This window comes from Argentina anserina, chromosome 7, assembly GCF_933775445.1.
Source record: "Argentina anserina chromosome 7, drPotAnse1.1, whole genome shotgun sequence".
Classification (NCBI taxonomy): Eukaryota; Viridiplantae; Streptophyta; class Magnoliopsida; order Rosales; family Rosaceae; genus Argentina; species Argentina anserina.
The window spans coordinates 20,042,272-20,169,910 of NC_065878.1; the positions used below are offsets into that span (position 1 = coordinate 20,042,272).

At 37.7% G+C, this 127,639-nt stretch overlaps 14 protein-coding genes, 1 long non-coding RNA gene and 1 pseudogene across 16 annotated transcripts; 9 read left to right on the forward strand and 7 right to left on the reverse strand.

The window, feature by feature from the left end:
• The first annotated feature begins 3,505 nt into the window (after positions 1 to 3,505).
• LOC126803756 (probable LRR receptor-like serine/threonine-protein kinase At3g47570) lies at positions 3,506 to 6,560 on the forward strand. Its single transcript, XM_050531497.1, has 2 exons — positions 3,506 to 5,843; positions 6,085 to 6,560. The coding sequence occupies exons 1-2, from the start codon at positions 3,506 to 3,508 to the stop codon at positions 6,558 to 6,560; spliced, it is 2,814 nt and encodes a 937-aa protein (XP_050387454.1).
• Positions 6,561 to 7,186: 626 nt separating this feature from the next.
• Positions 7,187 to 9,734, reverse strand: LOC126802431 (uncharacterized). The gene is made up of 6 exons (XM_050530056.1): positions 9,175 to 9,734; positions 8,942 to 9,070; positions 8,710 to 8,830; positions 8,539 to 8,620; positions 7,787 to 7,940; positions 7,187 to 7,668 (listed from the first exon to the last, which is right to left on the reverse strand). Exons 1-6 carry the CDS (start codon positions 9,463 to 9,465, stop codon positions 7,537 to 7,539), a joined length of 909 nt encoding a protein of 302 aa, XP_050386013.1. The 5' UTR covers positions 9,466 to 9,734; the 3' UTR covers positions 7,187 to 7,536.
• A 597-nt stretch (positions 9,735 to 10,331) lies between these two features.
• Positions 10,332 to 14,337, reverse strand: LOC126802129 (DYRK-family kinase pom1). The gene is made up of 7 exons (XM_050529684.1): positions 13,953 to 14,337; positions 12,728 to 13,472; positions 12,169 to 12,448; positions 11,885 to 11,992; positions 11,433 to 11,711; positions 11,035 to 11,178; positions 10,332 to 10,802 (listed from the first exon to the last, which is right to left on the reverse strand). The coding sequence occupies exons 1-7, from the start codon at positions 14,218 to 14,220 to the stop codon at positions 10,614 to 10,616; spliced, it is 2,013 nt and encodes a 670-aa protein (XP_050385641.1). The 5' UTR covers positions 14,221 to 14,337; the 3' UTR covers positions 10,332 to 10,613.
• An 8,454-nt stretch (positions 14,338 to 22,791) lies between these two features.
• LOC126801574 (protein SMAX1-LIKE 6-like) lies at positions 22,792 to 27,507 on the forward strand. Its single transcript, XM_050528968.1, has 3 exons — positions 22,792 to 24,022; positions 24,847 to 25,090; positions 25,429 to 27,507. The coding sequence occupies exons 1-3, from the start codon at positions 22,884 to 22,886 to the stop codon at positions 27,259 to 27,261; spliced, it is 3,216 nt and encodes a 1,071-aa protein (XP_050384925.1). The 5' UTR covers positions 22,792 to 22,883; the 3' UTR covers positions 27,262 to 27,507.
• A 115-nt stretch (positions 27,508 to 27,622) lies between these two features.
• Positions 27,623 to 30,593, forward strand: LOC126801575 (PHD finger protein ALFIN-LIKE 1-like). The gene is made up of 5 exons (XM_050528969.1): positions 27,623 to 27,779; positions 27,895 to 27,927; positions 28,149 to 28,371; positions 29,878 to 29,998; positions 30,108 to 30,593. Exons 1-5 carry the CDS (start codon positions 27,692 to 27,694, stop codon positions 30,354 to 30,356), a joined length of 714 nt encoding a protein of 237 aa, XP_050384926.1. The 5' UTR covers positions 27,623 to 27,691; the 3' UTR covers positions 30,357 to 30,593.
• A 3,429-nt stretch (positions 30,594 to 34,022) lies between these two features.
• Positions 34,023 to 36,508, reverse strand: LOC126802285 (jasmonate-induced oxygenase 2-like). Its single transcript, XM_050529893.1, has 3 exons — positions 35,891 to 36,508; positions 35,174 to 35,504; positions 34,023 to 34,506 (listed from the first exon to the last, which is right to left on the reverse strand). The coding sequence occupies exons 1-3, from the start codon at positions 36,385 to 36,387 to the stop codon at positions 34,255 to 34,257; spliced, it is 1,080 nt and encodes a 359-aa protein (XP_050385850.1). The 5' UTR covers positions 36,388 to 36,508; the 3' UTR covers positions 34,023 to 34,254.
• Positions 36,509 to 55,101: 18,593 nt separating this feature from the next.
• On the forward strand, positions 55,102 to 57,978 carry LOC126803895 (zinc finger CCCH domain-containing protein 29-like). The gene is made up of 2 exons (XM_050531618.1): positions 55,102 to 55,247; positions 55,655 to 57,978. The coding sequence occupies exon 2, from the start codon at positions 55,665 to 55,667 to the stop codon at positions 57,666 to 57,668; it is 2,004 nt and encodes a 667-aa protein (XP_050387575.1). The 5' UTR covers positions 55,102 to 55,247; positions 55,655 to 55,664; the 3' UTR covers positions 57,669 to 57,978.
• A 125-nt stretch (positions 57,979 to 58,103) lies between these two features.
• LOC126803897 (N-(5'-phosphoribosyl)anthranilate isomerase 1, chloroplastic-like) lies at positions 58,104 to 60,705 on the forward strand. Of its 2 annotated transcripts, none has more exons than XM_050531619.1 (5): positions 58,104 to 58,894; positions 59,165 to 59,230; positions 59,316 to 59,677; positions 59,770 to 59,933; positions 60,044 to 60,705. In XM_050531619.1, exons 1-5 carry the CDS (start codon positions 58,885 to 58,887, stop codon positions 60,267 to 60,269), a joined length of 828 nt encoding a protein of 275 aa, XP_050387576.1. In that variant the 5' UTR covers positions 58,104 to 58,884; the 3' UTR covers positions 60,270 to 60,705. The 2 variants fall into 2 exon arrangements, with proteins under 2 accessions (XP_050387576.1, XP_050387577.1); XM_050531620.1 differs by lacking the exon at positions 58,104 to 58,894 and adding an exon at positions 58,959 to 59,038.
• LOC126803898 (sn-2 acyl-lipid omega-3 desaturase (ferredoxin), chloroplastic-like) lies at positions 60,502 to 62,335 on the reverse strand (annotated as a pseudogene).
• Positions 62,336 to 62,960: 625 nt separating this feature from the next.
• On the reverse strand, positions 62,961 to 65,496 carry LOC126804046 (omega-3 fatty acid desaturase, chloroplastic-like). Its single transcript, XM_050531804.1, has 8 exons — positions 64,819 to 65,496; positions 64,637 to 64,726; positions 64,471 to 64,537; positions 64,285 to 64,377; positions 63,999 to 64,184; positions 63,801 to 63,881; positions 63,485 to 63,622; positions 62,961 to 63,394 (listed from the first exon to the last, which is right to left on the reverse strand). The coding sequence occupies exons 1-8, from the start codon at positions 65,301 to 65,303 to the stop codon at positions 63,227 to 63,229; spliced, it is 1,308 nt and encodes a 435-aa protein (XP_050387761.1). The 5' UTR covers positions 65,304 to 65,496; the 3' UTR covers positions 62,961 to 63,226.
• A 4,804-nt stretch (positions 65,497 to 70,300) lies between these two features.
• Positions 70,301 to 78,256, reverse strand: LOC126802617 (uncharacterized). Its single transcript, XM_050530267.1, has 24 exons — positions 78,082 to 78,256; positions 77,702 to 77,817; positions 77,399 to 77,483; positions 77,181 to 77,234; positions 76,949 to 77,040; positions 76,741 to 76,844; positions 76,338 to 76,409; positions 75,411 to 75,874; positions 74,815 to 75,150; positions 74,408 to 74,623; positions 74,199 to 74,291; positions 74,031 to 74,103; positions 73,434 to 73,561; positions 72,664 to 73,324; positions 72,316 to 72,557; positions 72,110 to 72,234; positions 71,783 to 71,900; positions 71,565 to 71,620; positions 71,387 to 71,474; positions 71,100 to 71,298; positions 70,952 to 71,020; positions 70,771 to 70,874; positions 70,620 to 70,682; positions 70,301 to 70,464 (listed from the first exon to the last, which is right to left on the reverse strand). Exons 1-24 carry the CDS (start codon positions 78,133 to 78,135, stop codon positions 70,357 to 70,359), a joined length of 3,720 nt encoding a protein of 1,239 aa, XP_050386224.1. The 5' UTR covers positions 78,136 to 78,256; the 3' UTR covers positions 70,301 to 70,356.
• A 6,139-nt stretch (positions 78,257 to 84,395) lies between these two features.
• LOC126802822 (gibberellin 2-beta-dioxygenase 2) lies at positions 84,396 to 86,393 on the forward strand. The gene is made up of 2 exons (XM_050530531.1): positions 84,396 to 85,222; positions 85,736 to 86,393. Exons 1-2 carry the CDS (start codon positions 84,431 to 84,433, stop codon positions 86,096 to 86,098), a joined length of 1,155 nt encoding a protein of 384 aa, XP_050386488.1. The 5' UTR covers positions 84,396 to 84,430; the 3' UTR covers positions 86,099 to 86,393.
• A 4,685-nt stretch (positions 86,394 to 91,078) lies between these two features.
• On the forward strand, positions 91,079 to 94,433 carry LOC126802362 (xylan O-acetyltransferase 1-like). The gene is made up of 5 exons (XM_050529980.1): positions 91,079 to 91,895; positions 91,979 to 92,150; positions 92,493 to 92,692; positions 92,782 to 92,940; positions 93,771 to 94,433. Exons 1-5 carry the CDS (start codon positions 91,252 to 91,254, stop codon positions 94,117 to 94,119), a joined length of 1,524 nt encoding a protein of 507 aa, XP_050385937.1. The 5' UTR covers positions 91,079 to 91,251; the 3' UTR covers positions 94,120 to 94,433.
• Positions 94,434 to 103,627: 9,194 nt separating this feature from the next.
• Positions 103,628 to 105,489, forward strand: LOC126802011 (probable protein phosphatase 2C 25). The gene is made up of 4 exons (XM_050529526.1): positions 103,628 to 104,153; positions 104,274 to 104,612; positions 104,738 to 104,917; positions 105,021 to 105,489. Exons 1-4 carry the CDS (start codon positions 103,698 to 103,700, stop codon positions 105,183 to 105,185), a joined length of 1,140 nt encoding a protein of 379 aa, XP_050385483.1. The 5' UTR covers positions 103,628 to 103,697; the 3' UTR covers positions 105,186 to 105,489.
• A 2,992-nt stretch (positions 105,490 to 108,481) lies between these two features.
• On the forward strand, positions 108,482 to 118,335 carry LOC126803926 (clathrin heavy chain 1). The gene is made up of 29 exons (XM_050531659.1): positions 108,482 to 108,731; positions 108,993 to 109,197; positions 109,725 to 109,813; positions 109,898 to 109,976; positions 110,072 to 110,199; positions 110,654 to 110,752; positions 110,878 to 110,986; positions 111,299 to 111,378; positions 111,462 to 111,689; positions 111,773 to 111,838; positions 112,093 to 112,209; positions 112,369 to 112,566; positions 112,659 to 112,775; positions 112,866 to 112,925; positions 113,066 to 113,152; positions 113,248 to 113,331; positions 113,405 to 113,539; positions 113,640 to 113,807; positions 113,886 to 113,998; positions 114,096 to 114,348; positions 114,431 to 114,567; positions 114,671 to 114,949; positions 115,035 to 116,037; positions 116,181 to 116,666; positions 116,780 to 116,950; positions 117,064 to 117,249; positions 117,355 to 117,477; positions 117,585 to 117,695; positions 117,817 to 118,335. The coding sequence occupies exons 1-29, from the start codon at positions 108,687 to 108,689 to the stop codon at positions 117,964 to 117,966; spliced, it is 5,106 nt and encodes a 1,701-aa protein (XP_050387616.1). The 5' UTR covers positions 108,482 to 108,686; the 3' UTR covers positions 117,967 to 118,335.
• A 1,254-nt stretch (positions 118,336 to 119,589) lies between these two features.
• Positions 119,590 to 121,496, reverse strand: LOC126803281 (uncharacterized). Its single transcript, XR_007673096.1, has 3 exons — positions 121,372 to 121,496; positions 120,146 to 120,256; positions 119,590 to 120,033 (listed from the first exon to the last, which is right to left on the reverse strand). It is a non-coding gene; the product is annotated as an uncharacterized LOC126803281 (long non-coding RNA).
• Between the last annotated feature and the right edge of the window lie 6,143 nt (positions 121,497 to 127,639).

A 127,639-nucleotide genomic window follows, 5' to 3' on the forward strand; every position in this document is an offset into this window, starting at 1 on the left:
AAACATGACTGATGATATTTCTTACAACTTAAAGAAAGAATCTGGAAACCCAAATCTCATCGTGCGAGAGCATGAATTGAAAAATAATTTGCTATTTGAATTAGAGAAATTGTTCAATGCGTGCTCAAGTTCGTTAAAAGATTTTCAGTTACCAATGCCAAACACAAATGAAGTAATAGAGCTTAAAAATAGATTATTGATGGAAGAACTCAACTATGATTTGTCGACGTTAAAACTTCAATATGAAAATTTTCTGACTCAATTAAATAGTTGTCAAAGAATTGTGCATGATTATGTTATAAAAACAATTGAGGAGAAAAAACCCGGAGCTTTTTTTGTTCACGGTAGCGGTGGAACTGGAAAGACATTTTTATGGCATACAATAACCAGCAAATTGCGATCAGAAAGAAAAATAGTCTTAACCGTAGCTTCATCTGGTATTGCATCATTACTACTTCCAAATGGTAGAACTGCACATTCACGTTTTAAAATACCCCTTGACGTGAATGTTAAGACAAAATGTCCTATAAGTAAAGGGACAGATCTTGCAAAGCTTATTAAAAAAACTGATTTGATTATTTGGGATGAAGCTCCAATGTGTAATAAATATTGTTTTCAATTATTAGATGAAAATATTCGAGATATTTTTTCAAATTCTGATGGGACAAAAGTTGTCGAACCTTTTGCTGGAATATCAATTCTATTGGGTGGAGATTTTAGACAAATTTTACCAGTGGCAGGATCTAAAGAACAGATTGTTCAAGATTCGTTAAACAAATCCTACCTTTGGTCATCATTTAAAATATTCAGTTTAACAGAAAATATGAGATTGCAAAAAACTGGACTAACTGATGTAGAAAAAATTGATATCTCTAATTTCGCAAATTGGTTACTAGAAATTGGGGAGGGTCGTCTCCAATCAATTCTAGAAACAAATGATAATGATATGTCATGGATTGAAATTCCAGAAGATTTATTAGTTAATTCTTATACAAATCCCATAGAATCAATTTTTCTAACTACTTATCCTAACTTTCATGCTTACTACAATAATGTTGGTTATTTAAGAGAGCGTGCTATTGTGACCCCATGTAATTTAACTGTACATGATATAAATAATTTTGCCATTAATTTATTACCTGGTGAAGAAACCACGTATTATAGTTGTGATACAATCTCAAATAAATCCGGCAGCAGCGAAAATATCGATCTTTTATATCCAACAGAATTTTTGAATAAACTTGAATTTAGTGGATTACCAATGCATGAGTTGACCTTAAAAGTTGGTATGCCAGTAATGTTATTAAGGAATCTAAATCAAGTGTCTGGATTATGCAATGGCACTAGATTGATTATAACAAGTTTATTTGATAGAGTAATAGAAGCAGAAATACTAACAGGAAACAATATTGGTCAAAAATGTTTTATACCAAGAATTAATATAAGTCCTCCAGCTGATACAAAATGGCCGTTTATATTTAAAAGACGTCAATTTCCTGTCCGAGCATGTTATGCAATGACCATTAACAAAAGTCAAGGTCAATCATTAAATCAAGTTGGTGTATATCTTCCAGAACCAGTTTTTGCTCATGGCCAACTATATGTGGCACTATCAAGAGTTACATCGAGGAAAAATCTTAAGATTTTAATAACAAATAGTGATGAAATACCAAATAATTGTACAAAGAACATAGTTTATAAAGACGTGTTCCAAAATCTATTGACCAAATTGTAAAAAACAAGCAAAATGAGAAACAAGAAAGGTGTTGCTTCATCTCACTAGAATTTTACATTCATGATATTACAAACAACAACTTCTAATATATCTACATATTTACAACTTTTCCATACTCTTCAAAAAAATAATATTTACATTCCATGTAAATTGAAACCCTTATTCATTACCTTTACTTAGAAGGGGTCAGAAGAATGTTATGTCAACACCAAAAAAGGTACGACTTCTTGCTTTGAGTACTTAGATTCCTGCCTCTTCATTGGTTTACACCTAACATACTTATTGTTTTATCTTTTAATTTTATATATTAAAAGATATATTGTGTTTTTGATTTCATGTCATATAGCCATATAGGTGTAATCTGGAGAGATCTTGGCTGCTCTATTTTACCGGTATGACACCCCGCAGCAGAGCGCGGGCAATATGCCTAGTATATAACTAATTTTAGTATCGTGAATGTGGCGGACACAGAAAATTATACAAGTGGGGGCAAAAAAAAAATTGTTGGAGCATAACACAACTTTGTTATGCTTAAGAATAGGTGTGTCATGAAAAGTGGTGCAAAGGGATACGAGGTCGGGTTCTTAAGATTCTTAGCGAGTCAGAAAACGGGAGATGAATCGGAGGATTTACGGTAACAAGAGTGATAATAAATTTATTATATGAGATTACTACGAAGATTTTATTTGAGTATATTATCAATTAGTCTAATATACCTATATTTCAATAATTTTTTGTGCAACTCAGTAATGGAACGTACTGTATAGTCATGTATCTAACGCAGCCGACTAAAAAAAATAGGGCATACATATGAACTATGAAGTAAGTTGGCAAAATCAAAAGTTCACTGGGGGCAAGTGCCCCCACTCGACCCCTACTGCGTCCGCCAAATCGTGATTAAGAAAGTGGAGATTGTGGAGATTGTGGAGATTGTGGAGTTTGCACACCACAGATGTTAGCTTCCAAATTTGTTTGTAGTATAAAGAACTGACCAATATTGTACTTGATTGTTATATGAGAACCCGAATATACAGTTGGTGCTGAGTCATCAAAAGTTCAAAACAACGGAATGCATGTAGTTTGAGGATCCTTGTGTTCAAATGTTCACGTGAAAAATACCCATTGCAGTGTTTACATGCATTTCCAGTGTGAATCTATGTTTTTTTTTAGAAGCAGTGTGAATCTGTGTTAAATTTTTCAACATTGGTGAACTGGGATGGCCCTAAACTTGTTTATGAAGTCTTTAAAGGCATTACTATAAATCAATTGAAAATTATTAGTGGTAGACTAGCTGATCCACTTAATTAGTGCAGGGCAGCTTTTAAGTTTCCACACCAGAGACTTTGAATACTGTATTACTCAACTCAGTTAAACTAGAGTTGAACTTAAAAGGCCTTGCATTATTCTCACATGACCAACTAGCTTCCTGCTTGTGCAAACTCAATGGAGCGTCATGAATCCATGCTATGTGCATTTTGGTTTAAGTCTCTTCATGTGATTACCCATCTCCTCCTTATTATGAACTTCCTATCTTCCACTGTTGCAAGATCACTCGGAAACGAAACTGATCGATTAGCATTACTCAAATTCAAGGAATCCATGACCACTGACCCGCTAGGGTTGTTGAACACATGGAATGACTCCCTTCACTTTTGCAACTGGCATGGGATTTCCTGTGGCTCAAGGCATCAGAGAGTAGTAGCCTTGAACCTTTATCATTCTGAGTTGAATGGAACCATATCACCTTACATAGGCAACCTCTCTTTTCTAATGTCCATCAACCTTGGAAACAACAACTTCTATGGCAAGATTCCGCAACAAGTTGATCGTTTGTTCCGTCTGCGACATCTCAATCTAAGTGTTAACAGGTTGCAGGGGAGTATTCCAGTCAACCTGACCTCCTGCCTGGAACTGAGTCACATAAACTTAACCTCAAACCGTCTTACAGGCACAATTCCGCCAGACCTTGGCTCATTGTTGAAGCTTGTTTATCTACATCTTGATAAAAACAAATTGACAGGAGCCATCCCACCTTCCTTGGGAAATCTTTCATCAATCGGTTTTCTTTGCCTAGCATATAACAATTTGGTGGGCAACATTCCAGAGGAGATGGGCAGATTGGGAAGCTTATATCATTTAAACGTTGGCTCCAATAATCTTTCTGGTATGATACCTCCTTCCATTTTTAACATATCATCTATGAAATCCTTTTCACTTGTAAATAATAAGTTCAAGGGCAGCATTCCACCCGCCATAGGCTTCAACATGCCTAATCTCCAAGAATTGTACTTTGGCGCAAATGAACTCTCCGGGCAAATCCCACCTTCACTTTCCAATGCCTCTCAGATTTATGCACTTGATGTTGGGGACAATAATTTGGTTGGGCAAGTTCCCAACAGTTTTGGAGACCTCTCAGCTCTCTGGTCGCTCGATGTTAGCAACAATTTTCTGGGAAGTATTTCTGCGAAGGACTTGGATTTTGTAACATCGTTGGCCAATTGCAGCAACCTGGAAATTCTTGATATGACTTCCAACGATTTTGGAGGTGTTTTATCCAACTCTGTGGCCAACTTGTCAACTCAAATGACCCAATTCTTTTTTGGAGGAAATTTTATATCAGGAATGATTCCTGAAACATTAGAAAATCTCAACAATTTAATAGCCTTAAGCCTGGCTGATAACCTGTTCAGTGGCACCATTCCGACCTCTATTTCCAAGTTACAAAAGCTGCAGGGCTTGCATCTAGCCGGTAATAGTCTATCAGGACGAATCCCATCTTCCATAGGAAACCTCACTCAATTGTATCGCCTCGACTTGTCGGAAAATGACTTGGTAGGAAACATTCCTAAGAGTATTGGGAACTGCCAACATATGCAGGAGATCATTATATCACAGAATAAGCTAACTGGAAATATACCACCAGAGGTGATTGGTCTTTCATCCCTTCTCTTTCTCCGCTTATCAGGAAACTCACTCACTGGCAGCTTGCCTATGGAAGTAGGTAAGCTAAAGAATATATATTCCCTTGGCATCTCGGAAAATAATTTGACAGGAAAAATTCCGGAAGTCATTGGAGACTGTATGAGCCTTGAACACCTTTACCTACAAGGAAATCTCTTTCAAGGTATGATACCTTCTTCTTTGGCTTCTTTGAAAGGTCTTCAAAACTTGGATCTTTCACTAAACAACTTGTCAGGTCAAATTCCAAAAGTTATACAAAGACTTACCTTCTTGCTATGTTTGAACCTGTCTTTCAATAATCTGGAAGGTGAGGTACCAAAAGAAGGCATCTTTCGAAATAGAAGCGCAATATTCTTGGTTGGCAATACCAAACTTTGTGGCACTGAATTTTGGCTACCAGCATGCGCCATCAAGAAGAAGAGAAAATTCAAACTACAGTTCATAATTTTGATGGTGGTTGGATGGTCTCTTCTGTTTGCAGCATTTCTAAATCTTTATTGGAGGAGAAAAATAAGAAAGAATTCATTAGCTGGAGACTCATCAATTAAATTCCACTCAAAGGTTTCATACGAAACCCTTCATAAAGCTACTGGCGGATTCTCTCTGAGCACTCTAATTGGATCAGGCGGTTTTGGCTCTGTATACAAAGGGATTTTTGATCAAGAAGAAAAGAATGTAGTTGCCATAAAGGTCATTAACCTTCAACAGAGAGGAGCTTCCAAGAGTTTCACAGCAGAATGCAATGCACTAAAAAATGTCCGGCACCGGAATCTTGTCAAAATCTTTACTTGCTGCTCCAGCATAGATTACAACGGTAATGAATTCAGAGCTCTAGTTTTTGAATATATGTCAAACGGAAGTTTAGAGGAGTGGCTGCACAGAGAAAACCAATCAATGAGTTTGACTCTTCTTCAAAGAATGAATATTGTTGTTGACGTCGCTTCTGCATTATGTTACCTTCATGACCATTGTGAGCCTCCAATCATTCACTGCGACATAAAGCCAAGCAATGTTCTTCTTGATGATGACATAGTTGCTCGTGTAGCTGATTTTGGGATAGCCAGGCTCATCTCAACCACCACAGAATCCTCACAAACTCAAAGTAGCACAATTGGAATAAAGGGAACGATCGGCTATGCAGCTCCAGGTACATCTGACACTAAATGTGTGTATAATAGTTCATTAATTCGAGTAGAAAATTTTGGCTTACCAATTCTTACAACTTATCTCTTAATATGAACTTTACTTTTTCGGGCATCAGATTTTCTTTTGTCATCGAATGCATGTGGATAAGGACATAGATTATAAGTAACTACGCAATTCCAGAAAGGCTCACAAACTGAAAAGTATATAATGCACAGAGAGCTGACATACTTGAATGTTTGCAGAGTACGCAAGTGGTGCTGAGGCATCAAAACAAGGAGATGTATATAGTTTTGGGATCCTTGTATTAGAAATGTTTACAGGAAGAAAACCCACCGACGAAATTTTCAAAGATGGTTTGAAACTCCATGACTTTGTTAAGATGGCAATACCAGGAAGGCTTGTGCAGATTGTGGCCCCTGCTCTTCTCTCGGCCCTTGAAGAGGCAGCTCCTGCGACAACTAGAAATGAAGTAAACTATATGCTTAGAGGTCATAACAATAAAACTGAACCGGATGAGGAAAATATCAACTATGAGAACCTAAGCAAAATGAACACACAAGTGTGGAAGTGTATACATTCAATCCTTCAGATTGGACTTGCGTGCTCGAAGGAATCACTGAAGGATAGAATGTCTATGAAGGATGTCGTCTGGGATCTACACCGTATAAAAATTGCTTACAATGGTGCAGTGATCCATCCACAAAGACCAAGAAGCTAAACAATTGGTGCTGTTAGTTTACTTCTTTTAATAGGTGCATTTAATTGATATAGTTTTTCTTCCAAATTTTGGTAAGTCACTGCCTAATTCTTGTGTTCATTCTACTAATAACTTATTAGGTATGGCGTGGGAAGCAATACGGGAGTTATCTAACTGTGGGAAGTTATGCTAGTACTAGAGATGTCTCAAGGCAGCATGATGACCTGAACGTCTTCTTCCTGATGCTAAATCGTGAAGTGCTTGATTTCAATTTCTATGTTTGGAGTTCCTTTTTCTGAGTTTTATCCAGAGAGCAAATGGACACCAGAATATATTGTAGGCTTGTAGCTCAAGAATATGTATCGTGTAATAATTGTTAATTCAGAACCTATGTTATTATTAGGATTTTGTTAAACCAACGGAGCTAATCTTTAATGTAGCAGATGAACGTTTGGCAAATGTTCTTATTGCTTTCCTCATGAATATAGACTAGCAGAGAGGTTTGGCAAGTGGAACTTACAAAATCTTTGCTTCCTGTGTACAATGTAGATGGGAAACCTAACTAGTTTAGATCTCTGTTAATATCAGTTAATCAAAATACCTAATTGCTGTTATACAGTACAAATAACAGATATGACAATAAAAGTATACAACCAATGAATAAATGAGCACAAATTGATGAGGGACGTGTAAACTAATCATTATTGGAAACAATTTCACAAAATTCTGACAAAATGCTAAGGCATCCGAGATAACTAACAGCAAGCATATAAACAAAGTTACACAAGAATCATGGTTTCAACAAATCTATATATTATATTCTGGCTTCTGTATACGATAGTGAGATGCAACATTTAGACCTCTATTGAAAGACACCCTTGTATCAACAAATTTGCAGTGTGTACAGTGATGCTGTACAGAAGAATTGTGGAAGTCAATATGACACTGCCTCGAGCACAGTACTGCTGAGACTTGGAAGGCTGATCTGCCAATCCAACTATTTCCAACTAGTTGACGGAATTCCCTGCTTTTGAAACCATTCGGGCATGTGAAACCTCTCATAAAGCACAGGCCTCACATCTTTCTGCAGCGATAGGTGCTTGAGCAGTGGAAGAAGAACATCCAAAAGCTGAAAAACAAAGGTTGGGGGAAATGAAAAGATATAGAGGCGACAAAGTGGAGGAGAAGTGATAGACAGTAAAGAGGTAGTGAGTGTTAAAAAGGTCAAAAAAATTGGATCTTCCAACCTGTGTGTCATGTAATTGCCCAGCAGAAAATGGAATGCATGGAATTCCATTCAGAGGTTGCAACAAGAAACTGAAAGGGTTGTTGTCAACAATAACAATTCGCCCCAAATCCTTCGATAGGCCAGCGAGATCCTTTACATGGTCACGGTATTCCCTGAATTAATTTATCCAGCATCAGAGGTTTTACTCATTACCAAACTCACTCTTTTATCTTAAAACCACAAACAGCACACACGTACAGGTAATTCAAACTAAATGCTCTAATAAATATTTAAGGAACCCCGGGGACGCCCTTCATTCTATATAACAAGATGATAGAAGGAGAGAAGCAGAACTGCAGAAAGCTTTGGCGACACAAAAAGCGCAGCAAGTGTGCAAGACATATAATGAGATTTATGATATGTCTGCATCCTACACCGTCATTGAAGTGACTCCACAAAACATCTATTGGGAATTCTACAAGGCCATGTACAAACATTAATGTTTTCATATTTTTCTTATGTCTTAATTTGAACGCTTTTAATCTGGTATCATAGCTTCCATGATGCTCAACAACATTACTTTAAAGTACAAGATGTATTTTGATGTGGTATTGATGCCAAAAAATTTCCTCCCTAATAAAACTACATAAACTGAGCATAAAGTTTCAATGTCTGTAAGTGCTTAAGTAAACACAACAGGAAGTGTGCTTTAAAGTTTGATAAAAAGAGAGGCTTGACTGAAAATGATCAAAGACAGAAAGCAGAACTTACGTGCTGGTTGTAGAAGGCCGATAAAGCCTAAAACTGAACAGGTTCTCTACATCTATTCTGTCTACAAGTGGTCTAGCATAACCTGTTACCATCAAAACACTTACATTCCATAACAGGAAACCAAATCAAAGCATAAAACATGAATAAACCAGAACTTAATAGCAAACGAACCTTCAAGGCCAGCAGTAAACAACACTAGATCGGCAAAGCCATGAACTTGCTTCAAGAACTCATGCAACCCCGGACGCTCAAATACCGTCACATAATTTACCTTCGGTTTCCCATCACATTCCTTCAAACACCAACACCAACACCAACATCAACTTCACAGTTACGAATCAACACTAAACTTAGCTAAATCAATTAGGACCATCACAAAATGAGTGCTAGTCAAGCAAAGAACCTTGTCGGAAGAAAAACACTCGAGCTCAAACCACTTCAACCCACCTTCTGTCGCCTGAGTCCGAATCATCGCCGGCAAGCTCGCCGACTCATACGCACACACCAGCGTCTCATCCAGGTCCAGCACCACCTGAGAAACCAACCCAATTCACAAACAAATCACTTATACAATTCCGCAAATATGTTACAACAGTTCCATGTGACAGACTCAGACTGACAGAGAGAAATGAGTACCGTTAGCTTCTGGGGAGGATCGTCGGAGTCGGAATCAGGAGAATCGATTTCAACGGCGGCGGAGGCGGAGGAAGAGTCGTTCTCCGGCAACTCGACAGCTGGCAGCGACTTGAAGGAAGCTTCGGAAGCAGAAGAAGAAGGAGACGAAGAAGAGAGCAAAGGGTGGTGGCCGAGGGCTCTGACGACTTGAAGGAAGATCTGGAACAAGAATCCCAGCCAGTTGAGCAGGGCCTTCCAGAGCTGCATAGTCTTGGGCGAGTAAGCCACCTCTTTCTGAGTCAACTCGGCCATTACGACTCGTCCTCCTCTCGAAACAACAAAGAACAAGAGCAGAAGTGATTGATTGGGTTTGGGTTCTGTTAAGGAGTCTTAACCAATCAGAAGCTCTCGCTTTCTTTCTGTTTCTCTCTTGTTCTTGTTTTCTCGCCGATGGTGGCCTTCGACGAAGTCTAGGGTGGGTATTTCCGACGCGCGATATGGCGCGTGCGTGAGGTTTCTTGATATCCTGAGTGTGAATGGGCCGTCCACGCGCCGAAGGGCGTGGAGTGAAAGTGAGAAAGGTAAAAGGAGATAGCGCCAATCAGAAGAGACAATGTTTTTTCAGTCTTTAAAGACCGACATTAACATGGAAAATCTGATCAAACACAGAAAGATTGACATTTCTTTTTTCTTTTTTCCATTTTTTTCCTGTTCAACTTTGTTTTGTAGAATTATCAATGGAGTTTGGAACTCTCTTATAATTTTCAGGAAGCTGATACTGACAGATTTAATTTTTATTTGTTCTGTTCAGGTATATTATTATCTCTATAGTTTGAGTACTTATTCCTTCTTATCCATGGTTTCTGTATGAGATAAACAAATAGGTGGATGAATTCTATAGTTAAACCCCAGTTAGGCTTCTGTGCGGAACACGCAGTAGACGGTGACTAATCTAACAGCTCTGAGCTCGAAGAATATATGCAGCTATAGCGAAAAGAGAGTTGAAGGATTAAAACTTAGGAGGAAGTCATGGCAAGAACAAGAAATGAGGAAGGAAATAGAGTGGTGTAGTGAATGTGGTCAATTTGGTTGAAGAGTGAAAGAGGAATCAAAATGGATAAAAAGCACACACTAATATAATATAGCAACTCTGCTCATTGGCATCTAAAGCCAAGATCAATGACAATGATGATTTTATTACATTTCTAATGATCTGGTGACTCAAATTATGGAATTGCCAACCACCATGTGAGTGGAGCTTTTTGTACAGTAAATATTATGGATAAGTGGAGATGTTTAATCATCATGATGGTATTAACAAAGAATTTACAACAATCAAAACTGCAATATGGAAGCGGCATCCCAATCCTGTGCTTAAAAAGAATGCAGCGCAACTCACATAGTGGTCTTCAAAACTGATATAAACAAAGCCACAAGAGAAACCATTTACCACACAAGTTTTAGAAAGAACTCGATTCGTATGAATAGGAAAGCCAGGGGTGCTCTAGTGCCTCTGCAGCGCTTGGACGTCTCTGGGGATTGATCTCGAGCAAGCTTTGGACAAAGTCGATGAACCCAATATCGGTTACTTGCAGGTGTTGCTCCAGGGAGGAGTCCTCAGGGATTATGTATTCCAATTGGTTTGTCTCCTGAATATGGGATTCCAGGCATTAGTCCAAATGCCTTCTTCAGTAATAACAGGAAAAAAATATAGAAAAGAATTCATGATTTCCTGTTTAAGAATCCACAAAGAACTGTAGCTTCTTTTCGTTGTCCTAAGATGATCAGCTAAATTGTCATTAAACAGCAAAATCTTTTCCCTTCCATATTATTCAGGAAAAAAGATACTGCTAATATTTAGATAAGATTTAGAATACGTACCTCATTAATGTGGTAGAGATCTAGTTCGTTTGTGAAGTACTTGTCCGTCTCTTGTCCTTTCACTAACATATCCAGATCAATGGGACCGAGCATTCCAATGATACGTGAAAGTATGGTCACAATCACATCATTTGGAAAGAGCACCTGCACAATGTACACAATTAGATTCTAATGTGGTGGTAAACTGATCCCATCATTTCCCCTTGATAACTTATTAAATTATTCCCCCAGAGTGGGTGGTAAAGTAATTAAAACATCATATCATATGTCCTAAACAGAGTAGCTCCAAGGGATAAAAAGAATCAGGCATCCAGCATATAATTAGATTATACAATACAATTCAACATATAAGTTAAACAAAGCTCAATATGATGAAAACCAAGAAAGAAAGGACATACTTCTCCGGAGCATAGCTCAGCCAAGATGCATCCAAGGGACCACATGTCAATCTTCTCGTCATATGAGAGTCCAAGAATGACTTCAGGAGCTCTGTAGGAACGAGATTGTACATATAGGCACAAGTTGTCTGTTCGAAAGCAGCTGCTTCCGAGATCAATGACTTTTATTTCACATCGTCTGTAACTTTTAATGAGAATATTCTCAGGCTTCAGATCGCAGTGAATAACTCCCAGGTGATGCAAGTATTCCAATGCCTCTAAACATTGACGAGTTATGGCCTGTTATGAGTGCATGGTTAAGTTCCATACTAGCTGTAGTACTCCTTAAATAACTTTACAAGCAGCAGAAAGCTATGCTCACAAATTAATATGTGATTGCAAGAAGATGTAATCAAAATAACATTTCTGCTCAGATATATCCATGCCATATAAGAGAGAGCAGTCAGGCAAACCTGTAACCTTCTTAGTGTAAAGTATGCTTCTCCACCAGATTCTCGACTGAACTTCTGAAATTCGTACAAATTTGCCTTGAGTAGTTCACAAACAATGAAGAGATGCTCCTGTTTTATAAAGCAGAAATGTCAGCACCAAAAAAAAAACTGAAGGTACTATCAATCCTCGCAGGAAAGATAAAGACAATCACCAAATACCCTGCCTGATTTAGTAATCAACAACTCTTACTCAAACGAAGTAATTTAAATAAAATTACTTTTTATGTTGGATCACAAAGGTATACCTGGTGATAGAAGTAGTCATAAAGTCGTAGAATGTGGCGCTCATCTGCAGGATCATACTTGTTTACAAACTTAAGAAGTTTAATCTCATCTAAACTCTGATCGAAGAAATCTTTATCATTTTTTATGATCTTTAGACAAACATCGACTCCCGTGTGAAGATCATGAGCCTGTACAACCTTACTGAAAGCAGCTGAACCCAGATATTCGGTTATATAGTATCTGCCTGCAACTATAGTCTTTAGCACAATAGGCAGATCCTTGTCTGCTTCAAATCCAGTCCTGCAAATGTAGAAAAGTTACTAAAGATGATAAATACCAACATAGATCTGCACAAGCTCAAACCCCAACGTGAAGATTCAAACATAGAGGCAAAATACCCTCTCAAGCTAAGTGGTTTTCTAGTGCTGATGAATCATAAGTTGTCAATGTCGTAATTGTGGTTACTTATTCTTAACTTGGTCTGTAATGACCTAAAAGTTTGACTTCACTGGACATGCACACCAAAAATTCAGCTACGATTCAAACAAAGCTACAGAAAGCAAACAGTACTCAACAAACCTGTTTCTTCTGTGTATGACTCTTAAATCGAAAACTTCATACTCATTGTCATCTGTGTTGTGCATATATACTTCTTCACTGTCTTCATCAGTAGCAGTCTCAGGAACATGGGACTCTATATCTACATCATTGATTCCAACTTCAGAGCTGTCAATTCCATTCGGCCTAAGATCTTTCCCTGCAACCTTACCATTTACACTTTCCAACCAGCCATTTGTGGAACTCTTTTTAGGAGAGTAGTTAGAACTCTTCGTTCTTCTGTTGGTGGACAGAAAACCCCCCAAACCATTCAACTGACAATTATCCAAATTGGTTTCTTTCAACTTTTCACCGGCTGGCTCCTCCTCAGAGCCTCCTTCAAGCTGATGTTTTTCAACTTGATAATAGTCTGTCACATAAACACCCTTGGCATCCATGGAAGATAAATTAGTAAGACGGTTTTTGTCCAAGTAATTAAGGCTTATTTCTGATGATAAAGCTTCAGATGTATAATGCAGGTCCTCATTTCTCTTTTCATTGTCTGAAGTCATGACGAACTTATCCTCAGTAGGACAGCCAAAGTAGTCTACCCCGTCAAAGCAAGGAGTCATGAAGTCTGCATCATCTTTTTCGTCATGCCAGAACAAGTCATTTTCCATATCAAAATCATGGTAATTGCGTGCGGTGCCAAATTGTGAGAATCTATCAGATGAAGCCTTGGAACTGCCTGGAGAGGTAGATCGAATTCCATATGGATTTGTAAATTCTGCAAAAGAGACGAAGGCTGATACTTCACTACAACCAATATACAGCAAGCAACAGAAACAGCATTTTGGCCATTTTCACAAATGGACAACTCGAAATCTAAATAACAACTTAATGAGTATTACAGGTGGTCTGTGCTTGATTAAATTCCAAACATGCATTTATTCCAAACATGCTTGATCAAAGATCAGTGACAAAATGAGCAAAAAGGCAAGCAAATATTCGCTATTCCGAAATTTATAAAGAAAATCATCACAGTGAATAGAATCACCAACATAGTACCATAGGATACAGAGGAGAACAGGAAAAATGAAAAAAAGCAAATATTTTGATCGTTGAGAATGTTGTACAGTATTACTGAGCTAGTTCAATTCAACATTATTAGAGTGATACTTAAACTAATGATCTAATATGCTCATAGGAACCAACAGGAAACCGAATTTAGATTACAAAAAGTCAACAACTTGTAAGTTGTAGCTACCTGAAGAGCATCTATTTGTAGTGGAAGACCCCAAGCTCACAAACTCATCATCCCCGGAACTCGAGACTTCAACCACATCAGAAACCTTCGATCTCGGAAAATTCGCCGGAATCCTCACCGGCGGCAGCGGAGGAGCCATCGGAAACAAGATTTTCTCATAGTCAAAAGAACCCAGATCGCCCTTTTCAATCATATCCTCTCTGAGAGCCGACTCTGCCTCTGAAAACCCGTGTTTCTTCAAGAACTCGAGCACTGCCCCTACCTCCATGGACGTGGAAACTCAGAGCACAAGTGGCAATGAAGTAATAAATGGGACTGGGAGGGAGAGAAGTGGAAACTATAACATGGTTCCCGGTTTGCATGCTTGTAAGAAAAAGAGAGAGAGAGAGAGTGGTCTCAGACTCTCAGTAGTCCTCTGTAAATCCGAAGATAGAGAGAGAAGGGTGGTGCTGTGGTGTCTCTCACCGACCTTGAAAAGTGAGGGCCTCTGGGTTTCTTGGGGTTTTTGGTTCGGTGGGCCCATCTATCGCTTAACTCTTACGTGGCGTGACCAGCAGGCTACAAGTGGAAAATGGTGCAAATGAACTTTAATTGTTTTGTGAAGACGATTTTGTTTTTTGCTTTGGGGTACTAATATTGGTGGGAAGTCACATTTGATTGTTTTAAGGGACCATTTCGAATTTACTTTCTTATACTTTTGTGTACTACTAATCTGCCATGAGCAATTTCTTCCTTTCCTTTTTCTTTATAGTAAATGCTTTAGTACTTTTACTAATGAATTAAAAAGATAAACAAATGAAATCTTGCATATCGATATTAGTGAAAGTAACAAAATAAATATAATTAGTTCGGTTCGGCTCGATTTATGATTAGGTGATAGATCGACCTAGTTAATGAAATGGTTATCATTTTCAATGTTTGAGCAGAATATGTCTAAGCACTATAATTAATAAAAATTCGGTATTCATGTGGAGGAAGTTATGGTAAAAAAAAATGTCTACGGAGGACATAAAGTACCTGATTAGATTGAATATGATTTTCAAACTGCCTTTGTCATCGCACAAGGAGGTTGATTAAGGAGGTGTCTAATGGGATACAGAAGCATTGTGCAAACGTTATGTGCCTTTTCAATGGTCATTAAAAAACTTCAAACTAACTGCTGAAGGAGATGTGTTTTTGAAATCTCCATCTAATTCGTTGACATGATTATTGTCATTTACAAATTCAGCAAAATGTGGATCATTTTCAAATACACGAGATGCAATTAAATAGACTATGGAAGTGCATGCTTTATGATCATCAAAGAATTATTTTCAATTCGTTTAATTACATTGATGATAGCTAAGGACATTATGTAACATAATCCAAACTACGTAGTAAGGGGATTCATTTGATGGTTGGATTGCACTTTTCCTACATAAATTAATGATGGTCAACAGAATTGCTTTGAGGTAAAGTAAAATTAATTAGCTGAAGTATGTAGGTTAGCTCTAGTCGATCTATATAGGACTTTCGTATATTGTTTGGATAAAATATAAATTTTAATTTTACAATTCATCCGGTCACTACACTATATAATAGTAATTCCATATGCGATTGAATGATTGATTAAGATTCAACAATCAATGAATTATGGAAAACACAAGAGTAGTGAACTCGATCATCTATTAACGAATCATTCGATTTAAAACAAAAAACAATGCAAATTTATAATCGCGCCACTGTTTATGTAAATAAATGTATATCGAATTTCTTAGAAAGTAAAACGTTTTCGCAATGTGAGTTGGGGCTGCGTATTCAGCTTCTTTAATGCAAAAACTGGTCCAAAGTTCTTGCCGTGGGGGATCGGAAGATGGATCCAATTGCATTACCGGTAGAAACCTACTTTTCATATGCAGGTCATGAAATGAGTAAATACGACCCACCGCCGATCATCATCATGTTGTTTCTCTCCAACCCTAATTGTGGATACACACACTTGCAGACACCTTTAGTTTTCACTGTGGCTTCTCTTCTTTTTCCATGTGATACAGTAAAGGATCATCATAATTAAACCCTAGCTAGCTTCCATCTTTATCTGTCTCCTACAATTATTCTCTTCTCTCTGTTGCTTCGTACAGATTTGAAATTCGAATTGATCAAACTGACCGTTAGGAATTAGTGGTTTGTACATATATATTATACTCGATATTTTAAAAATCAGAGAAAATCACCGCATGTGGTCGAGTTGGTAATAACTTAGAGTATGATCGTGTAAAACCCCATACTTAACTTCGGAAACTGCCGGCTCTAATTTGTGTTTGTGGAAGATGCTCAACTCCCTGGAGAATCTAAGCTTTAATACAAGACATCAAGACTTTATCTGTTGTGTTCGAAGAGGTTTCGTTCTCCCACATTTTTAGGGAAGCAAACTTTGTTGCCGACGCCCTTGCTTCGCTTGGGCACTCTCTTAGCTCCCTTAGTATTTGGAATGTCGGTTTCCCTAGAGAAGTTTGTAACGCCCTAAACTTTGACCTCCTTGGTGTAGGTTGCATAAGGGGTTTTTCCTTGTTGTAGTTCTTCTTTTGTATCAAAAAAAAAACTGCCGGCTCTAATCGAACTTAAATCTCAATTTATGTTTGGTAGCCATGAGGAATATTGAAACGTTTTGACAAATCTCATGGTGCGGATCAGCAGAAGTCAGAAAGGCATATCCCAAGCATCTCTGATTTTTTGTTTAGCGGATGCATGGCTGTGAAATATAGATAGCTAGCCAAAAGACAAAGGAGTAGTTGAATGTTTCCAAAACCTTAATCAAAGAACTAAACATACTTCTGGAACAAAATTACGTAATGATAGCTACATTCCTACAACTCACCAATAATAGCTAATTATAACTGTGAGTATTCTTAAGTCTGATGGCTAACATGAGTTTATGTACTCTAGTTGGTGTGATTCATTATATTTCTATCAGAAGCAAACATGGGCAGCCGGCAGGTTAGAACCACTGAAAATCATTAAGGCTTAAGATATAATCCTCGATCTAGCCACACTCGATCTTGATTATAATAGGGGGATTGGAATTTGGAGATGATCTTTCTCCTTTCTATTTAAATTATAAAAGATCTGACACATGAGACAATAGGATCGAGCTTAATTGTTAACATTTCTGCAGGAGAGATATAAGTTTCTGATATCTCTTTCCCTTTACATACTTTAAATCTTTAATATGAATGATAATGTTTAGCCAGGGGAACACATGCACATAGCAAATTATCAATATATATTTGGTTTCCATAACAAGGGATCATTATATATAAACACATGCAGTACGTGCAGAGAAGCGTCAAAACATATGAAATTCATAGTGCTTAATTAGTTATAATAAACAAGCATGTGACGAACCCTAAACCTCTGACATTTTTGATTCAAATCATATATATTTAGTGCCCAGAAAATGCAGCTGCTGATCGATGTACTCGGAACTTTATTCTTGGTTCAGCACATTCACACCAATGACGCAATGCAGGTATTTATACGCCCATTACATGTATTTGACTATCGAGAATTCGAGATAGACTACGGCTTCGAAAGATATCTCAGAATCTCTTGTGGGTAATTAAGGTGTGTGTGGTTTCAAGTTTCACTAAAAGAAAACCAGAAGGTCTTCCTCTTTTTGGGACTGTAGACTGTACTCTGGGAGGAAGAGAACGATAAACATTAAGGACGTAAATACAAAATACATGTAAGGACAAGAGAGTATTTTTGACAGCACTGAAATTGGAACTGTCATCTGCAGCTAGCTCGACTCTGGTGAAGATTCGCCCAGAAAGAAATGCGGAGCTGGGTGGTGGGTCCCTGTAGAACTCGGATTCTTGTCCAGTCTTGACAGTTGGTTCCCGCCTATTGCGCTTCTACGTTTTACAGGCCCAGATATACATAAGTTTAATACCCGACAACCTAATATATTGATCTAGAAAAACCGAGGGGTTTGAAGGTGGTGTTGATGCTTGTGGGACTGAAAGAGGAAATATGAAAGATAGCATAGATGATCTAAAAATGTATATAATACGCCGGCACATCCGACCGTACAATCTCACCACTATCATTGCGTGTAAAAACTGACAGTCTCTGTCAGCCGTTCAGCCCATGTTATATGGTATACAACGATGTACCACAAACGAATGATAATCAAATTAATGTTCTAGTGGGCCTCAAAGTTGCTTTAAACTATTTTACGAAAATTTATCAAATTTTTCGATACATTGTATTGTATCACGTTTCATGTGACAATATTAATGATACCTCTAAAAGGCTTGTCAAATTATAAAAATTATTAAGAAGAGATATAATTTAGTTAATAGTTTAATTAAGTCGGATTTGGGTCTCCTTATACCGGAAAGAAACGAAACTCGTGGTTTAGTGGGTGTAGCTGAATCAAGAGGCAACTCAAAGTGGAGGGGATATTTTCAAAACACAGTAGTGAACTAGTGAACTCTTAACTCATTGCCGGACCCCCCCCCCCCAGCCAAGAAATACATAGTTACATACTGAAAATTCCAGCCAAGAAATACATAGTTACATACACACTGAAAATTGAGAAATTGGTCAAAATCATGAAACTAATGGAAAAGGAAGAACTAGGTTCCCCACTATTAGAAAACCAAATAAATTCCCATATTTGGTAAAGAAATCAAATATCATCAACAACTGGGCCACTGAGCCACCCACCCAGCACATTTTGTTCATGTTTCATCACTTTAATCACTCTCTTCCTTTTCAAATCTCCATCATTTCTTGGAAAAGAAATGGACTCTTTTCTTCCACAGTTGAAGGATCACCTCAGATGTTTGGTAAATAGTCATACGTACGCATCTCCTACTAAGGAATAGGAATCTCCATACTTCCATCCTCAAAACAAATTATTAAAGTTGTTGCATTATAGAGTCAAGAAATGTGGGACCTTTGTAGTTTGTACCAAACGTGGAATAGGAGAAGATTCGAGTTGGTTGTTTTGGACTATAAATTGATTTGGTTTTCTGATCTCTTATCGTGTTGGCAAGTGGAGGGTTCAATGTCCGTTGCTTTTCAAAATTGCATCTTATGGTGTTTTGTCATGCTTACCGCTTTCAACTTCTTCAAATTCGTGGCATGTATTTTGTGTATTCCTCTGATGTATCGTGTCTTTGCTTAAACAATTTTAACACGTTTTCATGAACACTATAAAAAATTAGTCTAAAAAACTAAAATTAATACTACAACGAATTGAAATTATATGACATCGAATTCTATCAAATTAATCAAACAGATAGAGGGTAATCGAATCTAGTTGTTAAAAAATTAACTACCTCATTTTTCCTCGAGAATATTATGATAAACATGAATTACCTCTACAAAGTACAAATTATAGATAAAGATATACACTTCTCTCCATCAATATTCTAAGAAGACACAATAATGAAGGAAATGAATGCACAATAAGAAGACACCTGTCGAATAATGTGTACAATTACTACATGATGTGATGATATGATCATTATTTTTCATTACAATTCAAAAGTAATGCATAGTTCTGAACTTCTGATTATGATTGAAAAAGAAATTATTGAAGGAAATGATACCGAACCAGCTTTATGAGACCAGCATGTTCAATCATGGTCCCAAATAGTTCTCAATGCCAAATTGACAAGGACGTTGAACAAATTCGTGGCTACTCCAGCTAGCCGCAACTTATCACATAATGTAATTAGAAGCTTCATTCATTCATCTAGTTGCTGGTCCTTCAAAGCTTAGTGGCATGCATGGATTGATTTTGAGCAGTTCAAATGCACTGAGTAAGCTAGGAACCTAGGAAACATTGTTTTCACCTTTCGCGTACTATCTAAAGCATTGAGATTCTATGTATGATGTATCTCTAAATTCTAAAATTTTAAGTCAGATGCAGAAATGCGTCATTTCAAGCAGAGTCTATTGAATTTATCAACGGACAAGAAGATAATGAGGGAATATGTGCTCTCCTCACATGCAAGTGATACATATGTGAAAATGTGAAATAGAACATTACTTTTGCACACAATTTGCAACTACAATCCTATTTGCAAATACTTTGGTTCTTATTAGCTTTGTTAATACTTGCTCCTTATATTGGCAAATGGTCCCTAGTTTACTCATTACTGAACGGAGAAAACGCACCATGGGGAATTAGGAAAATGAGTATAAAGTGTGCGATAAAAAGATTGTGTAAAAAGAAAATGGAGATGATGGCGCATAAAGAAATGAAGTCAAATCCCATCAAACTTTTATTCATGTCCATAGAAAAGCTTCATTATTTACAAATGGTGCATGCAATGATGCCCGGAAGTTTTCAAGTTTCAACCCTACAAGTGAGAGTAGTGATGACTAAGTAAACTATCGATCAATTTCTTGCATTGAACTCTATTGCATTGAACATTTGAACTAGTTTATCATTGCATATGAAACTAATTTAACAAGACAAATAGTTGATCTATATATTACGTACTGATAGTCTGATCGACCTTAATGCACTATTGTACCTTGAGAAATTAAAACTGATATTCAAGCAGAAATATTACAATACATATCGAGGACTTTAATTGCCGAGTGAATGCATTTGGAGATTATATTCACATGAGATATTTCAAGAGCAGATTCTCCTCTTTTCAGGACACATCTCTATCACAAAAAAGAAGAGAAAATTAGAGTTTTAGTTACGGGCTTACAGCTTTGGTAGAATGTATGCCTCTTTGCCTCTGAGGAGGGCAACAATTATATAGATGTTTGTGAAAGCGACAGTGGCTTTCCACAGTTCTGTAGTGAGAATGACAGCACAGTTGAAGCCGTGGGCGATGGGGTTCAACACATAGGAAATATCTATGATTTTCTCTTTGTGTTCATGAATAGAAGAACTTGTCGGTAGAGACGATAGAATCTTGATGAGATCCTGAATGCACATCGCGCTACCATAATACTATGATCTCTTGTATAATCACATATATACCTGTTTCAGCGAAAACTTTGTTCCGATATCGTATGTTGCCGGAAATATTTTCGTGATTTACTAAGAATATTACCAATTCAAATATATTTACTTACCGCCGTTTAATGCTTCCTTAGTGAATCGAGTCAATCGACTACTGCATGTGATTAATTTTCAGTTTTGTTTGTTCTTCGTTCACTTGTTTCGATCAACCCTAATCTAGTTTATTGTCCCAGTTAGCTTCTGCACTAGTCTGTCTGGTTGAGTCAACTGTTTGAAATTGGAGGGATTCATCGATCATGAAGGTGGCTGGAAAAAAAAGGGGTCTAGTTCACAAGCCTTTATCGCAAAAAGTACTGAGAAAGGCAAGGCAAAAGTACCCAACAAATAAGGTAGAAACAAAAACACATCAAATCAGAAACTGTTTCTGTTTATTCTGCAAGCGTTTAGATCACGATCGAGGAAGAAAAACCTCTGATGCTGGGTAGGGGTCAATTCTCATTTCCAGATTAAAGTTCGAATATAAAAGTTGCAGATTAATGTGAAAAGAAAAAGAAAAATTAAGGGGGCGGGTCATAGAGGGGGGAAGATCATCAGATCATGAATGATTTGTATGTGTATGGTGGTACGTTGTTGTAGCTAGCTAGGGTTTGATTCTCATCTCCATCACACTTTTTTCTTGAAGCAATCTCCATCAAACTTTACTCTCTATCACTCTCAGACAGGGAATAATAGCATTGTTTTGGAAATTGATTACTGTTGATGGCATGCTGAACGCTGCGGTCCAAAACTAACCAAGCAAGAGAGCAAAGCTTGGTTTCTGGAATTGGAATCTAAATATATAATCATCTGCAAGCTTTTCGAATTTAAAACAGACAGACACATCTTTTCACAATTTCTCCTTATCTCAGCGTGGTCTGACATTTATAGCGTACTTTTAATTACTAATTTTTAAATAAAAATTACAATTTTATTAAATTAAATTTAGAACATTAATTATAAAATTAGAATATGTATTTTTTTATTTATAAATAACTAAATAAATTTATCACATTAATAAAAAGATTCTTAAATCCTTATTATTTCAACAAATAAAAAAATTAGAGATAATATACAATTCTTCAATTACACATATTAACTAAAAACGTAATTATCGCCGTTGTAAGTACATTCTTGTTATAGATATTGAGGATGGAAAACTGTAAAAGTCCATGGATCTGTAAAATTAAGAGTTTATCGTATTACAGTACGTAATATCAACTAGTCAGCATCACCATGACACCTCCCAACGAATTTAAGCCTCAATTGATAAAAGTCATGAAGAAATGGTATCTACATAAATAAGCGTTGAAATTTTGGCGCCAGATGATGAAAGGAGAATCTGAGACTCTGAGAGAGCTATAGATACCAAGTAGTCTACCTATCTCACCAGTAGAATAATGTTGCATAAGTTGAATACAACTCAACCTCAACGAGACAAGTCGACCATAAACACCACCACCACACACGGGGGCTCCATCGCCGTCACCACCGCTGCAGGCCGCGTCAGCCGACAGCGACGTTGACGGTCAGTCGGTGGCCCACTCAGACTCAATGCAAGTGGCCTCACTCAGCATCTTTCCATTCATGCCTTTCCCTCCTTCAAACCTCCATCATCTCTCTCTCTCTCTCTCTCTGTTAGATATGATACTCTGTCTACATAGAATCTATGCTCAACCAGTCCCCAGCTTTACCTGTACATTTTGCCTTTTCTCTTCTGGCCCCCACCACCTTCACTCAACTCTGTTCTTTCTTCAACCTTATATATATACTCCTCCCCATGTTCATATATATATTTTAACAATAAATAAACAATAGGGTTTTTGCTTGGTTTACTTCCACCACTTGAGTTCAGTCTGGAAGTTTTATAAAGAACCAAACTTTGTTTATAGTTTCCTGTTTCAGTTTTCCCGGCGATGCCTACGCCGGTTTCTTCGGCCAGGCAATGCCTAACCCCAGACGCGGCCCACGCGCTCGACGAGGCCGTGTCCGTCGCGCGCCGCAGAGGCCACGCGCAGACCACCTCCCTCCACGCAGTCTCCGCCCTTCTCTCTCTCCCCAACTCCACCCTACGCGAGGCATGCGCGCGTGCACGCAACGCGGCTTACTCGCCGCGGCTCCAGTTCAAGGCCCTCGACCTCTGCCTCAGCGTCTCCCTGGACCGGGTCGTTTCCTCGGCCCAGCTCAGGGACGACCCGCCTGTTTCGAACTCGCTCATGGCAGCCGTGAAAAGGTCTCAGGCCAACCAGAGATGGCAGCCGGAGAATTACCACCTCTACCATCAGCTCCAGCAGCACCAGTCCACCTCCATGTCCTGCGTCAAAGTCGAGCTCCGCCACCTCATTCTCTCCATTCTCGACGACCCGGTTGTCAGTCGGGTCTTCGCCGAAGCGGGTTTCCGGAGCTCCGAAATCAAGCTCGCTATTCTCCGCCCTCTTCCTCAGCTCCTCAGAGGACACCCTCCTCCTCTCTTCCTCTGCAACCCGGAGCCGGGTCCGGTTCCGGGTCGTCGCCTGCCAGATTTCCCGTTCTCGGGTTTCCACAACGTAGACGAGAATTGTCGGAGAATAGGAGAAGTTTTAGGAAGGAACAGGAATCCTCTGCTTGTGGGTGTATGTGCTTACGATGCTCTTCAGGTCTTTATGGACTCGCTAACTAAAGATGGTGTCTTGCCGGTGGAGCTGTTCGGGTTGAGTTCAGTTTCGATCGAAAAAGAGTTGTCTGAGTTTAAAACTGACAAAGGGGGATTGAGTTCGAGGCTGGACGAGGTGGGTGAGTTAGTAGAGAAGTGTGTTGGACCTGGGGTTGTGGTGAACATTGGAGACTTGAAGACGTTTGTCGGGGAAGAGTGTTTGGGTGAGGCAGTGAGTTACGTGGTGGCGCAGTTGACGAGGCTGGTGGAGGTTCGCCGTGGTAGAGTGTGGTTCATTGGAGCTACGGCGAGTTATGGGAGCTACTTGAAGTTTGTGAGTATGTTTCCGTCGGTGGAGAAAGACTGGGACTTGCAGCTTCTGCGGATGACTTCGGTTGGAGCTGAATCATATCCAAGGTCCAGGTGAGTTTTGTTGATCCATAAACTCTTATACTAGTTTGAAAACTTAGGTGATGTTAAAATTGGTTATCTGTTTGCTTATATAAGTTTTATTATAGCTCAGATACTCTTGTTTGGTAGTGTTTCTGGTATAAATTATAGGAATCAGTTGTACTCCCATCTTCTTCTTACTATTTTTGGCTTTCTTTTATTCTGTTATAATAGAGTTTTGGAGCAATTCATTATAGAATTAAGTATTTGCAGGTGTCTTCTTTTGGTCTATTAGTTTTATTTGGTCAAATTCTAGCCAACTGATTCAGTTTGTGAAGTATCAGGCTTTATTTTCTTAAAGTACCAGTCAAATGCTTTCGAAATGATTTGATGACCTAGGAGCAGAGTAATTTTCGTAGTCGCTGCTGTAATTATACCACCTTCTAGTTTCAAGCTTGGTTCAATCTGAGCAAGATGTTGTAATCAGAGATTGAACATGTTTGTGTGACATTTTTGGGTGGCCCCTTACACCTATACTTGCTCATATATATACCATCTTCCACGAGATGCTTGTTTAAGAACTCAAAGGTCATTTGGACTGTTGTACGCATTTTTCTGGGTTTAAAGTCCATCGTTGTGTTGATTACTCGTCTCTGTTACTGTGTTATCTAATATGTCAATCAACCAAGTAACAATTTTTTCCGAATCTCCTTTTTGCCGTGCTGTGCATCCCTTGTTTGGATACCGGTTTTTCTTTTCCATTTTTTCGGAAGTTACCTATAGTTTCCAGCTCGACTCCTGATTGTATTTTCCAGTTAAATCTCTCTCATAGTTTACTTGTCCTGATGTATTTACAGCTTGATGGATTCATTTGTTCCATTTGGAGGGTTCTTCTCTGCACCTTCTGACCTAAAGCTCCCATTAGGCAGTTCAAATTGGTGCCTTCCTCGCAATCGTCAGTGCAATGAAAAGAATGAGCAAGAAGTATCTGATGTTCCCAAGGGAGGCTTTAGTACTTCAGTGGCAGGTCAGCATCAAGCTAGCTTGCCTTCGTGGATGCAGCTTGCTCCTGTTGGCCCAAACAAGGGGTTGGATCTGAAGGTGTGTATCAGAAATTCACAATCAACATATCTGCAATTCATTAATATCATATTAGTGACCATAGAGATATACAGCTGGCAAGATTGAACAAATGATGAATATATTGCTAACTGAACTCCTACTTACAACCATGGTTTATAAAAGCTTTTATGTATCCTTTTTGCACTTCTAGTAATCTAAATTGATGACCTGGTGTTCGACTATTTGTTACGTGTTAAAAGTTTCGTAATCTCTGCTTCAAACTACAGGCTTTTTGGTTTAAAAAAATAAGATTGATGGTAACAATTTATTATGTAATTTTTGCATTATTCGTTTGAAAATCACTCTCTCCAGTGCAGACCCAAGACGATGGAGTGCTATTGAGTTCCAAAGTTACAAGTCTGCAAAAAGAATGGGACAATACAGATGAATCTCATCCTTTGCCTTTAGCTAACTTGTTTCCAACTATAGTGGGCTTTGAGTTTGTTAAAGATGAGAAGCACAATCACAGCAACAAGACCTATATTTCTTCGAATGATTCACTCATCCCCATAGATGTGCAAGAGATTTCGTCTTCTCGATCCAGCGTTCCTCCGAAGGCTAAGAGTGAAAGTTTCTCTTCTGAGGTATGGGAAAAACCTGTAAAAGATGAAGATACTGAATCGGGTACTGTCAAGTTTTCATGCACTTTGTCCAATTCAAGCATAGTTGAGGGTAGCCGAACATCTCCAACATCTTCAACTTCTGTGACAACAGATTTAGGACTAGGAATTTGCTCTTCTCCTGCTAGTAAGTTGGACTTAAATCTGAATCAAGGATGTCAAAATGACGTGTCCAGTTTCTCTTCCTCTGATGTGGATGTAATCAATGGCAATTCTGCTATTTATTCTGCTCAGTCATCATTCTGCTCAAGTGCTGACAAACATGGGCAGTTTGTTCCAAGTAATGGCAAGATGCTGATTAAAGCTCTCTTGGAGAGGGTTGACTGGCAAACTGAAGCTATAAGTGCTATTAGCCAACGAATAGCTCATTGCCGATCAAGAAGTGAACATCGCACTGCAGCTAGGCACCGAAGGGATATATGGTTCAATTTTATTGGACCAGATAGGTATGGTAAAAAGAAAATTGCTAGTGTGCTTGCTGAGGTATTATATGGGAACCGGGAACAATTGATCTGTGTGGATCTTAATTCTCAGGATGGAATGCTTCATTCAGACACATTGTTTGGTGGTCAAGTATTGAATGGTTATGATGCAAAGTATAGAGGTAAGACAGTTGTTGATTACGTTGCTGGAGAAATCTGCAAGAAACCATTGTGCATTGTGTTCCTAGAAAATGTAGACAAGGCTGATGTTGTGGCTCAGAATAGTTTATCCCAGGCTATTTTGACCGGTAAATTTTCAGATTCCCATGGAAGACTAGTCAGCACAAGTAACGCAATGTTCATTACAACTACAGAAAAGGGCTGCAGCATTCTCACATCCGAAATGGCACCTTCCAACTATTCAGAGAAAAGAATCTCACGAGCAAAAGGGTGGCCTATCCAGATTACAGTTGAATGTGCAGTTGAAGGCAGTACAGTAAGTCAAAATTGGAGGACATCCCCGACCACAACTAAAGATAACATCCCTCATTTTTTGAACAAAAGGAAGTTGTCTGGTGGAGGCGAACCTCTAGAGCAGCATGTAGTCTCAGAGATGAGTAAACGGCCTCACAAACCGTCGAGTAGGTTTCTGGATCTCAACCTTCCAGCTGAAGAGAATGCAGTGCAGCATCTAGATGATGAGACATCCGAAAATGACTGCCTATCTGGAAACTCCAATCCCTGGTTGCAAGAATTCACTGATCAGGTAGATGAAACAGTGGCATTCAAGCCGGTTGATTTCGATGCACTTGCTGAGAATATATCAAAGCTGATCAAAAACAGCTTCCGTCAGTTCATTGGTTCAGAGTGCTTGCTAGACATCTCGACAGAAGTCATGGAACGACTACTTGCATCTGCGTACTTGTCGGACAAACACAAGGTGGTGGAAAACTGGGTGGAGCAAGTTTTGAGCAGAGGATTCGCAGAGGTCCAGAAGCGTCACAACCTCGACGCTCACTGCACTGTAAAACTTAAAGCTTGCGACCACATATGCTTGGAGGATTCATCACCAGAAGACTACTTCCCACCCAAAATCATACTAAAGTGAGTAGGCATTTGCTTAAGAAAAAGTCTCCTTGTAAATTACATGTATAATGTAGCTTGTAGCTTGTAACTTTTGTAGCAAGGTAGTAAATCCTTGTCTACTGTGCTTAGCGTCATAGTCCCCATGGTTGTAAACTTGTATTTAGTGTTCTGCTTGCTGCTAATGATGCTTAAATCTGCAGCAAGTGTGCTTGTTTTGAATGTGAATCAATGTAAAACTCTAGTGTGCTTCTGTGAAAGTAAAGCAAAAGAGTGAAAATAAAAAGAAGAAAAAGCTGCCTTGCCGGGACAAAAAGCACTTTCTCCAAAAGCGCTTTTAATGATGAGCTGTCCCCGGGGGCCCAAAGTTAAAAGCCCAGGTCCTCCTCCTTATCTAATCCATATATCGGTAAAAATAAAAACAGAAAGAAAAGTAAAATCAGAAAATTACAGAGATGCCATCTTCGAGCCCCCGCAGCGTCGAAGAGATCTTCAAGGACTTCACCGCTCGTCGCTCTGGCATCGTTCGCGCCCTCACCAACGGTTCTCTCTCTCTCTCTCTCTCTCTCTCTCTCTCTCTCTCTCTCTCTATTAACTTGAAATGCAATTATATGTGACTGTGAGGTTTATTGAGGCTTTGGTTCGTTTCGGTTTTCAGATGTGGAAGAATTTTATGCGCTCTGTGATCCAGGTCTGTTCCTGCTTCAATTTTTAGTTTAATTTATTTTTATTTAAATTGTTTGACAAAGAAAGCTTGAGTGATAAGTATATAATTAGGTTGTTGTTAATTTTCTTGAAGCTTAATTTTAAGTGAAGAATAGGCTTTAGTTTAGTCTAGTTTAGTTTAATTTCGTTTTTGTTTGGTTAGGTAGGTTTGGTTGGATTAGTGAGAGTTGGTTGTTGTGGTTGCAGAGAAGGACAATTTGTGCCTGTATGGACACCCGGATGAGTCGTGGCAGGTGACACTTCCGGCGGAGGAAGTGCCTCCGGAGCTTCCGGAGCCGGCATTGGGGATTAACTTTGCGAGAGATGGGATGAAGAGGCAGGATTGGCTGTCTTTGATTGCTGTGCATAGTGATTCTTGGCTGCTGTCTGTGTCTTTCTACTTTGGTGCTCGTTTGAATCGCAATGAGAGGTTTGTTGTTCTTTTCGTTGATGGTTTTTCGTGGATTTCTATGTTTAGGTGGATGTAATTTGTGTGTGATTCATATCTTTAAGGTGGTTTGTGTGCAATGTTGCTTCTTTATTTGTAGATAATGCCTTGGTTATCTTTATTTCACATTTTCATGCACTCAGCAAAGATATGTTTTCAGGCAGTTTGGCCATTTGTTGAACTCTAATTGCCCGACTAAGGTTTCTTATGAATTTCTTAACATTTGGACTGTACAGCTGAATAAATTTTGTTTAGATAACTTCAGAGATTTGGATTTGACGGCTGATTACTTTCTTTTCTTATTGGTGTATGACATGTAATAATTTAGGCGGCATCTGATATTGTGTAATTGCAAATTGTTTACATGAAAGTATCGGCATAAAATTAGCTTAGCTTTTCATTTTTGGCAATTTACATCAAATGCGTCTCTTTCTTCTGATCTTGCTTTTCAATTTCAAGTAAGACTTTTCTAATTGTTAGGATACTGTTGTGACATGAAAATGAGGCAATGTATAAAACCTATTATGCAGTTCTTTTATCCTTCTTGGTCGTTTGATCGAGATGTGTAATTCGATAAGAGTCAACGCATTTGCAGTTCTTATATCTGAGTTAGCAACTAAGAAATGAGACATCATTTAAGAACCCAATGAGAGTTTGTGCCTGTGTGTCAATCAAAAGCATAGGAAGAAAGATGTTTTCCCTGTTGGAAAATATAAGTAAAACATTGTCCCCAGCACTAGGGTGGACTTCCTATGCGGATCTAAAACAAAATTCTTTTGTTTAATGATATTCTGGAGTTATGCAAGCTTGCTCTATTTATAAGCAATTTTGCTGATTTCTCTCTTTTTCTTTTTCTTTTTTGAGAAGAAAAACAAGCATTTTGCTGATTTCTCTTATTATTTCTTTAATTCAACTCTGCTAAGACTGGTGTTGATCTTTCTCTTTTCTTTGAATCATGAAACTGTAATCATACCTCATGGATTTCAAATATTTTTTTTAGTACAGATGTGGCTGATTTTGCTTCTTACATCTCTGATCCTCATATAATTGTAGGTGCTGCATATCACCAAAAAGAAAAAGAAACAAAAATTGTGGTTGAAAGGATTCTTAATACATTTTATACTCTGGGAAACTAAAGAAAGTGTGTCTACATGTATGTGCTGAATCTGTATGTATTTTATCTGTTAGTATCCTGAGACATCCAATTCAAAGCTTTCATTTTCACTCCCTTCTATGCTGTCGTGCCGTCACCCTCTAGTTCCCTGATTCTTTTGGTCAATCCTTTAGTGCCCTGATTCAATGAACATTCTTCTTCAAACATGGTAGATCACTAGATTGTATCATATGGTATATTGGACCGCGTAAATGTAAAAACTAAAGGCCCAACACATCTAATTTGTGATTTTTCGGGCCATCAATTGTGGTTGCCCGAAACACAGGAGATAGCAAGTTGCAGACTAACCATATTTTTGCTCTTGTAATGAACAGGAAGCGTCTATTTAGCTTGACAAATGATCTGCCTACAGTCTTTGAAGTCGTAACTGGAAGGAAGCCCGGTAAAGACAAACCCAGTATGGATAGTGGAGGCAAATCTAGAAACAATGGAAAGGTGATACTCTGCTCTCTCTCTCTCTTAATTAAGTAGTTTTGGGGTTTCTGAGATGCTCTGTCCCTTTATGCAAAAGTTGGGCTTACAAATTCTCACCTCTGCTTTACAGAGATCAACTGATGGACATATGAGGACCAATAGTACATTACTCAATGAAAATTACGTAGAGGATGAAGATGAGCATAGTGAAACCCTGTGTGGAACCTGTGGGGGAAATTACAGTGCTAATGAGTTTTGGATTGGGTGTGACATCTGCGAGAGATGGTACCATGGCAAGTGCGTGAAGATAACACCATCGAAGGCTGAGTTTATCCATCAGTACAAATGCCCTTCTTGCTCAAAGAAGGGAAGGCAGTGATGACCATCATGAATTTATGATCTAAATCTAGTTTTTTTGTTTCTTCTATTGCATCTTTAGATCCTCTTTGAAGTTTAAACCCAAGGTTTTACCCCTGCTGTGATAATATTCTAAATCTGTGGTAGCATCATAGGTACTCTCTTAGAAGTTTAAAACTAAGGTTTTACGGTGACTTTACCCCTGCTGTTTGTGTTCCTCTTCTCGTTTTATAGAATGGTATTGTTTCATTCAAGTTTACGTTTTATACTTCTGCTTTGCACAGGCCAATTAATCACTTGATTCTCCCATAGGGGTGTACAGGAAAACCAATTATGTAAGTGATGGATTAGGCGCTTCCTGTAATCTAGAGGAGTCTCATATATTCATATTGCATAGATTATTTACCATTGCATTATCTACATTGACTAGATTTCTCATGTACAATTTTTATACGCAAATGGGTTCAATCTGTTAACATCATAGGTTGGAAAAACCAAAAGATCACATTTCAGAGCATTTTTACCACTCTTTAGGATGTTAAGGTCCTATTGAGTTTGATTGGTTTCTACTATCTATACTGTCGTCCCAGAAATTGCCACCTCTAATTTGTTACTGAAATTCTAGATAACCAACTCGTGCTACTTGGAGACAGAGAGTTGACGCCAGGTCTTCTTCGCGTGCTTTGTGGAAAAACTTGGCCTGTGATTTTGAACTTTCCTCTGCCTGTCTGTCCAAATATGATAATGAAAAGCCAAGTGACGGCACTGCCAACCTCAGCATATTCCGGCCAGAAAATAAACGTGCTGTTGAAATAATCGCACATGCTTAATTGACTTCAACTCCAACACCCCACATTATTAAACCTTTGTCCTCAAACCAGAGAAGTCATGGCCCCCATTAACAATACTAATACAGGGTATACCATTGAAACTTGGTTCTTCCGTTATCTAGTGGTGCAAGGTCCCTTCCCTGCTTGCCTTATAATATCCTCCGCCAGCATTCTTCATTACATGCATGAATCTTTGGCCTCATGAGTCATGACGATTCTCTGATCAAGAGAGAATTGAGATCTAAATGGTTTATAGAAGTGGTCAGAAACGCTACTTGGAATGCGATAATGAGACACTGAAGGATCAACAAATTTTCTTTTTAAAAACTTTTATTATTGGAATCGATAAGGACTTTAATTGTGCTTTCATTTGGATGAAATGTGCCCATACAATAATCTAAGTAGGTATAGCATAATTTTCAATTATATATATTTTTTAATTTTCAATTATATGTCGTAATAAATTGACGTTGGAATAATTTTTTGATATAGAACCATCGAAACTTTTTGCTTCAGTTTCTTTGAGATGTTCCCCAAACTAAACTAAGACGTTTAACCGAAAAATTAGTGTAGGTAAATGGAGCTCTCAAGACAAAGTACGATGAAATGTGCAACAGATCCGTCTTGCTGGTGCATAGATTTGTTAGGTACTTAGGTATACACCAAGATTAGGTTTTGTTTTACTAATTACAGATATCAGAGAGACGACATGAACTCATCATATCACTCGATTTGTAACTTGCAAATATAGAAAGACGAGATGATCTGTTGCCACAAATATCTCTAAAAGACATATTAAATACCTAATACATGGAATTATCGGGGAGGTGGGATTGAATCATCCAACTGATATTAGGCTCCCATTCTTGTCCTATAACTCCTCCAACTTCTTGACACCCAAAATGAGTATTGTCATCATCTGATAGAAGACGCATTAACCAATTTGTTTCACACTTTCACATCATTGTGTCCTTCCAAGAACTTGCTGACTTACTCTGATATATGAACTGATACTGACATATATAGATGGATAATCCTAAAACTCTTCATTTGTTTATATCATCTTCTTAATTAATCAGATATATACCATCTGAGTGAGGCCACTTTGCTCTTCTTCATTGGCTTCTCATGACCTCAAAGCAAACCAATTGTCCCTATACAGTTGTCAAAGTCGAATGCAGTTCTAGACTAGAACTTGTTCAACTGCCCAAACAATGGTTTTCAAATAAGCTGTCCACCTAGCTATACTGTATCCAAAAGCATATTTATTTCTGAGCTAAAAAACTAATCCTTTAAATAAAGGATAGATCAATTAATTCTAACTCGAGGAATAGTTGACTAGCAGCTATGGACCACTAAGATTATCGAAACACATCATATATACATCATAATGAAGAGAATACAAAACGTGATAGAGCAAATTATAAAAAATTCCAGAATTCAAACCACCAACAAAACTGCCCGACCACTCTGTGTGGTTCAAACTTGTCCTTCGTTGGGTCCTCCTTAACTGAGCTAGTTCTGGATTTGCATTGTCAGAGGTTCCGAAGCAAAAGGCTTCTCATTGCTGAAAGTTGCGGTGCTCGGGTTCAAGTTGCAGTGCTATTAGTCATGTTCTTGTATTTTTCTGTTTGTGTCGTTGTTGTTTTCTTTTCATCTTCATGTTGTTATCTTGTTGTTTCGTTGCGTATCTTCAAATTTCGTACCTGAAATCTAATGGACGGATAATTTCTCTTAAATTTTATCACAAACTTCGAGGTAACATTTGATAAAAAAATAAAAAAACAAAACAAAACAAAACTCCCCGACCACAATATTCTATAAATAATATCAAATTGCTGTAAGAGAATCTGGATCGAGTCCATTTGTAATTATGTATTATAAATATATATTAGATATTCGAATAAATTATTGGATGTGATGCAATATTACAAACGTAAGACTCAAATAGAAGACCACGTGCTAATTCAGATTAAACATATACTATATTCTATCCAGAAGAACCTTAATAATTTACACTGCTTCTTGACTTCTAGCATGATTGAAGCTTAGAAAAACAAACTCCCATTAGAGCACGGCTTCATGCTTTAGTAGAAAATGTATACATATATTTTCTAATATATAAAGATGAATGTGAATTCCATAAAGTATGATAGTTTTTTGTTTAGTGCGATTTTAGACAAGATTAGGGTTGTTAATCAATTGAGTAATACACATACAAGCATGCTTGTCGTTCATAGTGTGGCTTGCTGCTTAACAATGATGAATCTAGCTAGTAAATATAATTAAGGAACTAGATGGGGTAGCTAGCATAAATCGCACACCAAATGGAAGGGTGTGAAAAAACTATCCAAGGTGGATGCAATCATGCAACTATAATCCAATAATCCATGGTTATCTACTTAGATCCCGCAAACCTAGTGCTGAAAACTCCAAATTATAACTTTAATTTGTTTACGGTTGAAACTAGAGGGGATTGAAGAATATATTTGTATCAGTCTGACTGACAATTCATTAATCGATCAGTTCATGAGTTGGTTTTTCTGATCAGCTTTCAACAACGTATTAACAATCGAAAGATGGTCGAGATCGAGGAAAAATCTTCATTTGTTTATAATGCATTCAGGAGTATTGTTGTACATGGCCGGCCATTGTACTATCCTAACACTGTACATAAACATTGTGATTGAAGTCTCTAACTGCTTAACGGCCAATTAATTTATAGCAAGGTTAGCATAATCAACGGAGACAATTAAGTGTGGCAAAGCTTTGTCATGAGATGCAATTAATTTTTAACTGGCTGGGATCTTTGTAGACCCCAAACACATAACACATTATTGATCGTAATAATGAAAAATAACAAGAAAGTTGAAGCCTCTGCAATAAGACAATAACTAATATTCTTTAAATCTTTAATTAATCAACTTTTCACTATATACTTTGCCGATGATGTTTTCCTCAATCCGATTCATCTGTCTCATCCTTTTAAGATGACTACTTGTACAATTACTTCAATCAAAAGGATTGGGTGTTCGTCATGTGATTTACAGAAAAGAAAAGAAAGTACGTGTTTTAGTAATTGCTTCACTGTTATCCTCGTAGACATTTTAAGGAGTCGACTTGGGATTTTCCCTTCGGACCCCTCAATCTTATGTAAAGCCGGTATTCGTCAAATGTCTTTGGCGGATATAGCGCAGGTCTATCCGCTGTGACAAGCTCTTTTGCCGGCTCGATGGGTATGTCACTCTTTGGATTGTAGAAGAATGCCAGTGACAATCGCTCCTTGGCTGGATTTACGATCACTCTGTGCTCAACGCTCTTGTACATTGCATTACTCAAAACCTATATGTGCCAAACAAAATCGTATTAGTTGGAGTTAAAAACTGATTATAGAACCGTGTATAAATGTTTTGCAACTTGCAAGCACATGTTGCATGTAATGTATAACACTAAAGATAAAGTAATGTCTGTATATCCACTTCTATTTTCATTTTTTTCATTACTAAACGATTACTTCTGATGAATCTATCAAGACGCTCACATGTTGTATAAAAAATTTCATTTTCAACTAGCAACATAAGTATTTGAAAGATTGATAAATTATTTCCCCACTACAAAATTTTAGTAAGCAATTATATATCTCATGCATGTGTGCAATTATTTCTCGCTTAGGTTCAAAACAAAACTTTACTTTAAACAACAATATATAATGTTCATGACCTCTCTACTCTTCTGGGCAGATATTCAGATTTCAGAAACATGACGTACTACGACTCCATCACATGGATATAGATAAATGATTGTGCACGTTTTGACCAAAAATAGTCTTTCATGGCTGGTTATTTGCTTCTAGTATCCATCAATAAGATAAATATGACCCCTCCATGTGTATCTGGTTCATGAATATCAATTTTGGTCTAGAAAGTACTACACAATTAAATAAAACGAATACAAATGAAGGAATCGATAAATTATTGTCCGAATTGTTTTCACCAGAAAGAAAAATCACCTGAATTTGATCTCCGATATTGACGATAAAAGCATGGGGAGCCGGTTTCACAGTGATCCAACTGTTATCTTTCCGGACTTGAAGACCGGCGACATGTTCATCGCAGAGTAGTAAAGTCATGCCTCCTGGGTCGGAATGTGATGAGAGACCAAGAGTGAGGTCAGGTTGAGGGCATTTAGGGTAGAAATTCACTCTTAAACAAGCTCCAATGTCTTGCCCTCCAAATTTGTTTTGAAGAAAATCTTCCTTTAATCCTAGGTTCAGTGATAACGCCTTCAATAATGTCCCGCACAGCTTCACTACTTCCCTCCCATACTCATCTATCACTTCCCTGCAAACCATTACATATAAGTTTTTCATTTTGATCGATTCTTACATGATTCTTGATAGGATGATTGATACGTGATGATATTGGTTTATTACAACAAGTCTATAATTAACAAATGTAAAGTTTTTCGATCAGGAATAGTAAAAAAATCGACAAAGCTTTGATGCTATCCCTATTATAATTAGCAGTTAAAAATTCACGTACCGTTCACAAATACATCTAAACCAGTCATATAATATCGTTATCTTCATACGTAATGCATGTCTATATCATTAAACAAATTGTACTCTTTAAACCAGAAGATAAGATGAATATTTGATATCTTGCTTACGGAGCATGATCGAGTTGAAACTAGTATAGGTCAGACAGTTTAGACAAGTCTGAATTACCTGCCGTCCGGGATGGAAGGCCACTTGTTGTAGTCCTTCAAACAAAACGGAAGAAAGTGAAGGAAATAGTAGTCACTCCAATCAAGAATGGCGCCTTTCTCAATTCCAAGCCTGCTCCCATACCCTTCATAAGTCTTCGGCGAGTTTGCATAAGCCTGCTTCATCTCCATCGGCAAATGGAAAAAGTCCCGCCAAATCTTCTGCGACCGGTCCATAAGTTCCGGACTGAGGCCGTGGTTCACAATCTGAAAGAACCCCCACTCCCTGCAAGCCTCTGAGATTTTAGCTAGTGTGGCAGCACGGAGAGCAACGTCGCTGTCATCCGATGAAGATGAAAGCAAGGGTTGGAAGTCGATGATGGGGATGTTTGCGTGGGTGGGGTGGTCGGAGCTTGGTCTTTCTGCCATGGGCTTGATGTACCGGTCAGGAATGACGCCGTTTTCCGAAAGGGACTGTACTCGAACAATAGGTTCAGGCCAATCCTGTGGACAGTTCATGATGGTATCTTAGTAGCTGATGCGCTGCTGCTTTTGGCGTCCAAGGTTGATCCTATTTATACATAACACTAGTTATAGTTTTCAAAGGGAGAAGATGATATGGGGATAATGAGAGTGCGGGAATGGTAGTTAAAGGGTTTTTTTTTTCTTTTTTTGGTAATGAGTTCAAGGGGGTTTTAAGTAGTGGGGGTGATTTGGACGTGAATGAGAAAACGTGAAATACAAGAATTTTTTTTATTTGGCTGTTTGGGGCCATTTTTTTAATTTTTTAAAGGTGTGAAACAGGGGTTATTTGCGGATCATGGTTGATTTTGATGCTTCTCGACTACTTGCTACTTCAGTTAATCTGCCTAAACCTTTTTCACAGCCATCGAAGATCATGCTTCGCTATGAACACTTGAAGAAGTTCTGCTACAAGTGTGGTAGATTGGGCCATCAAATTACTAGTTGCAGTTATCAGGTACACCCTCTAATTATCAGTTTGGGTATTAAGTATGATTCGAGACTGATTGCTGAGCTGCCAGACAAGCCGTTCTATACCCAGACTTCTTTTCCACTGTTATTCCCATATGTTCCACATTCTGGTGTATTTCGCCGGAAAGATGATCTTTCCAGGGAACCACTTCAAACCGTAAGATCTGGGAGAGTGCCTGGTAATTTGAGTAAGCGGGCACACATCTCAATACCAGAGAGAGAGAGTGATGGTACAAGGAAAGCTTTCAATTCTACAAGAAAGTCGGTGGTGACAAGAAAATCTCTCCGATTTTCCATATGTCATCTGACATCTCTATTTTTTTTAACGATATATTTTAAGGATAAAATTCTTTTTTGCGATATTTCTCTGATAACATAAAATATCTTTGATATTTACGATATATCTTTGAGATTTTAGAGAAATATCTGAAAATTTTCACTTCATTTTTTTTAACTCAACTTGAGGATGTCTCGAACTCTCTTTGACCTGGAGTTTTTTTATTAATTAATCACCTCGAGAGATATACAAAATAAGACTAGAATAGTCGTCCTTCAATAGGCTAATTTTTATTTTTTTCGTAAAAGATATCGAGATGAGGATTGAAATTTTAAGTCTTAACTCTTAAAAGTCAAGTCATATAAGTGACAGTGCTCTCCTTGACCTTGAGGAAATCCAAAATAAAGGGTCACAACGTAGTCTCACACTCATATGAATGTCATAAGAAAATATCCATAATTCAAGATGAAGAGTGAGTTTTCGAGTAATTTCAGTAACAAGTGTTCTCCTCGAGGAATATAGTTCATTTACAGCTGATTGGTGAGCATAATGAAGGTATTCTGCACCAAATGTATCAAGAATTGCCATGCGTATTTTAGCACAAACGGCTTCTTCTTCTGCTTGTGAAAGAAATTATAGTACTTTTGCTCTTATTCATACAAAGAAAATGAACCGTTTTGCATATCAGAAGTTGGAAAAACTCGTATACTGCTACTACAACATGAAGTTACGACTACGTGATAAACGGGCAAAGGATAATGTGATTAATGAAAACAACTATATTGATATACTTCATGTTGTTAGTGAACCACTTCAGAATGACATTGATCTTCTTCATGATTGGATTATGACATCACACCTCGATGATGAAAATGACAACCCTCTTCTACATGTCGTCGAAAATGCAACTAATTTTAGAATTGATGTAAACAAGGTATTATCTGATGAAGTTGGAGACAAGGGAAATGATTCTGATAATGCTAATGTGTGGGGCAGTGTAGCAATTCCAGATAGTGATGATGATGATGCTGGTGGTGGTGGTGGTGGTAATGGTGATGGTAGTGGTGGAAGTCGACAAGGTGGTGGAGATATAAGGTTTGAATATGAACAATCTTATGTAGGTGGAGGATTTGAGCAGTTTACTTGTGAAAGTAATTTTGATCATGCTACTCAATATGAGAATCATGGATCTAGAGCAGGCGGTCATGGTGTGCAACAATAAAATAGGTGCGGGATATCAAACGAATCACATGAAATCAACTATCAATCTGGTCATCCAATTTGCAATTATGGTCAGTTTAGAGACGTTTATGATCAATTATCGAGTTTGGTTCATCCTTACTATTCATTTTTCAAAGAAATTATCGGCAACTCGAAAGAGATATATGACTATAATATTAACTATTACAATTCGTACTATATGGCTCGTATGTCTTGGGCAGAGTATTGTAGTTTTGTTGACCAACGTGCGTCTTTTCAAGCACCTAGAGCCTTTTTCTGGTACTAGATAAAATTAATAATTGTATTTGTTTGTATGTAATTCAATAATAAATAAATAAATAATTTCGAAAGATGAACGATATATTTTTTCCAATATCTCTAATATATCTGATACTCGATCAAAGGAAGAAAATGAGTTTAGCACAATCGGATCCATTAATCCATAATCTTAAATCCGCCTCATGAGAATTTCCAAGATTTTGGTCATCACTAGGGGAGACCTAAGATGTTAGAACAAATCCTTGAAAATACAGAGATCTTTATAAATACAAACCACATGAGAACGTATGATATTGATTTTTGATATCAAACTATCATTCGTTAAGAAATACCAACGTAGTAATTTTGGCTTAATAAAAAGAAACGATCCAACATGAACTAATGGTCTCGAACAAAGAGAGGTATTTGGGCAGGTGAAGCCGACACCGCAAGTGTAAATCCTATCATAAGTTTTTGTTTGGATGCCTAATGAGAAATAAGAATTTAGATTCAACTTATGGAACAAGGTGTCCCACAAACGCACTAGAATAGACTACGAGGAGATAATCCTTTGTAATGGACTATAAAGAAATATTCTTGTAATGGATGTCATTGCACTCCACTACCTTATCAGTTTATTAGTTTCTGAAAAACTGACAAATACAGCTTATGAATGTTGAAATAAGATATCTCTATAGAGATCGAAATTAAGAGATATACATGAAGTCCTAGAACCGACTTCATCATCCACCCAAGAAGTGGCTCTAAACCATGAAGCACTACAAAAGGAATTGAAATGTTCACGAAGTAAAAACTTGATTTGGAATAGGGATCAAATGAATTATGTCATTGCGAATTCAATGAATTTACATAGAGTCTTAATGAACTAAAGAGATGTCGATATGTATTGTAAATCCGAAGTCGAGAATGAAAAAGATTTTTGGGAAGACACAATCTCGATATGGATCTCGAGGACTGTAATGTTGCTGATTAATCATCAATCGGCTTAGTCACTCTAAAGTCTAAAAGTGACGCATTTATTACTCTCATAATCAGTCAAAGTCTTTTAAAGATAAATATGTTTCGTCTAAATGAAAGATGATGAATAAATATTGGGAAATGAAATGGTGCAAGCAAGCCATCAATGGAATAATCACAAGCAAGTGAGACAAAATCAAATGTAGACTCATCATCCACATAATTCACATCATCACCAGAATTTTCAGAAGACTTACCTCTCTTTTGAGTTTAGGGCATTCATGTTTCCATTGACCTTCTTTGTGACAATAGTCATTTACCTTTTCGAGACTTAGACCTCGAATTTCTTTCTTTTCTACCTTGAACTGTCAAACTAAACTTTTGATTATCTTTCAAGTTCTCTGACACTTTTGTTTTTCAATTCTCTAGAACTCAAAGCTTCTTTGACATCTTCTAAAGAGATAGCCTCTGTTCCATACAACATGGTGTCAACAAAATTCTCAAAAGAATGAGGCAAAGAGCATAGCAGTATCAAAGCCTGATCTTCATCTTCAATTTTCACATCCATATTCCTCAAATCAGATATAAGCTTCCTAAACTCATCAATATGGTTTTGAACAAGTGTACCTTCAGACATATGAAGAGTGTATAGTTGTTGCTTCAAATATAACCGACTGGTGAGGGATTTTGTCATATATAACTTCTACACCTTTAGCCGCAATCAAATTCAGTCGTCTCACCAACAACTTCACGCAGAACCTCATCTAATAGACCTAACAAAATTGCATTATGTGCACGTTCTAATATGTCTTCTTTTTCTTCATTGGACAAGGTAGTTGACAAAACATTCACTCCTTTTAGCGCAATCAATAACCCTTATTGAACTAAAAGGGCTCGCATATTCAAATGTCAAAAGTTGAAATCATTCCTCCTGTTAAATTTATAAATCTCAAATTTTGCCGAAGAAGTAGACTTCATAATTGAATATAGGATCACAGAGACCAAAAACTTGAAGTATAGGATCTGGTACCACTTGTTGTGCGGAAGCGTAACAAGTTTGAAACACCAGAAACTTGAGAAAAGATAAATAGACAAAAAACAAAAATTCACGTGATTCCAAATGGTTATATTCACGGACAGAAATAATGAGGAGATTCAACTAATATAAAAAAGAGATTGCAAGGTGATTATCACTCAAATTCAATATCCCAATAGCACCCAAATACACTCACAAAAGAGAAAACACCAAATAGAAGAACAACTTCTATAGAACCCTAAACTGCGGCTACTTATCTATAACCCCAAAGTTGAGGCTCTCTTTTTCTCTCTACAATACTGCTGGTAAATCATATATTTATATTGCTAGACAACAACCTAAATCTAATAGGGTTAGGATATGGGCTTAATACAAAAGATAATTGATGGGTGGTAGTCACATATTTATGTGACTTTTATTGTGTTAATTATTTATTTTACTTAGCTAATTTTTATGTTTTTATATTTTTAATTAACTTTATTTGTTTTTAGGTATTTTGAAGTTGAATAAAGAAGAAGAGAGAAGAAATAGATGGAAATCCAATTACTAACTCGAATATCTTGACAAGAAGAGAAAAATGTGAAATTTCGGTAATTTTCCGAGCACCACCTGGTGCCATGCATTTTCGGATTAATTTTATGGAGGAGTAAGGAAGGAGCAACACATTGTTCTATCACAACTAGATTTCATCTTTTTAGTTGAGATTTAACTACACCATTTTTCTCTCTTTCTCACAAAATCATAGCTCCCTATTGTCCAAAAATCCACACCTATATTATGCAAAAATCTGATTTTATTTTGGGTGTAATCATCACCTCTAGGTCTATCATTTCCTTCTTTATCATCTACTTCATTCCATGATCACTCACTTCCTCCTTTATCACCTACTTCATTCCATGATCACTCACTTCATGTGATTATACATGTTTTCTTTATTGTGTAGCAATTGTTTGCCGCAGATTAAGTTAATGGACTCTAAAGATTATTAGAACTTGCTCTTGTGCTTGTCAAAACTTATAGTCATTATATATCTTGATTAGGGAAGTGATAAATGCACTTAAGATCTACCACAATTGCCATATGTAGCATGTGTCCCATATTTTCTGTACACGAGATGTGCATCCCTTAGTTAACCACTTTGAGCTTACATTATGATCTTTTTTGTCATCACCCATATAACGTTACCCTTGAAACTTAGAATAATTATATCTCTACCTTTGTTCTAGAACTTAGTAGAGCTGTACATGAGACGTATACATGAAGACCAAGACGGAAGATTTTGAAGATGAAGCAAAGAAATAAATATGGGATATCAAGCTACTTATGTTGTAAAAAAAACAAAAACAAAAATGTGTATGTTCTTTTGTGATGTTTAATTTATACCACAAGTTAACCGTAGATAAAAAGAATGAAATAAAGGCTTAACAAGATGAAATTCGGTCACAATGGTGATATATTTGGAAGAATTCAATAGTGAAGATGCTTCAAGGGTTGTAAAGTTCGAAAAAGTCTCTTTATTGATGTTCTACTAAGTTTTAAACTTGTTTGAATTCTATATCTCTTTTATTCTATAAACCTATAAGCATAACCACATTATAACCTTATAAAGTCCTTTTTGATCCTCAAGATAGACGGCCTTTGATATGTGGAGATAAGTCACAAAAGTTAAGCATATGGTTCGGTCCATTTGGCAAGTAATTGTTGAGAGAAACACTTATAGCGTACTCATGTCTTAACTTGTTTATTGCATGTTATACATTTACATTCACCATGATTATGTCTTCGTCCTACATGTTGCATGTGTGTCATGTATTGACATTAACATTCGAAATTTCGTGGATTGAACTGAAATATCATGTGATCTTGGTATTGCAATGTTAGGAAGATTGCTAAGACAAAGTATTAACGGCAATAGAGTTTTGTAATATGTGTTATTGTTGAGTCTTTTCAAAGTCTTAATTTAGTGTTTTGCTCGAGGACTAGCAAAAACTAAGTGTGGGGTATTTTGATAGTCACATATTTATGTGACTTTTATTATGTTAATTATTTCGTTTACTTGGCTATTTTGTTATGTTTTTATATTTTATATTTTATTTGTTTTTATGTATTTTGAAGTAGAATAAAGAAGAAGAGAGAACAAAGAGAGGGAAATCGAATTCTTAACTCGAATATCTTGACAAGAAGAGAAAAATGTGAAATTCCGGTAATTTTCCGAGCACCACCACTTTTGGTGGTGCCGTGCATTTTCGGGCTAATTTTATAAAGGAGGAAGGAATGAGCAACACATTGTTATATCACAACTAGATCTCGTCTTTTTAGTTGAGATTTAACTACACTATTTTTTTTTCTTTCTCACAAAATCATGGCTCCCTATTGTCCAAAAATCCACACCTATATTATGCAAAAATCTGATTTTATTTTTGAGTGTAATCATCACCTCTAGGTCTATCACTTCCTTCTTTATCACCTACATCCTCCATGATCACCCACTTCCTTCCACTTCATTCCATGATCACCCACTTCCTCCTTTATCACCCAATTCCTTCCATGATCACTCATCCATCTCACTACATCATTATCTCTCACTTTTCTCTACTTTTTTCACTACCATTCTCCTCTATAAAAACCTCCATCACCACCATCTCCATACACACCATTTTTTCACAACCAACCAACCAAGAGAGAGAGAGAGAGAGAGAGAGAGAGAGAGAGAGAGAGAGAGGAGAAGAGAAGTGGGAGAATACAGACAGAGAGAGCCGAAGCGAAGTCACCTTCAATCTCCTCAATCTACAACCCACATCTCCTCAATGTGCTAAAATCTCATCAAGCTTCCACAAGAAAAAAGAAGTTCAGTGTCTTATCATTTAATTCATCTCTCATGTATTCTTTGATGCTTTTATTCAAGACTATGAGTAACTAAATTTCTTGATAGTTAGGGGCTAATCAAAACTCTAGATATGTCTTCGATTTCAAACTCCAATTGATTTATATAATTTTAGATGAGAATTTCTCCACTCCTTAGTAATCTAAGGCTACCGACATTGACCTTAGATTCTTTATTGTTACTCAAACGTTCTTAGAACTTTATGATTTTAATTATTTTGGTCTAGATACCGACATTTCATAGATTAATTAATTGAGAATACAGTTAAGTCGATACCGACATTTCGCTTAACATGACAAATAAGAGAACATAATATGGTTAATGACCTAACGACATTGGCTTAACTATGAGTGCATTCATCTATAATTATTGACATTGTTTTGGGGTGATTGAAGCATATCTAGTGGTAGAGAGAAGTTCCTAACTTTTGTTTTTCTCATATTTACATCCATATTTACTTTTTAATATTCTGTTTTTAGCAGTACTTCTGTCTTATTTATTTTTATTCATCAATCAAACCAATTCCGAATACCCTAAACCTTTGTGTGGTAGTCCGCCACTGTGTCTAGTTAGTGTCTATTTAATTTCGTAATTTTTTTGTTGAGTCTAGATTAGCTAATTAATTAGGTTTCTGTTTCTAGGTTGAGTCTGCCAGATTTCTGGTTTACGCATTTGCTTATGTTTTTAAGTCTTAGTTTCACCAATCTTCTGCGGGTAAGACCAATATTTGTCATTTACTACATTAATATAATTGATTTGATAATATGATATCTTTATAAGTGCTTTTGCGCTATCAATGAGCTTATTAATTTAAATCACAAACCAACAATCTCAGCTACTGTCCACTAGATCGGAAAGTAGTTTGTTAAGCAAATCAAGTTATTAACCGAGCGAACGCTTCAGCTTAATTGGTTGCTGTTTCTGTCGCTAACGAAACCACATGCAGATGCTTCTTTGATTAAAAGAACACAATCAAAAACAGATGTAAATTTAATTAATGCGACTCAAATAATATGCTATACAGGGTCGCTCGCGGTTATCCTAATCCCAATAGTTAAGCAGTACGTGCAACTAAATATCGATCAATATAGTAATAATTAGAGACCATGTCCACCGACTAGCTCGCGATCGATTCCACCGTTCAATCATTAGAAGTAGGATTCTGCGATCCCAATCAAAATTGGTGTATCAGTTAAGTAAAAAAAATCAGGAAGAATATGGGCTTCTTTAGTTGACTACTTGCAATTTGGATAGCAAGAAAATCAAGTGATATATAAATCACCAAATCAATATATTTGACGACAATGTACTCCACAATTCTTTTTGTATCGATTCTTCCATACACATGCTCCAATAATTCCCACATATATAATATACATGTTCATACTCACATGCGTACAAGTGGAGACATATATAAGAATTAGAACACAAAGCATATCATAGTAACTATTACTAGCTAGTACTTGAAGTTTATCATAATTAATCTATATTGATATCTTATCAAGTATATAGAGAACAAGCAAAACTCACCTTCCTTTTGTTTTGGATCGTGATCACTTATTGCATAAAACAGGCTCGAGGTCGCTCAAATTCATTGAAAAAAACTGAAACATATATTTTCTATTAATAAAACCAGAAGGAAAAGTTTTATGGTTAAATTTTTGAACTACTCAAAATATTTATAATTTATTAATTTCTAAATTATGTCTAGATATATAGTGCTAATGGTAGGATTATAATTTACAAATTATAAAGATGAAAAAAAAAGAATAGAATGAGGATTTACGCGGAAGAGAAAAATACGGAGAAACCACGATATTATAATTTAGTCTAAATGGATAATAACAACTAGTTTTTGTGTATATAACTACGTAAATTACTAATTTATTTCTTTCTATAAAATTTTAATTTTATTTTTCTACAATTTATGATAAAAGAAAAGAAAAAATGATAACATGCACATAGTGTTTGTCATGAAGCTAATATATATGATTGCATTCGTTTTGGTATGCACGTACTGTAACAAACATTAGTGATTTAAAACATTTAATCTTAGATCGTCGTACTCAGATAATATATAAAGTGACATGTGCTAATTATATTAGGGATCCCGATTCCCGTGTCATATGGGGAAGTCGGCAAAGTTGACTGAGATAAGAGTTATCATAAATATTCCAGTTCTACGAGAGGGATTATGATTATATATGAAACATAATATTATGCATACGTTTTTGTGACGGAAGGCCATACGCATGCATATGCATTATATCCTGCATGAAGATCACATGCTATCACGTGAATTATCAATATTGATCGATCTACCATTAGGTTAATGAAGTGGGTTCTGAAATACGGGGAATTAATGTATGCATATGGTTAGTCTCTACAATGTCGGAAGCCATTTCGACTTGGATTTGATATTTTTGCGAGAATGGTGTCCATGGTTGATAAGTTTGCGTATTCAAATGTAATTGCAACTTTAATTGGTTTATATGATCTAAACGACATTTTAAGCTCCATTTGATAGTCTTGCCACTCTTGCGTATATTGTGTGAAGAATAACAAAGCTAAGCAATTGAACTGCTAGTTCATTAATTAAGACTCTGTTCGATTCATAAGAGAGAAAATTAATTCTACAAATACACACGTTCGTATCCTTACATGTTGGAAACCCCTTTACGTGATCGTACTTGCTTCTTTTTTCATCAGCTAAACCATTAGCTTCTTTAATTGTTCTTTAATAACTCAAACCAAATCGACTTTAATTCGTGCGAAGTAAAAGTTACCTTGATTCTTTGCTATCTTAAGGCTGCATGCATGTTTGATGTTTCTATATATCCTACCATGATATGCACGTACGAGGCATTATTCTAACAATGTGAACTAAGAGATGTAAGGATAATTAATTAAACAAACTAAAGTTCTTCGGAAGCTTTATTTACTTATTGCATGCAAAGCTATTATTCATCCACCAAAGAAAAAAACAATGCAAAGCTATTATTCTCCAAACCATTATAATCTATCAGTTAGCACATACTATTAGTCTATTATATACTTAAGAAGTTAAGGTCTTAATCTGACCTATCACATCCGGTAAGGAGCAGTGGCGGACCTACTTAAATGGCCGCTTTGGTCCAGACAGAAATGTCATACTAAGAATGTTTGTATGGGTACTACCAAAGTACGTAGCAGATAAGTTGGTCAGTGACTTTGCCTCTTATAAGAATACACCCCCCCCCCAGTTCGAGTCCTGTATCTCTCATTTTCCCCACTTTTTAACATTTTCTTTCTTCCTCTTCTCTTTCTTTTAGTTCTTTTTTTTTTCTAATTTTTCTCTAAAACCTCTATTCTCCTAGTATTTTTACTGTAATCCTCCCAGTTTTTTCTAAAGTCTCCCAATTTTTTTCTTCTTCTAAAGTTGAGCTTGCATATCATTTTGATCAAAGAAAAAATTAACATATAAACACCAAAATTATATTGACAAATCAATTGCAAATAAGGGAGTTAACTAGCCTAGACAAAAAAAAAAACTTGGATCCGCCTCTGGTAAGGTGAGTACGAATGTGCGTGGAATTGATGAAGACTGCGTGGATAGTTCATATACCTAGAGAGATTAGTAGTACTCACTTCAGTACAGATCGATCACGATCCATGAATTACTCGTAAAGTTGACATTTACCTCTTCCATTTCATGGAAAATGAGGAACGTTCACACCGTTGACAAATGATTAATTCTCACGTCTTACATCATTAACCAACACAAATTACGTGATTATTGATCGCTCATGTTGCTGGTCATGAATTAGAAACTCCTTCTTCATCAGGGCTGTTAGAGTCGCGACTATATATTAACGCTTTCAAAGGTGTGAAATGAGTATATGGTTGCTAGCAAAGTTTCCACTCTTTTGATTGAAGAACAAGAGCTAGCTAGTGATAGAGACCAACCAACTTGCTAGCTATTTATCTATAGCCTTACAATGACCAACTTGTTCTCTTCTGCTCTCTATTCCATCACGTGTTTAATTCTAAATAACAATCTGCAAACCACAAGTCCACAATTATTGGTGGTAGACTGGTAGTGACCTATAATATAATGACTGCAATCTTCCTATCTGGTCAATCCTCTAAAAGAAGTAAATTATAGTAGCCATTCCCCCCCCCCCCCAATATCAGCCCAATTAAGTTTGGGCTTTTTCAGGACTTGAGCCCATAAAATGGAAGGTTGATAATGCAAAATGATAAGGTACCGTATTGCATGCTCCATGAAATGGAGGGGGATGTTTTGCGGCAGGGGGTAGATTGGTGGAGGAAACTCAGACCTCTTGGACTCTTGAGCTTAATGTTTCTGTGATCAAGCACACGTTGCAGAATGATAATAAGGAGAATTTTGCTATACGCTGCTGCAGGGTATCCAATAGCACTTTCATTCACAAACAATCTTCCCCACACCTATTGCGCATTTTATCAAACCCTTCCTTCACCACACACAAGTGTGTGTATACTATACCTTTTTTTTTGTATTAGATTTGTTAACTTTCTCAATCAGGCACGTTATCGTGTAAATAATATATTTCATTGAGTAACGACCTTACTTGAACATGATCTGTGCTATAAGATCGTACCCAATCTGTATCCTTGGAGCCCGCAAAGGCGTTGTGGCTAATTTAGAGATAGAGTGAATTGACTTAGTTTGATCCTTTAGAAGATTTCGCAATAGTTGGAACTTGACATAGGCATTAAATCTACTTTTTTTTTCTTTTTGCTATAGTATTAAATTTAGATGAACAAGAAATATAAATTTGTGTTGTTAGAGTTGCATTTATATTTAGCAAAATTCAGTGCCATGAGTTGGTTTAATTCTATTTAATTTGAAAATTTACACTTTCTCTGCAATCAACTCTTTTTAGTTAATCCTAGTGCTAAATTTGCATGATCAACAGTTTGTCTTCTGCAATGTTCAATTGTTCATCACCCAGTTCTGTACAAGGCTAATATAGGTTTCTTCACAGGTTATAGTTAACGATTGATAGAAAGTGCATAAGACTGATGTGCTTCAAAATAAACACTGAATTCTTATAATTTATTCAACTATTTGTGTGGTAACTTTATTGCTCATCGATATTGTAGGTTCAATGACTAGAAGGAAGATAATAGTTGGACAAATATCAGAAGGTTTTCCATCCGCTGAAGCGATGAATAATGGAATAGTCTCCAGTACATTGCTTGATACAAATGTAGGGACATCTAGTACGAAAAGAGTTAGACGTAAGAATCGCAGATCATCTGTGTGCAATGTGTCATCTTCACCTGCTTATGCAGGTGCATTTGCTACTAATCTTAGTGTTCCTGAAGTAATATTGTTGGATGGAATTCAAGTTGGACAGGTGTTGTATCAAGCAAGAAGGAAAATTATTAGTACGTATAGGATGCATTATCATTTTTACCTATGCCTATTTTGCTTATTTCAATTGTCAGTTTGCTAATATTGTTTTGTTTTTGGCTATCATGGTCTATGTTCGTGTATTCAGACTTCAGAGATATGACCAATCAATGTGTGGACTGCAGTTCAATATATTGGTCAAATGAATCAAAAGTGGTTCCAAAAAGCTCTCCCCTCATTTACACTGGTTGTTGTCAAGATGGCCGTGTTAGTTTGTCATTCCTTCGTCCCACTCCACCTTCTTTTAAATTAACATCGGTCAAGAAACGATGTCTAGCAACATAATCCTAATAGTGGTTACATAAACTATAAAGTAGTGAATAATGTTATAGATGGAGACCCTTTCAAATTTCGGAATGGTTGAAAATGTTGTAGTTCTTGAATATATATTCTACGCATACATGCTTGATCATTATTATATTAGGGAGAATTCTGTTATACACTGCTGCATGGTATGCAATAGCACTTTCATTCACAAACAATCCTCCCCACCTACTGTGCATTTTATTAAACCCTTCCTTCACCACACACAAGTGTGTGTATACTATACTCTGCTGCACAGCAGAAAAACCCTGATAATAAGGCTGCCATGTAGTTGCAAATAGTATAGCCCTCGAGGAAGGGCAGAATAGCATGAATGACGAAGAAGGTCCCTGTTTTAAACTGCATAGTCGTTTTCTACCCTTGAATGTAAATTATTTACATCGGTGCCACTGTGGTTACATATGTTATACTCGATCGCTAACATGTGTTTTGCTCATCGACGTCTGGCGCAGGTGGCTTCTTCTACATGACGGGTTCGAGTGTGTTGACCACCTTCTCTGTTGCTTTTGCAAAGAGAGAGAGAGAGAGAGAGAGAGAGAGAGAGAGAGAGAGACACACACACACACACACACACACACACACATATAGGGGTCATCATCAGCTAGGCTGGAGCTGGCCCTAGCCCTAATTTTAGGGTTTAGGATAGAGTCGGGCCGGGCATGACTTTAGTCAACTAATTTTATGACCATGTAGGGTCAGCCCGAAGTTTTAATATTCAAACCCTTACTCATCCTAAAAGCTCATTCTATTAACCAAAAATAATAATCCTAAAAGCCCATTCTGATAGGGTTAAAAGGGCGGGTTGGGCCGGCCCTCCAAATAGGGATAAATATAGCTTTAAAATGGGCCAAGCATGGCCTTATTTTGTTTAACAAAAAAAATTAATATGATTTTTACCTCATAATATAGTTTATATTGGCTTAAACATGTAATACAAGACTTTTATTTATTTATATATTTATATTTTACATATATATAAGCATTAAATTCAACTTTCTATTTTTATAAATGCAAGTTTAATTGGTTATATTTATATATTAACTCTCTAAATCACTTAAAATCAATTATTGTTTCTCCAACAAAAATACATAAAATAAATAAAGTTTATAAAATCAATTAAAAAAGATGATAATGTGTATTGTATATAAAATACGAGAAATATATTTGAAAACTTGATTATTAAAATGCCCTAAAAGGGTTGAGTATGACGGGCTTTTAGGGCTTGGCCCTATAGGGCTCAAAAGGCTGGGCCGGAGAGTTGGACTAGGTTTGATTTGTCCAACTTTTACCCTATTCTATTCGAAAGAGGCTCGGGCCAGCGCGCCTTAATGGAGGGTAGAGCCAGGTTTCGACCCTACTAGGTAAGGTGGGCTAGGGACCAAGGGCTATTTGATGAGGCCTACACAAAAATATGAGTTGCTTTTCTCATAAAATCGATAGTGATGTTCGTTGGTGTCGAACATCTTTCATTGATTTGTAAACATTGTTAGGATTTAGAGTTTGTTGAATTAAAATGCAAAGCAAAAAATTAAAGAGAGTAAGAATACTTTAGATGTTACATTGTGTTCATTCTCATTGATGTAAAATGAAAGCGTTACAAGAGTTATATACCTAGGTTGAGACAAGAAAATGATGAAACTACCCTAGTAATAGACTCATATTTCTAACAAACATTGAGGCTGGGTGTTTCATCGGTGTGTTGAAGACGATAACATCGGCTATGGGTATGTTTTTGATTTGTATCAACTTCCAAAATGATGTTATCTAAGTCTTTATTGTGTGATATTGCAAAATAGGCATTCAGAGAGATTGATCAAGTCATAATTGTCAGCTTTTGGCAATTTATAGTTTTATACGCGTACGGGCTAAAATGCTAAAATGCCAAAAGATTAATGACAGTGAGACGACCAATCAGAGCTACAGAAAATGACAAAAATGAGTTGAGATCTATGTAGCACGGACACTTGCACTAAGTCGTGTATTGCGTGTCAGACACGTTTGGACACGCATGAATACGCTCAGACATAGGTGTTCGAAATGTACATAGTTTGGACATGCGTGTCCGTTGCAAATACACAAATAAGAGGAGAAAATTAGGATAAAAGTGAAAGTTGCTCATTATGGAATTCGAACTTTGGTTGTTCAAAATAGATTGGAACTCAATAATTCCAACATAAATGGTTTTTATTTATATTCATGTAAATTTTAGTATACATATCAATCTAGACAGTTATAAATTTTATAAATCAATTTTCTAATAGAGATATATTAAAATAATATTTAATTAACTCGTCCATCATATGTCCGTGTCCAAAATTAATTAATTTTTTGTGTCCGCAAATCGAATTGTGTATGTCTCCATGCTTCATGGTTGAGATCAATAATAGGTTCAGTGAGGAAGAAAAACAAACCTTCTAGCACAAAGTTGACAGTTTGACAGCCAGAGCATTGGACGTGCTTGGCTCCTGGTGGGTATGTAAGCAGCCGGCGGCAAGATCCACAAACCATTTGAGCTATTTCTACATCAGAATTCCATAATTGCAAATGTGAGCTTTCACAAATTTACTGAACCTGAGACCACTTCTATAGAACATTCAAATTATGAGTAGTTTCAATGCCGATAGAAATATATTACAAAATACAAATCAATTAGCTTCATTGCTAGTAATAGTAAGTTACTCAATACTCAGTCTCACACGCTTAGTTTAGTTTCACCCAATCTATAAACTCTTTGTTGCTATAATAGAAAGAAGGAGATTTTTGGGGGATAAGCAAGCAATAACCAATCATATATTGAAGAGAAATACATAGAACTTTTCAAGTTTCAAGTATGAGAAAACCCAAAAGAAACGAGACCCTGCGTTGAGTACAGAAAGATGACAATAACAAGAGTACATATAAGTTCGGTGGGGAATGACCGGAAATTGGTCGTGGCGGAGGTTGCGAAACGAAGGTAGGTTTGGGCCTCCGGAGGTGGTGCTTCCTCTACCTTTTACTCTTTGGTCTCCATCGTTTGTTTCTCTAGATTTGCAGACATGGTCCACATGGAGACAACCAGTTTGATATGTTACCAAATGACGAGCCATTTTTGTCTACGGGAGGAGTTGTTTATTTTGTAGAATTCTATGTTTTTCACTAGGGGGTATAACTGTCTTTGCGTGCAACGACGCCGAACAAATTCGACCATACTCAGCGCGAATTCGGTAACTTTTAACCCGAATACGACATTTCTACGGGCACAATTATTGAACACTCTTGAAGTCACGTCAGATAATTGCTAGATATGCCCGGAAAATTGTTAGAGAAGATTGAAGAGGTTTGTGAAATGACAATTTACCCCTGTGTGTTTTCTCATTCGCCAACTAATGAGTCTTGGGGCCTGATAAAACACAGTATGCCTAAATAAACACGAGACTGGACGTGTTAATTAGGCCAGCGAGCTATTGGGCTCTACTTGGAACTATCTGGGGTACGAGGGAAGCTCAAGTACAGTATAACGATCAAAATTCTTTAGTCCATTTAGTTACTTTTTCTAATAGAAATGATGAGTGATGTAAACTACAAAACACCACATAATAACATTAAAATACTTTAGATGCTCGCTTCTTCAAATTTTGTAGTAGTAGACTTTAGACCTGGATGAAGTTTGGGCTTTGAGCCTGGGACCCAAGAGATGTCTCTTTTGCGTGTCTTCGAGGTTCTTTGACTGTTAGAGATCGGCTCCTCCGCCCTATAAGCCCAAATCTATGGTGCTTGAAATAACTCGATAAGTGAGTTTTGTCTTAACAGTTCTCGGGTTACTTTGGATTGCATGTTTAGAGTTTATTGATATTGAGATAGTTAGATTTTTTAATTTAGTTCATTTCGCATGGTTCCATTAATTCGATAAAACCCTAGAGGGTGTTCTATGTTTATGTTAATGTACCTACTCTACCATTATATTACAAACCGTTGCTTTGATTCAAACAAAAAAAAAACATACCACCAAACTATGTGGTTTATTGGTCTAGTCAATTTTGTTTGATACACATATTTGATAGTTATATCAAACAAGAATTGTGATTTACTTATTGTTAAAACGATTACACGAACGGTTCATGTAAGATAGTTTTAGTTAGTCAATCATTTGATTTTGTTTGGTACCTAAATAATAATTGATATATAATCGAAAATTTGGTTTTAATCAGTATGTCTTCATTTATGAAATTAATTAATCAGTTCTAGAGTGTTACCGTATTAAACAATAGAAACTAACAAAAGCATGACCCAATAAATTATAATGGGCCTTCTAAGCTCACATATTAGCCACATAACACTATGCCATGTCCCTCTATAGCTAGCAAGCCATCCATATAAGAGGAGTTGTGCTAGCACAGGACTCTTATACGTTGTACCCATTGAAAACATCTCCCACACTAGTTGTCAAGGTTAGGGAAAACCTGAAAGCCCCCTCACTTGTCTTGTGTCAAGCTTGACAATTTCCTAGCCTTAACTATTTTTTTTTGGTTAATTTCCTAGCCTCAACTATGTAATCATCAAGGGGTGGAAAGCACAAGTCCAGGGCTCAAAAAAGAAAGCAAAACCCAAAAGAATGAGATCTGAGGATTATTAGTGGATTGGACAAAACCAACACAGTTAATTCAATGATAGAGAAGCATGGGATGTATAAAGTATAAACTAGTACACAAGTAGTTGTGTTTGGAGCGTCCAAAGTGGAAGGCTGAGTCAGAGTATTCCAATAATGAAATTGATGTCCCCTCCTTCTTCCAATAAAGAAGAAAAAAAACACAACGCGCTAAAATGGTGACAGCTTCCTCCCCTCCTGGCTCATGCGGATTTTTCTTATATCTATCCTGATTCCTAATCCATCACTCTGCTATAGTTGGTCTAACCCCTTCACACATTTTCATCTTATCCACTCTATTTATGCTTGCCTATACTTGGAGATAATCTAGGCATGGGATATGACATGCGTTATATTAGAGGAGAAGCTAGCCAAAGTTTGCAACGTACAACATCTGCCTTACTCCCCTTAATTAAATAACATGCTTAAATTTGATAGTCGATAGATTTAAAGTCACAAGCTAGCTAGATAAATAGTTTTCTCTAAGATGGACCGAATTTGTAAGAAGATAGTTACAAGTTTTAGATATGGTTGGAAATTAATCCTACATACGACAGTGAGGTTTAGCTCTTCCTCCTCAATGGAACTCGTGCATTTGGATATCGCTAATGGAATCTTAGAGCATAGTTGATCTTAGTTTGTGTCGCATGCATTTTAGGGTTTTCGAAACTCAATCATACACCAAAAGTTCAACTTCGAGGTGTTTTGAATGTTATAGTTAATTGAATGGAATTATTCTTAAAGGAAGAATGCTGATGGTTTCATCTGAAAAAGAAAGTGAGTGAAAACTAGGAAGAGCATTTTCCTTTTCAAAGGTCACACAAAACCAAGAAACGAGAGAGAGAGAGAGAGAGAGAGAGAGAGGGGTGGGTGCACGCGTGGGAATTATGAAGCAGAATCACACAAGTGAGGAGAAAAGTCGTCAAAGGGTGTTCTCCATCAACATCAAACCCGGTCAGGAGTCAAGCACAGGTTGAATGTAAATTTCGATTTGAGGCTCATTTGGGTTTCATTTAGGTGAAGCAGAGCAAGATAGTTTATCTGTTTATGACTTGAAGAATTGGCCTTTGCCTTTGAAGCTTTGACTTGGACTAAAACCAACACAGAGAACTGAGAGAAGAAAGAAAGCGCGGAGAAACAAAGAAAAAGTCACACTTTCCTCTCTTCTTCCATAAGCCACGCCAAGAATATAAAGCCCCTCACAACCCCCCTTCTCTTTAATCTCAAGCTCCTCTCATTTGAGGTCCAAACCCCTTCTTTTAAAGTCTTAACAAACACAAACAACTCTCTCCGACGCTCTCTGTCTCTCGTGTCTTTGATAATCAAGCTCTGTACTTGAATAAGGTATGCAAAAGCTTCTGGATTTGGTTGTTTGAGATTGCTTGAAGATTAAAGTTATATGCTTTATGTGTTTGGATTGGGTTTTGTGATACCCTTAGCATAATTTCAAATGGGTTTTGTATAATTTTTGTGGGTTTTGATCTATTTTGCTATTGGGGATCTGGTTTATTTGCTTGGAGCTATTCTTTCAGCAATTGGGATTTGTAAAGTTCTATGCTTAATTTTCAGAGTATTAAAAGCATATAGATGTAGTTGTAGGTGATGTGGGGTGTTGGATTAGATTAACTTGTTCAGCTTATGCTAGAATCCTAGATTTGTGCAGCTAAGTAAACTAGTTTACATATGTTAAGCTCATGTCAAATTGTTTCTGTTGAGTTGGGTGCTGATCGGTTATTCTTAAAATTACGCAGGACTTCTAATATGTGCAAAGGTTCTAAGAATACAGCTATCTCTTCAAATTACATCATGGAAAATGAATTTCTGAAGCAGAATGGTGCTAGCCTGTGTAAGTCATCGGTTTTGGTCGAGTTGTCTGCCTCGGACAATCTCGATGCTTTCAGGAGTGAGGTAGAAGAGAAAGGTCTCCATGTTGATGAGGCCAGCTTTTGGTATGGAAGAAGAATTGGGTCAAAGAAGATGGGGTTCGAAGAGAGGACACCGCTTATGATTGCTGCCATGTTTGGGAGCACCAAGGTTTTGAAGTATATAATTGATTCTGGCAAGGCTGATGTCAATAGGTCGTGTGGTACTGATAGGGTTACTGCCCTTCACTGTGCCACTGCTGGCGGCTCCTCTTCTTCACTTCAGGTTGTCAAGCTCTTGCTTGATGCATCTGCTGATGCTAATTGTGTCAGCGCTAATGGAAACAAGCCTGTTGACTTGATTGCCCCTGCCTGGAAGTCACCTTGCAACTCAAGAAAGACCATGGAGATGCTGCTGAAAGGTGATATGTCACTTTTGGGAAATGATATTGATGATCAAGAGGTTCCAAGCCTTCAGTTGTTGAAAGAGGGAAGCGAGAAGAAAGATTATCCTATCGATATTGCATTGCCTGATATCAACAATGGGATTTATGGTTCAGATGAGTTCAGAATGTACACTTTCAAGGTGAAGCCGTGCTCCAGGGCATACTCTCATGACTGGACTGAGTGCCCTTTTGTTCACCCCGGTGAGAATGCAAGGAGGAGAGACCCGAGGAAGTATCCATACAGCTGTGTCCCCTGCCCTGAGTTCCGCAAAGGCTCTTGCCAGAAGGGAGATGTCTGTGAATATGCTCATGGTGTTTTCGAGTCCTGGCTGCATCCTGCTCAATACCGCACTCGCCTTTGCAAGGACGAGATTGGTTGCACTAGGAAAGTGTGCTTCTTTGCTCACAAACCTGAAGAGTTGCGCCCAGTGTATGCTTCCACGGGTTCAGCCATGCCTTCACCTAGGTCTATGTCAGCCTGTGCTGGAGATATGTCAACCATGAGCCCATTAGCTCTTGGTTCACCATCTCTGTCCATGCCTACCGCATCAACACCACCCATGTCTCCGATTGCATCCTCCTCTCCGAAAAATGGAGGTCTGTGGCAGAACAAAGTTAACCTCACCCCACCAGCCTTGCAGCTTCCAGGTAGCAGGCTAAAGAGCGCTTCAAGTGCTCGTGATTTGGACTTGGAGATGGAATTTCTAGGTCGTGATCACGCTAACCAACAGCAACAGCACATGTGGGATGAGATGTCTCGTCTCTCCTCTCCATCTTGCTATAATAACAGCAGGATTGGAGAATTGAAGCCAACTAACCTTGATGACGTTTTTGGATCCTTTGATCATTCTTTATTGTCCCAGTTACAGGCACTCTCAACGCAATCCCAGTTACAATCTTCACCTGGGCTCCAGAGTCGGCAAAACATGAACCAACTTCGTTCAAGTTACCCATCCAATTTGCCATCCTCTCCTGTGAGGAAGCCCTCATCATTTGGGCTTGACTCACCTTCAGCATTGGCAGCAGCAGTTATGAATTCAAGGTCTGCTGCCTTTGCAAACCGGAGTCATAGTTTCATTGACCGCAGAGCAGCGAACCATCTTCCAGGGTTTACATCGGCTGCTAACTCAAACACCACGATGTCCTCATCGGATTGGAACTCACCTAGTGGGAAATTGGATTGGGGAATCCAAGGAGATGATCTGAACAAGCTGAGGAAGTCTGCTTCTTTTGGGTTCAGAAGCAACAATACTGGATCACCAAACAACCTGATCCCATCAGCTCTTGATGAGCCAGATGTGTCTTGGGTCAATTCTCTTGTGAAAGATGTTTCGTCCGAGAGGTCTGAGATGTTTAGTGCAGAAAGGCAGAACTATCGTCACCTGAACAAGGGGGTTCATGAAATGCTACCGTCATGGGCGGAGCAGATGTATATAGAACAGGAGCAGAGGGCATAAGCAACAATGCTGCTGGAGAAGGCTAATACTTTGGAGTTCCTACTAGTATTTGATTTATTTATCATAGTTTTACTTGTAATGTAAGAGGAGGAGACAGTTTACACCGAAACCAAATTCAATTCAATCAAGACCCCTCAGTTCTGGGCAGGAGGAAGGTGATGAAGATAGATAGAAGAACTGAAGAGCGGCTGTAATTTTTTTTATTATATTGTATTTATTTATTTATTCCCCTCCCATCTGGGAAATGTTAATTGTAGTTCTCCAAAGAGATGAGTGAATCAGTTGCAGGAATGCATTTTTCAGACGTTTATGTAAGACCATCTTGTTGGCAGTCTCATCAATAATTCATTTTGACTTGATAGTTCCAATGCAATTTACGGGTCTCAATCTTTCTCAATCTTGCTTGGTCAGCTGTTCTTGATTCCTAGTTCATAATCCACTGTACAGTTTCCAGATTTCTGCACTCGGAGCATTAATGGAGTATTGCAACGGAGAGACAGAGACCAAACGCCAAGTTACGTAATTGCTTACGACAGAACCTACGAACATAATGTAGGCATAGATAGAAGCACTAGGGCAATTCTTGGTCCATTAATGGACTTTGGGTGGTCATTTGTGCGATAGATTTGTAGAGTATGATTGAGGAAAGTGACATAATTTACATCCACATCTTTGCTGGAGTGGTTTGGTGCCAGGAAAGCTCCTAGTAATGTAATGGATTGCCAGGACGATGGAGCTGCTTTTGTTAACAATGGAAGTGGAGGGACACCAGTGCCGTGTGGGACCTTAGTGGGTTTTGACGTTTGTTCTTGCAAGGAAGTTTTGGGATCGTGGTCCAGCCGCCCATGAGTTCGAAAATCCAACCAAACAATAATGCACATTTGCACATAAAGATTAAGAAAGCTTCTTCATTCAACTACATTCTGAAACAGAGTTTTACTAATATTGAGATTACGCAACATACAATTAGAGACCAAGTTGTTGTTGCGAACTAGTTTGTTAGGAGATAGAGTGCAATGTTCTAATGGGAAAAAAACATTATATTTGACATTTTGAAATCTAATTTATAGAATTTTATTCCATTTAGAAATCTTCTAGCAAGGCAAAATTTCAAAAACTAGATTTTTACCAACATTATGCATGGAATAGGTTTGATGGGTCAAACATAGTGAACCAATCATTAGTTTCCCCCCGCGCCCAAATCGATTGGAGAACCATGCTTCCAGGTTTGTCCTCATCTCTCTCCACATTGTATTCTTAGTGGAAAGCGCACTCCAAATGTTCGATGAAATGCCCCAGAGAGACGCTTCTGTAATTTTGATAGTTGCCTTGTACTCTTTGCTCCTAACACACATTGTGAATCAGTTTGGGTAGCAATACAATATTTTCATGCATTTCAGTTTAGTAGATTCAAGTATATATGTAACTCACTTGACATATGCAATGCCTTTGAAAATGGGATTGTTGGATTTGATTATTGCTCTCTTTGTTCTCAGGATTAGTTGTTGGAAGTCAGTTTTGGCCTGGAGTTGTCAAAATTGGTGAACCAGCCCAAATTCGTGGTATCTCTACTCATTTTGTAATTGTCGAAACTTAAATAGAATCATGTACACATTTGCTGGATTTTTCAGTGGTGTATATTTGTAGGTTTGAAGCAGGGCTCGTTGTCAAGTGCTGAGTTGTTTAGAAAGAATAGAATCACATGCAAAGTCGTCAAGGAGGATGATGATGTCTCGTATAAGCGTGAGGAACTCAGAAAGAATCGACCTTTGGTCAAGATGTGTGGCATTACTTCTGCAATGGATGCGGCAATGGCAGCAGAAGCTGGCGCTGATTTTATTGGGATGATTATTTGGCCAAACTCGAAACGGTCTGTTTCACTTTCAATTGCAAAGGATATTTCGAGAGCTGCAAGGGAGTACGGGGCACAACCTGTTGGCGTGTTTGTGGATGATGATGCAGACACAATACTAAGAGCCTCTGATGCAGCAGACCTTGAATTTGTTCAGGTATACATCTTTTGGCCATGTATTTGATAAACTTGCACATAATAGGGTCAATAAATAAATGCTTATGAAGGTACTATTTTGAGGTTATACAGCTTCATGGAGACGGTTCTCGTGCTGCTTTTCCGGCATTAGTCCAAGAGAACCGTATAATTTATGTCCTTCATGCTAATGAAGATGGAACTCTCTTGAACCAAATTTCTGCTGAAGAGTGTTCTCTAGTTGATTGGGTTCTTGTGGATAGTGCAATGGGTGGCAGGTAATGAAACCATCTTACGCAACTACATAGAAATAAACGTAATCATTTCATAGTTTACGTAGTACAATGTGATCTTTTGATTTATTCCATCATTGAATTGCCTGGTGCAGTGGCAAGGGATTCAATTGGACACAATTTAAGCTACCAAGCATTAGGAGCAAGCACGGTTGGCTTTTGGCAGGAGGGATAAAACCAGAGAATGCTTCTGAGGCTCTTTCTATTCTCAAACCCCAAGGAATTGATGTTAGTAGTGGCATTTGCGGCCAAGATGGTATCCAGAAAGATCCGTTGCGAGTATCTTCATTTATGAGTGCAGTACAGTCAGTAATCTATTGATCCATCAAGGTTAGGCAGACAAGGAAGCGATGAAGAAACAAGTTATTTCAAGTTTTCAACAATGCACAACATTTTTCTGCAACAACCATTGCTCTTGGTACTTTGAGACCTGTCAAATAAAAGGATAACTTTTTAAGCCCTTGGTGTTTTGTTGAAAACTGCAAACCATATACGCTACCTCAAAGGATAACAGCCTACAAAACTTGACAATTTGATATCCTAAAGTTTAAGATCAGTTTCTCATCAGTTTGATAAATACACATGTATAGTGATCATTCTTGAAGTACTTTACAAGGACACAGAAAATGTAATGGAAGAGGCAAAGATTTCTTGGGCTCCCTTTAATACTTCCCAAGCATAGCTGCCCCCGTCTGAAAGTCACGAAAATTACATTACCCCATTTTGTTTATTTTTAAGCAAATAGTTCAGGAGAAAGGATTACTCACTGCTTCTATTAAGTTGTAGTGTGGGATTTGAGAGAACAGGAGATGTATGACATGAGTACCGATGCCATGATATCCACAGCCATCATGAAGCGTTGTTAGCCCACCTCTTAGATAACTCCATTCCTGTTTGTGATGAATAGAGAACCAAATATTAGCCACATACGTTTCACACAAAAAGAAGCATTTGCAGTACATATAACTCGTTACTCTTGCAAAGTCATTTGCACAGATGAGTGACTGAAAATTGAGGTAAGAAGTATGAAACTTGGAAGTGAAAAATGACTTTTAAAATTTTCTTCAGTGACTTCAATAATTCACCTTGTCGTGATACCCCGGAAGCTTGTCGTCATGGCAATGGTGATGCAAATGAACACCAGGAACCCCTGAATTTAAATGCAAATTTTAAGAAAGGAATGTGACGAAGAGTGATGGATATGGATATAGATAAAGAAGTGCATTACTAGCCTGCAGAAATAGAAGTTACCAAGTACGGAACTCCATATAGCTTAAGCATTTGGATCGGACCAATTACACAAGACAAAGCAACAAGCAGAGCAACCATTGCAATCCAACAAGGAATGGAGGCATTCATCTGGAAGAAACAATTTGCTGTTTGAATCATAATGAGAACCCATCTTTCCTGGACCATTACTCCACTGTGATCAATAACAGCATTCATGAATCTCTAAGAACAGTAAGAAGCGAGAAGCAGGAGCCTCACCAGATGAAAGGGCAAAGCAAGCATAAGGAATGGCAAGAAGAACCTCAATATTTGAGTCGCTTTATCCAAATTTTTTATTTTGATAGTTTCCACATTTAACTGAATATTCAGATAATGCACAGTTGCAAATTCAGTAACTCAGTGACTGAGGAAAGAAACATAACAAAAAATTAACCGAAGATCATTGATGTGAACTTACCGGATACCAAAACTCATCATTTTCGATAAATCCATGGTTCTGAATCTTCTGATGATGGGTTCGGTGATCTATTCTCCTGCAATAACAATTACACATCGAAAATATGCAAAAGATTAACGGTTTTTCAGGATTTCAGAAAAAAAATTCTAACCATGCATGGAATGGGACGAGGACTGAAGAACATGACCAATGATGCTATTCACCTTTGAGTTATCAGAGAAACTTCCTTGACCACTGTAAATACAAAACAAAAAAGAATCGACATCAACTAATGCGCTTAAACAGTAAATAACACTGGACTCAATGTTACTCACCAATTATGGCCAAGAACAAAGAGATCTAAGAACATGGTGCTCTGAGCACACCAGTAAAAAAGCCAAACAACCCAACAGTCAAGTTTAACTGCCAGAGACACCAGGCCAGCAATCACAGCAACATCCCTCACAACATAGCTCATAGACTTCCAAAGGTTCTTAACCCAACAATGCTTCGGAATTGCTGTCCTAATATCACCCAAATCAAACAGAGGAATACCTCCACTCGGGTCAACTTCATGAAAAGTTGCGTCACTCAATGGAGCACCCACTCTGGCAGCCCATTTCTTCTCTTTAAACCCATCTGCGAGCCTGAAACAAAAACTAAGACTCTTGCTTCGGCTGAAGTGCAATTGCCTAAAGGGTGTTGCAGTCTCCTCATTTCTGGTTGAATGGTGCATTCTAGGGAAAGGGTTTAAGCCACACTGTGGCGTAACCACCCCGTTCGCCATAGAAGAGATCCCAAACATGTTGAGCTTTGTATACTGGAAAATAAAGAGGATGTAAACTAGACAGAAGCTTGTTTCACATGGTGTGTCTTATCCTCTGTTCCTATCTCATGTATTACAAAGTTATAATCCTCGAATTCTTCATTAAATCTCGTCAATCCTCCCTCACTGTCAAGAGAAACAACTTGTCCTTTCTTTATGTAGTGTATAGTTCACTGTCACGTATCTATATACAAACAATCTATAGACGGACACAGAGATCATGCACATTATCAAATTCTTAGTAAAAGAGAACAACTTTCTGTTTCTAGTCATCGTCTTCATTCGTTCACGCACTACGTGTTTTCGGCATCTAGCATTTAGCCGTTTATAGCCTCAACCAACCTTGAAAAGTAGCCGCCGCCAATTCTGAAGGCCAAATCCGATAGACCAACTTTTCAAACTATCAGTAACATATTCTATGACATCAAGATTAGACAGAAGAAAGATTGATTTAAGATGAAGCTATGTCAACAATATATTTATCACAACATTTACTTGTATGCTATAAACACAGTTGGTGTGGTCCTTTGAACTTTGTCAGATAAAAGAAGGTTATTTCTTTCAGAATTCAATATAGTACACATATATGCCCTCTGTTACAATTTAAGAGCCTGCAAATCATCTACGCAAGGTACCTTTCCTTTTGATACAATTACAAAGTATGCATGGGCAGAATGGCTGCCCATGGCAGTAGTAATTACAAAGTTGGAGAAAGAATTTAAAGCTTCCTACCCTTCAATTATCATACCCTGAAAACTTCACAACTCCATGACCTAGCTACTAAGATCAGGAGAGTTTCTTATCAGTTTCATAATATACAACATCCCCAGTATCACTTACATAATGATCTTTCTTGAAGCTTTCTACAAGGACTCCCAGTAAGTGGAATGGGAGAGGCCCTGATTTCTTTGGCTCCCTGTAGTACTTCCCAAGCACAGGCTTAGCTGCCTCGGTCTGAAATTAGAAGAAGCGTATCAGAATTCAGCACAAAGTTGAATTGATTTTTTAGTCAAATTGTTTAGGTGGAAAATAAGGGTTACTCACTGCTTCTACTAAGTTGTAGTGTGGGATTTGAGGGAATAAGTGATGTATGACATGAGTACCAATGTCATGATGAATGTTATTTATCAGTCCATAGTCACGATCAAGGGTTGTTAGCCCTCCTCTTAGATAACTCCATTCCTGCTTGTTATAAGCAGATAACACATATTAGCATCATGCATTTTACAGAACAAGAAAGCATTTGCAGTTTATGGAATGCGCAATGTACTGCTCTGTAAGTAAAAAGTATCAAATTTGAAAGGCAAAATGGCTAAAGAATGCGTAAACAACATCAAACTCAGTAAGTTGAATACTTTACCTTTCCACGATACCATGGAAGCTTGTCCTCATGGCCATGGTGATGCAAGTAAGTCACCAAGTCCAGCCATACTACAAACCCCTGCATTTGAATCCAAATTTTACAATCAGAAAAGGAGGATATATATAGACGCACATCAAAGTCAGAGAAGGATGATTGATTTAGGAGCACATCCACTCATTAGGAATTAAAACCTACCCAGTATGGAATTCCATAAAGCTTGAGCATTTGGATTGGACCCATTACAAAGTTCAGACCAACAAGAAGGGCAACCATTGCAGTCCAACATGTAGTGGAGGTAACAATATCTTTCCTTTCATTTGGAAGAAACAAGTCGCTGTCTGGATGATAGTGAGAACCTTTCTTTCCTGGACTTCTACTCCACTGTGATCGAAATCGGCATTAATCAATGATCAAAGGATCTTTCAATTTCCAAGCTCATTAGTAATAAAGAATTCTAAGAAGCAAGGAGCAGGAGGCTTACCAGATAAAAGGGATAAGCAAGCATAGGGAAAGGCAAGGCGAACCTCAATATCTGAGTAATCTTATCCAAACTTTTATAAGTTTTCTCAGTTAACTGCAGAATCAAACAACACATAGTTGCTAATTCAGTAAATTAATGCCTGCAGAAAGACTAAGAACACATATAACACCACAAATGTGGACTTACTGGATGCCAAGACTCATCATTTTCAACATGACCATGGTTCTGATGATGAGTTCTATGACTTATTCTCCTATAATAACGATGAAACATGTTAGAATGAAGAATGAAAAATGAAGCAAAATATAACAATGAAGAATAGCTTATTCAGTTATTCAGATAGACAACTAACCATCCATGGTATGGGACAAGGATTGAAGAATGGAGAAGATGACCCACCACACTATTCAGCTTTGGGTTATTAGAGAAACTTCCATGACCACTGCAAAAACAAAAGAATACACTTCAATCAATCATCTTAAAGAACACTCAATTCAACACAAATTCAATAGAATAGAGCCAAACTCAACTTACCAATCATGGCCAAGAACAAAGAGAGCCCAGAACATGGTGCTCTGAGCAAACCAGTAAAGAGGCCAAACAGCCCAATTATTAAAGTAGGCAGCCGCAGCCGCCAGGCCAAAAACAACAGCCACATCCCTCACAACATAACTCATAGACTTCCAAGGATTCTTAACCCAACAATGCTTTGGAATTGCTGCCCGAATATCACCCAAATTAAACGGAGGAGCTGCACCAGGATCAAATTCCCCGCCAACTTGATCGACCCCATTGACACTATCTGCGCCATCAAGAGTCACCACATTCAATGGAGCACTCACATTGAGTGCCCATCTCTGCCCTCTAAACCCATCTGACACCCTCACCGAAGAACCAAGATTCTTGCTTTTGCTCAACTGCAATGGCCTAATGGGTTTTGATGTCAACCCAGTTCTGGTTTGAGGGTAAACTCTAGGGAGAGGCTTGAGGCCACATTCTGAGATGACCCAACTCGCCATTGGAGGAGAAGACCCAGATGCAGCACACCCCTAAAGAATTAATCTTTTGGGATATGATGAAGTGAAATATGAACGAACGTGGAGCAATGTGAGCAAGAGAAATAGATTGGAGAAAAGTGAACGAAGATGACACAAGGGCTTCTCTCTTCCGCTTCCACACAACTTGCGCTTCTCGTTCCTTGTCCTCTATTACTTTAACACTTTGCTTCAGACTGGTGAGTTGTTTATATACCATAATTTGTGCGCGTGAAAATAAAATCTAGTATAATTTATATAAACAAATATCAGTACATAAAGTAATCTAAAAGAATTTAATAAAGTTGTTTAACTTTTGAAATTATAAAAATAATACGTGAAGTTGAAAACTGTATCTAATATCAGTACATTATGTTATCTAGTTTCTACGTTTCCGTCATATTTCAAGGGGCAAACCCATCTCTCCAATTAAGTAAAATTGTCAAAATACATTTTAAATTTGGCTAAAATTGTCAATTTGCACCCCAAATTTGTATTTGAGTCAATTTACCTCCTAAATTTAGTAAAAATTACCGATTTGCACCTCATCAGTTAAATTTAACTGTTTTCATCCAATTTTGCGTTAAATGTCATGCACATGAGGGGTAATGTTGTCATTTTCTATTTATATTTTTCTTTAAAACAAATACAAATATTCTTTAAAAAGAGGATTATTTTTTAATCAAATTATTTATTTACATCTTTTTTCTACATACTTAACCATACTTCAAATTATATATTCAACATACCCACCCATTCAAATATAGTGTGTTGTGTGTATATATATATGTACACATTGTTGGAGGAGGAACGAAACAAGAATAATAACGACATAATGGAACAAAACGTAACCATTTAATTATTGATAATGGGGTATATATATAGGCATTACATAACTACAATCCCGTAGGATTCGGAATCCTAATCTATTACAGATATGCGAATATTTCTCTAACATGAAACCTAATAAGGCTAAGACACACACAATGGTAGAATAGTAATTCTCCCAGAACACACATTTATTTTTAATTTTTAATGTATTTATTTATATTTTTCTAATATCTTTTAACATACTATATCACGTAAAATAATAAATATATAAATCAATTACATGTTTCGAAAAAAAAATTGTAATAAGTGTTCATCTTAAGTAATTTTATTAATTTATTTCATTATTAAATATAAATAAATATATAATGACAATATTACCCCTCAAATGCATGACATGTGACTTAAAATTAGATGTAAAACATTAAATTTAACGGATAGGGTGCAAATCGGCAATTTTTACAAAGTTTATGAGGTAAATTGACTCAAATGCATGTTCATGGTGCAAATTAACAAATATGACCAAATTTGGGGTGCAAATCAGCCTTTTTGCCCTCCAATTATGATGATTTTTTTTTCCAATGGGTTCGATGATGATGATTGCCAAAGGAACAAAACATACGAGATCGTCTCAAGTAGGAAGACACCAATCTGGAATCGGTACGTGGATTTGTTGCCAAGAGTAAGGCGTAGCTACGGTGGGTACCCACCTTAAATTATTTAAAAACTTATATTTCTAGTTAAATTTTAGTGTTTAAATTTAAATTTTAAATATTAATTCACCTCAAATTTCTATATATAGTACATAAATAACTATTATTTTTTTTCTAATCACTCATTATAAAATTATGGCTCCGCACTTAGCCGAGAGTATATCGGGATTTCGATAAAATCGAATAATGAGGCACCGCATCAGATTTTCTAGTAATTTCTTATTTTCTTTTGCAATGCTCTCCATTGGTTTTGAATTGAAGAAGATTGAAAACATGGAAGGATAATAAGAGGGATGGAACTGACCTGCATTACCATCCACATACAACTCCATCAAGATTCAGGAATATAGATTGAAATATTGAAGTATGCTTTAAGCTTCCAAACCGCAATTGAAAAGGTAACAGTAACTCCAGCCAATGGGTGTTAACTCTTCACGATCCCCAATCTGTAAAACACAACAACACAACAATGAAGAGAGATCAGAGATTCAAAAGATTGATCATGAAGCGGATAATTTGACCAAAAAAAAATTTAGTCTATGTCAAAAATTCAGAAACTTCAAACTTCGAACAATCATAGAGTCAATTTTTATATTTCCGATCATTTTCTTTTGGAAAAAATCTATCATACGCTGCTGTATGGTTTACGCTTGTACATCCGACCGCACAAGCCCACAACCATCACTGCGTGCAAAAGCTGACAACCTTTACCGTTCATTCAGCCCCTGTTGTATGGTATACAACAATGTACCCAAACGAACCCTTTCTTTTATATCGGTGTCATTTTTAGGGGAATAATTTTGCAGGCTTCTTGTGTTCTCATAGCTTTGTGATGATCAAGAGAGCAGCAAAGAGTGTGGATGGATTGGGTTACTTGGGATTTGAAGTTGACTCCTGTCGAGTTTGTCAGTGACATTTCATGAGTCATTTGATGTAGTAGTATTACATCTTCACGTCCATTCATTCTATCTTGAACTATTATGCCCGTTTATTTTATTATATGACTTTCGCATAACACATTTAGATAAAACAACTTGAAATAATGAAAGCTAAAGGCAAAAACTCGCCTGTTGCAAAGTCGAGTAAATAAATAAGTTCACCCACTTACCGTAGTGTCAGTATTGTTAAATCTTCATTTTATTATGAGTAAAATTCTATTGTAATTCGAGATCCTTAACTTTCTTTTATTGATCTCACATAATTGAATTTTCTTTAGCTGAATGCATGAAGAATGAGCTATTCCCTTACCATTATTCAGCAATAATGTAACATTTTCTCTTTACTTAACTTTGATTTAGCATTGTGTGTTTGACATTCTTTGGAGAAAAATATAGTAGGTGCTTGAAGCCGCCACCAATTTTCACATGGTAGCCTGGTATGGTAGGTTTCATCCAAACTAGGCCGTCCCGTAATGGAGTTTTCATCATCCAATTTTGAAAAAGGTATAGAATAAAAGGTTCAACGTCAACCTCAAACCGCATGTTTTCATGAATAATTTCATCTCTCTTTCCAAGTTTTTCTCAAAAGTCGTTTTACTCGTTTTGGTCGGAAGGATCAGACCGGCCAGTATAAACGCTAAAAACGAGTAAACGTTTTATTCATGGTAGTCTATTAGCGTGCATACCAGCGTTTGCTACTAATGTTCCTGTTAAATAAATCTAACCTCTATTATACAAAGACCTAGAAACATGTGCAAAAGTATTCTTGAAAGGAAAAAACTATTGTAAATATCTGTCCTTCTCCTCTTCTTGGTCCGCCAATTAATTAACAAAAAAATCACCATTTTTTTTCCTAAAATTACAGGTTTTAATATATTTTATCTATTTTCTTGATGACATTTATTTATTTATTTTGTTATGCTAAAAAAAAACTTATATCCTAAACACAAAATTCAGAAACTAAAATTGAAATGAGTCGATTTATATTTTTAAGGGGATGTTGACTTATTTATGTTTTTATTCTAATTTGTAAATTCCACGACCATAATCTTTTATGTTCTTATAATAGCACAATAAATTACTAAACTTAAACAAAAACTATTGATTTCAAAATTGATGTGATTGATCTATTGGACTATGAGGTTTGGGATATGGACTTATAAAGTTAACCTCATGGATCAAAGTATAAAAAATGATAAAATTCAGTCTAACTTGTCAAGATATTACATTTTTTAGAGTAAGATTAAAATTGTACATCCGAATTTGGAAACTTGTACGAATTTGCCATTTTTTATTTAGGATCTCATGTACTTAAGTACATGCTACATTTGTGTTGCTCTATAAATGGATATTCGTCCACTTATTAATGGATATGGTTAGCTCCCCTAGTTTTTTCTCATTAAGGTTAAAAGTCAAAACGATGATAAAACTTATTTTATTTTTCATTATAAGTATAAATTAAGATAGTGTCGTAATCCAACGATCACATTTTGTGTTGTATGTCTTCATGAATTTTGGGGAATTTAACATGCAAAATAGGTTATCAAATATAATTTCAGCCTACAAATTACAAACGAAGTAAAATCAAAATTGATATGAAATTGGCAAAATATGCCGGGACTGTTAATATAATTCATGAAAATCACTCGATATTATTAAGTTTAAGCTTATGTTGAAAATATTTGATCAATAAAACAGTGTACAAATGGTGCATGAATATTTGATTTTTTATTTTGATTTGAACGGGTAAAATTAATTATTTTTTGTTGTTTTAATTTTATGCAAGTAATGCAATTTTTCTTGGTTAGATTTGTTTTCATACAAGTCATTTATTTTATTAAAGAAATAAAAATAAAAAACTGAAAGGCAATTTCTTTTTTATTAAAAGGTAATTAACGCATCTTTCAAAAGTTTAATTTTTTTAGTACTGTTGTTTACAAAGAAAATAATATATAGCAAAAGAGAATCACCATGGGGTTAAAAATGACGTCAGTTGGATGGAACTCAATGCACCTTCACCGTCTTTTTAATTTTTTTTTAAATCTATGTCAAAGTTAACGTTCAAATTAACATTAAATAGACAAGTTAATATAAATTTTTGTTTGGATGATCCGATTGGCTGACATTAATTTTTAGTAATATATTATTGGCCGGTGTACAACCACGTACGAGCACTGAATTCTTTTCCTTTATTCATCTCTAATTGTAGGGTTTGTCTGCTGTACTACGTGTGTATGCCATACAGCAGGATCAGACAGTGGATAAAGGGGGAAGATGCTGACGCACGTGGGGTGGTGGTGTGGATGTGTGGTGGATGTTGATGTTGTATGCCATACAACAGCATATCATATAATTTTCCCTAATTTTACACAGAAAACGAGTAGAACGTTTTATTCATCTATAATTTTACACAGTGCCTTATGTACAATGAAAATATGGATCACATGCATAGTGGAATATGAGTCAGAAATAAGTACACACTCGACTGAGGTATAGCTTGTACCATTAGAGCGTAAAGATTGGACGAAACTAACTGATCAGGATGGTTGTGCTAACTTGTCATAGCTGCCACCATTTACGATTCTCCATTCTCTTGGCCAGTTCCTTTGCCATTGATGCAAAGTCTTGAGCTCCACTCGCTAGTTCTTCTGTGTTTTCGCTAAGTTTCTGATTTAATGCACAGAAGAGACATGACATGCTTATTACTTATTGACCAGATGAGTTGAGTATGGGCGTATAGCCTACTGTTTGAAGATAAACTACATATATAGATGAAAGTAATTCAGAAGCCATTTTGTAAATCCATCTGTAGCAATCTGTACCTCAAGTTTCTCCTGACGTTCTGCAAGCATTTCTCTTGCACGTGCAGCTGCTGCAGCGACATCCTGCAACCATTTATGACCGATGATCAGAACATAAGATCATAGTCATGTTGCATCTAGTATCTTTTGAGATTAGATTGATGATGATTACCCCAGTTTCTCTATATTTAGCCTTGATTTCAGCAGCTGTCCTCATTTTTGGCTTTGTATCACTAGTCGCCCCTTCAAATAACTTTTTCTTCTCTGATCCCTTGTCTGCCAAGTAAACATGAAACAACAAGAGCACTCAAAAACTGTCTACCCAGAACATATTATCTGGTATGCGTAAGTACCTTTCTTTTCATCCTTGGTGTTTTGATCTTTAGGGAAGACAGTAAGAGGTCCATCAATTACAATATCATCTGCACCAAATAGTGGAAAATCAGTCATAAAGGGGAGGCAGTAGAGGGAAGGATATATAACAAAAGAAAGAGATAGAACCTAGGTTAAGCATCACAGGTTCTTGGCTATCCTTCACATCTGTAGAAGATTTTAAGAATGGGGGATTTGAAAATAAGCTCTCCAAATTTGCACAATACTTTTCGTGATTTTCTGTTGGATGATTAGGATCCATGTTTTTATCCGTTTTACTTGATTTTAAGCCCTTAATGATTCCTCCTAATATCCCATGAGCAGCACTCTGGTGAAGATGTTCAGCAAATAAGAATTAGACTCTTGTCTTCACCAAAAGATCCAATGATAATGGAGGTTGAAGTTATACGGTGAACCTGTTTCTGCCTGAGAGATAGATTGGCAATGACATCTGTAGCCGCTGCTAGCACTTTATCATGAAGACAAGGGAAGGACTCCAGATTCCTAAGTGAGACATTTCCATTAACAAGGTTTAAGTATTTTATCTTGAAATGAACTTAATCTCCAAAGTTTCAGACGATTTAAAGTTCAGACCTGAAGTCATCTTCACAGGCCAAAAGTGATACAAAAGCTAATTCAGACCCCTTTACCTAAAACAAATTAACAAATTTTGGTTAGTTGTGCTCTATGGCATCCTCTCGGATACAAATTGCATTCTGAATCAATTAAAAGGACACAATTTAAAAAAAGATGCTATTACTAGACTCATAATTAAAACAAGTTATTATCAAAAATGAAGAAAGTAAACCCACCATAATAATTTGCCCACAATCAGAAGAACAGAATGTCTTGTCCATATTTGTCATAAAGTTCCATCTTAGAATAGTCATAAATGATATTTCTCTCACCACTTCAAGATTTGGGAAAGACCTGTACGAAAAGTGAAAACCAGCCTCTACTTCCATTAATCCACTATTTACAAGAACCATTTATGATATGAATAGAATCCAGATATAATGATCAAAAGAATCAGTGCCAAAAAGCACTAAATTCACTATACGCAACATAAATTGGCTGATGAAAAAGAGATCCAGTTTCACTGCAAAAAATAACAGCAGGCAGTGTAATCTGTGATTCACCTGATTTCAAAGGCTCCCGTCTGATATAATACAACCAATCCACTGTCTTTCCCGTCTTTTTTTAAGATTGTAGTCCAACAACATGGTTTTACAAGATTCACCTTCAGAATGGAGTTATTGTCACCCTAGAACGAATGTTTCAGTCGTTTGTGAAAAGAGATATTCAGATGTTGAAAATTGAAATGGGAGAGGATAAAAAAGGGCACCTCAAGCGCAGACTTTAATGAACATAACTGCAATGTGTTGTCACAACAAAGTAGAATGCATATGTTCACTGATCTCTGCACAAAATATGTAGTTCTGGTGAAGGTATTGAGGTCAACTACAAGCTGTGTTGCTCCAGATTCGGCATTAGGTGGTAAATTATCATGATTGGCTTCACCTTCCTTAGGTGAGTCTGGAGAATGCTTCTTTGCACTCGACAAATGACATAAAACATAACTATCCTCTGCAACGAAAGAAATCTATGTTTATTCATTCCATCATAGCACCAAAGATTAATAAATAAATAAATAAATAATATATATTTCTATGTTCTGACAGCAGATACTCACCTATAATGTGCATTGAAATCGCAATGGAATCCTTTTCTTGATGCATGGACCGAGACTTGATCATCTTACCAGTGGCACTATCTAAAACAACAATATGTGCATTTCTGGTCATAATGAGCACCAATCCATTTTCAGAATCACTCGAAGTCTTGGATTCAGGATCTTTTACACTTGTTTCATGTCCAGGATCAGCCACATTCTTGGATTCAGAGTCCTGTGGGATTTCCAACACATTTCCAGAATCATTCCGAGTCTGGGATTTAGGGTCTTTTACACTTTTTGCATGTTCAGGATCAATTACATTCTTGGATTCAGAGTCCTTTGGGATTGGCAACACATTTCCACAATCAGTCGAAGTCTTGGATTCAGGATCTTTTACACTCATTCCATGTTCAGGATCAACCACATTCTTATATTCAGGTTTCATTGGGATTACCAACCCATTTCCAGTATCAGTTGAAATCTTGGATTCAGAATCATTTTTATTCATTCTATTTTCAGGCTCGGTGGAATTTTTGGATTCAGAACCCTTTTGGCTATGTGATAAGCTATTAGTATCAGAAATGGATTTCATATACAGACAGATGACTGGGGAACTTGAGTTGGATACACTGTCTGTAAGAAACAAAACTGATGATGAACTAATATCAAGCATTGCAACCTGCATTGTGAAATGGACACATAAATACCAGAAATATATTAATTCACAATTTTGATCGACATTTAAAAGCAAAATTTTAGTATTAAATTTGTTTAAAAGTGATTCTCACCCGGCCACATTCATATCCCACAGCAAGTCTTGCTCCAAAATTGGCATATTGTAGTATGCATATAGGAGAATCAAGAATAGAAAACACAGCAGTGCACCGAGGCCCATTACCTTGTTGTGAAGTATAAACTGCAACCAGAATTGCTCTTATTAGAAAAATGAACCTGGTACAGTGAAAGCAATAAGCAAGTTTCCTATTATGGAACTACTGAATAGGTAACTAGATTCACTCATGATGCTAGAATGAATTACGTACTGTATGAGTTTAATACACTCTCAAGATGATAAATTTTCATATAAAACATGGTGTATGTGAGTTTGTTACAGATTGGCTTCATCACGACTGTTAGGAGCCCATTGCATTAATCGACATCTACATTTATAAGGATAGAGAAAGTCATCTCATTGACCCACTTATCTCTGAGATTTTAGCTCTCAACCAAGCTTTCAAACCAGCATATTGCATGCATCCTGCTCTGTGTGTGCACTTAAATGTCAAGAATGTCTCTATATATATATATATATCAAACTTCTCTTTTATTTTAAGGAATAATGCAGAGACAACTACGTGCAGTAAATAGATATGTACATAACCAACCTTCCTTCTCTGTTTTTGTCACAAAGTGCAATTCTGTCTTGTCTGAGCCCCCTATTAGTTTATAAAGTCGAACCTACAACATATTAAATCAGAGCAAGAATATCAAAGCATCATATGATGATCACCTAACAGAAAATTTATGTACACACAACGTCAAACGACTCTTACCAGACCATTCACACCACCAATAGCTAATTCGAAAGTAAGAGAACAAAATTCCAATGCTGATACTGTTCCATTTGTACATCTGATACCTTTTACCTTTCATCCACAAAAAAAAAACTAGAAAAAATGACTTCTCAATTTTAGTCTCTAGGACACTGTCAAATGAATATCTACTTTAATAACATATTAAAGCAAAAGTTTTGATAGCATACACCAACCTCAGGTCCTATAGCACAGATAAGCGACAGAGATGGATTGGTGGCATCCCATATTCGAATAGATCCATCTTGATATCCTGCCATATATAGTCTCCCAACATGAAAGTTTTCACCATCACGAAGTTGGCCGGGAACACCACCAGTCAAAGGCCACTTTGTGCCCCCCTTGTTCAAAGTGTGTTCCGCATTAAACTTATCTACAGCAACTTGCTTAAGGACCAAGAACACATAAAATCAATAAAGGAAGAGACAGGGAAGTACATGCGCGCGCGCACACATTAAATACACACACGTTCTCCTATATGCCTCGCGAAACTTTCAGCTGAGACAATCTCATTATTATGGAAAAATTGCCAAGATATAATGTATCTAGAGTTCATGGTATCACAAATGAGCACTACCTTAGACAGAGCTGAGGAGCATTTACCATCTCTATCCACCGAAGCAAGCTTTCCCACTGTCATACATGGTTCCGTAGTAGGTATGAACACAGGATACTGCACTGCAGTCCCATCAGTCTTTTTCTTTTGCTGAGACATCAGGGCAGACAAGCATTCCTTGTCATAGAAATGCAATTGTCCCTGATTTGTCAAAGTGAATACCAGTGTGTCACCATTCTCCATTGCACTAGCAGCCGGCAATAAAACCATATCCGCAAATGAACCAACTAGTGTAAGGTCTACGCGACCTATGCATTTCAGACTTTCTATTCCTGAAGACCAATCCACGCTGAGAACCTGTGAATTAGAGAGACAAATTGTTGCAAAGCTGAATTGGAGAAATCGAATGTATCTATATCCAGGAGCATAGACATGCAGAGTTAACTATGAATTCCATCAGGAGACATGCTTGTACTGTCATTGTCTTTGACAAATACTCTTTGTTTACTAGGACTTGGAACAGTGGTATTAACTATTCAGTATGGCAGAAACATAGATATAAGTAACAGAACTAAGACAAAAGTACAAGACAAGATTCAACTCAGTTGAAATCATACCGTGAGAACTTCTTCAGATCCAATTCCTCCCCCTCCATAAACAAATAGTTGGCCCCTGGGATGAGTTTTTAACCTATTCGCAGACCAGTTTACAGTCATGACAGGGAGTCTCTTTTCATCTTCTGATAACTGTATCTTTGAAACATTGTTAGGTATATTTTTAGACCTATTATCCTTGGTAGAGGCAGCAGTTAATATATCCCAAAACATTATATCACCATCTGTATAGCCTACAGCAAGAGTCGACCCGTTATCACATACCCAACAAAGAGAGCTTATCTCTTTCTCCACATGTTTCCTGTCTGATATAGCATCAAAAGGCTCAGTTCTTTTTCCTTTTGGAGAACTATGGACTGTTTCTTCCTTCACTTGAAGGTCCTTGGAACCTCTTACACAAACAACTCGATCTTGTGAAGCATCCCAGAGAACAATCAGACCATTCTCGTATGCAATCAGCAGTCTGCAGAAGGACAAAATTTTCAAAATAAGCCAACTCTAACAAATAATTAATATAAAAAATATGAAGCTGTAGCATCAGGATTTTTATATGCATCAGTGTTTTACTCGACATGAATAGGAAGATATAAATGACAGTAGCTAATACACATAGATTTTTATGTGTATTTGCATGTGTTTACATGTTTGTTTGGAGCAAGTGTATGTGCAAACATATTTTGGGAATAGTGATACATAAGCTCCGGTTCTTAATCAAAACAAGGCAGATGGACTCTTATAAACACCAAAGAATAGTTCAGTTTAGAAAGGCTAAAAGGCTGAACACATTCCATCAGTTTGCTTTTGGATCCAAAGTATTATAATCTCAACAAGAAAACTAGTTTGCAAAGGTAGAAAGACATTTGAGAGCCTAATGCGTGGTTGGATTGAAAGATTTTGGCACTGTTCTCATAAGGAATCTGTCTTTCCTATTTCCCGGAGAACTAGGTTGATGGAGAACTCCCACAACAGAAAGATTATCAAGCAATGACATTCCAGCTGCTTCTGCAATATAGATAGATAAGTTTAGCATATGAATATAGTGGACAATACATAGCTGCAGTCACAAACGACAAGTGACCATAGTGATGAAATTCTTGTAGAAAAAAGGCCACATTCATCTCTACAGTCTTGTTGTTCTCAGTAACCTCATAACTTTGAAATTTCTTAAATTACACAAAATATTTTGAGTAAGAATTTTACTTGATTTGTCAGGCAGAAGAAATAGTAATGCTAATTATCCAACCCATTTTTCGCTAATCAATGGAGACTAATGCGAGAATTGCATTACAACAAGGTAAGGCATCAACTAATTATTTAGAGACTATGAACTTACCAGCTATAAGGTTTGAAGAAATATTGTATGGCAGTAAGTTGATCTTTCGCTCTTCTGCATCATACCTCACCACAGACACCATTGCGTATTCGTTTCCAATATACCTGATAGTAATGATATGTGGTGTTATTCCATCACCGGAGATTTACTTGTATTTGCGGCTAATGAATATCAAATAAAAAAATAACCAGATCCACAAGTTCTATACATGTAATTGGTGCCATAAATAACAGAGAATGCAGTTACATTGCATTCCCATTGCAGAGAACCAGCTATTTGCCTGTGTTCCAAATCCCAAACCTGCGAACATCAATAACCTATTAAACCAATCAGTACTGTTAGTAACATACCGGATGCTGGAGATGCAAAAATTATATTGATATTAGATGGTCTCTAGTAGCAGTGTATCATTAACTATAGATTTGGTTTGGAATAAGTACCTGAATTTCATTTTCACTTGAGACACTAGCTAGAAAACCTTGATTTTCCAAGAACTGCAAAAATTTAGAATATAAATACAAACTGTCAACTTTCATCGAAAAGAAAGAAGGAAATGTACCATACCTGTATATATGATCAAGGCATAGAAGACGGAAATAGTACACCGAACAAATGAAGAAAACAACATACTGACTATAAGTCCAATTGAAACGCAAACCTCTAAGTACTTAAATGCCAAGGGCTTAGGAGATATCAGAAGCCCTTCAATATTATCACCACCAATCACTTTTATTCTGCCATCCCTGCATTTAGTCCAGAATAAAGTCAGCAAAGTTTTTTTTTCTTTTAAACTCCTACCTTTGGGATAATATTCTAGACCGTCTCCACACTAAGAGGCAAAGTTTCTAACAGATTGCAAAACCACCCAATCATTCAAGAAATGTACTGTTTTGAACAGTGAACAAGATAATATACGAAATTCGGAAACTTTTTACTAGTTATGGTAAATAAGTAAACTTACAGGGTTCCAATTGCCAATAAGCTTTGTGTGCGATCAACTGCGAGAATTGACGCAGTGGACGGAATCCCATAGTGAAAAACAATTTTTGGATCTAAATCAGCTTCTGACACCCTTGCCTGTGCCACAAGTAACCCCAAACCTATACAATTAACCACTTGTATTTCTTCTCCCTAAACAATCAAGCATTGCTTTTCTTTTCCTTTTTTTTTTTACACCAAAAGATCAAATTTTAAAGCATTTCACATTGAAAGTAGAGCACTTCTGTTTGATTCTTCTAGGTACATTATCACAATTGCTCCTGATGTCTTTTAAATTCAGATAATTAACGATCGAAGAAACAGATTATGGGATTCAACATTGGTAAGTTTAATCAAATGTACCTGAGGAAGAGGTTGTTGTTTTTGTGAGAATTGGTTGAAGAGTTTAGCCAACATAGTGATAGTGACAATGAGGATGATGATGATGATCCAGCTGATCGTATTCTGGGTCTGATTTCAAAAACCAAGAATATGGCGTTTTGGTTTCGAGAACAACGACGGTGAGGCGCGAATTCAGTGTGAGGTGGACGGCGATGCGAGAGCGGAGGAGGACTCGATGGCCATCCGTTTTGATGATTCAAAACGAGGGCGTTTTATATAATTAGATATGACTTGGTCTAGTTCCCATTATGCAAGTATATCCTTCATGGATTAGGCACAACCACTCCAATGACTCCATATGCCTAGTTATCCAATAACCAAATACGTATAAGAGAGCTCAACTGCTCAAGTGTATATATACCACCAAATACGTACCTAAAGCCCTACTATACGAAATGATTTTACTATGACACGCTCCCTCAAAAGTTTTCCTCAACGACAAGAGGCTGGTTAAAATTGTGAGTGAAACTACATTCAAGCATTATTAAAAACCTTAAAGCTAACGCTGATTAGCTGATACTGATGCCAAAGCCAATTTTTAGAAACCAAACGAGATCGAAAACCATAGCTCCCGTATAAAAGGTCTTGGGGGAGTGACTGTACTAGCTTTGAATTCATTACATATCCACTGGCAACAAAACAATCCTCACCTATCATAGAAGCATGAGAAACGAACTTAGAGATAACAAATTTTGGTCTACAACAAGTTCTAGTTGAAGAAAACAGAAAACCACATAACTTACCTAAGAGATGTCAGCTTTAAAATCTGTACGTAAATAGCAATGATTGAAGTGTATGTTAGCTGGAAAGATCAAATGAGAAAAAACATTCATTAGAATTATTACTAAACAAATCAAAAATTCACCTTTAAAATTGAAATTCGATTTTTATGACACCATGCAATACTGATCCGAGGATCAATATTATTCTCTCTTGATGTCTCTAATCGATAATTTCGATTCGTTTGAAGGATATCCAGCTTTAATTTCAGCTTATCAATCTTCAGCATTATATTCTACAATTGAATGTCTAAACTGCAATCCAAGAATTTACCCTGAACAATTAACTTTGTTTCTTTTGAATAAAGCGCTTGTGCAGCTACCCTTAATCTTTAATTAATAAAGCCTTCATATACAAGAGGGAATATGAAGCCTAAATCCCTAATTACAAAAATTTGAAATAATATCAGACATCTCTACAACACAAGTACTCAACAAGACATCAACTAGTAAACAGTGCACCAATGACAACTTCATTTGCTTTACTATAGTGGTGACATACCGGAAAGATAACTCGACTACTGCGAAGCATAAGTACCAATTTTACAACTTTCCCACTATGTTGCTCCAAAAAATAAATCCGACAACATCTAACTTCACCTTACCACTAAGAGGCAGCGACCATTTAACAAAGTAAGGAACTCGCGACCTACCTAGAGCATATAAGACATTAACAATGCACACACAGACACGAAGTCCGACTATGCCTATATAAATAATGTAGGTACTTATTACGCACATTAGGTGTGAACCAACTATAAAAGATAAATAACAAACAATAATGAATAACCAACTCGGGTCAAGGCACAACACATAGGCCTAACCCACAACCTTATTCAGAGAGAGACGATCAGATGTCCGCCAGCTCGACGCCTCATCAGCAACCGCCGACAAACCACCTAATGTTAGGACCCTCCACTTTAGCCGGACCGACGCCCTCTTTGTCGCGCCATCTCTGCCACGCCAAAGATTTTCGCCACCCCTAGGAGAAGAACTTCGAACGACCCCAAGAAACACAACCCAGATTGAGTAAATCAGAACCAATCTAAGCCGTGCCACCAAGGACTCGCCCTCGTCATCACTCCCCCTCGTCCCGACACCAGATACTCCAACAGGCGATCTGCCCAACGAGGCACCAAGCAAATCACGTCCATCGATGCGATCTACTCCTCCCTAATAACAACCCCTAGTCTGATCCAACCTCGCAACGAGGGGAGCAACCAAAAATAGACCCGCACTGGGCCGATAACTCCTGCCCGACGACGGCGAGAGCGCTTACCGCCGGACAGACGACCAAATCTTTTTTTTTTACCTAGCGCGTGGGAACGCGTTCTCGCGACTCAGTACCAACTTTCTTAGACGATGGACAAATAATCACAATTAACTATTATTCAAATGTTATGTTTTAAGAACTTATTATTTAGAGCTGATACTATACGTAGTACGTACTTCTCTACTATTGGCGCGCGAACCACTCTATACTTCTTATAACCGGATTGACTCAAAAAGTCAAAATTACGTCTTCTTTTTGGTCCAGCACGTACGCTTCCTTGGTGTTTGCATGGAACAACTCATTTCTTAGCAAGAATTACAAGAAACAAGGGCACTGGAAGCGAACCTGGAGGTGGGGAGACTTAAGCCCTCCTTAGATCTGCCACTGAACTAGAGGTGCACAACCCTGCGCAGAACCTGAATCCTTGAACTTTCTGTGGAGCTGCGCAATTCACTTCAGTAGCCAGAGCCGCATGTTTGGTCAGTTCCCCTCCACGCTTCTTGATTTTGAGTTGGTTCTTGGCCGAGAGAGAGTTGGTGTTGTTTATCCAGCTTGGCTTCTGTTGCTTCCAATTGTTGGGTTGGGCTTGGATGACTTGGTTAGGGTTAGTTTTAGGGCGATATATCATCAGAGGAGAAAGTAGAGTTTGTTCTAAGGTGGGTAGGTTGTTGAGGGAATATTGGTGCGGACTGAGAACTTGAACGATTATCTTAGATCGATTTTTAGATCAAAGAGAACAGAAACTTGGAACCTTGTGTAGAACGAGAATCTGAAAACAAATAAGAGTGCAGACACGTGTACAAATAAAATGTAATTTATTGATAATCAAGCGCGGGGTTACAATATTTATGAACTCTTCTGATTCTATCTCCGCATGTAACTTGGCTCAAGGGTGACATGCACTTGATCTTGAGACTTTGAGTTTGGATTTGATGAAGAACGAGCGATTTGGTACCTAGATGATTCTTCGTGGATTTGAGTTCAGATTTGGACTTGATGAAGAACGAGCGATTTGGTAGCTTGATGATTCTTCGTGGATTTGAGTTCGGATTTGGACTTGATGAAGAACGAGCGATTTAGTAGCTTGATGATTATTCGTGGACTTGAGTTCGGATTTGGACTTGATGAAGAACAAGCGATTTGGTAGCTTGCCGGTTTTTCGTGGACTTGGGAGACTTCGGGATTTCTCGGAGTGATCTTGCTCAAGTGATTTTCTCTCTTCTTCTCAAGTCCCCTCTCTTCATGTTGGAAGGGGTATTTATAGTGTCAATGCTTCTATTTTATAGAATATTTTAATGACACTAAAATAATAAAATTTATTTAATTATATAATTAAATCAATATGTATTTTCTGATTAATTTAAAATTAGTTATTCTCATAACTAAATTAAACAGATTCAAATAATTGATTTAATTATAACTGTTAAGGAATTTATTAATTTAATCAAATGTCCGATTACCATTTCAAATCGTCAATGACATTAAATTTTCGATTTAAGTCGGAATCACGTAGTTTTGATTACGATTATCCATTTATGTGCTGACACGAGTTTTATTCGGATCCGCACCAATTTTGTTGATTTTTGGGCCACATGTGTAATTTTGTCGGGTTCTTGGCCAATTTAATTATTTAATGAAGATGATTTACTTCATTAAATTTCATGTGTCTACACCTTAATTTGTTGAAGATGCAGGAATTGTTGGCACTATATGTTGGAGAGGAGAGATCTCACATCTAAGAAGTGACAAAGAAAATAAAGCTTATAAGTGGGTGGATAATAACCAATTGTACCGAGGCCTTTTGTGATTAAAACCTAACACCTGTGAGGTGGCTAAGTTGGGACAATATCGGTACAGTTGGTCCACGGGCCACGCTTGTCGCTGTTTAATATGGTATCAGAGCGGGTCCCTTTCCAGTCGCGCCTCCAATCTTTCGTGGGCCCGAGTTGGGTGCCACTTTGTCATGCCATCGGAGGATTTCCGATTGGATGACCACTAAGTGTCGTTGGTTACTGGACCTTAGTTTCTTTCATCCCAGTATGTGGGATGTTAATCTGTCACGTGCAGACCTAAAAATTAGGTTGCACGTGAGGGGGCGTGTTGGAGAGGAGAGATCCCACATCTAAGAAGTGACAAAGAAAATAAAGCTTATAAGTGGGTGGATAATAACCAATTGTACCGAGGCCTTTTGTGATTAAAACCCAACACCTGTGAGGTGGCTAAGTTGGGACAATATCGGTACAGTTGGTCCACGGGCCACGCTTGTCGCTGTTTAACACTATATGTCTAGTGATTTTCTTTCTTGTTTTGATCAAGAAAGCAAAGTAAAAGCTTATTTTTTGGTAGAGATGGAAACCTTGAGCTAGTCTGATCGATTATATAGAGTTGGAAGTCGGAAGATTAGTAACCCGAAAAATTCATTAGGGTTCCACTAGCGCAAGAAAAAATGCACGTCAGCAGTTTGGGTCTTTTTCCAATATTGGTCAGGAATCCAGTGTAAAAAATCTTTTTCTTTTCATTTGGGAAATAAAACCAAACGTACAAAACTTAAAATCCCGACTTCGTTATAGCAGTGAAATTCTAAGGAACAAAAAATGCATGGCATGATTGGCAACGAAACATGTCTGGTAGTGAGTAGTGACACAGATCATCTGATCTGTATACCTGCATTATTTCATTCCTTTTAATCCTTTTATCCATGCGTTCGATAGGACGTATGGATGCATTGGTTATGGACAATGGAACTGAAAAATAAGAAATACTTACGAGTCTTTTGTAATATAGATATTATCGTCGTGACCTAATTGAGTAGCTCTTCTTTTAAGACCCATTTGGTCGATGCAGATGGATTCTATCCTTTGTTTAATTGATTTGGTCAAATTCAAATTGCTTAACTAAAGCAATTATAGCTAGTTTGAAGGCTCATATGTTCGATCACTTCAAGAAACTAATGATTTAAGCGTTTTCAAACCATCACAATATGATCGTCAACACTTGATAAAGCTTCTTCGCATAAGCACCTCCTATTTCGTAGAAGACTTTTTCTATAAGCTACAAAAGTGTGAAATTTCAAACAAAATTGTTCTCAGTCAAAACATCCTCCGAGCATGGTACCGATCGAGAGTCAGTCTGTACGTGGGTGAACTTATAACTGGGCTACATTTCTCGATCTTGGCAAGTAAGTATGATACTCTTTTGGGTTTTCAGTTGATGAATATCATGATCGAGCGTGTTTCAGATATTATTATCTTGAACTTAATTTAGTTTGGAAAATACCGCATGGATTAAATATATTAGAAGCATTTCATCTACTTCTATTCTGACATTTAATTTTATTTTTATAAAATCTAAATGATTTCCTTTCTTAAAAATAAATACTTCATATGAATAAACAAACGCTCAATGCTTACCATGCGACCTGCCACCAGCAGAAGAGGCACAACATATCCCTCGTAACAAGGCACTAGATTGCATTAACATATTCAAAAGTTAAAGAATTTTTGGGGTTCACCGGAAAACAAGAACAAAGTATTCGGATATATTCTGTAATGTAGCATGCTCGTGGAGCACGCTCATGGACTTGAGGCAATAGTAACCTAATATAAATGAAATCTTAGATATTATATATAGCCAATGCAATTTTATTTTCTAGTTCCTTAGGGTTTTCCTTCTATCGATCTCATTTCACGCAATAGTGATGCTCGTCATTAAATAAGTTGAACAAGCAAGTCAATTTTGTAAATTTTGTTTAGTGAAATTTCAATATAATTGTAAAGTTGTGTGATCGACCAAGGATTAAAGAATCATAAAAAAAAGTACTTATTAACATGCAGTTCATCAGCAAAAAAGAATACCAAAACAATCACACATAAATTAGCTCAGAAATAAGGATCATGAACACACATGGTAGATAATCTAGAATCATCAAGGTGTGAGTTTCATTTGATTTTTATTGTTTTGGGACCATAATTGATCAAAGGAACTTCATTGTCATACAACGCAACAAATCAAGTACTTGACAGCTCTCCTTAATCTAGTCACAAAACAAAGATCACAGCCACTAATTTCTTTGTTAATATAATCATGCCCCAACATAATTACCATCCATGGACACATAACGACATACGAAACTATAACCCAAGTACATGCATTTCAACTGATCATCGACCCATCATATACAGTATATATATCATATATATATCATAACCATCCTCCCTCCGCAGCTCACAAGCAACACAGTCAACTGCAGCTACCAAACATGCACGGCGCCGCCACTTCAGCTCCACCACCGACGCCGTCTACGCAGCAGTCGGACAATCACATGTCCACGTCAGCCGCTGCAGACACCCTCTCCAGGATGCTCCACCGTCTGCCACCCACTCTCTCGCTCCCCACGCGCCGCGCACCACCAGCCACGTGTGCCCCGGTTCCGGTGGTCTCTTTGTCCCAAGCTCGATCAAACCCCGCTCTCCTCTCCTCGAAACTCGGGTTCTTCCAGCTAACCGACCACTGCATTCCTCGCCAACTCGCAGACTCGGCCGAGTTAGAAGCGCTGTCGCTGTTTGACCTCCCCAAGGAGAAGAAAAAAGCTTCTTTTCCGAGGAACTGGCCTGTTGGGTTTGAAGAAGGAGATGAACTTGACGATGATGACGTGGAACCGGTGGAGGGACTTGGTGAGTCGTTTTGCCTGGACGAGTCGTGCTACGCCGAGTCAGTTGAGTTGTCTTTAGCTTCTCTAAGCGAGTTTGCTGGTGCTTTGGAGAAAGTAGGGTTGGAGGTGATTGAGCTGGTTTGTAAATCAGTCGGGTTTGAAAGTCCTGTAGGAAAGGGTGGCCCGAGTTCCGCTCGGGTTTGTTCGATGATGTGGGTGGAGGAGGGTTTATCGGGTAAGAGTAAGACGCCGGTGGCGGGTCGGTTCTACCCGTATGTGGTTGGTTTGCAGTATCAAATCAGAAGTGATCAGAAGTATTCTTTGCTGGCGGATTCCGGTTGGGTCTCTGTGGTGCCACAGGTGGACTCGGTCTTTGTTACTATTGGCGACATTGCTCAAGTAAGTTTCAAACTTCAATTACTTTTATTGCCAAAAAAAAACCTTCAATTACTTTACCATTTGCATTTTTACAATTTCATATTCTAGTGCTATATACATCGAAAATTCTACGCTATGTATCCCGACATCATATGTTCCGTAATTGCAGTGAGAGTGGGCATATATTTGATGTATTAGATGTAGCCACGTACGTACATAACCATCTTTACAAATAGAAGCTATGGATATAAGGATATTAGAATAAAATGCCCCTCAATGACACTTGTGATCTCCTAATTGCGCTTAAGTTGTACGTAACAATCTGAAGTTTTAATTAACATGATATATCGAGATTGAGAGATAAATGCTACATTTGATCGTCGTATCGGCAATTATGGTGTACAGTTTGTCTGTTTTATGATTTCAAAATGAATATGCTGTTGTGCAACATTGATCGATCAGGCTAGTTGGGTAAGATTTTGGATATTCGATCTTGGAGTTTAAGCATCTAATATGAAACTTAATTATATACAGGTGTGGAGCAATAGGGAGTTGAAGAAAGTGAGAGGAAGGCCAGTGGCAGATCTGAGTAATAAGTCCCGGTGCAAATCAATGTCGTTGTTGGTGACTCTTCCTATTGACTCTAAAATTTGCCCACTTCTTCCGGCAGCAGCCACAAGCGGCAATGATCTCAGTCACGAGGATGGTGGTGAGAATAGAAATAGAAATGATGTTGAATTGGGAGATCATCAAATCGATGATAGTATCACCGGTGACAACAGAGAAATTGAAGGAAGACTGTTTAAGTCCTTTTGTTTGGAAGACTATGCTTGGAGACTGTATCATGAACGCCTGCATTTCAAAGACCCGCTAGATAGGTTTCGCATTAAGAACTGAAATTTGGAATGATAATGCTACTGTTCGACCTCGATTGAGCTTAGCATGGTTGTTTTTTTTTTTATTATTATTGTGGAGCTAGCTAAGGTTGCGCCATTGAGGTTTGAACTCAACCGCGCTTTGCTCAATTTCGACTAGTTTAGACTTTAGACAATCCAGATTGGCGATAGCTTTTGTTTTCTTCTCTCATTCGGATAGATTGGGAGATGTTTTTCGTTCGCCAAGATAGATTGGCAAAGTTATTGCTGGCTTTCACTCTAATATACTTACAACACAGTTATAGTTAATTACATGATGATTGTTCATGATCAATACATCCACAATCCATATAAGATTAGAAAGGTAATCTCAATGGAGGAAACTTGCAGAGTTGCAAGTGGTTTCTTCTTCTCTTCTTGTTTTAAATTCTACTGAATTCACAAGTGAATCCATGTATATCAACAATTATATGGAGAAGAGGGATTGTGTTATGAAATCGCCAGCAGTGGAGAATTACTGTATGGGTTGAGAAATAGTTGGGAACGATGAGCACGGGTGGGTTCTGGGCATGTCGACCTCGTCGACCTTTCTTAGTGGTTTGTATCAATTGTTCTTAGAAAATGGTGGAAACGAGCCAAAGCCGTTTTCAATATTTACACGGGGCTCTGAGTTGTATCCTGAAAACTATTTCGGCTGTTTTTAGAATTTGAGACGCCGAACGCGTATTTGATCATTTCTGTTTCCATAATACAGAAAACAGTACAATCACTTACCGAACGGGCCCTAATTGATCATCGTATGCATATATATTTTTTATATACAGTATAGTACAATATTATAAATAACACATTAAATTTCATTAATGTTCCAATTTAGATGATAAAAGCACTTTGTGCGACGTTCTTAACATATTTTTATCTCCATTTGTATTTTGTTTAGACCTTAATGTTATACTATTGAGTCATTGAGTCGTAGTAAGAGTCTTAGGCGGTATTAGATGTATTTTTGTGCTTACATGAGTTAAAAATGCAGAATTAGTCTAAAGTCCTAATTTGAGTATGAATCTTTGTAGGACTAGGAAACCTAGTTGGATTCGGAGTCTTCATCTTTCTACGTTTTGGTCGCATTTGCGATATTTTGAGAGTATTTCTTGCACTAGGAATCCTTGTTAGGTTTTGAAACTAATTATCTCTTACTTATGATTTTATTTTCTTATTTTCATATTGGATTTAAGAGATAATACTAGAGGAAAACAAGAAGAAGCCATGCATATGGAGTCTTATCATCAACAAGTCATGCAACAATTAAATAGAAGAGATAAAAAAAAGTGGAGAGAATTAAGAGATTGAGTCTTTGCCGTGGGAAAAAGAAAAAAAGAAGAAAAAAATAAATGTGAATATTAATTAAGTGAAAAGAAGAGAGATGAAGTCATGCATATGCAACCTAAAAGCTAGAAGATGATCATTAAATGAATAAAACATGACATGATTTAGGGAATAAAACATGACATGATTTAGGGAATAAAGCATGACATTATAATAGGAAGAAAGAGACAACATCAAAGTTCAAACCGTGCAAACATACCCTCCCTCTTTCCTCTATATATACATGGCTTCACCTCTCAAATAATATGACTTCTCATTTGCATTCAAGAGCCAAAACTAGCTCAAGCATCCTTCACCAAAACAGAAAGCCATTTTCCCCCATATACCAATTTCATCTCCACTGAAATCACCATTGAAGACACACCTCTAAGATTCCTACAACGTGTTATTCTCGCAACTCATCTCTATGACTTTGTTAGTTTTTGATTTTCTACAATACTTTGTATATAAAGATTGTAGTATGATGTTTGTATGAGATTATTGTTTTGTATTAAGAATCGAAATTTTCAAATTAATCTATTGGATTTTTGGTTCTTTGCCGAATTGATGGTTTCCTATAATTATTGAGTTTGTATTTCTATTGTTGTGTTCTAATCATCTTTCTCATACTTTTAGATAATTTTCAGATATGTGCATATGAATTTAGTGCTTGGATGCAGTCCCTAAGATTGTGTTTGAGTGCTAGATTCATCAACCATATTGACATAATCGAATCATGCCCTAAGTAGGTTCTGTTTGTGTTGATTAAAAGTGGTAAAAATTCTGGAAATTTGCATGTGAAACCATGGTGGGTGACACCATACATGAAACATGTCTCCAACAAAGATTTGGTGCTTAAATGTAATCTTGTTTGATTTATACTCTAAGTGTCATTGATTTCGATTGCATGCAAATTTAGATTAGATCCTAAGTCAATCTAAATGTTAATTGAAATCTTGCATGATTAGATGATCTCCTAAGACTCTCATTGTATTTGTGTCTAAAAAGTATATAATTGGTCGAATTAGAATGTATGATAGGTTCGAACTTATAATTATGTGGTGTAATGGTAAATTTGGTTTAAGTTTGTTAAAGAGAAGTCGATCATGTAAATAATAATTTATGATTTATTTTCATTAGTAGTTAATAATCAATCTCAAACCCCTCATTATTTGTTAACACTAAAAGTTTAGAGTTCACTTCAATTTCCCGGACTGAACGATCCACGTTTATTATATACTAACGATGACATTTTACATAGTTTATTATAGACGTTTTAACTAACGCTCTATCATTAGATTCGAAGAAGAAGTAAAAAAGTTGTATGTCAAACCTTAGTAGACCTTAGTAGAGAGGAAGGTCTACATCCACCATTGATGTACACCATTTGTTTCTCTAGACCTCTATGTAATGGTCCTATACAATGTAACAATTAATGAACAATATTCTGAACCTTGAATTTTCCGAACTGAACGATTCATGTTTATTATATATTAACGATGATATTTTTTATGGTTTATTATAGACGTTTTAACTAACAGAGCGTTATTAGATTTGAAGAGGAAGTTAAAAAGTTGTATGTCAGACCTTAGTAGACCTTAGTAGAGAGGAAGGTCTACATCCACCATTGATGTATGCCATTTGTTTCTCTAGACCTCTCTGTAATGGTCCTATACAATGTAACAATTAATGAACAACATTCTGAACCTTGAATATCACTTCCAATAACTAGTAGGTCAAAATCACCGCTTAAATAATAGGCCTACCTAAAATCGTAAAACAGTTAATCTCAATAATCTCCTTTCCACTTATGTCCACTGCTCACTTTGGCCTCCTAGCTTCCAACAGAAAATGTATTTCTTAATCTAGTTGTCTGGTCAACTCTTCCAATTATATTCATGCATGGCACACATTAATCCTTAATTTTGTTTAAATTACATGCATTTTACTCATCCCTATCCTATAACATCTTCCAGACCAGTTCTAAGTTTCCTGTGAAACCCAAATTTTTCAGAGGGATATATTATATATATTTGTTTCTCCCCTACAACTTAACCTTCCCTTTCTTCATCTATATATCTTCCAAGGTTCACTCTTATATGTTTCCTTGTCTTCCCGTTACTTCAGCTATTAGCAACCTATCTCTGTCAGACGTACTGTCACCATCTCTTTCAGGTTAGAGTACACTTTTGTTCTTGTTCTGAGGTTTGAATTCAGTAATTAGTTACTTGGTCTTGAGCCGTAAGATTATGATGTATTGATTTTATGTTTCTTTATTTTTGTGATATGCCTTGAGCTGTGAATTTCTTTGCTGAAGTGGTCTGAGAATGAAGGATTTTGCTGCAGTTGGCTTGACTTAGAATATAAGCAAAGGAAGTACCGAAGAGGATATTGGTATACTGAATATATACTCACTGCACAGACATATCGAAAGTTTGTGTTCCTTAGCCTTTACTTTTCTCAAACATAAAGTCATTAATTATGATTTGATTAAATTGTTGCTGAAAAACAAATCAGAGTTTTAAGAGCCTTAATGATTCATCAACTTCACTTGGACAGTTGAAGTTTGTGTTTGTTGGGGACAAAGAAAGCTCACATGCTAGGCCAGGGAAGAGTGAACTTTGGAACTCTACCTATATATATGGGATTAGGAAACATCCATATAAAGGAAGTTTATCCAAGAAGCACAGCGTTTTAGATTGCAATTACAAACTGATCAGGTGTTTTTTTGTTTAACAAAGAAAGATTTAGATGACTTTGAGTAAACAAATCAATATGGTATGATGATATCAATCTTTCTCTTGAGGACCAAGTGGCCAGTTAGTTTTAGCCATAACGGGAAAAAGAAAATTGCATTGCCTCTGGATAGATTATTTGCTGATTTCAAATCATAGGAACAATATTAGTGCTCATAAATTGATGTTTCTCATATTCGGGAGAGTTCATTTCTAGAGCACTGATTTATCAGTTCCAAAGGATATTCTAACAACTCATAATACTTGAGCTTCATTCAGTTCAATTTAAGCATGTAAACAAAATATCTTCATTACCAAACTAATTGGACTTAATAGCTAAATAGGTAAGGGATTACTACTAGATATTCCATATTTCTATTTGTACCATATAAATCACAAACAAGTACAGTATTAGGTACATGTCTACCAAAATAATTTAACCATTCCTTCAAACAAAATCAAATCGTAGTCTATATTTCTTCATCAGTGGGTGATAATCCACATTGCCACAAAATTATCCTATTACTATGTTTTGTGAACTCTGACTTGTATGAGAGCTTGAAGGGTTTTCCTTTTAACTTTTGTGGCTGTTGGAGCTTCCCTATCAAAATCTGAAAACCAAAAATGAACGGACTGGCCACCTTAGACTCTTAGAGTACTTCCATATCAGCACCCAAACCAGCTTCATATCACCCTCATGGCCCTCATCTAACTCAGACCAAGACCTTCAAGCTTTAAATTTACTTCTCTTTCCCTCTAATGCTTTCTGGGCCAATATATGAAGGAATATGAATTAGTTAGCAGTGGCTTCTTTGAGAAACAACCTATTTGCAACTGAGAAAGACAAGTCTCCCTCCACCAAAAGCCAAGGGTATTTTTAAGAAGACAAACCCATTTCACCAAACCATCTGATTAATAAAAAAAATAAAACAGAACCAAACTTAACCAAATGCACCAAATTCACAAGCGAGCTTTCATGTTTGTTGCTGCTCTTATATGTCATCATCTTTCTTTCTCTCCCTCAGTTCATTTCCAACTCTCTTTCATCTTCTTTGTCTTCTTCTCTTCCTGATTCATGCAGATACCTCGCAGAAAATCACCCTTCTCTTCGTCCACTGAAGCTTTCGCAATGAAGAGCCGCAAGAACAATAATCTACCAATATTCGTCGTCGTCTTCTCAGTGTTTCTGTTTGGAATTTTCATGTACAATGAAGACGTCAAGTCAATCGCGGAATTCCCATTCTCTTCGAGCCCAAAAGCTCAAGAGCTCCAAGAACAGCAAGAAACGAAAGTGAGCTCCTCTGTTTCAAAACAGAGCGACTCTGTTTCGAAACAGAGCGACACTGAATCCGAAACTAAGAACAGGGTTTCACTAAGCACCACTTCAAGAACGCAATTGGAGAAAACCCAGTTGGAGAATCCAGTTCCTGAAGAGACACAAGAACCAGTGGTGCTGAAAACGATTATGGAAGAGACAGAAGACGACTTGGACAAGAAGATTGAGGTGAATGAAGAAGATGATATGGAAGAGATTGAATTGCCTCCTGAAGATTGTGACTTGTTTGATGGGGAATGGGTTTTCGATCCTGTGACTCATCCTCTGTATAAAGAAGATGAATGTGAGTTCTTGACGGCCCAAGTGACTTGTATGAGGAATGGAAGAAAGGACTCTCTGTATCAACATTGGAGATGGCAGCCCAGAGATTGTAATCTTCCAAAGTAAGCAACTAATTTAAACTAATTAATCCCTTAATTAATTTTATCTTAATTTGTTGTTAATTATTTTCATCTTTCTCTCTTAGGTTCAATGCAAGATTGTTGTTAGAGAAACTGAGAAACAAGAGGCTCATGTTTGTGGGGGACTCATTGAATAGAAACCAGTGGGAATCCATGATATGTTTTGCTCAGTCTGTAATTCCTCCTGGGAGAAAAACCTTGGTGAAGAATGGATCTCTCTCTGTTTTCAGAATTGAGGTACTCAATCATTTTCTTCTATGCCTTTTTTCTCAAATTTGTTCTTTGACTTGGAGAGCAAACTTAGTAATGCAGGACCCACCAAACTTTGTAATGACCTAGATTATATAACCATGGCAGCTACTCAATCCCATTTAATTGTAAATAAAATTTAGAAATGGATTGCAGGTATTTTCATGTCCTACATGCTTGTAGTTTAGTCTACTAGTGCTAATCATGAGGCTTACGAAATTGGCTTGTAAATAGTTTACTTATGGGGCTTGAAGTAAGTAGGTAATAATTTGACAAGATTTCATTTTTTACGAGTCTACTGACTTTGAAGTCTACTTTACTGGGTTTTAGGATTATAATGCTACGGTGGAGTTCTACTGGGCTCCATTTCTGGTGGAGTCAAATTCAGATGATCCATTGATGCACAGCATACAAAACCGTATAATCATGCCCAAATCGATTAAGAAGCATGGTGAAAATTGGAAGGGTGTGGACTACCTCATTTTCAATACATATATATGGTGGATGAACACTTTCAACATGAAAGTTCTGTAAGTAGCTAGCTAATTTGCTCAATAATCGTTAAATATCAATAACATGGAAACTTATATCATTTTCTTTGTCGGGATAATTCGAAAAGACGAGGATCGTTTGATCAAGGAGCAACGGAGTACGATGAGATCGACCGGCCGTCGGCATACCGGAAAGTTATTACGACATGGGCTAAATGGGTGGACAAAAATATTAACCCCAATCGTACCACAGTCTTCTTCAGCAGCATGTCTCCTCTTCATATCAAGTAATTAATTTCCACACCTTATGTCAGTTTTCTAATCATGCTTCAGAGTTTAGCCATGATTTGCAATTCTTTAAAAGCAAGACGTAAAACAAAAGCGTCGATGGAACTCATGACGTTTCTGCCACTAGCGATTTTCTATAAATAACTAAATAAGTCATTGTTGCATTACTTAACAAGAACAATTAGAAGTATATATGTACTTATGCACACAACACGGGGAGTGACACAGGTTAGTTTAGTCGTTCTTCTCGGCTTTTCTTATCAACCTCTATTAGTATTAGATTAAGTTTTATAAATTGCCATCTAATTGCTCTTACAGCTAAATGATTGCAAACAACTGTGGCTAGTAGATTCGTTGAGAAATTAACATTTGCTATTTCGCTTAACTAATGATCATTTCTTTAAGGATTTGATTACTATTGGTCAATGTGTTTTAGCCTTTTATGTATAAAAAAAACTCATTGCTATGTCACCAATTCAATTTTATTCTTCTCTGAACAATGATTATATTTTCAATATCATTTTCTGGATAAATTTGATTAATGTGGGGAAGTGTAAGAAAGAATACAATGACATCCCATTTGGTGAAAATGAGCCTTGGTGGTTGAAAGTGGGTGTATCAAGTATGAACCTCAATCTTGACCAAAGTATGAACCTCATCACTACCAAAAAAGTATGAACCTCAGGGCTTTGATTTGAGTCATTTGACACTAATATCTGGCCGGTTAACCACTACACATTTTTCAAATGACACTCATCATATGGACATTGGTGCTTTGTCGCATCCAATTTAACATTAATGTAATAACGTACTAATGTTGTGTATATAGGAGCTTGGATTGGGACAACCCAGATGGCATAAAATGTGCCAAGGAGACCACTCCAGTCCTGAACAGAACCACACCGTTGGAAGTGGGAACAGACAGAAGACTCTTTGTGATTTCAAGCGACATAACAAAAGCAATGAAGGTGCCTGTTTACTTTCTCAACATCACTACTCTATCCGAGTATCGCAAAGACGCACATACCTCAGTCCATACCATCCGGCAAGGCAAGATGTTGACGCCGGAGCAGCAAGCTGACCCGGCGACTTACGCCGACTGCATACACTGGTGCCTTCCCGGGCTGCCGGACACATGGAACGAGTTCCTTTACACACGTATCATCTCGCGGTCTTGACACATAGTAGATCATCATCATACAAGTCTTGTTGTATAATTTTGTTTTAATTTTTGGGGGTTCCATAATCACTACCTCACATGTAATTTCTGTTTCTTTCACTGTCTTATAGCTTCAAACCTAGGACTGGACCTTTTAATTTTTTGGTTCTTTGTTCTGCCAAATTGACTGAGGGTGAGCTAAGTGAGATCACCCACATTCCTGCAAAATCTCAAATACTTCCCAGGCCGGAAATGGGCTGTTTGATACAATAGTTTGAATTGTATAATCATGTGAAAGGGAAAATAATGATCATTGCAAAATTGTATGTTGAAGGTTAATCTGACTTCCCCAGGATATTAAAATATGGTAATTACTAAGATTAACCATTTGTTTCAGTGGCTATGGGCTATGGCAACTGAAAGCTTTTATACTGCTAAGAAGTCTAGTTATACTACTTGCATATAAAGGCATTCTATCTGCAAAACGAGAATGCGAACTTCTTAAGACACGGTCAATGACTACCAAGATAATAAGACCTATTCCTGCTGCCATATTGCACATATATATCTTGAACAGTACATGATACATTAGTTATACTAACATAATCGTACAGTATATCTGGACATGAAATCTCTGCAACAACTCCCCACGTACCATCTATGCCCTATCTACCGTCAGTGGATGAAAAGAGCTTATCTATCTCTGCAATTAGAATTGATATGAGCTTTCGGAAATAATAACCGGAGAAAAGGGACCAAAGATGAGGATGACTTAAGCTTGGGCTTGACTTTGTCCACAGCTGTCTTAACTGCAGACGGTGCTGGTATACAAAACCACTTAAGGTACCAAGAAAGAAGAATTGAACGTTTATTTCCCTGGGATTCTTCCGCATTCGGCCACTTCCCGGAATACATATAATTACAAAAATCATGCTTCAAGTCCTGAGAACAATCCAGGAGTGATTCCACTTACTAACCTCCACTCACACCTCCTCTCCTACCTAACTCTACATGTTAATCTTTGTAGCTGACTTAGGCATCGAAACGTTGAAGGCCGGCCAGCCCAGTCTTCACCTTGTAACGTCGTGTGCTTGTGGTTTTCAGGTGACGGAGTGCTTCGTCGATTCGCTGGAATTCCCCCGCTGAAATCCCAACGTAACAGTACGAATTGAAATCTAATACTCCCTCAAGTTCTGCATGATTAGGTGATTGAAATTAACATTTGGTGGAGATTTGAGAAAGTTTATATTTGGATTATGAGCACTGAGCACTTGCAGCAAGATTGATCATCTATGTGCCTTAATTAGTTGAACTCTAAAATGATGGCTTTCTTTTTAAAATCAATTTGGCTAATTACTGATATTGGCATATAATGTAGCATTTCAGCTTGGAAGTTTTAGGTTGTAAAAAGTCTTGTTGGAGTGGTTATGATCGTAATTGGTGGAGTGGTGGCGATGGATCTTAGTCTAAAAAGAGTGTAAGTTGCAAAAATACAATTCTACCCATCATTTTTTTTATAGTGGAATAGATGGTGACCGAAAGTTAACGAGATGTGTACTGAAAATATATAGTTGTTAATAATTCATGCACTGACATTATAGTTTTGAAAGTTGAATAACCTTAATTCTCAATGATTGATACTTCATGTACCCTTCTTAAAAATTTCCCTTATTTAGATTGTTTATCTATTATCTCCCTCTTTTTCTTAGGTTACTTCATATTCTATTGAAATTTTTTTTGTTATTTTATTTTTATTGTAAAAAATATATATTTGGCCTAAAACCAGCCCAATGCCCTACCCATTATTAATTCATGGTTCCGCCACTGTAGCTAGTATGTATATATCCCAATCGGTCCATAATATTAATCTCACAAGGAGTGATATTGACATTATTCTTTTGAATAATATCACAATTCTTTTGAGATAATGTCAATTTCACTCTTCTTCTTTGTGCTCTCCTGCAAAAACAATGTTAAACGTCCATATCGAGAGGTTAAACAGTTAGGCACTAATAGTAGGTGTGGGCTGCTATATATTTTCTGACCTAGGTAACTATATTCTAGAATGATTAACTGCTTGTTATTGATTTCATACCTACGGACTATATATCTAAACAAAACCCTAATTAACCAGATTGACAATATATGACCCCAGACCCCCCTTATACTCAGTACCAGAAGTCCAGAACATACAGCTATTAAGCTATATAGTCCAATAATGGCTCCGATGACGCAACTGCTGACTGTATTAATAAGCTGCTCCGTATGAACTCCGTGGCCGAAGTCCAGTGACTCCAGTCCTTCTTCTTCTTTAAAGTCCACGAGTAGACTGATGCACTATACTCTCCCGTACGTGGTGCTTTAGGATTGGCTGGTGATTGAAGCACGTTTCTTTGTATTGCTAAACGGGATTCGAATGTATGGGTCCGTTTGGTCTACATGACGTACATGATCGATGCCCACTTCAGCTAAGGTTTATGGACACTGTTTCACTAATACGAGTGTTCAGTGACTTAGCTAGCTTGTAACTCGTTGTCCACGTTTTCATTTGTTTGATGGCCAACGCATTGTCCACACGTAAGGGATGTGAATCATGTTATTATATGAACAATATCCGGGTTAGTTAGAAGTCAAGGAATTCGAACACTGATCATCTATTAAACAGATAAAGCGATTTAACAGGTAGATATAGATTAATTAGATATCTTAATCAGTGTACTACGAATACACGTGTTAATTTGATTCTCATGGTTGTGTGTGTGATTATCTTTAGAACCCCGCATTTCCGAGACGGATTGATATCTGTTTTTTTTAAGGGATTTAGAACCAAACCTAGCTAGTTGATCGAGAGGCTCATCTCCCACACTTGGACTGATTTGATATCTACGTGAGTATTTAATTCACACGAGTGTTTGTACGTAGAATTAGAGCGTTTTTCCATACATATATAGGGTTATATATCCATGTAAACCCCATGAGTGTGTATGCATTTAGATAGTTTCTCAAATAGTGAAAGAACAGTTACTTAAAACATATATCGTATGTTTACTAATTACTTTGAATCAAAAACATATGAAACTTAATACAATAATTTTAAGCCGACGTGTATCGTGCATGTATATGCAGTCATACATGCCTCCCGTCCATGCATTGACGTTTGTATTTTTCAGAATCCACCAAGAACATGCATCCAAAACTCCATAAGACTAGCTTATTATTCGATAGTGTATAAGCGAACATGTCTCTAAACCAACAAAGGAGAAGCTCTTAATTGAGTTGACCAAGTTGTATTTTCACCCAATCTACATCAAAACTAAGTCGTGTAACAAGAATGAAACTTTATTTAATGGATGGTTATTGAAAAAAAACTTTATTCAATGGATACTCATGTGCTTTAACAACAATAATAAGCTGGTCTCATGAAGACAAATCCAAAATTATGACTAATTCTCTTTGATCTGCATCTTTGTAGGTTACGAACAAGGCAAATATGATAAGAAGAAATCAATACTTGTATAGTTCACTATCACTGATCAATACATTATATTTCTGAACTCATTCATAGTTTGCAAAAGGCGACTATGTCAAAAGGGTCCGTTAATTTCTTGTTTTTGAAGCCAAACGTATGTTTAGCAAAGTTGTAATATTCACGTCATATTCAGTTCAAAAATAAAATGTATATGTGCAAGAGAACTCCTTTCAATCTTCAAGGAAGGATACCAATTGAAAACTTTTGCGGAAAAATAACCTTATAAGTTAGTGATATGTTGAAATTAGATACTATGTAATTACATCTACATCCATCTTTTATAATCGATGTGAATAATAAACCGATATCATTATACATATATATAGCAGCCATAATTTGACATCTCAATCAGGATTAGTTAATAAAATGACTCCCATGGTGTGCCCATAGTTTCTAATGAAGCATAGAAGAGAAATTATGCCGTGCGACCAACGCACCACGTGGCTGGTACGTCCGACCATTAATAATCCGACACGTTGCACTATTTTCCCACGTAAGAATGATTGAAAACACAAAGTCGGAAAGTTCGATTATCTCCGATCACACCAGTTAAAACCCCTCATCGCCGATATTAAACTATAACTAAGATCTATATGAGATAATTCATTGTTCCAATATACAAGTCATAATTGAAAACTTAACAAAATCGAACTAAAATCTCGATGGTTATCAAGACTTGAACCCATAATTGCAAAAATCTCAAATATCAAATTGTAACAATCTCAAATATGAACATATCAAACCAAGTCAAACAATCCAGAACGAAATTGCAACATAACCAGATCTTCAATAGCACCTTGAAAATTTACTCTATATCAATATTCAATAGCTCCCTCTAATACACCAGAAGGGTCTCTTCTTGACTTCTTCCACTTCAGATGGCCCATTTGACCACCATTTTCGTTTCTCTTTCTTATTCTTTTAATTGCCTTGTATTGTAATGAAACCCATCTTCTCCCTCATATATAGTCATCTTCTTCATCTTCATCTTCGTTTCGTTCATCTGAAATTAGACCAAATGTTTTAGAGCAAAATGTTTTGGCAATGGAATCCCAGAGCGACAACGAGTAGCATAAAAGCGAAATAGATGAGAGAAGAAGGGCGTGGGTTTCAGAAAAGAGAATGAAAAGAGTATATGGGTCTTTGCCATGGATTTGGTCGGATAATCGATCATTTCGGCTTGAGTTTTTTTCACCAACAGTCCCTCAACTCTGGTGTACCTACCAATGTGATACCTCAACTCTTAATCGTACCAATGTGATACCCAGACTCTAGTATTGCTATCATTGAAGTACTTCCGTTAGTTTTTTTCAACTTTTCCGTTATCTTGGTGACGTGGCAGGTACGTGAGGCCCACAAAGAGGGTTAAAAGATAAAATTAACCTCATCTGAGAGGAGCAATGTTTTTCCCGCCCTTTACCTTGAGAAAGACACCCAACAATTCCAATTTTGGCGCCAATTTTCCCTCCCTACTCCTTAATTTGTGTCTCTTATCTAAATTAAAGAACTACCGCCAACCAGTCGACCACAATCTGATAAAACCTAGATCAATCTCATTTTCTATTTTTACCCTAGCACTTGTTAAACTAACAGAATAAATATAGAAATTTATATGGAACATCTCATTTCCACAATCTCATAAGAATATAAAAACACATAACTTAACGAAATTCAAATACATGTTTAAGTACCATTAGTTGCCACCTTTTATGTTGATCTGCCATGATTTTTGCTTGTAAGAACTAATGGTACATGTAGTTGAATTTCGTACATGTACCATTAGTTCTTTAGTTTAGATAAGAGACATAAATTAAGGAGTAGAGGGAAAATTGGCGCCAAAATTGGAATTGTTGGGTGTCTTTCTCAAGGTAAAGGGCGGGAAAAACATTGCTCCTCTCAGATGAGGTTAATTTTATCTTTTAATCCTCTTTGTGGGCCTCACGTACCTGCCACGTCACCAAGATAACGGAAAAGTTGAAAAAAACTAACGGAAGTACTTCAATGATAGCAATACTAGAGTCTGGGTATCACATTGGTACGATTAAGAGTTGAGGTATCACATTGGTAGGTACACCAGAGTTGAGGGACTGTTGGTGAAAAAAACTCTTTCGGCTTTGGTCTTTTAGCAACTCTTACGTGGAAAAAAAGTGCAACATGTCGGATTATTACTGGTTGGACGCACCAGCGACGTGCTGCGTTCGTCGCACGGCAGAATTCCTCAGCATAGAAACGCAGAGAGTAGATTATTATTATTATTTAAGCATCCACCAACTGTGAACTTTAGACTGTAGCCCGGAATCTTGTCCGTAACAGATAGCTTTTAGCTGGAGAGTTGGGAAAATTGCGGGAGCCATGACCACAAACGAGGACAAATGAAGTTCTGCCACGTTCTATCCAATAATGCAAGGCAGCATCTTTGAATCCATCAAATATTTATTAAACAAAAAAAATCAATAATTCTAAAATCGGGAACAAACTACTTTCAGGATATCAACAGTTTAATTACCAACACGTTTGACCGTTGAACTATAACCTCACCGTCGCATTCAGTCTATTTGTTTGTTTAATTACTTAAATACTAGCTTTTTTATAGGCTTATGCGCGTGTGAGAAAACCGTACTTGCAAGTGTGTCGCTTATTTTATTTATCACTTATTCAGTAAAATCGTCTAGCAAGTTGTGTGAGAAAGAATCATGAATCGGATAACAACAACAAATTTAGTAGAATAATCTATAATTGAGTTTTGCTTGATTGCTTCTCAATTGCTTAATTTGTTCTTATAAATCAATCATGATATGTACTTCATGGTAAAAGTAAATAACTTTTTTCAGTGATTTGTTCTTATTGAATGAGAAGAGATGTCTTTAACTGAAATTGGAGATTTGGAAGACGTGAAAAGGATGGAAGAAATATATGTATGGGTTGGTTTGATTATTGAAACTTCTATCCTATCTTTTTAACATTTTGTCCTTTTGCTATTTAATCATGTTTTTGGTTAATATTTTTAAGAAATGGTAGAAAATGAAAAAGTTGTTTGGCACTTACATAAACATTGTTTGCTTAATTATTACTTAAATTATAGTTCTACTATACGCTCGAATTTGATTATTTAAAATATTTTTTTTGTATAGACCAACCTATCCATATATATAGTACAATCCTCTGTATGGATGTTATACGATTAAATTATTGAAATTGATGAAGAGAAGAAAAATAAATAATTGACCAAAATAGTTATTATTGGAATGCATTAATAACTGTTATTACATATTTTTAGTTTGTATTTAACATATCCTCACAAAGTGTTAAAGTAGTGATTACCAGATGGGTGACTGATCACACGGTTAGCTATTAGTGAGTGTTAGTTTGACACAAGAAGTATAGTGGTTCACCTCCCTCTCTTGGGGTAGGCTACGTCCACTTGAATTCACTAGTATAAACAAATAGCATTGAGTTATACAAGTAGTGATCTCCCTTCTAAGTGGAATGAGGGGTCCCTTTTATAGGTGAGGGAACCCCTCTCATTTTCATATTCTTCAATGCGGGACAAGTGCCCCTCTAGGCTTACTATGGAGTCATCTTGATGAGGTCAGAAATGTGACTTCCCGGTGGTGTCTTGGTGAGTTCCGACTATCATTGGAAAGCTTGTATGACGAGGTACGCTATGAATATCATGGTTGAGCCACATAGTGACTTGTAGATCCGCCTAGAGAGTGATGCTTATGCTCGGTGGCATGCCATACTAGCTCTGTGGTAGTAGGGGTGCCAACATGTCCCCCCCCCCCCGCAGTCCCTAAGTAAGAGGAACTTCTTACTTGGGGAGTTTATCAATTAACATGTCACCGAGCATAAGTGTCCGGGCAGTGCCATACCCCTACCAGTCCCCGAACTCCTTAAGCAATAAGGGACTCTCAAACCTGCAAAACAAAAATAAAAGCATATGTGCACGAAGTATGTCTGTTGTCATGGATAACATAACAATGTGCGGGCGCGATGTGTGTTTGACACATGATGATGCGTGTGTATGTATGGTCCCGAATATGATATAGTACGCGAGTGTGCGTAAGTCCCCGAAACCCCTAGTCGACGAGGCGGTTTCGAGTGACATGGCCTATGTGTGCGGTGTGCTTAGGCGAAGTAGTCTTGCGTGATGGCGCTTTGGACTAATATGGCCGCTACGGGTGAGTGTGGCTTTTATATGCCAATATGGCCTTTGAAGGCTAGTGAGACCTCTATAGGCTGGTGCGTCCTATATTGCAGTGTGCGTAGGACGACGTTGAGCCACTGCGGGCATAATGTGTCCATCTTAGTGCATAATTTTGCGCGTAGGACGTCTGAGCGCTGATATAGAGCGTTGTGCATGCATCTTAGCGTAGTGACCTACGTGTATGACGTCTTTTGGACGTTGAATTAGAGCGTGGTGCGTCAATCATAGCGTAATAGGCTACGCGTATGACGTCTTTTTGGCGTTGAATTAGAGCGCGGTGTGTCAATCATAGCGTAATAGGCTACGCGTATGACGTCTTTTTGGCGTTGACATTTGAGCGTAAAGCTACTATCGTAGCGTAGTGAGCTTTACGCGTAGGATGTCGATCCCTCTTAGGTGTAGTGCGTCCTCTGAGCGCAGTGTGCTTTGCGCGTAGGATGGCTTGAGCCCTCTTAGGCTTAGTGTGCGTATTTACGAGGCTTGAGCCCTCTTGGGCGTAGTGCATCCATCGTAGCGTAGATAGGCGTTACGCGTAGGACGTCTTGAGCCCTCTTGGGCGTAGTGTGCGTATTTACGCGGCTTGAGTCCTCTTGGGCGTAGTGTTAGTGTGTTACCAGATGGGTAGCTGATCACACGGTTAGCTATTAATGAGTGTTAGTTTGACACAAGAAGTATAGTGGTTCACCTCCCTCTCTTGGGGTAGGCTACGTCCACTTGAATCCACTAGTATAAGCAAATAGCCTTGAGTTATACAAGTAGTGATCCCCCTTCTAAGTGGGATAAGGGGTCCCTTTTATAGGTGAGGGAACCCCTCTCATTTACATATTCTTCAATGTGGGACAAGTGCCCCTCTAGGCTTACTATAGAGTCATCTTGATGAGGTCGGAAAGGTGACTTCCCGGTGGTGTCTTGGTGAGTTCCGACTATCATTGGAAAGCTTGTATGACGAGGTACGTTATGAATATCATGGTTGAGCCACATAATGACTTGTAGATCCGCCTAGAGAGTGATGCTTATGCTCGGTGGCATGCCATACTAGCTCTGTGCTAGTAGGGGTGCCAACACAAAGTAATTTGTAACAGAAAATTCATATTGCACAATGTCTCGAGTAGAAGGACTAGAATACACATGACATTTATAATGCATACATTTACCTTTAAAGTTTGAAACTGTGTTCGCTTATCACAAGTTCCTTGTTGTAAATTTCTAAATACATATGGGTAGGTTGCCAACTAAGTGTCAAGTATGAGATAATAATGTTACCCATGACAGTAACAAACGAGACGAAGTTGAATTAGACTCATAGTTGATTGTTATACAATCTATATAAAAACTCATCTTACTATATGTTAAATATCAATCAAACTTTACTTATTTATGTAAAGTACAAGCAAAAAGTATAAGTCAAACCTATATCAAGTAAATCATCAAACGTTCTAGTAAATTTCATATTAGTATGAGTTTAATTATTACTTACACGCGATTTATTACAGTAACACCGTACAATCTAAATTATATACGCGTTGAAGGGAGAATTTTTCTTGCACACAACTCAGTTTCTGATTTAAGATTCAAACTCAGTCTTCTTCTCTCTCTCCCAAACAAAAAAAGACCTGAACTTAGTCAATAATTAGTAGCAAAAACATTACCCTTAACAAAAAAATAACACAAAACCTAAAATAAGAACTCAGTCAATAACAAGTCAATTCCCAAATACGACCACGTCGCTCTCCGGCACCTCTACACTACTATATAAACCACCCAAAGCCCGCCCTTGGATCAAAAGAAAACACAAACCAACCAGAAGAGTTCCCTCCGAACGCAAAAACCTCACCGGAAAATAGATAACACAACAAACAAAATGCCTTGCGCTTTAGTTGCACCAAACTCTCCGATCTTCTCGCCGTCGAAAATTTCGTCCATTTTCTGCCGGTCATCTTCCTCCTCATGCTCTTCTCCTAGAGTACTCCTCCATGTCCCGCCCCCAACGCCGTCGTCACGGTCAAACAACAACCCGCTGTCGTCGCCGAACGCTTTCTCGGCGAGGTTTCAGAGCCAGCGGCATGTGATTTGTAACTACACGAGGGATCCTTCGGGTTTGGGCTCGGGTCCGGCTCTGAAGAGGAAGAGGCCGATGAGGATTGATATTCCGATTGCGCCGGTCAGTCTTGCCGTTGTCTCGCCGAAGAAGGAGGAGAGAGTTGAGGCTGTGGAGGTTGACGAAGATGGATATTCAGTGTATTGCAAAAGAGGCAAAAGAGGTCCCATGGAAGATCGCTACTCCGCCGTGGTTGATCTTCATGGTGATTCCAGACAGGTAGATTTCTGTTTATCTCTGGTAATTTCTATTTAGCTTGATTGTTTTGTTGAGAAAAATTAGGGAGCTTTTTTCATTTGGTAGTTGAATTTCTGCTGATCATATGTTATGTGGTGACAGGCGTTCTTTGGCGTGTTTGATGGGCATGGAGGCTCAAAGGCAGCTGAATTTGCAGCCAAGAACTTGGATAAGAACATCGCGGATCGTTTGGCGAGTGGAGAAGAAGAGAAAGTAATGGAAGCAGTGAGAGATGGTTATTTGGCGACTGATATTGAGTTCTTGAAAGAGGATGTTAGTGGTGGTGCTTGCTGTGTGACTGCCTTGGTGCATAAAGGTAACCTTGTGGTGTCGAATGCTGGTGATTGTCGCGCTGTGATGAGCCGAGGAGGCGTTGCTGAGGCGCTTACCTCTGATCACCATCCTTGTAGAACAGATGAAAGAGCGAGAATTGAGAGCTTGGTAAGCATTGAAATCTCGGAACTGAGCTAGAAGTAAATTAATTTTGTCACATAAAATATGAGATGTTAGAATGAAATTTCAAGGAGCTTTTTACTGATTGGACTTGGCTATGTGTATTCTTGCAGGGTGGTTATGTGGATTGTTGCCGCGGTGTTTGGAGAATACAAGGCTCTCTTGCTGTTTCAAGAGGAATTGGAGATCGCCAGCTAAAGCAATGGGTTATAGCAGAACCAGAGACTAAAGTTTTAAAAATCAATACTGCATGCGAGTTCTTAGTGTTAGCTTCTGATGGTCTTTGGGACAAGGTAATTTCAGAAAAAATCTCAACTCAGGCGTAATCATGTGTTGCAATACTTCCATATTGTTTGAGAATTGAATCTTAACAAAATGCTCCTTCATTTCTTTCAGGTTACTAATCAAGAGGCAGTTGACGTAGTTCGCCCTCTATGCGTTGGAATCGATAAGCCGGAGCTCTTTTCTGCTTGTAAAAAACTTGTTGATCTGTCTGTAAGTAGAGGTTCCCTGGACGATACAAGCGTGATGATAGTCCAATTAGGCCGTTTTGTTTCATAATTCACTTTTAGCGGAAAGGAGATTCAGATTGTGACAGCTGGCATTCTTCCAATGCAAGTGAGATTTAGACTAATCTTGCAGCTTTAGAAGCTAGAAAGACTACTCTTCTGCAAATGACCTTTAGATTATGCCGCTCATGTTGGCTTTTAGTACTGACAATCTACAGAGAAGCATTGCAGTACTATAAATTTTCCCTTAACAGTAGAACAGTAGTATCAGAAACACATTACAAATGGTGTTGCTTGTAAATTTTCACTTCAAAATCTCTATTAAACGATCATCAGACGCCTACCCTTTATTCCAACTTTCGTTCTTATGGTCTTCAATTCTGTTCTGTTACACATTTTTGACAATCTTCTTTGCTTTGTCTTTTTTTTTTGGTTAATTCTTTGCTTTGTCTAGTGTTAAGTCAACCTTAAGAGCACACGCTTATTATATGGTAGTTGGACTTGGTCAGTCCTGTTTGGCAGCTGCAGGCTTAGCATTCTAGTCTGCATATAAGGTTGTTCAATTCCATTTCAAACAAAAATAAAATAAGGTTGTTCAATGATTCATTTGTACTGATCTTTGACGCAGAAGACTGGTTTAGGATTTAGGGTTGCACAAGTTAGAATCTTCTGTCTCTCGAATCCTACGATATCTATACAGTTAATGAGCATCATCACATGTAAAAACTTTTATGGTCGTAATGTCTAACGGATAATGAGCGAATACATGATAATAGCGGATCCAAGAACTTTTATTTTCATGCGAGTTTTTTTAAAATCAAAATAGAACTTCACTAATAATAAATTAACTATAAAGAGTTAAGAATAAACACTATTTCGATCTATTGTCAACATAACAATAAAACTTAAATGGGTTCCATACTAGAATTTAGACTCAAAGTTTTAAACACATGAATTATAGAGCTTGTTTTGCTTGTATGGTTTCTACTATCTTGGCCTCTTATAAGACAATTCATCAAACATCTTTTCTCGACCCAAATTATGTCGCTCTTTCACATTTTGCCCGAGGCCTAAGCTGTGTTCCTACAGTTGACTAAACTCTCTGCCGGGGTACATGTTTTATTGACTAATTGCATATGTCTACTTTGCATAACAATTCAAAGCGCCGGTAGATGCGTGATTGAATAGTCTAAATTGGATCTAGGTATAGGGAATTAATTTGTAGCTTGTCCTACAAGTTTGTTGTGCGTGAGAGGGGCCTTACTGATAAAGATGCTTAGACATGAGCAACACACTGCCAGTTTAGCAAACAATTTGGAAAATGAATGTCTGACTGGTTAGGATTCTAAACGGAAGCATGCAAAAGCAGCTTGATGTTGATATAAATTTGCAGAATGCCAAGGACATGTTAAACCTCGACCATTTGATCAAGTGAAGAGAAGATGAGTAGATCACCATGTTTTTCTTTTGTTGCCTTGCTACGTACATCAGACTCTATCTCTGTCTTTTGTACAATTTTCTCCGCCAATCACGTTACATCAAGAACAAGGGCAACGACAATGGCTATGGTTGTAAACTTGTTTGTGCCATACAAGGCTAAACGTAGTTCAAACTTCATACATATGAATTCATGGGCTTAATTAATAGTCTCTATTAATTTGTGCGTTTGTGAGTTTGTCTAGAGATCTTGCTAAGTAGGGGAAAGTATAGTGCCACTAACTTACTATCATGTTGGTTTATTAAATAAGGGAAATGAATGCAGTTCAAGGCCTTATTCAACATTTTTTTTTTTGAGAATGAATCATCAATGACATTTTTTTAGAAAACAGAGAACTTACAAAGCATGAGAAGTTTCGGTGGTGGACGACAAATCACCACTCTTCTCTCATATCGGAAACACAGTTACGGGTCCATCACTATCAATGACATCCATGAGGCCCAACCTCTAACCAAAGACTAGGGGTGGACATAAAAAACGGAAATCCTGATCCCGTCCCAATCTCGTCCTGAAATTCGTAGGGACGGGACGAGACGGAGGTTTAAAAACGTTCGTCCCGTCCTCCGTTCCGTCCCGATCCCCCGTTTCATAATAGTGGAATGAGACATGAGACGAATAATTTCTATCCCGCTTCGTTCCGTCCCGTCCCACCTTTAATGAAAACTTAAAAATTCTTATATATTTGTATCAAAATGAAACTAATTTATGTTTTTAATAACTCCAAAATTATATCAACTCAAATAATAATGGAAATTATAATATTTTGAACATAATATGTATTTTTTTATTAAAATTTTATTATTAAATGTTATTTTATTAATGAAAAAGTAAAAATATAGGTTTTTATTTAACTTCATAGGAAGGTGGGATTTGTCCCGTCCCGTCCCAACCTGGATTAATCCCGAGTGTGATGCATTCTTAAAAACCCTCATCCCGTCCCGATTCAAAAGAGTGGGACGGGACGTGGAATGAGCCCCGTCCCGTCTCGTGCCCACCCCTACCAAAGACATCGCCCCTCAGAATGGGCTACAAACTTCACAATACTATCAACCACTACCTTGGCAGTCCTCAGCACATGAGTCAATGTAGCAATACCATGTTCTGCCAGCATGCCTAATTCAACATTATGTAAAAAGAAATGTGACTCTTTTTTGTTAAGGAACTAATGTGATTTAATGATTTGCGTGTTAAGAGCAAGTGAAATTTTATCGTACTCGAAATAAGATCTCATAGATTCATAGTGATTATAGAAATTGTTAAGTAAAATTTGATCGTACTCGAAATAAGATCTCATAGATTCATAGTGATCATAGAAATTGTTAAGTTAAAAACTATTGTATTGTAATGGATTACTTGATATCGTGACTTGCTATAATTAAACATACAAAGCGCTACATTATTTTCTTAAATATGTTGATCTTTCGTCGAAAATGAAGACCAAATTTTTTTCGAAACAACAACAATCTAAATAACTATTCCTGGTGACCTTAACATGACATATTTCTTTAGCTTGAACTATATCTGCTGGTTTCCACATTCAAAATTGTGTACACACATACTGCAACTCTCTGTACCAAATGAGTCGAGCATCATGGTGAGAAGACTATTATATAGGGCCGGGTTGAGTTCAGACCCGCAGACCTTTATGAAAAAAAAAAACCCAAACCAAGCAGAACCAACGAAGCATATGTAGAGCGCACTAAGCAACAATTTATAACACGTATATTAATTGGGAAATTATTTTATAAACTTTAGCCTTGGGAGAGTGGCCTGGATGAGATCCCCCTCTACAGCTTCTTATATTTCACTCGCAAAATTCCATACATATAAAAATCACAAAAACCTCTCCCTTCTTAGTTCTTACCCTCTTTCTTAGATCTCTCTCTCTCCCTTGTTCACTTTCCCTCACACCCTCTTCCGTTTTGCTCCTTCCAGATCTCGCAGCGATTCGAATCCTCAGGGTTCGAAGCGCTCGCTCCTCCTCACCACTTCGCGGCTTCGAATCGCCACCACTAGATCCCAGCCGTCGGTTCTGAGCCGCCGATCTGCGCAACCATGGCGGCGGCTAATGCTCCGATCACCATGAAGGAGGCCTTGACGGTTAGTTTCTATGCTCGCTTACTTCAATTTGCTTTTTCCGGTCAATTTGTGCTTGATTCGTAGCTTCTACTTCGTTTTTGCTGCTCTAGTTCGCTTTCAGCTTCAGCTAGATCCGTTAGTCTGTGAAGTTTATAGATCTGAATAGTTAGCTCAGTAGGAATTGCTCAGTTTCAGCAGCTTAGCAACTAGCTTTAGAATTTGAATACGAGTAGATGTGTATAAGTGAATTGATGAGCTCATTGTGATCTGATCTCGTTGCAGCTTCCGAGCGTCGGGATTAATCCGCAATTCATAACGTTTACGCATGTTACTATGGAGTCTGATAAGTACATATGTGTTCGGGAAACCTCGCCGCAGAATAGCATTGTGATTATTGATATGAGCATGCCGAATCAGCCTTTGAGGAGGCCTATCACCGCCGACTCTGCACTCATGAATCCAAACTCCAAAATCCTTGCTCTGAAAGGTAAGGCTATAGCTTACGACTACACATTTGTACTGACTTTAATTCGTGGTGGATGCGCTATTAGATTCGCTTATTGACCGTCGCTTTACTTGATTATGTTCTAATTCAACTTGCTATTACGTTAGTTACGTTTTGTGGAACCATGAACAACTATTGTAGTTTAAGTGTATTTATGAGGTAAGTTTTTGGTTCTTGTGTCTAATCAATTCACACGAGATGATCTTTGATGTGGTCGGGAGAAGATGTACTGTCATTTGTTGGTCATTGCTTTAGTTTGTCTTTCCTGTTTGTTCTAAATGCTTTGTTGCTTTTAGCTACTTCGCAGTAGTGTTGCATCTTTTACTGTCACTTAGTGTTTCAGAAGTACTTTGCGTCTTAATGGTTTAGGTTATTAATCTACTGTTAATATAATTGTTGAGACTGTAAAAAGGTATTTTATGGACAGTAGTGATTGCTGTTGTTAGTGCTGGAACCTTGGTATTGTTTATTAGTAAACTTTGCTCATGTATTTTCTTATGCATTTGAAGCTCAAGTCCAGGGAACTATGCAGGACCACCTTCAAATTTTTAACATTGAGATGAAAGCAAAGTTGAAATCGCACCTTATGCCTGAGCAGGTACACGAGTTACTACATGTTTTCAAATCTCAAGTAAATTACACGTTTTCAGATCTGATTGTATCCTCAATACTTCCTGTGTAGATTGTCTTTTGGAAATGGATAACCCCAAAGATGTTGGGTCTTGTCACACAGACTACGGTATATCATTGGTCAATTGAAGGTAAAATATTCCTTATTTGAGTATCATATTTCTTACTCTTTCATAGTTCTGTTATTTGGAAACATTTAAACTTATGGTTTGCATCTCTATCATAGGTGAGTCTGAACCAGTAAAGGTATTTGAGCGAACAGCTAATCTGGCGAACAATCAGATAATTAATTATCGCTGTGATCCCTCTGAGAAGTGGTTGGTTCTGATTGGAATTGCACCTGGTGCTCCTGAGGTATGTTATTATGTTTATTATTCTCTATGTGCACAAAAGCTAGTGAATTAACATTCTCATCTTAGGAGATTTAGATCTGCTTCTATCTTTGAACACCATATTAATTGTATGTTGGTGGAATGTGTGATCCAGTATGGTCAACCAGTATTGTATTATTGCAATTGCTAAAATTTTAGGGTCTCTTTTACATCCTTATTTCGGTTTTTGCTTCTATAAATGATGAATCAGATGAACATTCTGTATGTCTCCCGTTGTCCTTACTCTTGTCAAATGAGTGCTTGTCGCCAGATATCTTATTGCCTGTCCTTATCGTTATTTGAATATTTTGACTTCTACTCATAATTGTTCAATACAATAGTTGGCATCTCTGGAGACTTCAGAAGTGGCCAACATATTATTTATTAAAAAACACTTGGCTGTACTTCTTCCGTTTCTAATCTTGTTGTATTTTCAGAGGCCACAATTGGTTAAAGGAAACTTGCAACTCTTCTCGGTGGATCAGCAGCGCAGTCAAGCTCTTGAAGCACATGCTGCATCCTTTGCCCAATACAAGGTGTGCAACCGTCCCTCTTGCATCTTCTACTCTTTATTTACTCACTTCCGGTTTCCGCTTCACATATGTCAATATATATTCACACATGGACAAATAGTTATGTGAAACTTAATTGTTTTGAACAGGTTCCAGGAAATGAGAATCCTTCCATTTTGATTTCCTTTGCCACAAAGACACTCAATGCTGGACAGATTACATCAAAGTTACATGTTATTGAGCTTGGTGCCCAGCCAGGTAGGAATACATATTCTATTAAAGTTGATTTATGCTATCTACACTTGGACTATAGCGTGTGTGTGGTTTCTTTATCCAAGATCTCCCAGACAGATTGTGTTTTCTTGGATATTGGCTAGGAGACCTGCTTACAAACAGTCATAATTATTTGAAGAGATGCAGACCATATCTATTCCTTTTTAGGAGTTTATGGGGTCAAGTCATAAAATTGTTTTAGAATGGCTAAAAAAGTTTCAATTGATGGTAGAATTTTCCTACTTGTGTATACCTCTCTAATTTAGAAGAATATATAATTAGTTTGATTGTCTGTAGGGAAGCCGTCTTTTACAAAGAAACAAGCAGATCTTTTCTTTCCTCCAGATTTTGCAGATGATTTCCCAGTTGCCATGCAGGTATGTAATTGTTGATGCTTCTTACTCATCTTGGTTATATCAGATACTATATATAATCTCTAATAACAAAAAACTTTTTGCAGATGTCTCACAAGTACAGTTTGATTTATGTAATTACAAAGCTGGGACTACTGTTTGTATACGACTTAGAGACAGCTAGTGCAGTTTACAGAAATAGAATTAGTCCGGATCCAATTTTCTTGACGACAGAAGCTTCATCGGTGGGAGGGTTCTATGCTGTTAATAGGAGGGGCCAGGTGTTGTTGGCTACCATTAATGAACAAACAATTGTGCCATTCGTCAGTGGTCAGGTGTGTTTGAATTTGGTCCTTCCTTTTGTGGTATCATAATTGCAGCATTATGTGCTTAGGTTTTGTTTTGATTCCATTTGTAGTTAAACAATTTGGAGCTTGCAGTCAATCTGGCAAAAAGAGGAAATCTTCCTGGTGCTGAGAATTTGGTGAGCCATTTATATCATTTGATGTTTTACTGTTTAGTAAATAGGTCTTCTATGATATATAGGAAATCTCTTGTTATTTCTGTGGTATTTCTCTTTAATCCTATGAAATAACTAGGAGAGATATATATATATATATATCCCACTTTACTGTTATTAGTAGCCATCTACTTCCTTTTAGTCAACAGGGTTAATACTTAGCTATTTCTCTGATTCATTTCTGTCAGATGTCTAATATGCGTACTTGAACATTACAGGTTGTCCAGCGTTTCCAAGAACTGTTTGCCCAAACCAAATACAAAGAAGCTGCTGAACTGGCTGCTGAGTCCCCGCAAGGAATTCTTCGCACTCCGGATACAGTTGCTAAGTTTCAGGTCCGTTGCATAAAATGTTGTAGATGTTATTTTTGTTTGCTAACATTTTGGTATCTAATCCCTTTCACTCCCCATGCTTTCGTTGTAGCTTCAGATCATATATCCATGATGTTTTTTTTAGTTGGGTGAATTCTAACAACTTCTGTAATGATGTTGCAGAGTGTTCCTGTCCAAGCGGGGCAAACACCTCCGTTGTTGCAGTACTTTGGGACACTCTTAACAAGAGGGAAGCTTAATGGCTTCGAGTCATTGGAATTGTCACGACTTGTTGTGAACCAGAACAAGAAGAATCTTTTGGAGAACTGGTTGGCAGAGGACAAACTGGAATGCAGTGAAGAACTAGGAGATCTTGTGAAGGTATTATCTGCAGTATGGATCAAACATGTTTTTTCAGTATTGTACGTGTGGGCACTGTGGCCATAACATCATGTCTGTTGTTATGTATACAGACTGTGGATAATGATCTGGCTTTGAAAATATACATCAAAGCCAGAGCAACTCCAAAGGTTGTTGCAGCTTTTGCTGAGCGAAGGGAATTTGACAAAATCCTGATCTACTCAAAGCAGGTGAGGAGGTTTGTTATATGTAGTGATGATATCTAAAGTTTTGTTTATGTATATGGCTTCTAATATTATGCTTTGTTCCTATTGCCTAAGGTTGGCTACACACCTGACTATCTCTTCCTTCTGCAAACCATTCTCCGAGCAGACCCTCAGGTATGCAAAGAATAATTGAGACGCTTATAATTGCCATTTTATTCTTTAAAAGTTGAAGGCATAGTTCACCCCAACAGTTATGTATTTAATTTCATGTCAGAACTTCTGCATTCGATTTAAATTATGGTATTTGAATGTAGGGTGCTGTTAATTTTGCATTGATGATGTCCCAAATGGAGGGTGGTTGTCCCGTTGATTACAACACCATTACAGATCTCTTTCTTCAGGTAAGTACACTAATGAAAAGTCATATATTAAGCTTTGTTATGTAGTGTTTGAGGAATATGGCTCATGTTTGTTTTTTCTTTGTTTGGATTTGTAGAGGAATCTGATCCGCGAAGCAACTGCCTTTCTACTTGATGTACTGAAGCCAAATCTACCTGAACATGCCTTCCTGCAGACAAAGGTTTCTATTCTCAAAGCTACGCCTTACTTTATTTAGTCAAGTTACATTCACTTGACTTTTAACATTGATGCAGGTCCTCGAGATTAACTTGGTTACTTTTCCAAATGTGGCTGATGCCATTCTAGCCAATGGTATGTTCAGTCATTATGATCGTCCTCGAATTGCCCAATTATGTGAAAAGGCTGGTCTTTATGTGCGAGCTCTGCAAGTAAGATGTCATCCTATTTTATACAATAATTTATTTTCTCTTGCCTTCTGTTTTATCCTGTAATGTCAACCACACTAATTATTTTTGAACCCTGGTGCAGCACTACTCCGAGTTGCCTGATATCAAACGTGTTATAGTAAATACACATGCAATAGAGCCGCAGTCACTAGTTGAGTTTTTCGGTACTCTTTCAAAAGAATGGGCCTTGGAGTGTATGAAGGATCTCTTGCTGGTGAATTTGAGAGGCAACCTTCAGATAATTGTGCAGGTAGACTTACTTTTTGCCATTGTCATGTTTAAAATATCTAGAGCATTAAACCTGAAAAACTAAGGCATGTCTCCACAGGTTGCTAAGGAATACTCTGATCAGTTGGGTGTTGATCAATGCATGAAGCTATTTGAGCAGTTTAAGTCGTATGAAGGATTGTACTTCTTCCTCGGTTCATTTTTGAGTTCCAGGTATTCTGTTGTAAAAGACTAATTATTTACCGCTTCCTTTTTTAAAGGGATATCCAGTTTATTCTTGATTTTAATGTATTTCCTTTATGTTGGACAGTGAGGATCCTGAAATCCACTTCAAGTACATTGAGGCTGCTGCCAAGACTGGACAAATTAAAGAGGTCGAGAGAGTTACCAGAGAATCAAATTTCTATGATGCGGAGAAAACAAAGAACTTCTTGATGGAAGCCAAGTTGCCCGATGCGCGACCCCTTATCAATGTTTGTGACCGCTTTGGTTTTGTTCCTGATCTCACTCACTACTTGTACACAAACAACATGCTCCGTTACATTGAGGGTTATGTTCAAAAGGTATTGTTTTCAACTTTCTTCCACTTAATTGTGGACTAAATGTGAAGTGTCCTTATATTGACGCTGTTTACTCATTTCATAGGTGAATCCTTCAAATGCTCCATTAGTCGTGGGACAGTTGCTAGATGATGAGTGCCCTGAAGATTTTATCAAAGGCCTGATCCTTTCCGTACGTTCATTGCTTCCAGTGGAGCCCCTTGTGGAGGAATGTGAGAAGAGGTGCAATACTAATCCTAATCTCCAGCTTTTGGTCAAATTCTCACTCATCGGATTATGTTTTCCTCAATCTATACTGAATTGATTTCTTTTTTCTTTTCATTAGGAACCGACTTCGTTTACTCACTCAGTTTTTGGAGCATCTTGTGAGTGAGGGAAGTCAGGATGTGCACGTCCACAATGCATTGGGTAAAATCATCATTGATAGTGGAAACAATCCGGAACACTTCCTTACCACAAACCCATATTATGATTCTCGTGTTGTGGGTAAATACTGTGAGAAACGGGATCCTACTTTGGCTGTTGTTGCTTATCGACGTGGACAATGTGATGATGAACTTATCAATGTTACGAATAAGAACTCTTTGTTCAAATTACAAGCAAGGTTGGTGACACTACCATCTTATATATTTTTCAGATCAGCAGCATTTTTGTTTCTGCGTAATCATTTACAAAATCTTTTTGAACAGATATGTGGTTGAGAGGATGGATGAGGATCTTTGGGCCAAAGCTCTTGACCCAGAGAATGAATATAGAAGGCAACTTATTGATCAAGTGGTTTCTACTGCCTTGCCCGAAAGCAAGAGTCCAGAACAAGTTTCTGCGGCTGTTAAAGCTTTCATGACTGCTGATTTGCCCCATGAATTAATTGAGCTTCTTGAAAAGATTGTGTTACAGAACTCTGCCTTCAGTGGGAACTTTAATCTGCAGAATCTGTTAATTTTAACAGCCATTAAGGCAGATCCGTCTAGAGTTATGGATTATATAAATAGGCTAGACAATTTTGATGGACCTGCCGTTGGGGAAGTAGCTGTGGAAGGCCAGCTGTATGAGGAAGCATTTGCAATTTTCAAAAAGTTCAACTTGAATGTTCAAGCTGTCAATGTTTTGCTGGATAATATCCGAAGCATTGACAGGGCTGTAGAATTTGCATTCCGTGTTGAAGAGGATGCTGTTTGGAGTCAGGTTGGAAAGGCTCAACTGCGGGAGGGACTTGTGAGCGATGCGATTGAGTCCTTTATTCGGGCAGATGACGCCACACAATTCTTGGCTGTTATTCAAGCTTCTGAGGATGCAGATGTATACCATGACTTGGTGAGATACCTTCTGATGGTTAGACAAAAGACAAAAGAGCCGAGGGTGGACAGTGAACTCATTTATGCATATGCCAAGATTGATAGGCTGGCTGACATTGAAGAGTTCATTCTTATGCCAAATGTTGCCAATCTTCAAAATGTTGGTGATCGCCTATATGATGAGGCTCTCTATGAGGCTGCCAAAATAATATATGCTTTCATATCCAACTGGGCCAAGTTGGCCGTCACACTTGTGAAGCTCAAACAATTCCAAGGTGCCGTTGATGCTGCACGAAAAGCCAATAGCGCAAAGACATGGAAAGAAGTTTGCTTTGCTTGTGTTGATGCTGAGGAGTTCCGCTTAGCTCAGATTTGTGGTCTCAACATCATTATACAGGTAAATGTTTTGCTTATCCATTTCTCTTATTTATTTTTGATGGGTCCTCTGCTCCAGTCTTTGCATGCTTTGAGTTGGTTGGTGGAAAGTTCCGATGATATATTTATCTACCTAACAATGCTTTGTGCCGCTTCAATTTCTAGGTGGATGATTTGGAGGAGGTCAGTGAGTTCTACCAGAACAAAGGATGCTTCAATGAGCTCATTTCTCTGATGGAAAGTGGTCTTGGCTTAGAACGTGCACACATGGGAATCTTTACTGAGTTGGGGGTTCTGTATGCTAGATACCGTCCTGAGAAACTTATGGAGCACATCAAACTGTTCTCAACTCGTTTGAATATTCCCAAGCTCATCCGAGCTTGTGATGAGCAGCAGCATTGGAAGGAGTTGACCTATTTATACATCCAATATGATGAGTTTGACAATGCAGCTACGACCATCATGAATCATTCCCCTGAAGCCTGGGATCACATGCAGTTCAAAGATGTGGCAGTTAAAGTTGCAAATGTGGAACTCTATTATAAGGCTGTGCACTTTTACTTGCAAGAGCACCCGGATCTCATTAATGATATTCTGAATGTGCTTGCGCTCCGTGTAGATCATACACGTGTGGTAGACATTATGCGAAAGGTAATTGTTTTTGCATGTATCTCTTCAATGGAACTCAAGTTATTTGGGTATAGATACTGGAAGTAATTTCTGTTAGGCTAGCATCTAATATTCTTTTGCATTCAAACTATCAGGCTGGTCACCTACTTCTTGTGAAGCCATACATGGTTGCTGTTCAGAGCAACAATGTCTCAGCTGTGAATGAGGCTTTGAATGAGATATATGTTGAAGAGGAAGACTATGAAAGATTGCGTGAATCAATTGACTTACATGACAGCTTTGATCAAATAGGTCTTGCTCAAAAGGTACGACTCTTCAATGTCTGGGCTATTATCGATAAATTTGTTCACATGTAAGAGTCAGTTCTGTTGTCCTAATTTATACAAGTGAAAGAGCCTTATACCATGTGTTTGGTCAGATTGAAAAACACGAGCTTCTGGAAATGAGGCGTGTTGCTGCTTATATTTACAAGAAAGCTGGAAGGTGGAAACAGTCCATTGCTTTATCAAAGAAAGACAAACTTTACAAAGATGCCATGGAGACCGCCTCACAGTCTGGTGACCGCAAACTTGCGGAGGAATTGCTTGTTTACTTTATTGAACAGGTACACTTCATTATCAGCAAAAAGCCTCATGTATCAATCTTATCATTTTATTGATTTAGAGACGAGCTTATTCTCATATACATATGTACTTCGTTCGAATTGCAGGGAAAGAAAGAATGCTTTGCGTCATGCCTCTTTGTCTGTTATGACTTGATTAGGCCAGATACTGCTCTTGAACTTGCCTGGATGAACAACATGATAGACTTTGCCTTCCCATATCTGTTACAGGTATTTCTTGTTCTCTACTATGTCTTGTAAAGGGATAGAGACCAACCCTCTACTGTTTCAGTGTTTTTAAATATTTATGCAATGAGTTCTTATGATTATGTTTGCAGTTTATCCGTGAATACACCGGTAAAGTGGATGAATTGGTGAAGGACAGAATTGAAGCTCAGAATGAAGCCAAATCTAAGGAGAAGGAAGAGAAAGAAGTTATTGCACAGCAGGTACTCACTTTGAGCTTCCCTTTTCCTTTCCCATTAAAGTGGGCTCTTATGTATACTTCCCTTTCCGCTCTTCTTTCTTCCTTGATTCACACTCCTATTTACTGCTCTCTTGTTCTTGCAGAACATGTATGCACAATTGTTGCCTCTTGCTTTGCCTGCTCCGCCAATGCCTGGTATGGGAGGCGGGTATGGTCCTCCGCCTCCAATGGGAGGAATGGGCATGCCTCCGATGCCACCTTATGGCATGCCACCAATGGGCAGTAGCTACTGAGATGTGTGATGAACAATTGTTGTGGAACAGGGTGGTGAATTCGGTGTTATAGTCAGTAGGGCAACCTGTCTGATAGAACTATGCACTTTGTGTAATTTATGGGCTTCCCTGCCTTATTTCTTTTTGTCGTCAATTGTTTTGATGGGTTGAAAGGTGCAGTTATAATAATTGTGTCAATAGGTTGTAATATTCTTTTGTATCAGAGGCATTGTTTTTTGGATGGTCAATGAGGGCGAGCTTATAATTTTCTCTGTATTAATTTGTTCTGTTTTCCTATCTTGCCCGATTATAATACAAAACAGTACACTGATGATTTTGTAGTGCTTTTGTTCCATTTAATGCAACTACCGCCTTCCAATTCTGTCACCAGTTTTTGGGTTGAGTCGAAATTGTCCGACATATACGCTTCAATTTTCCGTCACCAACAAACTGGTATTATGATCAATAAAAGCACTAGGGTGAAACTAAAGTCTAAACACGTAATTGATTCCACATTGCATGGCAGAAAGGTTCTACTAGTAATTGTCTGTCTCAGAACTATATAATAGCACCTGTTTCCCCGAGCAAATAGAAAGTGCACCGTCTTCAGAAATGGATTTTGAACTCACAGAATAAACATCGTGAAGCAGCAGTTCCTCACTACGAATCTCGACTAGTTTACTCCAAGAATCTGCCTCCCTTAGTCCAAATAATAAGTGCGGTCTCCTTGTTGTATTGACATGTCCTTGCATAGAAAATTCGCACCATTTTTGTGGACAACTAGAGGGTGACACAACCTCTTGTAATTTCTCCTCCTTTAAATCAAAAGAGATTGTTTTCAAACTATGTTGGCAGTGGTGAGGATCCTGATCTTCATTATATTCCTCATATGTCATCTAGTTTAAACTCCAACCAAATGTAGAGAGCCGTTTAATGAGCACCCTGCCGTTCCAAGTTTACATGCTCCAGTCCTCCTGCTTCTCCATGAGCCATTTTTCAGTGTAAAAATGGCGATTTTTGTCGTAGGGGGACCTGTTGCCGATGTAGATTCACTGCTCACTATGACCTTGTAATCTTCGGTGGTCAGATCATAACAGAGTCCAGAAAACTCATAATCTGAAAACAATGTGAGCTCCGGTAACATCCTGGTATCTCCAGTACAAGGGTTCCATAAGACAAACAACCCCTTCTCTCTTGAGACTTGTAGACACAGAAACCCATTGCACGAACCTCTAATTACATGTTGCTTACCACTATCTGTAGGTACGTCCAGGGCACGGATCTAGTAGTGGGCTAGGGCCCATCTTATTTTTTTGGAGTGAAAAAATTGAGTATAAAGTTATCAGTGTAAATCAGAGAAGAAGAAAGAGTGAAAAGGGGAGTTTAAGAGCCACTTCTTTAAATGAATTGGAAAAGGCGCTTCAGATTTAAGATGTGCTATAACGTCTTTCTCTTCCTTCTCCTTAGGCTTGACTCCTTCTGAGCTTCAGTTCTGTCCTTCACCGATTTATCCACTTTACCAGAATATCCAAGGATATATTGCAAAACAGAATCATTGGAAATCATTGCATAATTTCAATGAAGGTTAAACAGTAGAAAGCTGTTCCCAATAATGTCACAAACAATATAGACATCTGATTTGCCCCTTGTAGCAAGGAACAGTTCGGAACAAGAAATATCTGCAGCAGATATAGAAAGGCAAAGTCTATCAAGTTGTTCATAGAAGTTTAAAAGCAGTATGCTGCCTAAATAAACTGTTACATGCAGAGGCATGGCACAAAGCATTCTTTCTTTTCCTGCATTTTGAACGTAAGAAGTTCGCAAATGTATGAACACTCGCTTCTCTCATAGATCATTATGTTAGGTTGATAGCATGAGGCTTTTTCTGATTAAAAACTGTACCTGTTCAATGAGGCTACAAGCAATTCCTCCACAAGTTTGCGGTCACCAGACAGCCGCCTCACACTCCAAGGTTTCTTTGTAAAGTTTGTCTTTCTATGATAAAGCAATGGAGCACTTGCACCTTACAACTTTCTTGTGAATATAAACAGCATCACGCCTCATTTCCAGAAGCCCGTGTTTTTCAATCTGACAAAAGACATGATGTAAGGCTCTGGCACATATTGTGAATTAGGACAAGGGATTAATTCTCTTGCAAATGAGCACACTTATAATAGTCTACGAATCAAATGACTTGTACCTTTTGGACAAGACCTATTTGATCTCATTAACGGCTGAGACTTGGTTGCTCCGAACAACCGCCTGATGCTAGCCGAACAGAAATGACTACCAGCATATTTTCCCAAGTAATCTGAGTTCCATTAAATAGATGAATGCAAAATCAATAACCATTATGCGAAAGTTCACCACGTGTATTATTAATACAGTTACTTTCCTACAACTTATAGCATAGATGCGTGCTAAATTCTTTCACTAAATTCTTTCTTTTCCAGCTTGCATCAACAAGCCAAAACACAACAGGTGTCAATGAGTGCGCGCCAGCACTCTTGAGTCTAACTGGCCTGACTATGTAGCAATACAAACCCTTGTCTGTCACCAAGGCATTAAATTTCTGATCTTCCAGGTCCGTCCCGATTTGGTTGCAGCCAGAATAGGCGTCTAGGGAGAGACGTGAAAAGGCAATGCAGATACAGAATCAAAATCCTAAATTAGTTATAAACTTATGGATCACTTGATCCCTATTGTATATAACTATATATACAGGCCTTTGTAGTCTTTTGCTGGCAGGCCTGAGTTAATTAACTTTGAGAGCTTATGCTTCTTTCAACTAACTAATTAGAGCAGATTGTCCCTACATCAGTGACTAAGCCAAAATGTCAAACGAGTTGATCACCTACATTCTAGATTTACCACCTCCAATATTATGCAATTAGTTGTGTATCCGATTTCAAATTATTACTCTACAACATAACCCCTAAGGGCCCCTTATCAACCAAGTAAAAAGGATGTATGGGAATAGAACAAGGGGAAAATGTAACAGTATATATAAAAAGAATGTTTCAAACACAATGAACTAAGATTCTGCAAACCTTAGCTTGTACTTATGACCACATGGGTATTCTTCTTCACAATATAATTTACACAGGTGTATAGCACTTGTATGGTATTTATGCGGCTGGAGAAGGAAACAAAACGTAAGTATCATAACATAATTTGTGTGATCATTTTTCTTATATATAGCTGATATTCATCTGAAAAGACATATCCAAATTATACTAAGTAACTGCAACCATAACCGGCAGTTCAGCTACAATACAAGGTCACTACAATTGAAAATTCATAGCAACAGTTAAGACGAGATGCTTGTGATCACGCCGTGGAGTTGGATTAAGCCAAAGCAATTAAAGCTCTGAAGCAAAGAACAGAACAATAATAGGAGGATTAAGCCAAAGCAACTAAATGTACCTAGTTGTTTGGCCCATGCCTGCATAAAAGAGGTGTTAGATGGCATGGTGTACGACATCAAGTCATCAAGGGACAAGGACGCCTTCTGATCCATCTCAGTACCACAAGGAACCTGAATCGAACCCATTAATAAACTACCAAATGTTTAGACTTTGGATCAATTACGTAAAGGAACTCAAATGGAAAACAGCTTTATTTTTTGTCAGTGCAACACAAGAGCAATTATCCACCATGTCTTGTTATAAGAAAAAATATAAGAAACTCTTCCATGAGGAAGAATGGAAGAAAGAGTATCAATGCTTTTGCAGCAGTCAGAACCAGGGCCACGATTCATAAGGGTATATAGCTCGACAAGGCAATCATTATAATTCTAGTGTATAGATGAACAAAACTACAGACTGACAAAATCGCACCTCAAACTGTGTCGCATCATATAAACATGCAATGGTAAACACCAGTGGCGAGGAGCACAAGCACCACTGCAGAAACACTTTAAAAATCCTGAAGTATAAATTGTAATAGAGCTTCACAAGTATCAACCTGATTTGAAGAAACACTTGATAGGAGCACATACGTGTGGCAGGGAGATGGGCATCAGTACAAGTTAATATGCAGACTCGCAAAATACTGAATAAAGGCTAAAAGAAACATACAAACCTCACAGCAGCGATGGTGTCTACGGTCTCTAAATCTCTGGCATTTCACCATTCACATGTCAGATCTCGATGACACGGAACCCACTCAGACCCAATTACACAAGCACATCAGCTAAGTTAGTGACAACTGTTCTGCAAATACAGGACTGAGCACAACTGAGCGTCCTTGCAGTGACCCAAGCATTGGCACCTATACCTTTCGGCAGCAGCACATTAGTTACCTGAGAATCCCCGGTACCGCCTCAGTGGGTGGCCACAATTGTGCTTCAGAGGCTTATTAAGCTTTGTTTGGAGGCCGATGACATCAGGGACTGGCGGAGGTTCTTCAGGAGAATTCTACGTAGGATCAGACAAATGGAGTCCCCCGGATCGGCTGTGATCGGAGTCAGAGTTCATTTTGGGAGTCCAACTAATGGGGTGATCAACAAATCACAACATGATGCTTTGATAACAATATTTCCAAAGAGGAGCAAATAAACATCAATGCTTTATTCGAACAAAACAATTATAATTTATGTACGTCAATACAAATCTCACATGAATCTTACAAACACTCGTACTATAAATTGTAACTCAACCTTCTTCTCTTGTTCTTGTTGATGATCACGTATGGGCACACCTTCACATGAGCAATAATAGTCTGACTGCCATTTTCGATCATTCCATGTTCACCATACTTCACATCCTTAAGATGGATCAAGTATTTATCAAAAGACACTTGTTCGTCCATAAGATATTGGGCATTTTGCACAAGCAGAACGAAATAATATTGTCGTGGCAGATTCAACTTCTTCTTCTTGAGCTCATTCCTAAGCTCGTACACATAATCAGAAAGATACATATCTTCCAGTTCCACCACAGTTCCTTCATCATCAACAATCATATTCACCTTAAGATCGAATTTATGTGGGTTATAGTTAATAATCTGTAGTATATCACCGCTGCGTACGTTAGTATACGTATAACACTTCCTGTTCTGCTCCAAGCGAGTGAACGTTGGACCCCTGGATGTCATCAGTTCGTGATACACCTCGTGGACACCCCAAATTGAAACAAATTGGGGACTGTCTTGGTAAATATTACATATTTGGTACTTGAGATTAAAATTCCCCTCCCAGCAATTTTGTCTCCCACAGAACTTCACCAACACTTTTGCATCTTCTTCTTGTTCATGTAGTACTTGCGGTACTGGAACTACATCTATAGTATCACCACAGCGAACCCGATGAAAATGTAACGATTCTTTCTCGAACATGACAGACACTCGATGCATGAAGAGGTAATGTGGAGGGAGAGGGAAGTCTGCCCCGTCAAGATGCTCCCTTAGATATCCTACGCCACTGTACTTGTTGATTGTCAACTCCACCACTGCCGCCTTTGAGTGCATGAAAATCCTCACATACAACTTGATCTCGTTTTCACCAAAACAATCGGGGAATAAGTATGGATCTGATGAGAAAAAAATGTGATTCCCTAAGCATCCGGGAATCTCTTGAGTAGATGCAGAGAAGCTAATACAGTCATCCACAAATAAACTTCGATCTTTCTTCAAGCTTTTCATTTCAACCCATTGCTTCTCAAGTTCCTGCAGCTTGTAAACCTTGCATCCATGGCTCACGCATGTCTTCACTAAAAGTAGATCCCCTAGTGACTCCACTAGTTTGTTAATACTGCAACGATGACAAGTTAATGAAGAGGCGATATGTGTCACCGTTAAGGAGGAATCAATGGATACAGTTGTACCATAGTTTCCAACAACAAAGATCTTGCTCTTGTAAAAGATAACGTCTTGATTAATTTCTTGGTCTTCAAAGAGTACATGTTGTACTAAGGTGCACTCTTGCATCTCAACATTTTCAATGTGTTCGTAGTAGTATAGTTTTTCCATATCCACCACCATGCGCGCATGCCATTGAGGATCTGAGGACATGACCACCTTCTTTTCGACCTCGTTGGAATTGGAGTTGCGCAGACTATAGTTGAAGAATTTGATTATATTACTTGATCACTTAATGAATGTATACAACATCAAATTGGCCTATATAAGCTAACTAAACTATTTTTGGTGACAAATGCTTCCTTGATTTCCTCCGTGAATCACTCCCGTGATTTCTGGAATTAATCATGCTAAAGCTAAAGTGAATCGCACTAACACTCACCCTCAAGTTGGCGCATATTCATCAACCATGCCCAACTTGCTAAGTGCGTCATAAAAAGCCTGTTTAGACACTCATTTTGTGAGCATATCGGCAAGTTGCTCTTTTGTAGGAACAAAAGGAAAACTAATGATCTTCGCGTCTAGCTTCTCTTTTATAAAGTGACGATCAACTTCCACATGTTTTGTACGATCATGTTGCACAGGATTATGTGAAATATCAATAGCTGCATTGTTGTCACAGTACAGCTGCATAACACTTTTAGGCTTAATACCCAAATCTTGTAGCAAATTTCTAAGCCATAAAAATTCACACACTCCCTGAGTCATACCTCTGTATTCTGTTTCAGCACTAGATCGAGCTACCACATTTTGTTTCTTACTCCTCCACGTAACAAGATTGCCTCCAACAAATGTAAAGTACCCTGATGTGGACCTCCGATCGGTAATATTTCCAGCCCAGTCTGCATCTGTGAAGCCACAAATCTCAAGGATATTGTTGTGATTAGAAAACATTACTCCTCTCCCTGGAGCTGACTTCAAGCACCTCAAAATCCTCACAACAGCATCCATATGATCCACACTCGGATTATGCATGAACTGACTCACTACACTTACTGCATACGCAACATCTGGCCTGGTATGTGACAAATAAATCAGACGTCCAACTAACCTCTGATAACGAGTTTTATCAGTGGGCACTTGATCTGGGTACTCTGCTAACCGATGGTTCTGCTCAATAGGAGTATCAATTGGAGTGCAATCTAACATACCTGTCTCTGTTAGTAGATCAAGGATGTATTTTCTCTGACACAAATAGATACCATCACTTCCCCGGGCTACCTCAATACCCAGGAAGTACTTGAGTGTACCTAGGTCCTTCATTTCAAACTATGTGGCTAGCTGCTTTTGTAATCTGTCCACCTCAATAGTATCATTACCAGTAACTACCATATCGTCAACATATATGATTAGGGTTGTTACCTTCCCTTGTTGGTGTTTGAGAAATAATGTGTGGTCTGAATTACTCTGCGTGTAGCCAATTTTCCTCATAAATTGTGAGAATCTTCCAAACCAAGCACGAGGTGACTGTTTAAGACCATACAAAGACTTTCTTAATCTGCATACAGAGTTACTTGGAGAAGTGGCCACATATCCAGGCGGAAGATCCATGTATACTTCCTCTGTTAGTTCTCTATGAAGGAATGCATTTTTAACATCAAACTGCCTAAGTGGCCAGTTCAAGTTAGCAGCGATAGAGAGCAATACCCGGATAGTGTTTATCTTTGCAACATGTGCAAATTTCTCATCATAGTCTATGCCATATGTCTGGGTGAACCCCTTTGCTACTAGGCGTGCTTTATACCAGCTTACTGACCCATCTGGATTGTGCTTCACTGTAAACACCCATCGACATCCTACAGTCTTCTTGCCATATGGTGGAGGTACAAGCTCCCAAGTATTGTTCTTTTGTAATGCTTCCATCTCTTCATCCATTTCTTTCCTCCATTTTGGATCTCCCAATGCATCATGCACTCTGTTAGGTACTGATACAGTAAATATTTGATTCACAAATGACTCATATGACTTAGATAATCTTTTGGTAGATATAAAATTGGCCACCGGATACTTGGCTTTAGTCTGAAGGGTAGGTTCATATTTTTTTTGTGGGTTGACCTCGAGTAGACCTATTTGGCAAAACATATTGTCTACTATTAGCCTGAATAGAATGACTAACCTCAAATGAGTGATCTTCTGTACCAGGAGAGCTTTGGTCAGGGGTATAAACAGTAGTACGGGATACATGAGGGGCAGTTGTGTTGTTAGCTTCTTGTGCCTGAATCTCTTGAGTGACGACCTCCGGTGGTGCCTGTGTGGCTGACACCTTGGTAATCTCAACGGAACCTGTTACCATATCAACTGGCTCATTTGTCTCCCCTCTCCATGATACAACTCTTCAAAATAGGAATTCTTCCCCTGAAGAGCAGTATCAGAAGAGGAAAAATAACTCATGTCCTCAAAAAATGTAACATCCATAGTGACATAGTACTTCCGAGTAGGAGGATGATAGCACCGGTACCCTTTCTGATGTCCTCCGTACCCAACAAACACACATTTAACTGCCCGGGCATCCAACTTAGAACGCTGATGTTGTGGAAGATGAACAAAAGCAACACAACCGAAAACACGAGCAGGAAGATTATGAAAAGAGGGTAATGAGACATGAGATGCAAGCACCTCATAGGGAACTTTTCCTTGAAGGACACGAGATGGAAGACGATTAATGAGGTGGGTGGAAGTAATGACAGCATCACCCCAAAGGTATTTAGACATGTGGGCACTAAAAAGAATACACCGAGCCATTTCAAGTAAATGACGATTTTTTCTTTCAGAAACCCCATTTTGCTCAGGTGTGTAAGGACACGTTGTTTGATGAATAATTCCGTGTGTGTTAAAGAACTCATGAAAGACATGATTCACATATTCCCCCCTATTATCAGACCGAAGAACTCTAATTGTGGCATTATATTGGGTTTGGACAGTGGTATAGAAGGCTTGAAAAGCTGGAAAAACCTCATCTTTAGTTTTGAGGAGAACAACCCACGAAAGACGGGTACAATCATCAATAAAAGACACATAATACCGCATCCCTGACACAGTAGACTCTTTGGATGGTCCCCAAACATCAGAATGAATTAATTCAAAAGGAATAGTACTTTTATTAGAAGTACTAGGGGAATAAGTAGACCGATGACTCTTGTCTAAAACACATGTCTCACAACGTAAAGAAGACTCATCCACATGAATAAACAAAGTAGGCATAGATTTTTTCATAACACTAAAAGATAGATGCCCTTAGCGACGATGCCATAACCAAATTTCACTTAGCTTGTCAGAAGTGGAGATTAAAGTGGTCCGAGATTGTGTCCCTGGTTTCTCCCCCGCATATGTCTGATCCAGATGAAACAACCGACCCCTCAAATACCCCCGACCAATTAGCTCCCCGGTTAGAAGATCTTGAAATATCGCATACATAGGAAAAAATGTCACAGAGCACTTAGCATCAGTGTTCAATTGGGGAACAGATATCAAATGATGAGATAAATCAGGTACATATAGTACATTATGAAGCTCTATTGTGGGAGTAATACGAACTGACCCTTTCCCTAATACAGGGAATGCCTCACCATTAGCATTAGTAACATAGGGTACTGGTGGAGGAGACAATACGGAAAAAAAAGATTTATCATAAGTCATATGATCAGACGCATCAAAATCAATAATCCATGTATTAGAACCAATAAAGTTAGAAATGTGTAAAGCCATACCAATTTCCGGTTTGATGCAGCGGAAACAAAAAAAGATTTTGAATCTGTCTTGGGTGCACTTGCACTGTCGGTGAACCTACACTGACAACCAAGATTTTTTTCAAAAAAATCGGATCGAACCGGGTCGG

Coding starts and splice junctions, on each gene's coding strand:
- LOC126802362 (XM_050529980.1), top strand. CDS start 91,252: ATGCAGATACCTCGCAGAAAATCACCCTTCTCTTCGTCCACTGAAGCT. Junction 91,896..91,978: donor AGAGATTGTAATCTTCCAAA/GTAAGCAACTAA, acceptor TTTCTCTCTTAG/GTTCAATGCAAGATTGTTGT. Junction 92,693..92,781: donor ACTTTCAACATGAAAGTTCT/GTAAGTAGCTAG, acceptor TAATTCGAAAAG/ACGAGGATCGTTTGATCAAG.
- LOC126801574 (XM_050528968.1), top strand. CDS start 22,884: ATGCCTACGCCGGTTTCTTCGGCCAGGCAATGCCTAACCCCAGACGCG. Junction 24,023..24,846: donor GAATCATATCCAAGGTCCAG/GTGAGTTTTGTT, acceptor ATGTATTTACAG/CTTGATGGATTCATTTGTTC. Junction 25,091..25,428: donor ACAAGGGGTTGGATCTGAAG/GTGTGTATCAGA, acceptor TCTCCAGTGCAG/ACCCAAGACGATGGAGTGCT.
- LOC126802011 (XM_050529526.1), top strand. CDS start 103,698: ATGCCTTGCGCTTTAGTTGCACCAAACTCTCCGATCTTCTCGCCGTCG. Junction 104,154..104,273: donor TTCATGGTGATTCCAGACAG/GTAGATTTCTGT, acceptor ATGTGGTGACAG/GCGTTCTTTGGCGTGTTTGA. Junction 104,613..104,737: donor GAGCGAGAATTGAGAGCTTG/GTAAGCATTGAA, acceptor GTATTCTTGCAG/GGTGGTTATGTGGATTGTTG.
- LOC126803895 (XM_050531618.1), top strand. CDS start 55,665: ATGTGCAAAGGTTCTAAGAATACAGCTATCTCTTCAAATTACATCATG.
- LOC126804046 (XM_050531804.1), bottom strand. CDS start 65,303: ATGGCGAGTTGGGTCATCTCAGAATGTGGCCTCAAGCCTCTCCCTAGA. Junction 64,378..64,470: donor ATGATGAGTCTTGGCATCCA/GTAAGTCCACAT, acceptor TTGATTCTGCAG/TTAACTGAGAAAACTTATAA. Junction 63,623..63,800: donor TTCCATGGTATCGTGGAAAG/GTAAAGTATTCA, acceptor TATAACAAGCAG/GAATGGAGTTATCTAAGAGG.
- LOC126802822 (XM_050530531.1), top strand. CDS start 84,431: ATGCACGGCGCCGCCACTTCAGCTCCACCACCGACGCCGTCTACGCAG. Junction 85,223..85,735: donor CTATTGGCGACATTGCTCAA/GTAAGTTTCAAA, acceptor AATTATATACAG/GTGTGGAGCAATAGGGAGTT.
- LOC126803897 (XM_050531619.1), top strand. Junction 59,678..59,769: donor CAGACCTTGAATTTGTTCAG/GTATACATCTTT, acceptor GAGGTTATACAG/CTTCATGGAGACGGTTCTCG. Junction 59,934..60,043: donor GATAGTGCAATGGGTGGCAG/GTAATGAAACCA, acceptor TGCCTGGTGCAG/TGGCAAGGGATTCAATTGGA.
- LOC126802285 (XM_050529893.1), bottom strand. CDS start 36,387: ATGAACTGTCCACAGGATTGGCCTGAACCTATTGTTCGAGTACAGTCC. Junction 35,505..35,890: donor CCTTCCATCCCGGACGGCAG/GTAATTCAGACT, acceptor AATGGTTTGCAG/GGAAGTGATAGATGAGTATG. Junction 34,507..35,173: donor ATATCGGAGATCAAATTCAG/GTGATTTTTCTT, acceptor TGGCACATATAG/GTTTTGAGTAATGCAATGTA.
- LOC126802431 (XM_050530056.1), bottom strand. CDS start 9,465: ATGGCCGAGTTGACTCAGAAAGAGGTGGCTTACTCGCCCAAGACTATG. Junction 8,831..8,941: donor AGTGTTTTTCTTCCGACAAG/GTTCTTTGCTTG, acceptor TGGTGTTTGAAG/GAATGTGATGGGAAACCGAA. Junction 8,621..8,709: donor GTTTACTGCTGGCCTTGAAG/GTTCGTTTGCTA, acceptor TGATGGTAACAG/GTTATGCTAGACCACTTGTA.
- LOC126801575 (XM_050528969.1), top strand. CDS start 27,692: ATGCCATCTTCGAGCCCCCGCAGCGTCGAAGAGATCTTCAAGGACTTC. Junction 27,780..27,894: donor CGTTCGCGCCCTCACCAACG/GTTCTCTCTCTC, acceptor TTCGGTTTTCAG/ATGTGGAAGAATTTTATGCG. Junction 27,928..28,148: donor TTATGCGCTCTGTGATCCAG/GTCTGTTCCTGC, acceptor TTGTGGTTGCAG/AGAAGGACAATTTGTGCCTG.
- LOC126802129 (XM_050529684.1), bottom strand. CDS start 14,220: ATGGAGGTAGGGGCAGTGCTCGAGTTCTTGAAGAAACACGGGTTTTCA. Junction 13,473..13,952: donor TACAAATAGATGCTCTTCAG/GTAGCTACAACT, acceptor TCTCTTTTGCAG/AATTTACAAATCCATATGGA. Junction 11,179..11,432: donor CTGAGCTATGCTCCGGAGAA/GTATGTCCTTTC, acceptor TACATTGTGCAG/GTGCTCTTTCCAAATGATGT.
- LOC126803926 (XM_050531659.1), top strand. CDS start 108,687: ATGGCGGCGGCTAATGCTCCGATCACCATGAAGGAGGCCTTGACG. Junction 109,977..110,071: donor ATATCATTGGTCAATTGAAG/GTAAAATATTCC, acceptor TCTCTATCATAG/GTGAGTCTGAACCAGTAAAG. Junction 110,987..111,298: donor TGAGCTTGGTGCCCAGCCAG/GTAGGAATACAT, acceptor GATTGTCTGTAG/GGAAGCCGTCTTTTACAAAG.
- LOC126802617 (XM_050530267.1), bottom strand. CDS start 78,135: ATGTTGGCTAAACTCTTCAACCAATTCTCACAAAAACAACAACCTCTT. Junction 73,325..73,433: donor TGGGATATGAATGTGGCCGG/GTGAGAATCACT, acceptor TTCACAATGCAG/GTTGCAATGCTTGATATTAG. Junction 71,901..72,109: donor ACGGGAGCCTTTGAAATCAG/GTGAATCACAGA, acceptor CTTTTCGTACAG/GTCTTTCCCAAATCTTGAAG.
- LOC126803756 (XM_050531497.1), top strand. CDS start 3,506: ATGTCCATCAACCTTGGAAACAACAACTTCTATGGCAAGATTCCGCAA. Junction 5,844..6,084: donor GATCGGCTATGCAGCTCCAG/GTACATCTGACA, acceptor GAATGTTTGCAG/AGTACGCAAGTGGTGCTGAG.